We start from the raw sequence: 115,559 nt of genomic DNA, 5'->3' as shown, positions 1-115,559 counted from the left end.
TATCCCCCATTCCGCACATTCCGAAGGTGGGACTTGTGAAAGTCAGTTACCTGTAAATATATAGTTAGAGGTGGTCCTTTTCAGTTTCAATTCACTTCCCATAGATAATCCTGCTCTTTAATTTGACGGTTTAAAAGATAATGTAAAATAGTTGTACAGTACAGCTAGAAATTAAATACTTTAATCCTTTCAGAGAACTGACGGTGATGGTGAAGGAGTTGTTTTACAGTGTTTGTTACATTTGAAATTTCCCAAAGGGTAAACTATTTTGCCTGGCACAAGATATATACCACCTTTCTCTGAAAGATGAGCAAAAAATAACCAATATAGAAATCAAATTTCATCTGGGAGCTGCCAATAGGTTCTGAAAAGTACTTCAATCTCTCCCAAGCCTTCATTAAACATGGAAGGAATTTAAATATTTATCTACTATGGAATACGTGTGTGTTTAATATAAGATACTATCAGAGTACCAGAATTTCTAGATTTCAGTCTGGATTATTTATTTCGTTTTAAAAATCGAAGGTTTTACATTAAATGGTATGCGATTTCCAATGTCGTTTTCATATTTTGTTAAGACACAACCAAGTGTATCTTTCCTGCAGGGAAGGCTCTAAAATGAGCAATATTTCACCGCATCCATATGATGGTTTGTCTAATGGGGAGGACTATCAGGAAGGAACCTGACAGTGTTCTTTCAGAAATCCAAATTTATGAAATACGGAGAGACTTTTGAAACTCCTAGCTTCTGCATGCAGCACAAGTCTTGACCCGCTTTTACGCAATCCCTGGATTAGCTGTTTTTGCCCTTTAGCATGTATATACATTAAATCACAGCCAACCTATTCATTATAGCCACCCCCTTTAAAGACATTCATTTAACTGAACGTACACGCACGGGAAGCTGCATTTTCCTATCAGGGCTGCTGAATTATTTAGCAGCTTTATTGTGGAATCCGGTACTTGTTAAGAAGCGTTTTGAGTTGGGCGCTCAGTGTGGACTCCTTTCCTCTCGCTGACTCCGTGGCAGCGTAACAGTCTTTCCCTGTTGAACCCAAAGAAATACCTGAACAGGTGGCAAAGCTTAGCAGTCAGATTGGGAGCTGCCTGAGAGGAGGAGGTGTAGAAATATCAAGGACTATTCTTCCTAACAGAGCAGCGCTGCCCACCTCCAGCCCTAAGGTGCAGAGAAGTGCAGCACCATCAGCGGGCAGCCGGCTGTCTGAGAGCTCCCAGGAGAGGCTCAAGGGCCACAGGGAGCACAAACTGTCCCCTCCCTCCGAGAAGGGCAGTCTCCTCTCCAGCTAGGCTTGGCAGTTAGCTTTCTCCCTGCGGCCATCTTAAAGCTGCCACCTCCGTGCCTCTGCCATCTGCCCTCAGGGTTCCAGCCTGCCTTGGGCTAGGGACTTGAAGCTCACCCTCCCAATTTCCCCAGGCTGGAGGAGACTGGGGGTAGGCTGGAGGAGACTGGGGGCTGCTTTCAGTCTAGACAAGGTCAGGGAGAACAAGCATGGAGAGCCAAGACAGACATTGGCAGTGACCTGGGACATGGGGATTGATGCATCTGAGAAGAGAGGCAGGCAAGAACCTGAGTTCCCTAAACTCCTGAAACACCAGGTCATAGGACAAGTTGATTGGGACAGTGGTGGGGGGTGAGGGGTAATCTAATGTCACCCCTGCCCATCAGCTATTCCTACATCTGTCTCTCACTTTGCAGCCCATAGGTAGCAGGCAGAGAACTGCGAACCAGGAGACCCTCTGACCAGCTCTGGAGAGGACTATTTTTTTGGAGAATGCTCCCATTTATTCCCATCCCTCTGGTCATCAAATCTGCTTAAGTTTCTTGTAGGAGGTACAGTCTTTTAAATATATTCTCTTGTAGTCCACCCTCCATCTCCAGACCCTTTCCCAACAGGAAACCCCTCTTTCAACACACTAGAATGCAAGCAGGGAGGGCCTCATAGAGAGAGCATTTAGGAGGGTGCTTCCCTGCCCTGTGCCTCAACTTCTCTCAGCTGCATATTAAGTCTTAGAATTCTTTCCTCTTGCCTCCCCCAAACCCTTAGTATGGGGTAAGAAAGCAGGAGGAGCATTTTGGGGGCCCTGGGATGTGTGTGACTGGAGTAGAGTAGCCTTGATTCCTTCCTCCAAAGGCTTCCCAAGTCAGTGGAGATAGTTCAGAGATGATAGTTCAGGTGGATGATTCTGGGCAGAAAATGCCCAAGTTCTGCTTACCTACTCTCCCTTCTCTATCCTGGTCCCCACTCTCTGAACTATCTTGCCTCCCTTTCCATTTTCTTCCTTTTCTTTACCTAAAGGCAAGGATTCTAAGTACCATTGTTCAAAATAGGAAGGGAAGAGGATTGGAGGAGGTAGTTCCCTAAATGCGGATAGAAACATTTTGTCCTTTGAAGCCCAAGGCTAAGGCTCCTGTTGCAGCCTGAGGGGCCTGCTTTGCTCTGGGGGCCCGCAGACTGCAGGCACCAGACTGCAATTACAGGGGATGTGTTAACAAAAACAAACAAACAAAGCTGTTTTCTAGCCTGAATTCTCTTACTGCTGGCAAAAAAGCAGTTTTCTTTTGCCTTAGTCCCCTGTTTAGGGTGCTTCCGTCCTAGCACCCCTCTTTCCCTTTCATGTTTGAGGGGGTCTCCCCCATGATGGGTTCTCCTTCCCCTTTGCAGCCACCTAGGAAGGGGACATGAAACAAACCTCACTAAAGTGATGGCCTCTCATTGCTCTTGACCCTGAGGGCATATTAAAACTGTGAAAGTCAGGGACCCTCACTTCTCTTAAATTCTGCAGGAAAGCGCTGGTAAGCTGAGAGTTCCTAGGCTGTTCAGCTGTGGGATCCAACTGGCCTGGAACCCTTAACACTATTTCCTGGACTCTTTTGATGCAGTTTCTGTTTATGGGGTTCTAGGTTACTACAGGTGACCTCAAACAGATATTGGAAGGATAGACCACTCACCCTTATCATCCCCTTATTGCTGTTTGTGTTTACAAGTTTGTCTGGCCCCCTGGGCTGATCACTTTCTCAGGAGAGAATTTAACTTACTCATCTTTGTATCTCATCTAGCAATGCCTGCCACACAGCGGGCAGTTAAGGAATGCTTCATAAAGGGATTGTATCTTTCCGTGTGGCTGGGTGTAATTAAACTGATCCTATTAAGTCTTTATATTCTGAGTCTCCCTGTGCCCCTCTAACGGTAGACGTTGAGGTTTTCTGCATCTGTGCACCAGTTTCAAGTGTCTAAGTATGCCTTCACCTTTGAAGAGATATCAGTAATGAGTGTATGAAGTAATCACCACCACCCCCTTTTCCCTAAGACAAGGCTACTTGGAGAAACCACAGAATTGATCTTTATTTATCAACAGTTGGAGCGACTTCTAATTATTCCTATTAATAACGACACCAACAGTCTGCCGCACAGTTACACATGCACATCCCTGACGTAGGATTCTTAAATCCTGAACACCACGGGGTCGCAGGCATGTGCCTCGCCCCCAGACTCCTCCTTAAATGCCCAACCTGTTTTGGTCCCAGTCTCTGTGTGCCCCAAAGCGCACCTGAGGCTGAAGAATCTTATCGTTTACTCCCTTCTCTTTTTCAAATCAGCCACCATAGGCCACGGCCACCCCACACTTTATTTCTAATCGAATCTCAGACAAATCTTGAAGCATATTTTATGCAAGGGGACAAGGGCCGCGCGCACTGCAACGTCTGTTCAGCGCCAAAAGAGGCCACGTGCCCTCGCGCGCTCCCGGACCTCCCCACACACCCCCTCCACGCACGCGCACGCGCGCCGGGACCGCGACAGTCCCTACGGCCTTCCACGCGCTTCCGCCTTCTTCCTAGCAACGCCCGTAGTGACACGCAGGCTCCGCCCCCTCCCGCGCGCCTCCCGGAAGTGGCCGGCCCCGAGCGAGAGCGGGGTTCTGCGCGGTCCCTGGCTGTTCTGGGCGCTAGTCTCCCGGCAACAGGGCCCCGCGGGGAGAGAGCGTCCAGGCCGGGGCCGCACACCGACGAGCGCGGCGCGGAGCGAGACCTGGTGACGATGGCGGGGCCGCTGGCGCTGCAGCTGGAACAGTTGTTGAACCCGCGCCCGCGCGAGGCGGATCCTGAAGCGGACCCAGAGGAGGGTGAGGCCTGACTGGGAAAAGGCCACGTGCGGAGCTGTGGGTCCGGCCCAGGGCAGACCCGGGCGGCGCGAGCGGGGCCGGCAGCTAGGCCTCGCCGCCTGGCCTACTCGGCTGGCCCTGGCGCAGAGGAAAACAGCCTCCCGGGAGGGTTGCCCCGGGCCCGGGAGGAGGGCTTCCGCTTCTTCCTGACCGGCTCGCTAGACTTGGTGCTGGGGAGGGCGGAGCATCCCGGCGACTCAGGCTTCAAGGGCTGTTGGAGGCTTTAGGGTCCTGTAGTTGGCTGTAAGTAAAGTTATCTTTCGGAGTGCCATTACTGGTATTGAGTTAGACATGAGAAGGGCGTCTCAGCTGTTTTTTAAGTCGGCCTGCCCCTAAGAACTTACTTGGAGATTGAAGGAAGAAGTGGGATTCCGTGGTGCTGTTTAAGCCTCCTTAGGCCTCAAGACACTTGCTCAGGGGCTGACAAATGAGACTGCTGCTCTGTAAGCTGGTGTTCAAGGTCTAGTTGGGAGTAATCCCGCTTTAGACCTGAATCAGAGAAGTATGAGGAAGAAAGAATAAGGAAGGATAAATGTGAGTGCTGGACCGTGTCTTAGGAATATCAGTTGAAGGAGCTGGGGCTGTTGAGCCAGGATAAGCAAACTCCCTTAGGGATGGGATGGAGTGAGGAGAGATGGTGGACTTACCATATTTGAGCGACTGTCACAAATGGAAAAGGAATTAGGTTCGTTTTTATGATCCAAGGCATAGAAATATTTCCTACTAGTTAGTGCAGAGGTCAGCTTTCTGTTCAGGAACAGCAGTAAGGTAGTGGTCTTATCTTGAGAGGTAATGAGTTTCCTCCTTCTGGAAGTTGGTTGGGATTTTGTAGAGTATGAGTTAAAAGGGTTGCATAGGGTTACCATTAAAGTTCCTTCTAACGTGGAGATTCTGATTACTTTTCCCCCTCCTCTACAGCCACTGCTGCCAGAGTGATTGACAGGTTTGATGAAGGGGAAGATGGGGAAAGTGATTTCCTGGCGGTGGGTAGCATTAGAAAACTGGCATCAGCCTCCCTCTTGGACACAGACAAAAGGTATTCTGGCAGGGCTACTTCTAGAAAAGCTTGGAAGAAGGACCATTGGGAGCAGACTCTGCCAGATTCATCTGGTGAGTAGACATTTGCATGGTACTTCCTATTTCTTCCCTACCTTTTTAAGGTTAAAGTTGTGTTTTTTTATGGGTTTGGCTTTTTTTTTTTTTTTCCTTTCAATGATCTCTGCAAGACTAGTCTGTGTATCCCCACTTACTGTCCTAGGAGACACCATGATTTTCGCAGCACAAAGGACCTTAAGAGGTACTTAATTTCAGGTCATAAGCAATCTAAAGTTCAGAGCTATTAAGTTTCTGTAATCCTTATGTTTAGCCTAATGGTTCACCCTAAAATGGAGAGAAAGGCAATGCATATTGGATATTGGAGAGGGCTATGTGTTGAAAATGAATTACATCTGATGGACATGCTACTCATGGATTTTGACCCCTTTCCTTTGGTTTTTCTAGTCTTGCATTGGGTCACTGTATAATGATAATATGTGAAGCTCGTTTTTTGCCATTGTAAAAATAGCATAATCCTTCCCTCTTCCCTGCAAGAGCCTTAGGAGGATGTGAGGACACGAGCTTATAGTTTTAAAACATTGTAAGTTTCTCAATGGGAATAAGGGAGGGGCTGGATATGGTGATTACTGAGTGCATGCCATCTTTTTTTTCCCTTTAGAGAGGTGTCATGTTGAGAATCTATGGATAAGTATAAAAGAAACCATCATGCAGGTCTTGATACCCCTGATTTGGCCCATGGTATAGTTCTGGGGGCTCCTGATAAGCTCATTTCACATTCTTTGTCTAGAGAGTGATAAAGGGACCAATCATGAGACAAATGTTATATTTATTGGCCTTTCACCATATGTCAGGCATTGTGGTAAGCTCATTAAGTGCTTAGAGACTGGAACATCTTCAAAGGATGTTGTTACTGTCATCATTATGTGTATCATTTCATTTGGTACTCCAGTAGTTTATAAAGTTGGTAGTATTTATCCCCATTTTACAGGTAAGGAAATTAAGGGACAGATTGGTTATGTAACTTGCTCAAGATCATACAGCTAGTGAGCAGAAGAACCAGGATTCAAATAAGGCACTCTGACTCCAAGATCTATACTCTTAACTACTATTCTATGAATATACCTTAATCTGAGAAATGGCACACATTTAAAGAACTTAAATGATTAATTTCTGCTTACTATTTTTGCACTTGTGTTTTTTTATTTATATTTTGACAGCCTTCTGTATGTCTTGAGTTTATATATAGTTCTTTAAAGCAGTACTGAGGATCTGTCACATAAGCTATTACTTATTTTTATTTATTTTTAAATGTTTTTAAATTTTTTTTAAAGATATTTATTTATTTGACAGAGACAGTGAAGGAGGGAAGACAAGCAGGGGATAGCTGGAGAGGGAGAAGCAAACTCCCCAGTGAACAGGGAGCCTGATGTGGGGCTCGATCCCGGGACGCTAGGATCATGACCTAAGCCGAAGGCGGACACTTAACGACTGAGCCACCTAGCCGCCCATTTGCTTATGTTTAATCAATAAAATTATAATGTCTCCTTCACATGAAGCCAGTTCCTCACCTTTTCAGGAGAGTTAGATGTATCCTTTTCCATATACTGTGTACCAGTGACACTGTAATGATAATAATGATATGAATGTTGGCATGCATATCTACCACTCCCACCAGGCTGTGAACCCCTCCCCCCAGGTATTACATTTTACTTGTCATTTCTTAGCTTTTTATCTATACCTGGCTCATAGTAGGTGCTTAATTTTAATTTTAAATTTAATTTTAAATCCCTTGCCCCACACTTAAAATTTCTCCCTTCTTTGGGTTATCAAAACTTTGTCAAGTCTTATCTGTGTTACAGTTTCAAAGGGACTGTTTTTCCCACTAGAGCCTTTCATTAGGGTGAGACCCATGTTTTGTTCATCTTTGTTCTCCCTTTAGCATTTTAGAGGTAGTAGATGTATAATAAATATTTGAATTGAATTGAGTACAATAATAAACTTTATTTTTGATGGATGCTATAGTCCTTTATTTGAAGTGAAAGATATGGCCAGTGTTTGTCTCAAAGTGACGTCCATCTTTTCCTTCTTTCTTCTTTTGTTTAGACCAGGAGATACCTGATGAGGAAGAGTCTGGAGATGGAGATTCAGAGGGGCTGGTTCTGGAGGGATCCGATGAGGATGCCATGAGTGCTGCTGAGGAAGAAGAGTGTGATGATGACAGGGATAGTAGTCTGGCCTGGAAGAAGAGCCAAAACCGCGCTGGGAAAACACCGGGTTTTAGTGTCCAGAGCATCAGTGACTTTGAAAAGTTCACCCAGGGAATGGATGACCTTGGTAGCAGTGAGGAGGAGGAAGATGAAGAGGAGGAGGAGAGTGGCATGGAAGAAGGGGATGGGGAGGAAGACTCTGTGGGTGAGAGTGAGGAAGACAGAGCTGAAGACAGGAATAGTGAAGACGACGGTGTCGTGATGACGTTCTCTGGTGTCAGAGTTTCTGAGGAAGTGGAGAAAGGAAGAGCTGTGAAGAACCAGATAGGTTTGTACATGGTTTTGCTGTTGGCCTATTTTTCAGAGTGTCTGCATTTGATCTCCTGCTTGTTTGTTTTGGCTGTTCCCTCAATCCTGTGTCCTTCCAATTAATTTGTGAAATGCCTCACCTACCTAGAGGCCTAAAGCTCCATTCTTTTGTGCTTAGCCAGTCATTTCTGCACTGAGCTGCTTGGCTGGTTCTGTCCTAGTACTTTGGCAGCTGTGGGATATTGAAGAGAAAAGTTTTCTTTTCTCTTTGGACTTCAGCATTCCCTGTCTTGTATAGCAAATATTGGCTTCCAAGATAGTGAATTTATTTCTCCTAATGGCGAGTATTTTCATGGTAAGAAGCTGTGTTAAAGCTGTGCTATGTAGAGACTGGTGTGATTTCCTATCCCCCCAAGTCCCCAGCCCAAGAAGATTTTGTAACAGGAATGAAATTCTTTTTCCATTCTCAGCACTGTGGGACCAGCTCTTGGAAGGAAGGATCAAGCTACAAAAAGCTCTGTTGACTACCAATCAGCTTCCTCAACCAGATGTTTTCCCTATTTTCAAGGACAAAGGTGGTCCAGAATTTGCCAGCGCACTAAAAAATAGTAAGAATACTTATGCCAGTTGGGGATACTTAGAACCACTGGGATACATTGATGTACATTGTATTTGTAGCACCACAGAGTTGAAGAAGAGAAGATTTGATTTTAGTGATAATGTGGTACAGCATAGTTTCTACCTTTAAAAAAAAAACAAACCCCAGCAATATAACTCCTATCAAATGAGGACAATTTTGATTGAAATTGGTTGGGTACTTGAGTCATGTCTATTCCAGTTTTCTTTCTTTTCTTTTTTAAAAAAATTTTATATATGTACTTATTTGAGAGTGAGAGAATGGGGCGGGGAGGAGGAGCAGAGGGAGAGGCAAGCAGACTCCCTGCTGTGCATGGAGCCCAATGCCAGCCTGACTCCAGGAGGCTGAGATCATAACCTGAGTGGAAGTCAGGAGACAGACGCTCAACTGACTAAGCCATCCAGGTGCTCCTGTTTCACTTTTCTCTTACCTGCCTTCACTTTTCCTCCTCCCCTTTCCTTTGGCTTTCTGAGTTACTTCTTTAATGCTCAGAGAATTCTTATTTGCAAACCTGCTGGTATAGAACAAAAGAGAAAGAATGGAGAATGGTTGATCCCTGTTCATTTTGGTAGTATCATGCTTACAGGATGCTTTTGGGGGTTTCTAGAAAACATGCTAAGATGTTCTTATTTATATCTCTCTTTGGGTTGCTGAGAGGGAGGGAAGGTGATGACTGCAGAGGGAGGAAAAAGTTTAGGGAGAGAATTGCTGAGCTATAAAGCCCTAGAATTGTAGAAGAGGGATTTAGAAATTGCTTGGTTTGCAGTCCCCTTATTTTACAGATGAGAAAACCAGGGCTCAGAGAGAATGAGTTACCCAAAGTTCTAGAGCTCACTCATGCACAGCAGACCAAGCTCCAGCTTTCCTGCCTTACTGTTGAGAAGTCTTTCTTCCGTACCACCTAGCCCTCTGTGGGCTGTGTGCTGTGTGTCCATGGGCACCAAAGGATGGGGGCAGAGGGAGATTTGGGCTTAGTGCACTGTGGTTAGAATTGCTATTCCTTATTTGCACGGGGAGACCTAAGTGTTTTCATTTGTTCTTTAAAAAAAATTTTTTTTTCAAAGATTTTATGTATTAGAGAGAGAGAGCATGCACAAGTGGCGGGGAGCCTAGGGGGTGGGCGGGGAGTGGCAGAGGTAGAGGCAGAAGCAAACTCCTTGCTGAGCAGAGAGCCTGATGCAGGGCTCAAGCTCAGGACTCTGGGATCATGACCTGAGCCGAAGGCAGATGTGTAACCAGATGAGCCACCCAGGCGCCTCAAAACTTGTTTTTATTATATTGTGGAGTTAGAATTGAAAGGAATCTGAGGAGAACACCTGCTTCCAGGTAGAATCACCTCAAACTCCGAAGAAAATATGTAGGATTTCTTGGATAGGGGATTCTGCAAACCTTTCTTGTGGGAAAATACCTGCTTTTTTTTTTTTTTTTTTTAAAAAACAAAACAAAACAAAAAAAACCATGGACTCTGCCACACATGGGGCTTGGACTCACAGTCCAGAGATCAGGAGTCGCGTGCCCTACTGACTCAGCCAGCCAGGTGCCCCAGAATATCTGCTTTAATTAGGAATTGCTTCCTAGGGTCCAGCCTTTAGATTTTATGTCCTGCTGTACTTGAAGTCAGGAACTCTGCAGATATTGTGAGCATAAATCTTTTATATCCCCTCCATTAGTTTTTCTCCCTTCTTAACCTTAAATAAATGATGGTTGGCAGTTTTCAAAATTTTTGAGATTTTTGGGGCACTTAACTGCTATTTCCTTCCTTCCTTCCTCTCTCCCTCCCTTCCTTTTTTTTCTTTTTTACTTTCTTTTTTAAGTAAATTCTTTGCCCAACTAGGGGCTCAAACTCACAAGGCCAAGATCAAGAGTTGCATACTCTACTGACTGACCGAGCTAGGCATCCCATTTGTCTGCTGTTTTTAATGCCCTGGTACCCTAATTCTTGGTATGCTTTGGAGTGAGACCTAGACTGCTCTAGGTTAAATGTCTGAAGTATTTCATGAGGAGACCTTTCCCATCTTGTTATTACTCTTCTTCTCTTCTTGCTTGATACTTTTCTTTCCTTTTTTGATTCATCTTAAAATACTGCCTTTTTTTTTTTTTTTTTTTTGGGATTCACCTTAAAATACTACTTTTTAAAGGGTTAGTCCATGTCAGATAGACATATTCTTGGGCACAAGTTTCTTTAGCTACTTTAGTATTATTTACTTTTTTTTGCAATTGTTCTGATCTTATTCTGTGTGTGTGTTGGGGGGGGGGTTTTTTGGTACTTAACCAATTCTCTCTTTGTCTCACTGGTAAACTCCAGTTACTGTGACAGATGTCTGTTATTGTCTGACAGGGTGGAGGAGGGAGAAGAAAAACATGTTTGTTTAGTGTCACATATTCTAAGATGGGAGAGTGGAGAGTATTCTAATAAGTAGCATTTCTGCGCACCTAAAGGGTGGTTAATTTTTTTTTCTTTAATATTTCTTTTAAAGATTTATTTATGTATTTGAGAGAGAAAGCATGGTGCGGAGGGCAGAGGGAGAGGGAGAGAGGGTTCCAAGCAGACTCTGCGCTGAACGCAAAGCCGAATCTCTCAACTCTGAGATCATGACCTGAGCGGAACCCAAGAGTTGAACACTCAACTGACTACGCCATCCAGGCATCCCTAATGTTTTATTTAAGTCATCTCTGCACCCAGCCAGGGGCTCAGAACTCATAATCCCGAGATCAGGAGTTGTATGCTCTACCAGCTGAACCAGCCAGCTGTCCAGAGTGGCTATTTTTTGTTTGTTTTTAATCTTCTTATGACAGTATGACATAATATGTTGTGTATCTCCCTGTTTTGGTAAACAGTTTAAGAAAAACTGGGCTGCATTACTCAGGATATACCATTTATACTGTGTTACAAGGCTGGTATGGAACCCAGCCAGAATTTGTACTGACCCCAGAACATGCACTGGAACTTACGGTCTTTGATTAAGTCTCTTGTCAGTTTGCTGGGTCTTTGTTTTGTTTTGTTTTAAAGACTTTATTTATTTATTTGAGAGAGAGAGAGAGAACATGAGAGGGGAGATGGTCAGAGGGAGAAGCAGGCTCCCTGCTGGATAGAGAGCCCAATAGGGCTGATCCCAGGACCCTGGGATCATGACCTGAGCTGAAGGCAGACGCCCAACCAACTGAGCCACTCAGGCGCCCCAGTCTGCTGGGTCTTAAAGGAGTTAAAGTTAGACCACCTGGCTTTAGGTTCTATCTCAGTAGTGGATTTACTTAGGTGACTTTGGGCAGGTTACTTAACTTCAGAGCAAGAGGGCGATAGTATGGTTGTGAGGATTGAAGGACAACTGTCAGTGTAAGGCATTAGCACAGTGTCTGGCACATGGCACCCCACAGATGTTAGGCATGGGTGTTTTTCTGTTGATAGAGGCATTTGGTAATGATCACCCATGTGAGTGATGGCCATCAGTGTAATGACCATCACCCCCACTGTCTTCAGTGTTTTTTGACTTTTTATTAGTATTCAGATTCCTATATAACTTGAATTAAGCATTTGTTCTGGGAAGTGCAGTATTACATTCTTCTTTAATGCTTATAATTCAGCTTTTGTCCTATAACTATGAAAAGATGACCAGAGATTTCTGTAAAGTTTTTCCGGCGAGATAAACACAACACCAGGCAAAGTGGGTGCAAGGCAAGATTTATTAAAAACACTCTCCGGCGAAGTTTCAGGACTCAGGAGAGAGAGAGCCAGGAAAGTTGCGCCGGGAGGAAGTGGGCACCCTCAGGCGAGGTTCCGTGACTCTGGAAATCAGAGTGGCGGAAGTCGCGCCCAAGGCAGGGAGAAGGGGGCTTTTAAGGGGCCTCGAGGGGAGTTCAGGGGTCTTTTGGCAAGTTTTCCTTATTTGGATATTTTGCCTGCTCATCGGGGTCCCATTGGTCCATTGGAACCCGGGGTGGGTGGTCTAGATTCCCGCTTGTCAAGGTCTCATTGGTCCACGGGAGCCCGGGGCGGGAGGGTTTTCAGATTCCTGCTTGGGTCTTTGTTCTCCTGTCCGAGCTCAGGTTTTGTGGCGGGGACTTTTGCCATCTTAAGTAGCCCTTTCTTTCTGCCAGCCCAACAATTTACTTGCCACCAAAGCCAGCTTCTACCTCCTTGAAGCATTCAGTCTTTCCTTGAAATATTTGCCTTTGGCTTTGGTGACACTAGAAATGCTGTTTGGGTTCTCATGCCTCTCTGATTTCTTCTGGTTTTGGACTCCTTTTATCCTCTCAATGTCTGTTTCCTTTCTTGTGGGATCCTGTTCTGGGTTTGTGTTTTCTCGATCTATTCTCTCCTTGTCACTGCTGTTTACTCTTATAGTCCTAAAATAGCCTCTAAAGAGGCAGGGTTTAACCACAGTACACTGATGAGCAGCATGCCATTCTAACGTCAGTACCCTAAACTCTCTTTTTGAGAAACTACGTAGGCTTCCCCAGCGCATGTTCACTGAGTCCTCAGTCACCTTGCCTTGGTGTTACATGTTGGTAATTATAACTCTTGAAGTGTTAAGTAGTTTCAAAGACATTTTTTGATATTTTAGTAGTTGCTTAAGTGGTAAGTCATGAAGTAACCTTAGCAAAATTGGGATTTTTCTGTGCCAAAGGCATTTGGCTTACCTTTTCCTCTCTGTTTTTATTTTTTTTTTTTTAAGTTCTATGGGCCTAGGAAGCCAGTCTTTTATGTTGGTGGCAGTAGTGTATAAGGAAGAAGGGAAGTTACTTCAGAAAACTGGAGCATGAGTTATATAAAAATTGTCATGATGGACTATATCAAACATATATATAAAAGCATGGAGAATTGTGCAGTGAACCCACATGCCTTTACCAGTGAAGCAGTCGTCAGCTCCCGGCCAGTCTTATTTCATCTGTATTTATACTAGCTCTCTCTCTACTTCTGGATTAGTTTGAAGCACATAGTAGAGATTCTGTCATTTTATCAGTAAATCAGCATGTATCTCCAGAAGGGTTTTTTAGGGCCACCTGGGTGGCTCAGTTGTTAAGCGCCTGCCTTCGGCTCAGGTCATGATCCCAGGGTACTTGGATTGAGCTGGAAGCCTGCTTCTCCCTCTCCTACTCCCTCTGCTTGTGTTCCCTCTCTTGCTGTGTTTCTCTCTGTCAAATAATGAATAAAATATTTAAAAAGGGGGGGTGTTTAAAATCACAATACTGGGGCGCCTGGGTGACTTATTTGGTTAAGTGTCTGGCTCTTGATTTCGGGTCAGGTCACGATGGCAGGGTCTCAGGCTCCCTGCTCAGGGGGTAGTATACTTAGGATCAGCTCTGTCTCCCGCTACCCCTCCCCCCGCTCATGCATGTACGTTCTCTATCTCTTCGCTCACTTGCTCTCAAGTAAGTCTTTAAAAAAGAAAAAGAAAAATACCACATTGCTGTTATTTCACATAATAATATTAACAGTGATTTCTTAAGCATAACTGATTTTAATGGATGGGAAAATTGAGAGAGCATTTCTGTAGCAGGTGCTCTCTACTATCTTTTTCAGAGTTTGCTCTATAGCTTTAAATGAAGTGATTAAAGGAAAGCCAAACTTCAGCCATAATAAGTTGACCTTTTAGTGAAATGCACGTTATTAATGTATTTAATGAGATGCATTACAAACTGCAGTGAGCACCATGTTTCATTACAGGTCTAAAATGCAGTATCATTAAAGACCTTTAATAGAAACAATGGTTGACATTTTGCTATTTCCCATAAGCAAAAGAATCCACGCACATAATATAATGTAATATAAATATAGAGGAAGTGTTGAGAGTCTTTCCTTGCCTATGAGTATAAAAAGAAATTCCACTATTAATAAATTACATTGTATTTGCTCTCCTCCATCTTGCCACTTCTAGTTCATATTCACCCTCTCCTCCCTCTGTGGCTCTTTTCCCAGTCCCTCAAGAATTCTGACTTGAATAGACTACAGTTTTTGTTTTTTTTTTCTAAAAAGACAACTATTTTTTTAAAAGATTTTATTTATTTATTTGACAGAGATCACAAGTAGGCAAGTAGGCAGGCAGAGAGAGAGTGGGGAGGTGGGGGAAGCAGACTCCCTGCTGAGCAGAGAGCCAGATGTGGGGCTTGATACCCAGGACCCTGGGATCATGACCTGAGCCGAAGGCAGAGGCTCAACCCACTGAGCCACCCAGGCACCCCTAGACTACAGTTTTTAATGCTAATTTGATCTTAGCACCAGTAGACATCTTAAAAATAAGTTTTTCTTTTCTTTTCTCTTTTGGTTATTTATTTTGAGGGAGTGCAAGCAGGGGGAGGGGCACAGGGAGAGAGAATCCCAAGCTGACTCTGTGCTGAGCGTGGAGCCCAACACGGGGCTTGATCTCATGACCCTGAGATCCATGACCTTAGCTGAAATCAAGAGTTGGACGCTTGACTGAGTCACCCAGGTGCTCCTTAAGAATAACTTTTGGGGCACCTGGGTGGCTCAGTGGGTTGAAGCCTCTGCCTTCGGGTCAGGTCACGATCCCAGAGTCCTAGGATTGAGCCCCAAATTGGGCTCTCTGCTCAGCGGGGATCCTGCTTCCCTTCCTCTCTCTCTGCCTGCCTCTGCCTCCTTGTGATCTCTGTCTGTCAGATAAATAAATAAATTCTTTTAAAAAAAAAAAGAATAACTTTTTAAATTTTGAGTTAATCATGGGCAGTCATGGAGTTTTTATAGATAATGTTTCGTATTGTTTACAACAACTTATTATTTATTTATTTATTAATTAAAGATTTTATTTATTTATTTGTCAGAGAGCACAAGCAGGGGGGAGCAGCAGGCAGAGGGAAAGGAAGGCTGAGGGAGAAGCAGGCTCCCCACTGAGCAAGGAGCCCAATGCAGGGGTCAATCCCAGGACCCTAGGATCATGACCTGAGCTGAGGACAGACGCTCACCTAGAGAGCTACCCAGGTGTCCCAAAACTGAACTAATTAATTAATTATTTATTTTAAAAAGACTTTTATTTATTTATTTGACAGAGAGATCACAAGTAGGCAGAGAGGCAGGCAGAGAGGCAGGCAGAGAGAGCGGGGAGGCTCTCCGCCGAACAGAGAGCCGGTTGTGGGGCTCGATCCCAGTACCCTGAGATCATGACCTGAGCTGAAGGCAGAGGCTTAACCCACTGAGCCACCCAGGCACCCCTCTTTATTTTTAGAGTAGGCAGTAGATTCACTGGGCTCAAAATGCAAAAAATACCAAACTCTCATATGGAAAAAAATTTGTTTCCTCCCCTTGTGCTACTCAGGAATTGCTAGTTCCCAGTCCCATAGACAACTAGTATTATCAGTGGAATTCTCTCCTTTTTAAATTATTTAGCTGCCTTAGGTGATAAATGCATGAACATCTATTTCTGTGTTCTCTCATTTAATACCTTATGGGTTCAAGGCAGAGTTTTCACAAATGATATGTCGAACCCTGAAACATTCTTAATTACTTGGGATAAATTTAAGTATAGCTTGGGACAGAGGTATTTGCAAGCTTCGCCTCGTGTAGCATTGTGTGGGATTAAAGACCCTCGTTACTGTAGACTTCATCTAGCAAAAGTGATATAAGATCAATCTTTTTGTTTTAGCCAGTGTCTCATTTTTAAAAATATCTTTACTATTTTAGTTATAAAATTATGTCATGCTTACTTCAGAAATTCAGAAAATACATAAAAGCATAAAGAAGAAGATAAGGATTACCTGCAGTGCTACTGCCCAGAGGTAACCACAGTTGTCATTTTGATGAATAATCTTTCAGACCTTTCTCTGTGGTTACACACACATACACATGCTCCTTTGGGGGGTGGGGAGGAATATTATAAATATGTACTATTTTTAAGCTTATTTTTCCTACTTAATATATCATTTCATGTCTGTTTATTTAGATATACGTCAGCATTTTCAGTGGCTACAGAATATTCCATTTTATAGATTTACTGCAGTTTATTTAACCAGTCTGTATTGATGGATGCTTAGGTTTATTCTGGCTTTTCACTTTCATAAAGCATACCTTGTTAACATCTCTATACAGACATATTTGTGCAATTTGTCTAAAAGTAGCCCTTCGATAGAAATATAATGTAAACCACATATGTAATTTAAAATTTTGTATTAGCTACATTAAGAAAAAGCCTAAGAAAACACATAAAATTAACTTTTAGTATATTTTATATTTTATTTAACCCCATGTATCAAAAATATTTTAACATTTAGTCAGTGTACAAATATTAGTGAGGTATATTATGTATCTTTTTTTCATATTGAATCTTTGAAGTCCAGAGTATAGCTGATGTTTACAGCTCATCTCAGTTTGGACTAACCACATTTTGACTGCTCAATAACCACATATGGCTAGTGGATACTCTATTGGACAGCATAGATCTGTATTTCCTGGAAATGCAATTGCTGGGACAAAGGGATTGTGCCCCCCCTTTTTCTTTAAACTTTTGGAATACATTGCCAAATTGGTTCTTAAAAGAATTGTAGCAATTGAAATTCTCATCTGTGACTGTTGTTTTCCTACTCTTCTGCTACCTCAGAGCATTATTGATCTCTTATTTTTCCTAAACTGTAGGTGGGAAACTAAAGCAGTTATTTTATGATAACTTTCTGTTTGAAATTTACATAATACCTGTTGATTTAGCATTAAAATATATGCTGTGTTTTTGTATATTTATTAGAGAATGAGTTTTGTGTAGGAGGACTTTTGGTCCCTGTTGAGCTGCTTATTACTTAATTTGTCCAACCTGGTTAATTGGCACTTACATCTCTGGATCACAGAGCAAGTGCTTTTCCAAAGTAACTGAGTGGTGGGACCAGGAGGAGAGAGTCAGCTTGTTACCCAATGACCACCTGCCTTGAAGAGACAAGTCCTTGGTCACAGAGCTGTGGAAGCGTGAAAACAACTGCAACCAGTCTAGTCAGAAAATTTGGATTATTAGGGGGCGCCTGGTGGCTCAGTGGGTTAAAGCCTCTGCCTTCGGCTCAGGTCATGATCCCAGGGTCCTGGGATCGAGCTCCGCATCAGGCTCTCTGCTCAGCAGGGAGCCTGTCCCCCCCACCCCGCCCTCTCTCTCTGCCTACTTGTGATCTCTATCTGATTAAAAAAAAAAAGAAAAAGAAAAAAAAGAAAGAAAATTTGGGTTATTGGTTTGAGTTTCTTAGGAACTAGACGTGTCTTTGGCCACAGAAGCAAGAAGCCACCCTGACTTGGAGGAGCTTGTCTTGTAGTGGTTCCGTAGTGGGATTACCCGACTGCTGTATTCATGGGAAAGCCGTGTGGGTCATCCTGTGTTGTCATATGTTAATAAGAGATCTACTGGAACCAGGAACTAGGAACTAGGAACTTGAACTACACTAAGAACATTCTTCTTCATTGAGTGGCCCAGGAACCATGACTCTGAACACAGAGGAAACAAATCTAACTCTCCAGTTCTTCCTTCTTTATGTGGACATTTAATTAACCCACTTTTAACTACAGACAGAGTGGATCTGGTGTTTAAACTTACAGCATGGTCCCTACCTGTAGTCATTTGCAGCAGTGTTTAATGGTGAAACTAGCTGTGTGCTCTGGAGTTTGAGGGGAGGAACTTGCTGGGTCCAACTCGGGGAGAGACAGTACAGTACTGAACTGATGATAGGCAGTTTTAGGGATTTTCAAGTTTTGTCAGAACTTGATTTTTGCTTTATGCTCAAGCTTGAGAACCTAACCACTGCATAAGATACTACTCTCCTTTATTACTGTTATTCATGTCTTTAAAACCTGTGCGTAAATCACATCGTACAGGAGTATAGTAAGAGTACCAGGGCATTCCAGAAGACAGCAGTAACCCTTTGCCTTACAGTTAGTCTCATTCTATTTCTGTTTTATTTCTATAGTTGTAGGTAGTTTATTTATATCTGTTTCTTAATTCATTTAGTCTCTGGTCTGAAAGATGAGAGTGCTACTGACAGGCTAAGTAAGCTGAGAATTGACCATTGAATTTATTAGCTTCATGGTGGTCAGCTGTGACCTTGGTGAGCAATTTTGTGGAGTGGGATACAGGCTTGACAGGAGTGGGTTTTCATGAGGATGGGAAAAAGGGATTTGAGAGAGTTAGTGTAGACAGTTCTTTGTAGGGATGTGGCTTTGAAGGAGAGCAGAGGGATGTGGCATTAGATGGAGAAGGATGTGGAGACAGAATTGTTTTGGTCATTTTGATTATTTTGAGACATGAGAAGTAAGCTTTGTATATGTTGATAAGAAAGGTTTATTTGCTGGAGCAATGTCCTTGGGTAGGTAAACGGACATGGGACCAGTGCACGAGAAGGGTGGCCTTTGATAGCAGTGTGCACAATTTAACTGTTATTGACAGTTGGGAAGGTTGTCTACAAATAGACACCAATAGGTAGGAGTCTGTGAAAACACTGTTTTTTTTTTTAAAAGATTATATTTATTTATTTGACAGAGAGAGAGAGAGAACAGCAGGGGGAGCAGCACACAGAGGGAGAAAGAAAAGCAGGCTCTCTGAGCAGGGAGCCTGATGTGGGGCTCGGTCCCAGGACCCTGGGATCATGACCTGAGTTGAAGGCAGACACTTAACAATTGAGCCACCCAGGTGCCCCTGAAAATGCTCTTTTGATAGTTCTATTTTCTTCGAAATAGAAACCAAGGTCATAAATTATGAATGAGGAATAGGGGATGAGATAGCAGATATTTGGAGGAAAACATACAAGGTAATCATCCCATTTCTTTCTGCCCTGCCACTACCGACCAGGAGCCCAGTGCTTTACCCCTGCCTTGACCCCTGGAGTTGAAAACCTATAAATTGCATGCATGGTGTTATTACCATGTAAATAAGGTGTAATAGCCAGGCAGGGAAGAACTGGAGAGTTACACTTCTTTCCTGTGTGTTCAGAGTCATGGTTCCTGGGCCACTCAGTGGAGAATGTTCTTACTGTAGTTCAAGTTCCTAGTTCCTGGTTCCAGTAGATCTTTTATTAATAACCCTGCATCGGGGGCGACTGGTTGGTGCAGTCACTTGAGCATCCGACTCTTGGTTTTGTCTTGGGTGAAGATCTTAGGGTCTTGGGATGAGCCCTACCTTGGGCTCTGGGCTCAGCGGGGAGTCTGCTTGAGATTCTCTGCTTTTCCCTCTCGCCCTCCCCCTGCTTATGTTTGCATGCACTCTCTCTCTCTCTCTCTGTCTTTCTCAACTAAATAAATAAATCATTAAAAAAAAAAAAAAAAAAGACCCCTGCATCAGCTGCTTAAAACCATGCTGTATTTTTGTTTGCTTCACATTCAGACTACTAATCTATTCTGTTGTTTTCCCCTTAGGTCTCTAATCCCTACCCCTACCACCCCCACTCCATAGCTCAGTTTTAGCTCAATCTTTTTCCCCCCAAACTTTAAATCATGCCATCTTTTCTAGTGTGTTTTCCTAGTTTGAATTGTTTCCTGGGACTAGTGCACAGTTGTACCCCTAGAAATTTCTTTTCTTTTTTTCCATTGCTCTTCTTGGAGCTATTTTTGGGCTCTTTTGTCTTCCTTTATCTGAGTTTACTTTGTCGGTTTGTTGCCCAAAAATGTGTAGGGAGTAAATTATTAGAGTTCTTTTTTTTTCTTTAAATATTTTATTTGTTTGTCAGAGAGAGTTTTAGGCAGTTTTAGGGTTTCAGAGTTTGCGAGCACAAGCAGAGGGAGAAGCAGACTCCCAGCTGAGCAAGGAGCTGGATGCGTGCTCAATCCCAGGATGCTGGGATCATGACCTGAGCTGAAGGCAGATGCTTAATGGACTGAGCCACCCAGGCACCCTTGTTTGAGTTCTTGTAGATTTGAAAATACTGTGCCTTCATTTTTCGTTGATATATTCTTAATTGATTGGGTATAAATTTCTAGATTTCTGGTGACTTTCCCTCAGAATTCGAACGTACTGCTCTGTTCTAGTTTGCTGTTCCTGTTGCAACAAATTGCTATAAGCTTGATGGCTTCCGACAGCACATGATTATTTATTTGTTATTTTACAGTTCTGGAGTTGGTAAGTCGTAAAACCAGGGCATCAGCAGGGCTGTGCTCCTTTTGGAGGCTCTAGGGGAGAATGTTTTCTTGGTATTCTCAACTTCTACGAACTGCCCACATTCCTTGGCTCATGGCTCTGCTCCATCTTCAAAATCAGTGTCATCCCTCCACCCTCTCTCTTTCTGACCCTGACCCTACTACCTTCCCCTTACAAGGACCTCGTGGCTACATTGGGCCCACCTGGCTAATTGAGGATACTCATCTTACCTAGACCCTTAACACACGTCTACAAAGCCCTTTCGCCATGTCAGGTAGCATATGCACAGGTTCTGGGGGTTAGGACGTGAACTTTTTCGGGGGGCCATTCAACCTACCACGTGCTCTATTTTCTTTATCTCATTGTTTTTAGTGAGGAGGCAGTTGCTCCTCTAAGTTACATTCCTTCGTGGATGGCTTGTGTTGCTCTCTGGAAATGTTTAGGAATTTTACTTTTGGTTTTCTCAAATTGCCTGAAAAGATGTCTAGATATGGGTCCTTCTTCATTGTGCTGAGTGCTTCCTGGACCTGCCCTGTTTGCCTTAAGACTGGGTTCCTTCAGTTTGGGGAGATCTCTTGTAATATTTCTTTGATTAATTTCCTTCCCTCTGTTTACTCTGCTCTATTTTAGATACTAAACCTAGGTTAGGATTAAGTTGTGTCTCTTAGGTGTTTCTTGTCTAGCATTTTCCATCTTTCTGTGATTTTCTGTGTCTTTCTGATTTCCAGTTCTTTTTCTTTTTTTGGGGGGGGTTATCATTTTATCTGTGAGAGGCCCTTTGTTTTCTGAATATTCCTTTTCTGTATAATTAATGTATTTAAGTATATTACATATACTTACAAATTTTTGGTTTTGTTTCATATTTATTCTAGTTCCTAAAATTGTTCTGTCTCCACTAGCTTTTCTGTTTACCTTGGAATTTTTACTTTTTTTTTTTTTTTAAATACTTTATGTATTTTTTTATTCTTATTTTTTAAGTAATCTCTGCACCCAGCATGGGACTCAAACTCATGACCCCAAGATCAAGAGTCAACCAACTCTACCAACTGGGCCAGCCCCCTTCCTCTTTTAAATTTTTACCCAAGTTTTATATGTATGTAAAGAGTCATTTTATAAAGCATTATAGGAAAACCAATATCTACTGCCTATGTACCACTACTCCCTTGCCAGAACCTACTGTCCCAAAGCAACAATTTTATATATATCTTTTTTTTTTTAAGATTTTATTTATTTATTTGACAGACAGAGATCACAAGTAGGCAGAGAGGCAGGCAGAGAGAGGAGGAAGCAGGCTCCCTGCTGAGCAGAGAGCCCGATTCGTGGCTCGATCGCAGGACCCTGGGATCATGACCTGAGCCAAAGGCAGAGGCTTTAACCCACTGAGCCATCCAGGCGCCCCAATTTTATATATATCTTTAAGATTTATTGATTTGTTGGAGAGAGGGAGAGCATGAGTGTGCAGAGGGGAGCGGGGCAGAGGGAAAGGGAGAGGGAGTCTCAAGCAGACTCTGCACTGAGTGTGGAGCCTGACCTGGGGCTCGATCTCAGGACCTTGAGACCATGATCTGAGCTGAATCCAGGAGTCAGACGTTCAACTGACTGTGCCACCTAGGTGTCTTAAAGCAGTAATTATATTTTTAATTGTTTTGTTGTATTTTTTGGAATCCACGGATTTCTCTCCATATCTCTAATGAACAAGTTTTGTTTCTACTTCATTTTTCAGTTTTGGACATTATCTATTGGTGCTTCATTATGAAAATGAGGATTTAGCTCTTGTTCCTCCTACACTCATACACAGTTTCTATCCCTTCGTGGTTGTATATTATAATTTGGTTAGATCAATAGTCCGTATTTACATTATTATGTCTATGTAAACACCATTCCCAGCTGAACCGTGTACTATATATACTATGATTATTTGTCCTTTCCCACACATCATTTTGTTTTCTAGAGTTAATAATTGTTACATTTCTGTTTGTATTGTTTTCTGTGCAGTTATTTAAGCCCAAACTTTTCTCTAGTTGTCTACATTTTCCTGCAAGATTTTCAGTTGCGTCAGATATTCTGCCGGTTTATTTTCCTGAATAAGTCTGTTTCAGAGCCTTTTGACCTGCTCTAATCTGGACTCTTCACCTTTTCTGGTGCCCAGCTATGATGCTGGCATCTCCCTCCATCATCCTGGGGATTACCTTAGCTTCTCACTTCTGTGCATCTCCTATTCCAGGATCTTTCTTGACTTAACTCCCTTATTTTGGAGCAGTATATCCGTTAGTAGTTTGCTGAGAAATGGTGCAGGAGATGTAAACTGTTTTGACCTTGGTTGCTGAAAATGTCTTTATTCTGTCATCATGATTGATTGTACAGAATTCTATATAATGTAGAATTGTGTATAGAATTCTATAAAATATTCCTTTGCCTTCCATTCTCTGAAGTTACTCTCTCTCTTTTTTTTTTTTAAGTTTTTATTTATTCACTTGACAGAGAACAAGCAGGGGGGGAAGGGAGAAGCAGACTCCCTGCTGAGCAGGGAACCCGACACAGGGCTCCATCCCAGAACCCCGGGATCATGACTGTAGCCAAAGGCAGATACCCAACCAACTGAACCATCCAGGCGCTCCCAGAATTGCTCTTGATAAGTCAGAAGCCATTCTGATTCCTGATCTTACTGTTTTTTCCTCCCCTTTTGGAAGCTAGGGACTTCTCTTTGCGGAATTCTGAAATTTCATGATGCTGCACCTTGGTGTAGATCTGTTTTAGCCACTGCGTGGCATACTCGCAAGACCTTTTTTACCTGGGCACCCATCTTTTAGTCCTGGAAATTTCCTTGAAATTAGTTTGTTCATGATTTCCTCTCTGTTTTTTCTTTCTCTTTTTGGAAGACATGTCATTTGATGTTAATCTGTCCCTCTGATTCCCTTCTTTCTTCCTCTTCAATTTTCCATTCTCTCTTTCTTTTCTTTTATGAGTCTACCTTTTTTTTTTTTAGATTTTATTTTTAAGTAATTTCTATACTCAACTTGGGGCTCAAGTCACACATTCCATTGACTGAGCCAGACAGCTGCCCCGGCTCTACTTTCTAAGACACTTCCTCAACTTTATTTTCAAACCCTTCCATCGGGCATTTTTATTTCTTCTATCATTTCAATATTATTTCTCTGAGGATATACATTATACATATTTTCTTAAGTGTTCTTCTTACATAGTTTGTTCCCTCCATGCTTTTTTTTTTTTAAGATTTTATTTATTTATTTGACAGAGAGAGAGATCACAAGTGGGCAGAGAAGCAGGCAGAGACAGGAGGAAGCAGGCTCCCTGCTGAGCAGAGAACCTGATGTAGGGCTCAATCCCAGGACCCTGAGATCAAGACCTGGGTGGAAGGCAGAGGCTTAACCCACTGAGCCACCAAGGGACCCCCATGCTTTTTTTTTTTTAAGTTTATTTTTTTTTCCAAGATTATATTTGAGAGAGAGAGAGAGAACATTAGCAGTGGGAGGGGCAGGGGGAGAAGCAGACTCCCCGCTGAGCAGGAAGCCAGCTGTGGGGCTGGATCACAGGACCCTGGGATCATGACCTACGAAGAAGGCAGACGCTTTCCAACTGAGCCACCCAGGCACCGCGTTCCCTCTTTGTTTTCTTTTCTCTTGTTTTAACCCCTGTATAACATGAAAGATGTTTTTCTTAGATGTTTGGTAATCATTTCCATCTCTTTTGACTTTTAAGAGTAGGGTACTAGGGTGCCTGGCTGCTTGTTGGAAGAGCCTGCAACTCTTAATCTCAGGGTCAAAAGTTTGAGTCCCACATTGGGTGTAGAGATTACTTAAATAAATAAAACTTAAAAAAAAAATAGGGTACCAAAAAGTTGATTAGAAGTTTTGTATGTTGAGATAGGGCTCTTTTCTGTGTTTCCCATTGTGAAGTGATCTGTGTGGGCCATATTTGGGGAACCCCAGTGTCAGTATGTTTGGCTCTTTGCTCTTTATGGGATCATAGTAGCTAGAGGAATGCCAGCATTCTAGTAGGCGGGCAGGCTGGGGGTCTGAGCATTCAATCTCTGGACTTCAATTTATTTCCTCTGTTTTTAATATTATGGCCTTTGCCCTCCACTCTCTGGTGTCCCCTTATCTAGAGATGCTCTGTGTAACTCTCTTCAGCGAATAAAGCTCTCAGCTTCTGCCTGTGGGAAAGGATCTGATATATTGACTGCTTTAGCCCTGTCTTGCTCTCCTCTTCTAGAGGTGCCCAGCACTGCCAGTTCCTGAATCTCCTGGGGTTTTGTTCATGGACCATAGGGGGACTGCTTCTCATTCTTCTTCACTGCTAACACCAGAGTCAACCTGCTCAGGTTTGTTATGTCAGTTATTAATTTGTCTGCTTTTTAAAACCTGGTTTATTGAGGTATAATTGACATACAGGAAACTGTATATGGGACCATCTCGTGCTTCCCATTAAAGCCACATCCCTAGAAAGAGTTGTCTGTATTCATTATCTCAGATCCCTTTTTCCTGGTTTCTCATGAATCCATTCCAGTCAAGCCCATATCTACTGTTCAAATCAAACTGCTTACTAAGGTCACAGATGGACCCCCCCGCCCATGGCTCCTTGCTAAATGAAATGGTCAGTTCTTAATCCTCAGTTTGCTTAACCTGTCAGCATTTGTACAATATGACATGTATACACCCTTGAAACCGTTATCACAATGAAGACAATGAACATATTCCTCATCCCCAGAAGTTTCTTCAGCTTCTTTATAATCTTTCCTTCCCATCTCTCCCTGTCCCTAAGCAACCATTAATCTGTTTTTTGTCACTTTAGATTAGTTTGTGTTTTCTAGAATTTTATATAAATGGAATCCTACAGTTTGTACTTTTTAAAAATCTTTCACTCATTGTAATTATTTTGAGATTCATCCATGTTTTTGCATATGTCAGAAGTTCATTGCCTGTTACTGCTGAGTGCTGTTTCATTAGATGGATATACACAGTTTGTTTTGGTTCCAGTCATCAGCTATCACAAAGTTGTTGCGAACATTTGCCTGCATGTTTTTATATGCATATACTTTCATTTCTCCTAAGAATGGAATGGTTGAGTCACATGGTTAGTGTATGTTTAACTTTTTTTTTTTTTAATTATTTCTGTTTTTTAAGTAATCTCTACACTCAGTATGGGGCTCAAACTCACAACCTTGAGATCAGGAATTGCATGCTGTATTGACTGAGCCAACCAGACACCCCAGTATATGTTTAACTTTTAAAGAAACTGCTCAGCTGTTTTCCAGAGTGTTTATACCATTTTATAATCCTACCAGCGGGGTTGTGTAATAGTTCCAATTGCTCCACATGAATATTTGGTGTGGTCATTCTTTCTTTCTTTCTTTTTTTTTTTTCCCCAGATTTTATGTATATATTTGACAGAGAGAGAGAGATCACAAGTAGGCAGAGAGGCAGGCAGAGAGAGAGGGGGAAGCAGGCTTCCCACTGAGCAGAGAGCCCGAAGTGGGGCTTAATCCCAGGACCCTGGGGTCTGGATCTGAGCCAAAGTCAGGCACTTAACCGACTGAGCCACTCAGGCACCACTGGTGTGGTCATTCTTTTTAATTTTAGGGATTTTTTTTTTTTTTTAGATTTATCTGAGAGAGAGAGAGAGTGAGCATGTGTGAGAGAATACAAGCCAGAGGAGGGACAGATGAGGAGGGAGAAGAAGAGAGAGAATCTCAAGCAGACTCCATGCTGAGCATGGAGCTAGACTCAGACCTCCATCCCATGACCCCAAGACCAATGACCTGAGACAAAACCAAGAGTCAAGACACTCAACCACCTAAGCCACCCAGACGCCCCTAGGCATGCTAATAACTAGATCATTGACTTTTTAGCTTAAGAAACTGAGTTGCTGTCATCTGTCTTATACTTTGTCATCTTTGTGGGTTTATTCCTTTAAAAGTTACCTAAATCAGTGAAATAGAATAGAATCAGAAATAGACTGACACAAATCTAGACAACTGACTTTTTATAAAGGTACAAAGTCAGTTCAGTGAAGGAAGGAAGGAAGGAACATATATTTGCTGATGTCCAGCAGAACAACTTAGATGTTTCAACTAATGGTGCTACAACAATAGCATATTTATTTGTTAAAGAATGAACTACAACCTGTAGCTTATACTCTGTACAAAAATTAACACAAAATAGATCAGTGACTTAAAAGTGAAGCAGAACTATAAGGTGTTTTGAATAAAACGTGGGAGAAAAATCTTCATGACCTTGGGTTAGCCAAAGAGTTTTTAGATATGATATCAAAAGTGTGATCCATAAAAGAACAAATTGAGGGTTGGGCTAACTCAGAATTCAAATCTTTTGCTTTGTGAAATATGTGTTCACGGAATGAAAAGACAGGTTACAGACCTAGAGAAAATATTTGCAAATCGGACACATCTAACAAAGGACTTATTTCTAGAATATGTGAAGAACTCTCAAAACTGAAAATAAAAAGGGGACAAAAGATTTGAACAGGAACTTCCACAAGAAAAGTAAATACTGGCAAAGAAGCACATGAGAAGGTGTTTAACGTAATCATTAGTGTTGAGGGAAATGAAGATTAAAACCACAATGAAATTCCACTGTATACCTATTAGAATGACTAAAAACAAACACCTAACAACACCAGGTGACACCTAGGATGCAGGCCAATCAGACTTGCAGACAGTACTGGTGGGAATGCAAAGGAGTATTGCCACTTCGAATGAGAATTGAGTAGCTTTTTATGAAGTTGAACATATATTTGCCGATGTCCAGCAGAACAACTTAGATGTTTACCATAGAGAAAGGAAAGCATGTCTGCACACGGAGACTTGTGTATGCATGTTTCACTTGATCTTAGCCAAAAGGCCGAGAAGCGATGTATATGCATGTTTATAGCAGCTTTATTTACCATCATCAAAAAATAGAAACAGCCCAAATGCCCTCCAGTAGGCACATAAATAAATTGTGGTACCTTATTCAGCAATAAAAAGGAGCAGACTTGATAAATGCAAAAACGTGGATGAATTTCAGTGGTCTTATGCTAAGTGAAAGATGCCAGTTTCAAAAGATTATATACTTTGCAGTTTATGTTGCCATTTTGGAAAAGATACAACAGGGATAGAGAACACATCAGGGGCTGGCAGAGGTTAGAGGTGGATGAGAGGTTTGACTGCAGAGGGGCAGCAGCCCTGTTCTTTGTTCTGGAAGTTTCTGTTTTCCTTCGAGTGTTTCCCACCTGTTTTTCCACAGTTCCGCTGAACTCTACAGCTTGGCTTGATTGTGGACATTTTGCTTGGATTGAGGGGGTGACGGGGGGATAGTTGTGTGCTTATTCCCAGATAAGTCTAGGAATATTTCTTATGGTAATGGATACATGATACAGTACTTCTAGGGATGGAGGAATGGGCTACATCAACCTATAGTGTCATTTTTTTGCTTGAAAAATATATCTTTGGTACTAAAACCTTACCCAGAAGAGAATAATAGATTGCACAGAGCTTCTAGATTTTGATGTGGGTTAGAACTGAAAAATGAGATGTCTTTAAACTCTTTTTCCTTCTCTCTTTGATAAGTGATATAATGTGGTTTGGACACTCAGAGATTCCTGAGATTCCAGGTTCTGGTTGATGATTTACTGCAAAATTGCTTATAAATTGAAGTAGAAAATGTTTTGCAGACCTGGCAGCTTTCTGGCTTCACACCCATTTGTCACCCAGCATTTCCCTTTGTGTATAGAACAAGAATTAATTAGGCTGCACTGCAGGAAAAGTTTATGGCTATAATTTATATAGGATGAATTTCTTTTTAAAGAGACAGCATTGTTTTGTTATACCTATATACATATAAGTGTGTATATATATAAAGTGATTTTTTTCTCTTAAAGCAGCATCTGTGTGCTTCCTGAGTAAGCCTTCATTTTTCTGCTTAGTGCAAGACACTAGATGCTTTTATAGTGATTGCTTTCTGATCAAACTGTTGGTTTTCTGTTTCTTGTTTTTAAATTCATTGTGTGCTAGTGAGCGGTACTCAGTTGTAGGTTTGCATTTTAGACATCGGTCAGACTCGTCTGGTTTCCAGAGCTTTGTATTCTTTTGGTCTCTTCGAAGACTTAGGATTCTGTCTTTTTTTTTATAGGGTCTTGCTCATTCAATTAATGTTTTCATAATCAATGCAAGTCAGAACTTGCAATTTGTTCCTGATTTGCACATTAAAGAGCTCCATTAATTAAGGATCCTGGTGTTTGGCATGTTCCCGCAGGATCTGTGCATTATTTACACGGTGAAAGTGCAAGATGCACGCTTCGCAGTTGTAGTGGCAATTGCAGTTAATCCTGCTTTTTCTCTTTCTTTCTTCTTTTTTCTTTTTTGCTCGTGAATAACAATTAATTCACAACTCATTGAAACTCCTAAGGGATACATTGGACCAAAATAGGAACAAGTGATCCAAATGAGGGGGCCACAGTGGAAGAGTAGAAAGTAAATCCTTTGTTTAAAAGGGGAAAATCCCCCTGGAAGACACAGAGAATTTATGTGTTTGGTTTTTGTGGGTTATTGCACTTGGCTGCATATGAGAGGCATAATGGCATTGAGTTGTAATTCTGTTTACTCTGATTTTGCAGATTTGTTTCCTCTCTGTAATAATAGTTGTACTGATAAATGAAATTGCCTTTCAGAACCCAAATGACCCCAGAGGTTTAGACAGACATACCCCTATGCTTATGTCCAGTAAGCTGTTTCACAATATTCCTATTTTTAGTTGCTTTTTCATGGAATCACTTCCCGGAGTGTTTGGGTTCTGTTACCATTTCTTTTGGAAGCTGAGTCTAAGGCCAAGGTGTGTAAGAGGGTGTAAAATGTTTGGAAACCTGAAATCAGATCACTGGTTCAGCAGGTTCCTCCTTTCTGGTCTCAGCCATGGCTAATGCTTGTCTATTCCTGATGCATTTTTCCTAATAGTAGCTAGTCTGTCTTTAAAAATACTATGAGAAGCTGCAAAGGATTTTCAAGAGTGGAGACTTTTTTCTCTGATATTTACGAAACTTCCTAGGGATTTTGTGGGACTTAATTTGCCCTTATGTTCTTCTGCCACGATAGATATAAGTATATAAAATCCATATATATCTTTATATAAGTATGTGTATATATAATATTCACTGTAAAAAAAATAAATACAGTATTGACGTATGTAAAGGAAGAAGTAAACGTTTTCCCACTTTCCCAAATCCCTGTACTTTCTTCTCAGAGAAAACAATGTGAGGTGTATTCTCCCAGACACTTTAATATGTATATATTTTCTTCCACTAAATATATTTTTTCCACTAAGTTTTGGTGGAAGTTTGATGAGGGGAGGGGATGGGAAGACCAGTCTGAAAAGAAAAATAAGCTATACGTTTGCTTAAGAATTATCTTAGAAAAAATCTGAATGTCGTGATACCTTTAAGACATAATTCTCTGTTGATTATTATAATTGTTGTATTTATAGTCTTACCCCAAATAAGTTTCTCCGTATGATTTGCTTTGAAAGTTTATTGTACTTGGATTGCACTTGATTTTAGTTTGAATTCTTTGGTAATTTTTAATTAACTTTCATATGATATTGTTTGTTTTGCTTGGTGTTTAGTTTCAGATCTGTCACATGCTGTTTTTCTTGAGGCATTTGGATAAATTAGCCTTTGGATAATACCTAAAATGCTACTATTTTGAGAAGAGTTTCTAACTAGCTATTCATACAAGGAAAATTTTTATTATTATTTTGTAAAGAATCTCTATGCCTGGTGTGGGGTTTAAATTTACGACCAAAATCAAGAGTTGCACACTCAACTGACTGAGCCAGCCAGGTTCCGCCCCCCAAAATACAAGGAAAATTTTTATGTATAGACAAGCTGTGTAGACGGTCTTAAAGATTCTTACATTCTCAAGATGGTACATGAATGTTATGTAGTGAGGGTTAGGGGGAAGGGCAGAGACAGACGTTCTAACTTAAGTTCTAATTAGAAAGCATTTCTGGTGTCCTCAGTAAGACTTACATGGTAAGAGAATATGACTGAAAAGAAATCAAATGTGATAATTTGAGAATCAGGATGATCAATTTACTTCTATCTCAGTATTTTCATTGTGTACGTACAATGTCAGATGCCCTTATTCTTAGAACTAATAAAAATAGCTCTTGTTTGGTCCTCATGCACTTCTGTCCAGGCACTGTCTGTTAAGTTGTTCACAAATGTCTCTTTTAGTCCCCACAGCAGCCTGTGAAATAGGTGCTAATACTGGCACAGTACATATGGAGACGTGAAGCCTTGGAGAGGGTTAAGGAACTTGCATACGGTCACATGTTGGTCACATGTTCGTTAGAGGCAAAGTCAGTGTGGCTACTGGGGTCTGCCCCACTATATAACCTCTGCTTTTGGCCATACCACGCAACCACTGTGCATGTACTTTAACTCTTTTGTCTGTTGGGTTTTTGTTTTTTTTAACATTTATTTATTTATTTATTTGAGAGAGTGCTCCTTTGAGCTGGGAGGAGGGGCAGAGGGCAAGAAAAGATCCCAAGCAGACTCTCGCATTAGTGCAGAGCCCACCGACCCCAGGCTCAATCTCTGAGATCTTGGACTCTGAGATCATGACCTGAGCTGAAATCAAGAGTCAGGCACTCTACTGAGTCACCCAAGTGTCCTGCTTTTTTTCTTTTTAAAGAATGTATGACGGTGTTGGAATAATTGCCAGAGCTTGAAGAAGTGAAGGCAGGAGCAATATGGAGATGAAGTTCATGTAAAACAGGTTTAGAGTGAGTAGTAATTGTATCCTTCAGTTTTTCTAAGATCTTTCCCCCATATTGCCTTTCAGTAGGAGAGCTAGAAGGGCCCTGGAGCTCAGCTGATCTGCTCCCTTCTCCTGTAGGCAGATAAGCCTTTTTTTTTTTTTTTTTTTTTTTTAAGATTTTAATTATTTGACAGAGGGAGACACAACAAGAGAAGGAACACAAGCCAGGGAGTGGGAGAGAGAAGCAGGCTCCCCGCCGAGCAGGGAATCCGATGTGGGACTTGATCCCAGTACCCTGGGATCAGGACCTGAGCCGAAGGCAGATGCTTAACGACTGAGCCACCCAGGTGCCTCAGCTTTTTCTTAGATGATAGAGAAACCTGTCAATAGGCTTTTTTCTTATTATAATGATGATAATATTCCTTAAATAAAATCTGGTAAATGGCCAAAACAAATGTAAAGAAGTAATCTTCCCTAATCCCAGCAGCTCGAATTAAGTACTTTCAATACTTTGTTGTATGGCATATATCTTTTCCGATTTTTTCCCCACTATGAGCGTGTAGTTAGAACTAAAATGGAACCGTATTCTATATTCTGTTTTACAGTCTGTTTTTTTTCCTACTTAACAAAGATTATGGATATTTTTCCATGTCATTAAATATTCTACAGAATTCTTTTTTTTTTTTTTTTTTTAACATTTCATTTATTCACTTGATAGAGACACGGGGAGAGAGGAAACACAAGTGGGGTAGTGGGAGAGGGAGAAGCAGGCCTTCTGCCTAGCAGGGAGCCCAATGTGGGGCTTAATCCCAGGACCCCAGGATCATGACCTGAGCTGAAGGCAGACGCTTAACTGAGCCACCCAGGCTCCACTCTACAGGATTATTATCATTATCATTATTATTATTATTATTATTATTACTATTTAAATATTTATGTATTTATTTACTTGACAGAGATCACAAGGAGGCTGAGAGGTAGGCAGAGAAAGGAGAGGGGGGAAGCAGGCTCCCTGCGGAACAGAGAGCCCGATGCAGGGCTCGATCCCAAGACCCCGGGCTCATGACCCGAGCCAAAAGCAGAGGCTTTAACCACTGAGCCACCCAGGCGCCCCTACAGGATTATTTTTAATGGCAGCGTAGACTTTACATCATAGGGATAGTTTAACCAGTTCTTTATTGTTCAAGATTTGGATTGTTTCCATGTTTTCATTTTCATAAATAATGTAATAAACATCATTGTTACTAAGTCTTTACTTACATCCATGATTATGTGTTCTAAGGTCATGTGAAATTTTAAGGCTTTTGATCTGTATCGCCAGATTGCCCTCCAGAAAGGTTGTATCACTTTACATTCTGACCTTCTTTATATGAATATCAGTTTTATATGAATATCAGTTTGTTTTATCCTTGTCAACACTGGATTTTGTAATTTTGTTTCATCTTTGTCACTTTGATAAATGGAAAATTTATTTTAGTTTTATTTGTTTATTTTAGTTTACATTTTTTATATTTTGCATTTTACATTTTTTGGATATTTACACTTCCCAGTGTTTAATGGGGGTAAACACTTTTTTCCTTACATTTATTGGTCCTTGGCATTTCTTTTGTGAATCACACGGGAAATTTTAAACTAGTTCTGGGGATAGACGATTTCCTTATCAATCAAACTTAAGGCCACCTCTAATTTCTCCTGCCTTTGTTTTAATCTGTTTCTCCTTGTTTGATTTTCTGTTGACAGGTAGAATTCTACCTCAGAAGACCTCTTTGTGTTATTGTATATGTTTAATTTTAATTATTACTTTTGTTAATAGTCATGAAAATGTAGTTTATAGTAAAAATACATTTTTTCAAATAGTATTATTCCCCCTCCTCCCCAATGGTTCTGAAATGTAACATGGATTGTGAGTCTTCTTTTTCCCTACTGTAGATGGCATTCTTCAGAGGTAACCATTTTTAGCAATTTGGTGTGTATCCGTCCAGATACTTTGTCAGTTTAAACTTTTTTTATTTTTATTTTTTTTTCTTTCTTTCTTTATTTATTTTTTAATTTTAAAGATTTTATTTATTTATTTGACAGAGAGAAATCACAAGTAGACGGAGAGGCAGGCAGAGAGAGAGAGGGAAACAGTCTCCCTGCTGAGCAGAGAGCCCGATGCGGGACTCGATCCCAGGACCCTGAGATTGTGACCTGAGCCGAAGGCAGCGGCTTAACCCACTGAGCCACCCAGGCGCCCCAGTTTAAACTTTTTTTAAACCATAAATGATATCACACTTTATCTCTTCCCATGTTAATGAATATAAATCTACCTTTTATTTCTTTTTTTTTTTTTTTAAAGATTTTATTTATTTATGTGACAGACAGAGATCACAAGTAGGCAGAGAGGCAGGCAGAGAGAAAGGGGGAATCAGGCACCCCCCTGAGCAGAGAGCCTGATGCAGGGCTTGATCCCAGGACCCTGAGATCATGACCTGAGCCAAAGGCAGAGGCTTAACACATGAGCCACCCAGGCACCTCTACCTTTTCTTTAAAACAAACAAACAAACAAACAAACAAAACCCTTGACTTTGTTTTCTTTTTCTTAAAGTATTTTAAAGTAAATTACAATCATCATGCCAGTTTGCCTCTAAATACTTATGTAAGTGGCTCTTAAAAAATGAGAATTATTTCTTACATAACACTGTTGTCTCACCTAGCCAAATTAATACTTCCTAATGATCCTAATAATATATCTACTCCATATTCTGATTACTTCAGTTGTCCCCAAAACTATTTTGTAGTTTAGTTTATTCAGAACAAGTTCCATTTATAATAATCCTTTTCAATAGCTGCATAGAAAGTTATATGGCTAAACTAATTTAACCAGTCCCCTGTAAATGGGCACTTAAGACGTTTGCAGTTTTTACCAGTTATAAACAATGCTAAAAGTAATGTTTTTTGTACCTTCCTCTTTGCTTTCTTATCTGATTATTTTGTTAAGATTAATTTCTAGAAATGGAATAGTAGGGTCAGGTGGTATGCATGTGCAAACCTTTGATACATTTTCCAGATTGCTTTCTGGATATGTTGTGCTAATTAAACTCTTATCAGTGTATATGGAAAGTGCCCCTTTCCTCACATTCTTGCCAGCATCAAGTAATATCAGAAAAATATCACATTGTTTTAGGCTTCTTTTTCTTTTTCTTTTTTTCCTTAAGTGAGGCCAAACGTCTGTTCTTTTTTTTTTTTTTTTTTTTTTTTTAAAGATTTTATTTATTTGCCAGAGAGAGAGAGAGAGAGCACAGGCAGGCAGAGTGGCAGCAGAGGCAGAAGGAGAAGCAGGCTCCCTGCTGAGCAAGGAGCCCGATGTGGGACTCGATCCCAGGACGCTGGGATCATGACCTGAGCCGAAGGCAACCGCTTAACCAACTGAGCCACCCAGGTGTCCCCCAAACGTCTGTTCTGATGTATTTGGCTGTTTGAATTTTGGAGACTGCTGATCCATGTCTTACCATTCTTTTTTTCACATTAAGTAAATATACCTTCATTTTGCCTTACCAGGACTGCCTTCTGTCCATATGTATTTGGGCTTTTATTTTCCCCACTTCGTTTTTGCTGGTATGGGAACCAAATTTGCACATAGCACTCTAACAGAGCCTGACTAGTACTGTATTTTGTTTTAGTTTTTGTTTTTACCATGTAGTGGTGTTAGAGGGGGAGGGCAGTTTTGCCTTTTTTTTTTTTTTTAAGATTTTATTTATTCATTTGAGAGAGAGAGAGAGAGAGAGAGAGTGAGCCAGCATGAGCAGGAGGGAGGAACCGAGGGAAAGGGAGAAGCAGACACCCCGTTGAGCTGGGAGTCTGATGTAGGACTCGATCCTAGGACCCTAGGATCGTGACCTGAGCCAAAGGCAGACATTTAACTGACTGAGCCACCCAGGCGCCTGTGTTTTGTCATTTCTTATAATTGAAAATGTCATTGTACTTTGCTTTCCAGATTGTTTTGATACCTGACTGTTTAAGAATACATTAATGAACAATATGTAGTTCTTTCTAAAGCTTGTAGTAGTGTTCAGTTTTTTTTATTAGTATAAGTACAGTATAATAGTACCCACTTCTGAGGAATTGAGAGGATTTAAATGACTTATGTAATACAGATAAAGTGCCTAGGCTAGGGCCTGACACTTCATGGGTTCTTCATGATGTTAACTGTTAATAGTGATAGTATGGTCTTCTCTTAGGCTGTAGCTCTATGGCTACCGTGTGTGTTTCTCCTTCATAAAAGGGTTATGTAAATGATTACCAATACTATACTTGCAGTTACTTCTTCAAAGATTTGAAATGCACATAAAAGAGCATGCCAAGAAAATTATTACGTTGCCCTAATTATTCAGTTATTCATTCAGCAGCCTGCCTTTTGCCAACACCAGGCATACCAAGGTGAATTGTTCACAACCGTTATCTCAAGGAGCTCATAGTAAGGTGTGGAGATAGGTAAACTACTTCCAAGGCATAAATATTTAAATGTTTTAACATGAAAGCAACCTCCCAAAGTGTTTTCATTTGGGGTAAGCATTTCATAATGCTGTATTTTTTTTTAAATTTTATTTATTTATTTGACACAGAGAGAGAGAGCATAAGCAGGGGGAGGGGCAGACAGAGGGAGCACAAGCAGGGGGAGGGGCAGACAGAGGGAGGAGAAGACAGAGGGAGGAGCAGGGAACCCTATGCGGGACTTGATCCCAGGACTCTGGGACGATGACCCGAGCTGAAGGCAGTCCCCCAACCGACTGAACCACTTAGGCACTCCAATAATGCTTAGTCTTACTAATACTAAAAGAAACACAAAAGCGATCTTATTTTCTGAGCTTCAGTTTATCCATCTAAGTGGTAATGATGATTGTGTCTTCATGTGAGTGCATTGTAATGTTTGTAAGTTCTTAAATCTGGTAACATGGTTTTGAGACTCTTAGGAGTAGCCTATATATGTTAACAGTTACAGGAAAAAGTTAAGTTTGATTACTTTGCTTTTGTTAACAAAAATTAGCCTGTTGAGGATACATACTTGTTGAAGTTCGTGAATATGTAGTTCACATTTTGTCTGGTTGTCAGCATTTACCTTTGGAAGTGATAGTGTAATTAGATGTTCTGCCATGTGGCAGAGGCATCATTTCTCTGGAACAAACATATATCTGTAGAATACCTTTTAGGGCACAGGTGATGGGAAGGCAGAGTGACAGGATGAGGTCTCTGCTCTCAAGTAGCTTACAACTAGCGAAATCAGACGTGGTACAGTATGACAAGTGCTGTAGCAGTGATGTGAATGATGCTGAAAAAGGAGTGATCAATTCTGCCTGGGAATCCCCATTTTGCAGATCCACTCTATAGAAAGAATTTGGACATTTAGGTTAGGAGTAGTTTCATTGCCTAAGAGGCTGTTTGTCTAAAGGCTTTTTAATAAGAAAGGATCAGGCTGTTTTATATGAAACAGAAAGGGTTACTTGGATTGTGGTTCTAATTTTATTTTGAGTAGGTTTTCTTCAAAGTTTACTTTAAATTTTAGTAATATTTTATTATTACTTTTTAAAGCTGGGGTTTTTTTGTTTGTTTTTTAAAGATTTTATTTATTTGTTTGGCAGAGAGAGAGAGAGAGAGAGACAGTGAGAGCAGGAACACAAGCAGGGGGAGTGGGAGAGGGAGAAGCAAGCTCCCCGCTGAGCAGGGAGTCCAATGTGGGGCTTCATCCCAGGACCCTAGGATCATGACCCGAGCTGAAGGCAGACACCTAACGACTGAGCCACCTGGGCGCCCCTTAGTAATATTTTAAATTATAAAAGTAAAATATGCTTATAAAATATTCAAACTGGCCAAAAGTACATCAAATAAAAATGAAAGTATCTCTTCTTTCCCTGGGTAATTCTCATTAGTTTAAACAATTACTTGTAAATAACCTTGGGTTTTAAGCACCTCATATTCTGAGCATTTATTCTGTCTGTTCAAAGAGGAAAAATACATTTCCTTTTTTAGGGAAGTACCTCGGAGCAATGGAGGTTGTCTGGGGCCTGTGAAGTGGAAGGGAACTGTAGTGGATTTCGGGAAGTACATTGATCAGTTAGATTGCTGTGTCCTATAGGGCTTTTTAAGGATTTATTGGCATACTTCATCAAGGTATTTGAGGGAGTATTCAGGGAAACCTAAGAAGTTCTGCAGTTCTTTTCCCTTTCTTGTAAATTCATGCCTGGTCAGAAATTACAGCTTGAGTGGGATGTCCCTCCACAGAACTCAAATGCACACTATCTATCATGTTACTTAGTGTGGCAGTAATGTAAAATGGTAAGGATTTTTTTTTCTTTTTGCTTCTTTCTGTGAGAGGGCTCACCCAACATATTTTATCATATGTTTCTTCATCTCTCCCTTATTTCAACTTCCACTTACTCCCCCAATTCCCCACATCATTCTCTTAAGAGAAAAAAATAAGTTTTGTCCACCGAGTCCTCTTTCTTACTTGATTTAATATGTCTTGGGTTGAATGTTTCTCACAAAAACACTTTGCATTCAGAATTAGCCTATCAAACCGTTTCCTCCACGGACTCCCCCGTAGACTGCATGCCTTTCACTGTGATGCCCCCTGAGGTATGGAAACCCAAGGCTGCTTTTGGCTTAGCCATCATGATTTTAGAATATCAGTCCCCATGCTCTGCTTTGAAAAGTTATCCTGGTGGCTATATTGTACCATTAAAAAAATTATGCTTTCAGTCCGCGGAACCAACCAACCAACACACGGAGCCAGAACTCTTTATCCTGTTCCAGTAAAACCACAGTCCTCATTCACTTATCCAAATCTGGGAGTCCACAGGAGCACACACCCGTATATGTGTATGCGTACACAGATGTATACAGATGCTTGCTGGACACACATTGGGGATGATAGCAACTCATCCGTATGGTTGGTGTTCGGGAATTTGTAACCTGCAGTACTCTTTCTTACTGGTAACACCATTCTGCTTGGGGAATATAGAACAAGCCCAAACAGTAATACTGACAGAATTCGGAATTATGATACAGTGGAGCCTTCACGTAATTCTTTGTTGAAGAAGTTAGGGCCTAAATGTTAAGGCTTATTGTTATTCTGAGTTGATAATCTCTGCCTTGCTTTAATAATTTTTCCTCATGCCTGGGTAGCCCGCGAGTTGCACAATAATCACTCACACAGCTTTGTAATCAATGCCCAAAGTAATAGGATTCCTCTGGCCACCGGCAATTAATAAATTTGTGTCTTTTTTAAAACACTAGCAAGTCGGGCCTGAAATACGACTGACTGGCTCTCCTCATTTGCATATTTATTGCAGTGGAAAAATTCTTACCAGATGATTGATGCTGAGCCTGCCTCTTGAATTCCAAGCAGCACATTATTATGAAATGAAAAATGCCGGCCATACAGTTGATTAAAGTTGAAGACAGTGGAATCGGTGTTTTTTAAGATTGTGGGAGAATTAAAGGCATATTTTAATAGATGTTGACAAGAAGTGAACTAACAAAAGCAAAGCAAAGGATTTGCTTGAAAAGATTTAATCAAACGTCTTTCTTGGGGGATTAATTGCCGGGGATGACTAGTGCAAGTGGCAGGCTTGTGTGGATTTGAATGAAAAGTATTGTTCTCAGGCCAATATATCGTGTGTCATTTTGACCTATAGTTTAGCTCTGGTTCTAGAGTTACTTTTGAAGGAGAAAAAAATGCTCTTGTAATCTATACATTCTACTTCATTGTATTTATCTGGCATGATAGGAATGTGGGAATTTATGTATACTTGTACATAAACTATTGTATGTTTTCATGTTTATTTTTAAAAAACTGTATAGATATTTAAAAACTGATAAGGTAAGCTTTATTTTAGTTATAAATTCACTGTCTGCGTTCCCCCTCCAATCCCCTTGCCAGAAGTTATACTTATTGGTTTATAATCTAATTAATGAACTGTGCCTATGTCCAAACTTATTCTCTGCCTACAATTTTGTTTATGTTGAACAACCAAGATGAATCAGGGAGAAAAATAAAGCTGTTAGGTGAAAATGGTTTTTAGATTGGTGACATTTTATATATAGAATGCTTGCATATGGGTAGCATGTAAATGAATACTTAATACAGGAATCTATGAATACTAGTTCAGTCCTAGCACTGTCGATCAGAACAAGCAGAGCCTGGGATTTTCACCATGTGAAAGACGATGATTTTTTTGATTGTGATGTACTTTCTATATCTCACAGCATTTAAAAATTAATGAAATTCCTTAATATATAAAAAACATGTTTATTATTTTTCACCTAAATTCTGTGAAATAAGCAAAGGATTATCTACATTTTACAGAGGAGAATATTGCAACTCAAAAATTAAATTGGTCTGCTCAGTAAAATGACTAGTTAGTAATAGTGTCAGTTAGAATACAGGGCTCCTGACCTCTAGTAAAGCACTCTTTCCATTGATTCTCTACTTGGAAAATTATTCCTAAAGCCAGTGCCCGGATGCTGAGGTTGTATCTTGATAATATGGTGAGGCATATGTCCTTCTTAATCTCCTCTTAAGGGAAAGGCCTCTGGAAATGGACCATGTAGGACAAAATAAACATATATATCCTTGACAGTCTCCATTTGTTTTGTGGCCACGTGCCAAGAGGGAGAGAGAAGAGAGTGTATGCTTCTCTGCTGTTTTTTCAACTTGTAACTGACAGTAATTAGGAGAAAAATGAACGGTGAATTAGAAACTGTTGGTTCCATTCTCTTCATTTTTCATAGGGTTAAACAAATAGAACTCAGTCCTTTATGAATGATAAATAGAAGTTGGGTTTGGTTTGGTTTTGTATTTTGGCTGAGAAGAATCCGCTGTTGGAGCTGAGTCTCCAGGGGAGTCTTTCCTCACTCTTGTCAGATGTGGCTTTGAGGAAGCTTGCTGTATCCAGGAAAGCATTGTCTGGTCTCTTCAGATTTTACATAACATCTCAGTGGAAGGAAATGTGTCCCTTTTCTCAAAGAAATGAGAATTGCGTTCTTTCTTCTATATCTCTTTATAGGAAGCTGTCTGAGTGTTGGTCATTGGTGACTTTGCTTTGATAAACATTTTTTTTTCTTTTTCTTTTTCTTTCCTTTTTGTGTGTGTGTGTGAGTGTGTGTGTGTGGTTAGAAGCACAGAATTGCAGATTTCATCTCTGGTAGGTCTCTTGACACTTTGATGCATGGTGGTGCTATCCCTGAATGGAGCTTAAATACTTCAGGGCTACTTTCTGACTGGGTGAAGGGGTGTATAAAATGAGAACATATGAGAGAGTATTAACAGAAAGGCACACTTTGATTTACTGATATTGGCTCTCTGCTTTCTTGTTGGATTGATATGCTGTCTAATATATCTGCAATGGATTTTTTTAAACTGACTTGAACAAAATAAAAAGGCTTGTATAGCTACTTGAAAGTGGCCCTTAAAAGTAGTAGTCTTTTCGTTGTATGTTTTCACAGTTCTTGGTTCTGCCACATGTGAGTCACATTATGACTTGTTTGCTGGGGATAAGCAGCTGTGAACATTATAGACTGCTTTGCAGACTGGCGACCCCCCCCCCCCCCCCGCACATGGTTCCTGATTTCCTGGTTTACCTCAAGGATACATGGAATCTACCGGAAGTAAGGGACGGGCATCTGCTTTTCTTCTTCTGAATTTTTTATTGCGGCAAAAGAAACATGAAACCTAAAATTGACCTAACATAAAATTTATCCTAACCGTTTTTTCCATTTTCAAATTTATTTTGAATTTTCATCCTATGTAGTTAACATACAGTGTTACATTAGTTTCAGGTGTATAATAGGGATTCAAAAATTTACCCTAACTATTTCTAAGTGTATAGTTCAGTAGTGTTAAGTATATTCACACTGTTGTGTTACCAATCTCCAGAACTTTTCTGTCTTGTAAGAGTAGAACTCTATACCTGTTAAACAGGCCTCCATTACCCTCTCTGCCAAGCCCTGGTAACCCCCATCCTACTTTCTGTCTCTGAATTTGACTACTCGAGGTACCTCCTATAAGTGGAATGATATAGTACCTGTCTTTTTATGACTAGCTTATTGCACTGAGCATAATGTCTCCAAGGTTCATCCCTGTGTTATAGCCTGTGTCAGAATTTCTTTTTAAAGTGTGAATAACATTCCTTTTTTTTTTTTTTTCCTGTTCTTTTTGACTAGGCTCAAGATTGAACATTATAGATGATTTTTTTCTGCACAGAGATGAACTGGGATGGTAGAATTATTCATTATGCCCTGCTTTGGGAACACTTAAAGTTTGTGTTGTTTTTTTTTCTTCCAATTGTGTTAAAATATGCATGACATAAAGTTGACCAGCTTAGCCACTTATAGAAATATAGTTCAATATTTTTAAGTAAATTTGCATGGCTGTCCCAATATCCCCACTGTCCATCTCCAGAACGTTTTCATCATCTCATTCTGAAGCTCTGTATCCATTGAACAGGAACAGGTGTCCATTCCCCTCTCCTATCCACCCCTCCCGCCATTGTTCAGCTTTCTGCTTCTGTGAATGTGCCTGTTCTGTGTCCCTCATGTAAGTGGAATCACACGGTACTTGTGCTTTTGTGACTTGCTTACTTAGCGTAAGATTTTCAAGGTTAGGTCTTGGGAATTTTGAAAACTACTTTGCAAATGCAAAATTGGTTTGTGGTTTCACTTTGGAAAACATGGGCTCTCTTTCTTAAGATACAACCTTTTCTAGAAAAGGCACTAAAAACCATGGTTAACGCTGACTGAAGTTTGTGTGAGCTGAAGTCCCTATGGAATATAAAGTAAAAATGAATGTAGGGTTTGCTAAATGAAAGTAGGGGCATTTGTGAGAAGGTTACAGTTATTTAAGGGAAAGGGGGAAGGTGTGAGAGAAGCATAGCCAGAGATGAATGGACAGCCATTACTGATAATAAGAATGGAAAATCACCCGATTTAGCAATGGATTAAATATATAGAGTAAGGGCACCGAAATGTCAGTGATCGCCTATGAAAACACATTAAACGGAGAAAATCAGACAAGGGAGAAATATTAGGTAGGAAGAACAAAGTTCTGTTTCTGACATGGTGTATTTGGAGGAGTGATGGAGCATCCATGTGAAGATTTTCTTGCAATTGCTGGAAATGTGGAAGCTCGATAATAGGAGAGGCGTCTGAGTGCTACCAACGCATAAATAGTGATTATCGGTGTCTAGTTAGCCCCTTTAGCAGGATTAGGCTGATAAAGAAGGTAAGAGTTCAGTTCTCAGAGGGCCAGTTTTTATCCTGAAAGTTCTTAGCCATAGTAGACTATACTTAATCCTGACCCGCTTGATTACAAATGCATGCTGTTGGCTCTTTAGAGAACCAGGTAAGAACATATTCTCAATGCGCAGAGTTTTAATACACAATTCAGTACCACAAATAGGAAGTCATTAACTTGGGGGTTTTCATACGTGAACAACAACTTTTCATAGGAGAATGTGTGGAGAAATTGTATGTATGAGGTGGCAGCTCAAACCAGAGGCAAATGAGATCTCCTGAGGGAGGGCGATGACGGCAGCAGCAACATCACAGTAGGGATCCCAGGACAGAGCTGTGCTCTTCAGGAGAGGAGGGATTGCTTAAGGAGTTGATTGATAGAGGGATAATCCAGGAGGTCGGTGGGTTACCTGTAGAAGCTAACACCATAAGGAAAAACTATTGGTTATGATGACAGGCAGGGTACAAGTTGGTCAATCTTGCTAAATTTAAGAACTCACAATTTATTGCAGAGCCTTTCCTACACACTTTACATATGTTACCTCACTTGTTCCTCACAACAAGCCTGTGAAGTGGGCACTGGCATTATTTCCTTTCAGGAATTCTGTGTTTCAGAGAGTTCTTAGGCCCCAGGTGCCCTTTGCCTACCCCCAACCCCTGCCAGAACTGCCCAGGAGTCATGAGTTACAATCATTGCCTGCTTTGAAGAATTGTAGATAATTTATTGTTCCTTCTCTGTGCTTCATTTCCCAGGTCACAAGGCCCTTAAAGCATTGTTGAGGTCATTGGCAGATCTTCAGGAAGAGTTACTTTTCCAGTACCCAGACACTAGATATTTAGTAGACGGGACAAAGCCCAAAGCAGAAAGGTAAGGAAGGAATGGAGCTGTGGTGTTGCTTATTTTAATCAGGGTAGTTACCCATCATTTTTGAAAAAGAAAGCCAAATCTTCTGCAGACAGATATCATACTTATTGTTAGTAGTAACAGAAAGACCTTCTTATATTTACCTGGTGGCCAGGATGGCACACAAATTAAGAATTAGGTTTTCCTTTTTTATATTTACTTGTGCCTGCTTTTCTTTGTGGGCTTCTGCAAAAGGCTTGCCTTTTCTTTAGAACTATTGAAATTAGGAGATGAGCGGTGCCTGGGTGGTACAGTTGGTTGAGTGTCCAACTCCTGGCTTTGGCTCAGGTTGTGATCTCAGGGTGGTGAGATCAAGTTCTGTGTCAGGCTTTGCACCAAGCGTGGAGTTGGCTTCAGACTCTCTATCTTCCCCTCCCTCTGCCCTTCCCCATCTCAAATAAATAAATAAGTCTTTAAAAGAAAAAAGAAATTAGGAGATGAAAGCTCATTTTTAATTTTAATTCTTTTTAAAAAAAATAATGATTTTATTTATTTATTTGACAGAGAAAGACACAGTGAGAGAAGGAACACAAGCAGGGGGCTGGGAGAGGGAGATGCAGGCCTCCCGCCCAGCTGGGAGCCTGACGCAGGGCTTGATCCCAGGATTCTGGAGTCATGACCTGAGCAGAAGGCAGGTGCCCAACACCTGAGCCACCCAGGTGCCCTTTAATTCTTTTTTAAAAAGATTTTGTTTGAGAGCAAGAGAGCAAGTGAGTGTACGAGTGGGAGGTGTGCAGAAGGAGAGGGAGAAGCAGGCTCCTCAATGAGCTGGCAACCACACGTGGGACTCCATCCCAGGACCCTGATATCATGACCTGAGCTGAAAGCAGGCACTCAACTTACTAAGCCACCCAGGCGTCCCTTAATTTAAATTTTTTTTTTTTTTTTAAAGATTGTGTTTATTTGTCAGTAGGGGGAGGAGAGAGAGAGAGCACAGGCAGAGGGAGAAGTAGGCACCCTTCTGAGCAAGGGGGTCAATGCCGGACTGGATCCTCAGACCCTGGGGTCATGACCTGAGCCAAAGGTAACCGCTTAACTGACTGAGCCACCCAGGTGTCCTTTAATTTTAATTCTTAATTAATGTTTATGCAGCAGTTTGTGCCAATACCATGGAATTGCTGGTCACAGCCATCTCCTTTTCAGTGAGGGAAGAAGTAGTTATTTTGAAGGATGGAAAATTTTCAGAAAGGCATGGAATATATATAAACATGTTTACTTTTTCTGAAATTGTCACATTTGATGAAGGATTTCCACAGAACCCCCCTACCCACCCACCTGTTGTTTGAGCCTGCTGTATATGGTGCCTGCTTGCTTTTTTCCCTTTGGGCTTATCCTTTGCTCCATTTGTTTTTAGTTGGAGGGACAATAGTAAGCTCACATTTATTGAGCACCTACAATGTGTTGGGGTCAGTAGTCCAGTGAGTCTAAGTGGCTTGCTTGATAGAGGCTGTATTACTTGATCCGGACAGTTGCCTTTATTTCAGCGTAGTTCCCGTCCTCTTGCCCACTGCTTGGAGTTTCCTTCACATTCAGCTCTTTTCCTTTGATTCAACTAATATTATTCTGCTTTCCTGAACAATTGGTTACAGGGAGACACATTTCCTTTATTGATTTGGGGATTAAGGTCATAAAAATATGATTATGTGTTTAATTTTTAAAGACCATCTTGTAACAGTATAGGCCTGGTTCATATGCATTTCTAATAATGTTTTTACAACCTCATTTATTTTTACGGTTTGCTTACCTTTTAAAAAATATTTCTAAGCCAGTAGTTTTTATATTTATTTGAAAAGTTACATGAGTTTTTGATTGAGCTCACGAAAATTCTTTTCAAACAAAAAAAGCCATCCTCCCTCCCATCTGTGGTGTTTTTTAAAATGTAGACAGAATAGGGAAGGCCTGGGGTGTTTGGGTTGTCTCAGTTGTTAGGCGTCTGCCTTCGGCTCAGGTCATGATGCCAGGGTGCTGAGATCGAGCCCCCCACTTTGGGCTCCTTGCTCAGCAGGAGCCTGCTTCTCACTGTCTCACTCCTCTGGCTTATGTTTCCTCTCTCTCTCTCTGTCTCTCTGTTAAATAAATTTCAAAAATCTTAAAAAAAAAAAAAAAGGAGAATAGGGAAGGCCTAAGTACTCTCAACTTCATGTGAGCCTAGCTTTTTACTTGGGTGGTGTTTGTGTACATTGAACTTAATGTGCTTATTGATTTTACAGTGAGGAGGAGATTTCCAGTGAAGATGAAGATCTATTAGAAGAGAAGAAGAAGCAGAGAAGGGCCCCACCAAAGAGGAAGCTGGAAATGGAGGACTATCCCAGCTTTATGGCAAAGCGTTTTGCTGACTTTGCAGTCTACAGGAACCGCACACTTCAGAAGTGGCATGATAAAACCAAGCTGGCTTCTGGAAAACTGGGGAAGGCAAGTATGTGTGTGTTTGTATGTGTGTGTGTGTACATGGGTGTAACAGAGTTTGTGCCAACCTGAAGCAGTTTAAAGACATTGGAACTACAGCTCATTGATACAGATAATGTCATGATGTAATAGTAATCAGTCATTTCTACAGAAAAATTTACTGAACTCCTGCCATTCAGTCCTGGGATTTTAATTTTATTAGAAGGAATATTTTGGTGACACCTGGGTGATTCCGTTGGGTAAGCCTCCAACTCTTGATTTCAGCTCAGGTCATGATATCAGGGTAGTGAGATCTAGCCCCGTGTCAGACTTTGTACTCAGCATGAGTCTGTTGGGGATTCTCTCTCTCCCTCTGCCCCCTCCCCCTGCTTGAGTGCTCTCTCTCACGTGCCTGCTCTCTCTCAAATAAATAAATAAATAAATAAATAAATAAAGTTTTTTTTTTTTTAAAGAATATTTTATTCTAGAAAATTACCTTGTAAGTGTTCAGATGTTTGGGAATACAAAATACTGAAAGAAGTGGATTTTTCAACAGTTACGGAAGGTGTGAAAGTTAATCTCTGGGTATAGGAACGCCTTAAACTAAATTTTATTTTTTCCATTACAGCCATTCACAAAGTCAGTCTGTAACACAAAGTCCCTCTGAAAGGAGGGTTGTCTATTTCTTTGCTGACACAGAAAGATAGAGAAACCAATGTAGCTGCCTTCAGCACAGATTTTCTGCATTATCTGACACTGGTTAATGTTGTTGCAGGGTTTTGGTGCCTTTGAACGCTCAATCTTGACTCAGATCGATCATATTCTGATGGACAAAGAAAGATTACTTCGAAGGACACAGACCAAGCGCTCCATCTACCGAGTTCTTGGCAAACCTGAACCAGCAACGCAGCCTCTCCCGGAGAGTTTGCCGGGACAACCGGTAAGAGCTCTGGGATGCTGGGTGATTACAGGGAGCAGTTTCTGTGAGGTTCATTAGCTGAAAAGTCTGATCACCTGCTTGTAGGTATTACCCTTGGTATAAGGAGTTCATGAAAGAAAGGGGAAAAAGCACTACTTTACTAGATTGTAAATTGACTAGAAACTGAGAGTTTGTGGGAGGAGAAAATTCTTTTAAAAGGGAGCTATTATTAACTTATGTGTAGTCTTCTCTTATTTTTGAGTTTGACGTGAGCCTGGCAATGGAACCATTCGTAATCCAATTTTTAAAAATTCAATTTTAGAGCTGCTTCTCTAGCAGTATCAGTATGGAAGGAAGTGTGCATTTTATGTCACACGTTTAGATACTATAGAAAAGGATCCATATCTGGAGCACATTCTTTTGTTTAAAGAAACATACATTTATAGAAATATATACTTAATAATTTTTTTCAAAGTTCAGAAGAATTTAAAATGAAAAGTAAAATTCTGCTTCTTCGATTACACCAGTGTTCATTTGTAACTGTAACAAGACATTTTCTATTCATATAACTATATATAGATATAACACATATGCATATATAGAAACATGGTTCTGTTTTTTTCTAACTAAATGGGATGATTTGTGTGTTTATATAAAGTATTAATACACTATATAAAATCTTAGTATTTTTTAAATTTAATTTTTCCTGGACACTTTTCTAAATCATTACATAGGGATTTTTTATCTCATTTTTCCCAGTACTAGGCTATGGTGTATTCCATTGTAGGCGTGTACTATAATTTATTGAAACAGTGGCTGTTTATGTTGTCTCCAGCTTAGAAACAGTGCTATAGGAAACATTCATGAGCATTTATAATACATGTATTTGTGTGAACATATGGATAGATTTCTCAAAGTGGAAATGTCAAATCAAAGAGAATACACATATTAAATCCTGATAGATGTTACTGAGGGCCTCCAGAAAGGTTGCATTAATTTCCGTTTCCACAAGTTCTGTTTTCTGGTACTGAGTGTTGCCAGGTTTAGAGCTGAAAAATGGAGTCTTCTCATTTTAATTTTCATGTATTTAGTTAGAATGAGATTAAACATATTTTTATATGATTATTGATGATTTTTTGTTATTTTCATGTTGAGTGCCTAATTAATGTCTTTGTCCACTTTTTTATTGGAATATTTTTGTTCTTTAGTTGTAAGAGCTCTTTATATCTTAAGGAAAGCTGCTTTCCTGTTATACACTGTTATACACATTATTTGTGGTGGCTACATTACTTTGATTACTCTTTGGATTCACTCCTTCTAGGAGGTCCTTCCTCAAGCCCCTGCCAATGCCCACCTGAAGGACTTGGATGGTGAAATCTTTGATGACGATGACTTTTACCACCAGGTGTGATTTTTACACTGTTTTCTTTTGTTACAGATCAGGTTTTAGCATTTCAAAACAGCTCATAGAACTCTCTGACCAAAAAGTGGCTTACTTTGGAAGAAGGATAGAGTCAGAGAGTTAGAACTGCTATCTTTAAGATCGACTTACTGTGTAATTCTGAGTCTGTTTTGGTTTTTCTTTTTTAAGAGTTTATTTTTTTTAAGTAATCTCTACACCCTGTGTGGGACTGGAATTCACAACCTAGAGTCTTATGCTCTACCAACTGAGCCAGCCAGCTGCCCCTGTTGTGCTCCTATGTTGTATTTTTCCTTTTGAAATGAAAAACTACTGCAACTACTTTGTTAGTCACTGCAGAGTGTGAAGTATCTGTAAAAAAGCTGCAACTTCCCTTGAGTCGGGAGGTTTATTTTTTCTCAACCATTTTTGCTAATATTTATAGAGGATTTTTTGTTAGTTGTTTGGTTTCTTGTCCTGTTGCTATTAGATTGGGATGTGGAGCTAAAGGGTTGGACTCCCAGAGTCCTTGAACTGCATTTCTGGTTCTATTGCTTATTAAGTGTTTTGCCTTTGGGGGATGTGTGTGCGTGTGCACGCGTGCATGCATGCGTGCGTGTCTGTTCACATCAGTTAAGTATGTATTGAGATTGTCTGCTACTATTGATTATAACAATAATGTAATGTTTTGAAGACGGAATTGGTAGAGGTTGAAATGTGGCCCAGTTTTGATATCTCTTTCCGAATGTGTCTCACCCCCCCCCCCCCCCCCCCCCCCCCGGTCTTTCCCTGACATTATTCTCTGCTGGCATGCTGCTCTTTTGTCTTTTTTTTTTTTTTTTAAAGATTTTATTTATTTACTTGACAAAGATCACAAGTAGGCGGGGGGGGGGGGGGGGGGGGGGGGGAAGCAGGCTCGCTGCTGAGCAGCGAGCCTGATGCGGGGCTCGATCCCAGGACCCTGAGATCATGACCTGAGCCCAAGGCAGAGGCTTAACCCACTGAGCCACCCAGGTGCCCCCATGCTGCTCTGTTTAATGATGCTAGTGACTGTAAAGGTAGACTAAACATTTGTGCTGTTCTAGAGAACTAAAATAATTTCCTGTAATCCTGGGTCTCCTGATAAGCCATACTTAATGAAGTGCTCTTTGGGATGTACCCTTTCTAGCTTTGGAGAATCAAGGATGCTATTCAGCAGTGACACACCAGCTTTTGTTTAGCCATTATTTATCAAGATATTCTTTTTTTCTCAGCTGAATTTTTAGCGTGTTGACTTTTGCCAAAGAATTTGCAACTGCTTGTTGAAGGTTTAGCCATGATGACTGTACTATGTATTTGGTATATGGAGGAAAGAATATGGGAAAATTACACTGTGAGGCCAATAGAACAGGTGATTGTGTACAGGGGATAGCTTTGAGTCTTTGCCCTAAGAAGAGAAATAATCTTTCTATTCACTCTGGAATGTTCAATGAAATTATTGCCGTAAGTGAGCCTTAAAAGTAATGACGAGAGGGTATAGGAAAGAGGATTGGTGTGTCCTCAGGTATTCCTAGTCAGAGGTCCTGATTCTTTTTTCCATTTCTTCTTTATTATATCCATTTGTCAGAAGAGTAGGGAACTCTATTTTGTTCTAGGGTGTCTAAGGAAGTACCTGATATGGGATATTAATGCTGTGTAATTGTGTGAGATCATGGGAGACAATCAGAAATGCTCCAGTCTTCATTAATTGAAGTGTACATTGTTCGATGGAAAGTGCATCATAAATTAAATAGGCTTTATAAAATTAAACTGAAATTACTGAGGAGAAGTTGCTTCCACTGGCAATCCTTAGTCTGAAAGATTTTTTATTTTTTTTATCCTTTTTTTTTTTTTTTGCCTGGAGGTCTGTTTAAAAAGAAGTAGCATTACTTGATTGGCCCTTCATCCCAATTAATAATTTTACCTTCGATAAATTTTGATTTCAGAGTTATGACTAGTCACATCTTAGCTTTTCCCCTTGCTGGTTAATTGGGGTGCTGGGGTTAATCTAAATTAAAACTTAAACTAATAGAGGTCAGCAAGGCAGCTGAAACACCTGAGTGAAACAAATGGGGCTGCCAGGCGCAACTTTATCTTGGCTGTTTCCCAAGAGGGAAGTGGCAGCAAATTGGAGTTGTTTCAGCCTTCTGTAAAGGTGAATGATGGGTGACACTTGTTAATGTACAGCCGCTCCGGAAGCATTCCAGATTGCTTTGCTGCTGTACCAACTGCTGCCATCCATGCACAGTCAGTAGGAACTGGACCAGTTGCCAACATCTGGCAGCACAGCAAGGAATGGGTGCAAGTCTTGAAACCCCGCAGATTCTAAATATGGTGCTTAGAACTGTGCAGGCTTTAATCACTTACCACTCTTTGGCAGCGGGCTACGACAGCTTATCCTAGCCTCGTACATCACATCCCGACATCTGCTGAGCCTTGAGGCAGCTGCACATTCATTTTCTTTTCTTGCCTTTTCTCTTTGCCTCCTATTCCTCTTCTTCTCCCCACTCCCTCCCTCCCCGCATCCCCCCACCCCTCCGCCTCCCTTCAGTTTTCCTCTCCCTCCCCAATATACTTCTTGGGAGAGATGATCTGTAAAGATTACTGCTTCATTGTGTGCAAGTAATTGTGGTGATGCCAGGCCCTTGACAGACACAGCGCAGCACCTGTTCTGCTGACCTGGTTAATTTCTTCTGTTGAGTGGGATTTGCCCGAGATTGGAGCTGAAGCCAATTCAATGATAAGGCTAAAGAAAATGGCTGTATGTTTTCTGTCACCTCCCAATTAAATTGGCTTCATAAAGTGCTTTCCTTTATTTGTCAGGGTAGTAAGCCTGAGCTAAGTGTTGCATTCAGAAGTGGTACAATGTATTACAATGGGCCTGTGAGTTTTCATTTGTGTTTTTTTTATGTGGTCATATGGAAGTGCTGGGTGGTGAATATAATACACTTCGCCATTTTTTTTTTTTAAACCATACTTGAAGCCAGACTCTTTGGGTCCATGTTTTGTAAGGAAGAGATTATAGCCACATTGAATTTTAATGTTTCATTGTAAGGGTTTAAAGGCTTACTTGGTTAATTCAGGCTGTGTAAATGCCCTAACTACTGAGAATGATATTCAGGGTCACAATACCCAACGTACGCACACATTCTCCCTCCCCCTCTCTCTTTCCCTTTGTTTCATAATGGGCCTTAAATTACTGTAACTTTCAAAGTATATCTGTATTATTTAATAAAGGTACATATATAGGTATGTACATGTGTGTATATATATACATAGAGAGAGGTATCAGATATCATAAGTAATCATAATTTTTTGAGCTGAAAAGAACTTTACAAGAAACTGCATCCCTGAGAAGTTAAGTAACTTCCTGGAAGCCATATACTAGATGGCAACACGAGTACTTGATCTCAAGACTTTTTAGTCCAAGCCCTGTTCTTTCTGTACCTTTATTTCTTCAATATTTCATTCTTGAGCCTTCAAAAGACTTCACTATGGTATTACATCTTTCAGTTTGTAAATAAGCTTCATTTTATTAGAACCGGGAGAAATATTATTTGTGTTAGTCATTTTTTTTTCTTGGAAGGCAGATGATTTATTGAACTCCTGTTACTTAACAATTCTAATGAAAAAAATTAGCTTTATAGTTGTGCTACTGGTTTGTTTGGAAACTGGAATTGCTGAAAGCTTGAAGTATACCCAGTGGGAAGATTTTATGAGAGAAACTGTTCACCTGCTGTAGGCATTTCTGAGTTTCCCTCTCAAGTGGAATTAGTTTGCATTTGGCCTATTTCTTGTCAAAGCTCATCCCTAAAAACAATTTCACAAAATAGGAAGGTTGTAAATGACCACAAAGGATGAGCCATTGAGAAACGTTTTCAGTATCTGTTTTTCATTTTCATTATCCTATTTGCTGAGTTCTATGAGCTGTGTTAACTGTATGACTGTGTAAGGTTTTTCTTTTGTTTCGACTTGATTTTTTAAACCATCAGTTGATCTTTGACTTGAAAAGCCTGCATTCTTAAAGATTTGAGGAAGGACTAACATTTACTGAACACTAGTTATGTGCCAGCTCCTTGGCTTAGTAGATCAGTGCTTGACATACATCTTTATTTAATCCCTACAAGATCTCCAGGTTGAGATACGACTGCACTTAGCAATGAGCAATAGAAAGTGACTGCTTTTATTCTTTTCATATCCCAGACCTCGGACTAGTTTCTGGTTAGTTCATGAGGTATTTTGTTCTGAAAGGACTAATTGAGCTTAGATATTGACAAATCGATACCTGGATTTCTAAGGGTTCATTAGGATTTTGTATGTTGCATCTAGCTCTGTTTAGTTTTGATCTGGTTTGTCCTGTCACTTTGAATTTAACCAGGAGTGTCTAGAGAAAGGGATAATAGGTTTTGCTCTTTCGATGACCACTTTGATGGGTTAAATTTCTCCTTTCACATGCCATCAGGGCATGGCTATAACTGACCTTGCCACATGCTGGACTTAGACATTTGATAATGCCATAAACAAGTAATTACTAATTCAGTGAACTATTAAAAGTCGATAATGTTAAGAAATAAGGAAGAGGCAAGCTTTCTGACAAGGTGGTTTACTAATTAAATTGGTGAGTGATTAATATGGACAGTTGATGTGATGCTTTAATTGCATACATTTAGATCTCAGTGTGAATAAGATGTTTCGAGCCATTCCTGTGGTTAATGCAAGTATCCTTACTGTTGGCATATATCTTTCCAGTGGTTCAGTTGTTGGTTAATAATATATTTTAAAGTTTGATTTGAACCTGTTCCTTTTAATTAGTTGTCAAAAAACAGATACCTTCTGGTTCAAAGCAGTATTTCATTTTTATTTTGTTGCTGTTACTTGAGATGTGGGTTGTTTCTTAAAAATTTGATAAAACTTATTACATGTAGCCCTGTATGATGATTTTAGAGAGGATATAGATATGTAGTACATAAACTTGAAGTTTGAAATTATGGCAGAAATAAGGTTTAGGTTTCTTGAGGCATAGTAGAGGTTTTAAAAAACAACAACGACAACAAAACAATCTGGGGCATCTGGGTATCTTAGTTGGTTGAGTGTCCCGCTCTTGAGTTTGGCTCAAATCATGATCTCCGTGTCGTGAGACCAAGTGTTAGGTTTCGCACTTGGGCAGGGAGTCTGTTTGGGATTCTCCCTCTCCTCTGCCCCTTCCCCCGTGTTTTCTCTATCCCTCTCCCTCTTTCGAATAAATAAATAAATCTTAAAAAACAAACAACAACAAAAACAAACCAATAACCAATTAAACTCCAGTTTTAATAGTTACAAGATTATTTTGTGTACCACATGTAAGAATTTTATTTGAGATATATTCTAGCTTCTGTGCTAGAATGTGTCAGTGTTTAGACCCAATTTCAGCATCAGTATTGGCATTTGACTGCTAGCATGGACTTGCCCTTGTGCAGACTGCATGGGGTAAGAGACCCAAAGCTGTATTTTAAACGCAAGGTCCAGAAATTTCATCCAACAGTCGTGTCAGGGGAGTGGCTGGCCCTCATTTCTTTCAGTTTCCTCACTTTAAAAAACATCAGAGCATGACTTCAGTACTACTACCTCATTTAACAAAGGTAAAACCTCACAACAAAGCCTGAAGCAGTACATTTTATGGAGCCAGCTAGGAAAGAGATAAGAATTGGCTTAGAAATGTTAAAGAAACTTTTTCAAACACAGGTGATACCCTGGGAGTATGCTAGGCAAATATGTGGCCAAAATTGCCTTTTCTATACTAATAAGCACAATGTCAGCCGGCTGAGTATAAATCAAACACAGGACTCCAGCAGTATTTTAGTGGCCCAGTGTGAAGATTTTGGTACTTCTCAGGAATGGGGAATGCTACCTGTTCCCTAAAGTAAATATGATGTCTTCTTATTAAATCATGCTCCTTTAAAGTCAATGATAGGGAAAATGATTTGGCGTAGAAAGGAGAGGTTAGATAGCATCTTTGAAGAACATCAAGGCCAGACTGACTTTTTGCGAACTGGAGCCTAAAGCAAGTACATGAGTAGTATAGGATCACCCCACTTAGTGAGTTGGGGCATGGAAATCCAAGAATTCTTGCTCCTGGTTTGATTTTCTTTCCAGCATATTAAGCTGCCCTTTGATCTGACATGTTTGAAAATCCATTTGAAAATTTCCTTTTCAGAATAAATCTGTTTAGGATATTGGACGTCCAGTGAGTATATCTGTTTGCACTCTGACGCTTTTATGCAGTTATGAACTTCATTCAGTTAACACTTACTATACCAGATGCTAGGTTTATAAAGACAGAATCCCTGCCCAAGGAATTTGTGTCATCCCAAAAGGAGTGAGATTCTCTCTTAATTTGTATGGTCACACAGCTTCTCCTTAAGAGTGTGACTTCATTAAAACTCGTGTGGAGAGGGACGCCTGGGTGGCTCAGTTGGTTAAGCGGCTGCCTTCGGCTCAGGTCATGATCCCAGGGTCCTGGGATCAAGTCCCACATCGGGTTCCTTGCTCGGCGGGGAGCCTGCTTCTCCCTCTGCTTCTGCCTGCCTCTCTGTCTGCCTGTGCTCCCTCGCTCTCTCTCCTTCTGTCTCTGACAAATAAATAAATAAAATTAAAAAAAAAAAAACTCGTGTGGAGAAAGTAAATGGTGAAAGAGAGTAATTGGGTCCTTGATACAAAAACATACATGTAGTTGTCTGGTGTCTGCACTGATTAACATACCATTTTCTCTCCCAGCGTATACCTGATCTGATTCCCAAAGTCATTTTCTGTAACTTCTGAAAGACTTTAAGAGGGGTGCCTGAGTGGCTCGGCCATTTGAGCGTCTGTCCGACTCTTGGTTTTGGCCCAGATCATGATCTCAGCGTCCTGGGATGGAGCCCCTCTTGGGGCTCTGCACTCAGAGGGAGTCTGCTTATCTCCTTCTCCCTCCATCCCTCCCCCAGCTTTGTGTGAGGGCACATACTCTCTCTCTCTCTCTCAAATAAAGAATGAAATCTTTAAAAAATAAAATTAAATAAAAGATTCTAAGAGATGTTGTTTGATATAAACTCTGGATAATATAAAATCCCTATTTTCTAAGAATGTAGTAATTGTTACAAGCTCGATTGCGATGCCAGTAGCCACTGAAACTTACTTCAGGCTAGCAGAGCCTTCATGTTGGTGATAGGTATTGGTGATAAGAGAGTGCTATGGCCTGCTTTTGTGTATTTCTGAAATTTTCTATAACAGAAAGTTAAGGAGAAAAAAAGCCTTCAGATTTCTATCTTCCTTGCATCATTCATTCAATAAATATTTGCCTACCTGCTGTGTCTGAGTAACTGCTATTTTAGGCTGTGCTGTGCTATCTAATGCAGTAGCTGCTAGCCACGTGTAGCTATTTAAATTTAAGTTAATTAAAATAGATTACAGTTAAAAATTCAGTTCCTCAGTCATACTGGCCATACCTCAAGTGCTGCGTGGCTACACTACTGGACAATGCAAGTATAGAACTTTTCCTCATCATAGTTCTTTTGAAACTCTGTTAGGGGCTACGACAAAGGCAAGTTTTGTTGTTGTGAGCCTCCATTCTAGCTTAGAGCTGGGATGAAAAGGGAAATGTATAGTGACTGTATAATAAGAAATTCTAAAACTGGGTATGGGTGAAGGGAATACTAGGGTAGGGATGGGATGGTTGCTATTTTTGTAGGAAATTCAGGGCATAAGGCTGTTCTTGAGCAGAGACCTGAAGGAAATATATTGCAGCCATGCAGGTGCCTGGAGGAAGAGACTTGGGGACAAATGGAATGACAAGTGCAGAGCCTCTGAGGCACAGTGGAGAGTGGGACGCTGTAGGAAATCCAAGGAGGCCAGTGTCTCTGGAGTGGAGTAGCAAGAAAGAGTGATATGAGAAGAGAGAAGAGAGGTAATGCAGGGCCAGGTACTGTAGATCTTTGTAAGCTACTGCGGCACTGTGGCTTTTATTGTGGCTGAAATGGGAAACCACTGAAGGGGTTTGAATAGAGGAGTTGCATGATTGGACTAATATTTCAGAAGAATCTCTCTGCTGGCTGGTGTTGAGAATAAACTGTAGGGGGTAAGGTGGCAAAGACAAAACGAGTTAAGAGTCTAGTGATAATCAGTCAAGAGATGGAGGTAGCTGGGACTAGGGTGGTTTGCAGGGAGTGCTAAGTGGTTGGATTCTGAATTTTTGTTCAGGGTGAACCGACAGGATTTGCTGTTGGATTTAATACGGGATGTGGAAAGAGAGGAGTCCAGGATGACTTGAAGGTTTTTGGCCTGAGCAATTGGAAGGACGAAATTGCCATTTACTGAGATGGGGAAAGCAATGAGAGAAGCTAATTTGGAGGCGAAATCTGGAATGTAGTTTTGGTTTTATTAAGCTTTTTTTTCCTCCGTGGACCTGTTTTGGCTTTAATTATTTTGATCATCTATTATATTAATTTTAGATTACCTCAAAAACATTCAGTTGGAGTTCTTGAAGAGGTTAATTCTATCTGTAATTTTGGGGTTCATGGGAAGGTCTGGGCTTGACTAAATTTGAGAACCACCAGCATATAGATTATATTTAATACCATGAGGCTGAACGAGATTACATAGAGAATGAAGCGAGAGAAAATAGAATTGATTCAAACCCTGAGACCTGGGACATTCAGACATTTAGAGGTTGGGCAGATGAAGGGCAACCAGCAAAGGTGACTGAGAAGAAGCAAAGTAAGTTAAGAGAGTGAGGGAAGAGTGATTTCCCAGGTTCCATGTAAAAGTGTTTCAAGAAGGAGGAAATACAGTATCATCCTGATACCCAAACCAGACAAAAGCAGCACAAGGAAAGAAAATTACAGACCAGTGTCTCTTAGAAATATAGATGCAAGAGTCCACAGAGTACTATTGACTCAATCCAGCAACATATAAAAAAGATTATGTACCATAACCAAGTTGGATTTAACCCAGGAACACAAGGTTGGTTTAACATCAAAAATCAATTAATGTTAATACACCATATCAATAGAATAAGGACAAAAACCACATGATCACCTTAATAGATGCAGGGAGAAAAAAAATTAACCCTTTTGTGATAAAAACACACAGCTAACAAAAACAAAAAACACCACCACCAAACAGGAAATTGTGAATAGAAGGGAACTGTTTTACTTGCTAAAGAACATCTATGAATATTCATTTTTACCTACTCAGTGGTGAAAGACTGAATGCTTTCCTCTAAGATTAGGAACACGACAAATAGTCTATGCTTGCCACTAACACTCAACATTGTACTAGAGGTCCTAGACAGACAGTTAGGCAAGAAAAAGAAATAAAGGCATCCAAGCTATCTCTTATGTGCAGATGGCAGGATCCTATATATATCCTATACATAGAAAATCCCAAAGAAGCCACCAAAAAACTATCAGCTAATAAACGAATTCAGCAAAATTGCAAAATATATCTCCAAAAAATCATTTGTGTTTCTGTGCACCAGCTGTGAGCAATCTGAAAAGGAAAACTCTTCTATTTATAATAGTATCCAAAAGAATAAAATACTTGGGAATAAATTTAACCAAGGAGGTGAAATATTTGTACATGAAAAACTAAACATTGTTGAAAAAAATTTTAGAAGACTTGAATAAATGTAAAGTCATCCCATGTTCATGGAGTAGAGGAGTTAATATTCTGAGGGTGGCAGTACTCCCCAAACTAATCTTCACATTCAGTACAATCCCTATCAAAATCCCAATGGCCTCTTTATAGAAATTGATAAACTGATAATTCATATGGAAATGCAAGGGACCCAGAAGAGCCAGAACCATCTTGAAAAAGAACAATTGGAAGACTCCTTCTTTCTAATTTCAAAACTTACTACAAATCTACAGTAATGAAGGTGTTATAGTACTGGCATAAAGTTAAGTATATAGATCAGTGGAATACAGAAATAAACCTTTACATTATGGTCAGTTGGGTACGGGTGCCAAAACAATGCAACAGGGAGTGAACCATCTTTTGTCTTTTCAACAAATAGTGCTGGGACAAATGGATATCCACATGTAGAAGAATGAAGTTGATGCCCTCCCTCATACCTACACAAAAAATAATTCAAAATGGATCACATACCTAAATGTAAAAGCTAAAACTATAAAACTTTTAGAAGAACACATGGGAGTGAATCTTCCATGAGCTTTGGTTAGGACTTCAAAAGTGCAAGTGACAAAAGAAAAAAAATAGATAAATTAGACTTCATTGAAATAAAAAACCTTGGTCCTACAAAAGGTACCTTCAGGAAAGTGAAAAGACCTACAAATATTTGTGGGAGAAAATATTTGCAAATCATATGTCTGGTAAGAGACTGGTATCTAGAATATATAAAGCACTCTTACAGAAGGTAGTGTATATGGTACTCTTGCAGGTAGATACAGTGGAAGCATGTGGAAATTATCATCTGGGTGCTTTTTTTTGTTTTGTTTTCTTATACTTTATGAATTAGGAAGCCATGAGTGAGAAGATGTGGCAGGGGCTGGAGGTTTGAGAAAGGAGGAGGTATGGCAGAGTTCCCTGACAGAGGGGAAGAATGAGTGGAGGGGAAACCTGCCGGGGAATTGTCAGGTAGCACCGAAGATCCATATGAGGTCATGCTGATGACTTGAGATGGGGGAGACCAGTTCTCACAGTCTTGTCTTTCTCTCCAGCCAGTTCAGCTGCATGGATGCAGGTACTGAGATTTAACATGCTTGGGGATTTTGCCAAGGGAGTGCAGGCACATAATCCCTTTACCGTGTTTCTGAAGTTTAAAAAGTTAGGAAAACTCATGGTTTTGTGTTTTGCTTTGTTTTGGTTAAGTTTGTCAAACTTTTGTGGTGGCAGCATCTGATGTAAAAGGTCACAAAGCTATTATAAACCTGTAAGGCTTTATTTATCTCACCTAGTGGGGATGGTTCATACATTTTGCTGCAGAAATATTCATGTGTTTGACGTTAGGGTGCCATCCCAGACTCTGCTGGGGCATTTGTATTTTATACACTGTCTTATCCTCCTAAAATGCTCAAAACTCTGAATTCCAAGACCCATCAATCCGCAAGGGATCTGACTCTGTTTGACAAAGGGATATTACATCTTTCGAGGAAGTTGAGAGTGTATACCAGGAGTGATTATCCTGATGGACTGTGGAGTCACTTCCACCTGAGGAAGGAGGGAATAAGCACATGAGGGGAAGAGGCAGGATGCTGCAAAGGTTTCAGGATCAATGGGTTATTGATCTGGTGGGGCCGAAGAATTATTGGAATCTAAATGCTAGAAGGAGAATGTCGGAAAGACAGGGAAAGGTTTGTTTCACTGGGCTTTTCATCCCTACAGGACATCATTACAGAGCACAAGTTAGTACTACCCTTCTGGTTTCTTCCTTGTGAATCCTTTCAGTAAAATTTTCTCTAGTTCTGAATGACTTCCTCCTTATTCTTCCAAGACAAAAGATACATTGTTTGATGCCATGTAAAAAAACATTGCCCAGGAATGCCCAGAAATAGTCAGTGACTGAGCTGGGGTCCCAAAGGATATATAACCCTTCTTTCCACCTTTATTAAAGATAGAAGAAAAAAAAGGACACATACCAGGACATCCATCTGGCAATCGAGGGGCAGAATACTGGAAATGGGGACTGTTGGAAATTCTGAACAATAGAACTCTCTCTCTGTACATTGTTACTTTAGTATGGATTAGGAAGAATGGCTAAATGCTGTCACTTGATTCTTATAAAATTGTTTTTATTTGTAAGAAAAAGAAAGGAAAGGCAAATTGTCAAAAGAAGAAGTTCTTTAGTATTCGAATGCTTAATTCTTAACCGTGTCTGCACACATCAGGGCCTAATACTGATGGTGATTTACTTACACTCCCAGTTAATAATTAGACATTGGGAGACATTATATATCATGCCTAATGGAATATATGGGATCTGATGAGAAAGTTTTCTGTTTTGACTAATAAATTTTAACCCAAATGGCCAAGCCTAGTGAAATATTACGGCCTTTGAAATATTTTAGAACTTGTGCTGAGAAAACAATGTTACTTTATTCAGTGAATGAATTCATCATCCCTTCAAAATTGTAGGCCTTACTTGGCTCTCACTCTGGAGTGGAGGCATGGTGTAGCACTGAATCAGAAAGTGGAAAAACTAATCAAATCCTTAAACACCAAAGGCAGCGAGGCAGAGTCAGGCTGACTTTTAGTGGTAGCCTCCAGGTATACATTTTCTTATTTTAGTAACCAAATGTGGGTTATTTGTAACATCAGCGTTAAGATGCTTCTTGAATTTTATTCACACCTCCTGATTTCTCTCCATTCTTCTATTTCTCTTCCTGTAATTATTGTACTTGCCATTGCAGAAGCTAGATGCTGTTCATCTCTGATCACAAGATCTAGAAGAATGCTGGCTACATAACTGTCGTTTTAGAAATGGTTTTGAATAAGCGCTGTGTGCAAGGCAGAGTGCAGAGTTCTGTGGGAGGTGAGCATTTGAGTCAGACTCTACCCTGCCTTCGGGATGCTTACAGCCAGGTAGACGGGATGACAGAAATACAAACAAACCAACATGGTTGGTGAAGAGGTATGAAAGAATTAAGAAGAGAGAGAAATTAATAACAGTTTGGAGGAGTTTGAGAAGGCTGCAGGGAGGAGGAGATGGCATTTGATCTGGCCTTCAAAGACAGATTGAGGGGCCCCTGGGTGGCTCAGTGGGTTAAAGCCTCTGCCTTCGGCTCAGGTCATAATCTCAGGGTCCTGGGATCGAGCTCTGCATCGGGCTCTCTGCTCAGCAGGGAGCCTGCTTCCTCCTCTCTCTCTGCCTGCTTCTACCTACTTGTGATTGCCATCTGTCAAATAAATAAAATCTTAAAAAAAAAAAAAAAAGAATGAGATCTTTTTTTTTTTTTTTTAAGATTTTATTTATTTATTTGACAGAGAGAGATCACAAGCAGGCAGAGAGGCAGGCAGAGAGAGAGGAAGAAGCAGGCTCCCCGCTGAGCAGAGAGCCCGATGCGGGGCTCGATCCCAGGACTCTGAGATCATGACCTGAGCCGAAGACAGCGGCTTAACCCACTGAGCCACCCAGGCGCCCCAAAGAATGAGATCTTTTAATTCATTTGGATTTTTTGTTTTTTCTTTTAAAGATTTATTTATTTATTTATTTTAGAGAGAAAGAGGGAGCATGCATTGGATGGAGTGGGGGGGAGAGAGGAAGAGAGAGAGAATCTCAACCAGACTCCCCACTGAATGCAGAGCCTGACAAAGGGCTCAATCCCATAACCCCCTGGAGCCAAAATCAAGAGTCAGATACTCATAAAGAAGATGTGATATGTGTGTGTACACATACATACACAGACACATAGAGTGGAATACTATTCAGGCATTAAAAATGAAATCTTACCATTGCAACAACATAGATAGAACTAGAGGGTATCATGCTAAGCAAAATAAGTCAGAGAAAGATTATTATCATGATCTCACTGATATGTGGAATTTAAGAAACAAAACTGAGGATCATAGGGGAAGAGAGGAAAAAATAAAACAAGATGAAAACAGAGAAACAAACTATAAGAGACTCATAGTCATAGGAAACAAACTGAGGGTTGCTGGAAGTGAGGGGTAACTGGGTGATAGACATTAAGGAGGGCACGTGATGTAGTGAACATTGGGTATTGTATAAGACTGATTAATCACTGACCTCTACCTCTAAAACCCATAATACATTATATGATAATTAATTGGATTTAAATTTAAAAAAAAGTCACACACTCAACCAACTGAGGCACCCTGTTTTGTTTTTTTTAAATTCAAGCTCTCGGAATAGGTTTTTAAGAAGGGTAATTTTTTTAAAAAAAAGATTTTATTTATTAGAGAAAGAGAGTGTGGGGACTCATATCTAGAATACATAAAGAACTCTTACAGCTCAATAATAAAAAGGCAACCTTATTAAAGAATGGCCAAGGCTTATCTGAGTAGACATTTCTCCAAAGAAGATATACAAATGACCAGTAAGCACAAGAGGATGTTCAACCTCATTAGCCATCAGAGAAATGCAAATCAGAACCACAGTGAAATAATACTTTATACCCACTGGGATGACTGTCATCAAAAAGTCAGACAATAACAAGTGCTGATGAGGATGTAGAAAAATTGGACCTGTCCAGCACTGCTGGTGGGAATGTAAAATGATGTACCTGCTTCGGAAAACAGGCTGGCAGTACCTCAAGGTGTCAGACCTAGAGTTACTATGTAACCTAGCAATTCCACTCCCACGTATTTACCTGAGAGAAATGAAAGCACCTGTCTGTACAAAAACTTGTCATGAATATCCATAGCAGCGTTATTCTTAATAACTATGAGGTGGAAACAATTCTGATATCTCTCAATTAATGAATAGGTAAAATATGGTGTAGCTCTGCAGTGGAGTATTATTCAGCTGTAAAAAAGAATGAAGTACTGATATATGCTATAACATGAATAAACCTTGGGACTTATGTTAAGTGAAATAAACTAGTTATAAAAGACCATAAATAGTATGATTGCATTTTATATGAAATGTCAGGAATGGGCATATCATAAAGATAGAAAGATTAGTGATTGCTTAATCACTAATTGTATGGGAGTTTGTGGGTCGGGCTTACTGGGAATGATAGCTAATAGGTTTGGGGTTTCTTTTAGTGGGATGAAAACGTTCTAAGATTAAATGTGGTAGTGATTGCACAACTCTCTGAATTGACCAAAATACACTGAATTATATACCTCTTGCATGGGTGAATTAATATAGTAAGTGAATTATATCTCAATAAAGTTGTAAACAATTGCTTGGCATTATCAGCAGCAAATCAAAATAAGTGTTGTTGTTATTTCTAGGGTGTTACCATGTTTTGTTTGTTTGTTTGTTTGTTTTCACAGGAGCAGGACAATGTAAGGGCTTTAATCAATATATCCTTGATCCTCCTGTCTTTTTCGCCTTTGGACATTACAAAATTACTCTGTGAATTTGTAGACTGGCAAAATTTTTCAGAACACCTATAGTGGTCCCTCTCCATCGATCCACAGGTTATATGATCCAAAACTTTCAATGGATCACTGAAACGGTGGATAGTACCATGCCCTAAATACACATTTTTCCTGCACATACATACTGTGAATAAAGCTTAATTTATAAATTATGCAGAATAAGAGAATAACAACAATAGCTAATAATGAAATAGAACACTTGTAACAATATACTATAATAAAAATGTGAATGTGGTCTTTATCTTATTGTACTGTACTAGCCCTTCTTGTGATGATGTGAGATGATAAGATGCCTGTGTGATGAGACGTAGTGAGGGCAATGACGTAGCCATATGACATAGTGTCAGGCTCCTGTGGACCTTCTGAGGACCCATCAGAAGGAGGACCATCTGCTTCTGCACCGCAATTGGCTGTGGGTAACTAAAACCAGGGTTGAGGCGGGGACTACTGGATAGTCTGGACATTGCCAAATAAATCCTGACATATTCTTCTTGGGTCACGTATTATCCAAGGTATGATAAAGCGTTACGTTGCTGAGAAGCTTTGGAGGGCAAAAACTTCTAATACTTTATTTAGGTTTTAAGATTTTTTTTTTTTTTAATTTATTTGACAGACAGGGATCACAGGTGGGCAGAGAGGCAGGCAGAGAGAGAGGAAGGGAAGCAGGCTCCCTGCTGAGTAGAGAGCCCAGTGTGGGGCTCGATCGCAGGACCCTGGGATCATGACCTGAGCTGAAGGCAGAAGCTTTAACCAGGTGCCCCTTTATTTAGGTTTTAAATAGTAGGTTTATACTACTGTTTTATCACGTTCAAACATTTATCAGATCATCTCTTGACTTCCCTCACAGTGGTGAGGTGTGGGCCTTCCTGGGCTTTCTGCCTCCATGCTTCCCGTTCTCCATACCCCTGGTGTACTTACTGTCATGGTTTTGTGAAAAGTCAGTTTTTATGATATTACGACTAAGTAAATGTACTATGATTATATTTCCTTAGATGCTTGTTTTTTCCTAGAGCTAATAATGCCTTTTTCAAGATACGCTTAGTGTTCTGTATATCTCCTGCTATTTTTCCCCCACACAGACCAAATGCCTTGAATGCATAAATTAACCTATCATTTCCCCACTCCCTCTACCTTTTCCAACCCAGAGACCTCATTTCTAGGGCTTTCCGGACTCTTCCTCTCTGGAACAGTTGTTCTTTGTGCCTCCGCTGTCAGTAGTCTCAGGGCCTGTTTTTGCTGCTTTCCTGAGTTGGACCTGTTTTCTGACGTCTCACGTCTTCCTCCTTCTTGTCACACGCGCTCATGTTACTGAGGCACATCTTCCTGTGAAGGGGCGCGTGAGGAGTAAACCATTGAGTCTCTTTACACGTGTGAAATGTCTCCGTGTAACTTGCATACTTGGTTAATCCTTTGTGTGTGGAATTTGAAGTCGAAAGTCCTTTTCCTCAGAATTTTGAAGGCATTGCCCTGCGGTCCTCTGCTACTTGATATTGCTACTGAAATGTCTAGTCCCACTTAGTTTTCATTTCTGAATATGTAGGGTGACTATATAATCTCTTGCCAAAACTGGGACATTTGAGGTACTAGCCTGAAAAAGAATACTAGGACAGCAGGCGTAAACCAGGACTCTCTGGGGTAAACTGGGACATACGGTCACCCTCTTTATATGTGACCTATTTTTTCTGTAAGCATTTAGGATCTTCTCTGTACTTCCAGTGTTCCACATTTCATGCTGATGTGTCTTGGGAAAGGACTTTTTTTCATTCATTGTACTAGATTTTTTCAGGCTCATTCCTGTCCTTCGATTTGGGAAATTTTCATTACTGTTTCTCTAATTATGTCCTCCTAGCCTTTCTTAGTCAGATGTTTGACATTCTGGATTGTCCTCTAGATTTTTTTCTTCTCTTACAAATAAACAAGGGTCTGTTATCCTTTTGCCTTTTTGTTTTATAGCTGAAGGGGTTTTGTATATTTCTTTTCCAGTTTATTGAAATTTATTTTTTTCTGTTTTGTATTTAATTTCTTGTTTTACTCTTTACTCACATCCTCCTGTTCTTACAGGAATATATCTTCTTTTCCATTCTTCTTTCTTTCATTTCTTAGGTTTCTTTTGTTTCCTTTGTTGTTCTTTTGGGTCCCCTCTTCCCTATCTGCTTTGGTCTGTTTGAGCCTTTCCGCAGATGCCAGTGGTCCTTAACTCTCTTCATATTTAGTAGTAAGAAATTCAGAGTACCTCTGAAACCTGAGCAGAGCTTTTTGGCTCCTTTAACTAAAATTGCTCTGTGAACTAACATCTTGTTTGGAATAGTCTTCAAATGTCAGAACTTGGAGATATTTTCTGGGGAGTGGAAGGATCAACCATGCAGTTTCTCCAAGAGATACTTCTCTGCTCTCCTGCGTGGGAGATTTTGTGTCAGGGTGCTGGCATTCTGTTTGTAGGGTAAGGGAAGCAGGCAGAAGTTCCCAGGGACTGGCATAGCACCTTTTTCTTCTACCTCATTCCAGCCTCCTGTGCCTCAGAGCCATTTCTCTGGAGCTTCTGGGGCTCAGTTTTTCCAGAGAAGAAAACTTGTCTCCCTGTGAGGTGGGGAGAAAGGGTATAGTCAGTCACTTGTGGGATAATGGAGAAGGCCCAGTGGCGCTGTCCCCTCCCACTTCTCCCTCTTTGTGGTAACTGCCACTGCCAGAACTCCTCCTACAGGGATTCTGTGGGCCTAATTAGTTCCACCCTCACCTTTATTCCCTCTGGGCACTTGGGTGATAACTGCTTTTTACTCTTCCGTCTCCTGTCTTTGAAAAATTTATGAAAATCTGCTCTCATTAACTCTCCCTTTCTCTTCTTTCTCGTGGGTTAATACATTTGTTTTATTCCTCTCCTGTCTTTTAGAGGGCTTGAGAAGGGAGAAGAGATAAACTAATGTGTTCAATCTGCCATTTTTAACTGATTCTGGCGTGCATATTTCTAGACAAAGTATTATAAATGCTGATTAGATGCTGAACAGTACCATCAGCGCTATGCCTCATGTATGTTGTTATGGGTTAAGTAGGTTTTTGTGGGCTGACCTGGAAACCTAACATCTATGATTTTCCCCTGGAACTAGAGAAACAATCAAGCCTTTGTGAGCTGACCCTGGGATTAAAACAGACTAGAACAAAAATATTTCACGCATGTCTCCATTTTCCGAGTCACAAAGAAAATTAGAAATACTACATCATTATTGTTGAAAAGAAAAAGCTCCACTAACTGTAACAGAAACCTGTATTTAATAGAAAAGTTTATTCATAAAGTTAAGCTATAAAAATTGAACTGAGAAGCAAAATTAATTCTTCAGCAATATTCCTAAAGCTTAATTTTTCAGTAACTTTTTTGAAAGCAGTTTTCCTAATTAAATTAAAACCCAGTGATTGTGTTAGCTGTGGGAAATAGCAGTAGCCATGGGAATAGTTGGTTTACTTGTATTTTCTGGCTACTTTTTTTTTTTTTTAAGATTTTACTTATTTGTCAGAGAGCGCAGGAGCAGGGTAGAGGGGCAGAGGCAGAGGGGGAAGCAGGCTCCCTGCTGAGCAGGGAGGCCAATGTAGGGCTCAGTTCCAGGATCCTGAGATCATTCGGTCAGATACTGAACCGAAGGCAGATACTGAACTGACTGAGCCACCCAAGCATCCCTTTTGGCTACTTTCCTTTCTTTCTTTCTTTCCTTTTTTTTTTTTTTTTTTTAAAGATTTTATTTATTTATTTGACAGAGATCACAAGTAGGCAGAGAGGCAGGCAGAGAGAGAGGAAGGGAAGCAGGCTCCCTGCTGAGCGGAGATCCCAATGCAGGGCTCAATCCTAGGACCCTGGGATCATGACCTGAGCTGAAGGCAGAGGCTTTAACCCACTGAGCCACCCAAGTGCCGCCCCTTTTGGCCACTTTCTTATTCCTACCTTGCATGCAACATGATCTTCTGCCTCACTGGACTGAATAAAGTAGACTTGGCCAGATTGACCAGTAAAACCACCTTCCTTGTTACAAATGACTAAGGGTAGCTGTGCAGGGCACTTGGGTAGTGAAAATGAAGCCCAGAATATGGAAAGTACAGAGAGAAAATGCTGCACCAACTCAGTGTTTGAATGGAGGGACCACTGCAAACGTAACAGACCCACCATAGTCGTGCGGCTTCAGTCTCCAGTCTTCGGGAAGGGCATATGGGGCTTTCTTGCGGAGGATCACCCCTGTTGTGCTAGGGCAGACTTCCGTGAGCACTTGCTCCCCATGGTTGTGACAGCCCCAGTCTCAAGGGATCAGAGGCGATTAGGAAAGCCAGGAACCGTTGTTCCAATCTCTTCTGTGGCTGGAACAGGTAAGGGCAATGAGATGTAGCTGCTTCATTATTTCCCGTCCCTTTTCATATTTTCTTTCCCTTCTTTTTCTTCTCTTTCTTCTGTTTTCCTTATCAGCCTCTCCTTCCCACCACCGTCACACACACCACCCCCCCAGCCATGCTTCTGACAGAACATTGACTAGGAACCAGGAGCCCATTTTGGCTCAGCCTTCAGGGCAGCTGTTTACAGAGTAGCAGTGCTACACGGGTTTACTGTGTCGTATGTCTGTGTAACACTGGATTTGGATCTTGTATTTAGCTGCCAGAAGTGACTGTGATGAAGTAGGAGAGATAAACTGATAGATTGGCTGCCAGAAAGATGTTGGGAATCAATCAGATAAACAGTGTAGAGAAATAGCTTGCTGTTTTCTAGTGATAATAAACCAGTGGCCTCTGGTCCCCACATTTTTAAACGTAATTGCTGTAGTAGTAATGTCCAAAATAAGCAAATGAAGAAACCTCACAGGAGGGTTTTTAATTGTGATTGAAATATCCTTTTCTCTTTTGCAGTAAAGATTCATCTTCTATGGAAATGAACAATTCTATAAATTTGTTTTACTTCTTCCAGTGCCTACTTACATAAACAAATGAAAATCAGAGAGTGAACTACCTTCATAGAAATTTGTTCCTCCTCCTCTATCCTCGCACAGACGTCAGCTGTTTAAAGTGGTGAAATATCTGTATTGCTACTATGCCTCACCTACAGAATCATTTTTTTTTTTTTTTTTTTTTTTTTTTAGAAACAAAATTTAAAGTCCAACCTGTTTAATTGACAGATGATGAGCAGGATTATTTTAGTGTGTCCCCTTATATTTCTCTCAGACTTTTGGGATTTCAATCTCTGTTGCTATTTCTCTGCACACAGCATTTGTATGGGAGAGATGTATCCAGTATTATTATCACAATTTAAAACTCTCCTCCTTTAATGTTTAACCTTTCTTTATTCTTAAGCAGGCCCCACACCATCGTGGAGCTCAAGCTCACGACCCTGAGATCAAGAGTCACACGCTCTACCAACTGAGACAGCCAGGCGCCCCTAATACCTAACTTTTCAACATTACTTCTCAACATTACTTCTCTTCACCTAGGACTTTAAGACCCAATGCAAATTCTTAAGTCTGTGTGAAAGGTACCGGTTTACACTCTGGTTGTGTGCAGTGGACCGCCCAGGACTAAGAGGAGAGTAGGAGAGTCATTTAGGGGGCCAATGGAGTTCGTTGTATGGGACGAGAGACTGGTTCTCTGTGTTGTATTTGCAGGTCCACACATACGACTTCTGTCAGGATCCCTTTTAAAATTGTCATGGCGGGGTGCCTGGGTGGCTCAGTGGGTTAAGCCGCTGCCTTCGGCTCAGGTCATGATCTCAGGGTCCTGGGATCGAGTCCCGCATCGGGCTCTCTGCTCAGCAGGGAGCCTGCTTCCTCCTCTCTCTCTCTCTGCCTGCCTCTCCGCCTACTTGTGATCTCTCTCTGTCAAATAAATAAATAAAATCTTTAAAAAAAAAATAAATAAAATTGTCATGGCTTTGACTGTGTTGGTGTCATATGTGGGTAAATCTCTTCATAGTAAGCTTGGGGGAGTACCAGCCATGGAAAGCAAGAGAATGAAGTTCGTACTTTTAATTATATGTAATAAAGGCTTTTGCCTGAGGAAGACCTTCCTGACTATTGGAGGTTATAGGTCAGAAGTTAACCATGTACCATTATCCTATTGGTGAGAAGCTGATGCATTTTCCTTTTTGCCATACAGCCTTTCCCACCTGACCTTTTAAAGATTCTCCATTGGTGTCGATGAGATGGACAAAACTAATCATAAAAACAATGAGGGGAATGTTGCACACTCATTGATCCATTTGAAATGAACTGCAGTACAATAAGTCTTCCAAATGGACTTCTGTTCTCAGCTATTGCTGTAGCCACCTTTTTAAAGATATATAAATATGAAAGGGTTAATGGGAATTCAGTCATGCTCTTGCCACTGGGTTGTCCCTTATTAATTGTAGTTTTAGAGCTGTCACGGTGCCATTCAGAATTCCTACAGTGCCCTTTTAAAGTCACTTGGTGCTGGGAGATGATAAATAAATCCGTTGCTTTCCTTTTTCCCCTAGCTCCTTCGAGAACTCATAGAACGGAAAACCAGCTCCTTGGATCCCAATGATCAAGTGGCCATGGGAAGGTAATTTAGATATGGCTTTCTGTTTGTACAAGCAGCCTATATAATAGTTTCTCCCTTTGAGTCCCCTTAATTCTGCCTCAGAGGCAGCGATTGGCTCCGTAATTGTAAATGTTAAGCAACATTAAAAAAAAAAGTTAAGCAAGACAAGGTGATGGAAATCCTATACCTTGCCTTAAAACAGTTGAATAAGAGATTATAAAACACCTATGTCTTTGTTTTAGGGTTTGTTTTTCAAAGTCCTTCTTATGGTCTTTGCTCCCTGATTTGGGCTGTGATTGTATCTGTATCGGTCTCTGACCGCTGGATAAAAAGCAGCCACCCAAATGTGTGCTCTCAGCTGTCAGAATGTGGCACTGTGCACAACAGGTTCCTTGCTCATAGTTGAATCTGCTTTGTTTGAATCTGCCCTAATTTAGACCTCCACCCCTTCAGTAAAAGCCTTAGCACAATTAAAAACGGAATGTGGCAGCATTACCCAGATGTCAGGGTAGAATGTAAAGTAGTGAAGGAAGGCTCGTGTGTATGCTTCATCCTGTAGTTGGAAAATAAAAAGGGCATTTAGAGTGCTACCTAATGAATAGTGTACATTTAAATAGCCATGAGCCATAATTTGCAAAAGCGTGAAAGGAAACAAAAGCTGCAAGTACCAGAATGGGATTCTGGGCAAAGCAGCATTTTGAGAACGCAATGAAAAATTTGTGTTGATGAAATAATTTTATTTGAGTAAAACATTATTTGGGTTTAAGGATAGGATATTGTTGATATTTTGTGTATCTCTGGAATGCTATAGAGAGCTGTTCACTATAAATTTAATGTGATACAGCAAATTGCATGGTGATTATATTGTACATTTATCTGACTTTACAATAAAATAGATTATGGTAATTAAGATTATATTAAGATTACAGTAATTGGATTTCCCTAGATTATTTTTTTCTGATGTTGAGTTTTCGTTGTATAAATCAGGTAAGATGACTAGCTTTTGCTGTTTCTCTCTTTTTTTTTTTTCCACATTTGTTCATATGAGGAATTTATGAAGATTTTTCTTCACCAATATCCTTTCTTTGAAAAATTAATTCCTTTTCATCTGAAATGACTGCAGAATATGTGACTCTTGTTTGGATCCTGATTCAAACAAACTAACTGTAAAAGTGAGATGATCCAGGAAATTTGAAGACTGACTCAGTATTTGGTAGTAAAGAATTACTGGCAACTTTTTTTTGTAGGTGCGACAGTCGTATTGAGACTGTATTGGGGGGAAGGAACCCTTACCTCTCAGCAGCACATTCTTAAATACGACAGATGAAATGAAAATTAAATACACAAAATGGCCACAAAACTAATGTCAGTGGTGGGTAATTACAAAAAAATTAGCAAACATTGGAAAGTGCCAGAAAAAGCACTTGGTATTAACAAAGGGAAAATTGAAGAATTCCTGTATTCAAACTGAACAGCAGTTGTAGTGTCAGTAATAGAACATCCTGCACAGCTATAAAACATTGAAAGCAAACAGCTCTCTACTCAGTTTGCTGGCTTTTCCTGTGGACTGCAAGATTTAGTGCCTGTCACAGGAACTCTAGATACTAAGGAGCATTGTTAACCAAATTCGCTGTAGAATTTCCCAGCTGCCATTTGTTTTTTTCTCATTGCACAAATCCTCTTCAATTGATTAGTCGCTTTGGCCCCAGACTATCTTGAGGAACTTGATGTGGGTTGATGATTTCTTTCCGCAATGAGAAAAATTCCAGTTTGTCAATAAGTATTACTATTTCTGTTAGTGATGATACATAATATTGTTTGTGAATTTCCCAGGCAGTGGCTTGCGATCCAGAAGTTACGAAGCAAAATCCACAAGAAAGTAGATAGGAAAGCCAGCAAAGGAAGGAAACTCCGGTGAGTTACTTTTTAGAAAAGATTTTAACATGTTACAGCTCTTACATTTTGGCTGTTATGTCAGTTCTATATGTCTTCTGATGATTCTGTTTTTAAGGATCAGAAAAATAACAAAAACAGTGTCTGTGGCCTTTTGGGGACTCCATTTTTCTTACTCTAAAATGGAAATGCTGTAGTTCAGTTCCTTTTTGTTTTGCTGTTGTAAGGGGATGGGTTAAATAACACCTGCATTTTCCTGAAAGAAAAGAAGATAGTTGAAATTGTCTTAGTTTTTTGTTTTGTTTTGTTTTTTGGATTTTTTTTTTTTTCTAGAGCGAGAGAAAGCAAGAGTGGGGAGGGGAGAGGGAGAGAGAGAGAACCCTAAGCAGACTCTATGCCCAGCCTGGAGCTCGGTGTGGGACTCGATCTTACGACCGTGAGCCCACGACCTGAGCTGAAGTCAAGAGTCACATGCCCAACTGACTGAGCCACCCAGGCATCCTGAAATTGTCTTAGTTTTAAAAAGTGATTTCTAGGGCGCCTGGGTGGCTCAGTGGGTTAAGCCGCTGCCTTCGGCTCAGGTCATGATCTCAGGGTCCTGGGATCGAGTCCCGCATCAGGCTCTCTGCTCAGCGGGGAGCCTGTTTCCTCCTCCCTCTCTCTCTGCCTGCCTCTCTGCCTACTTGTGATCTTTCTCTGTCAAATAAATAAATAAAAATCTTTAAAAAAAAAAATAAATTAAAAAAAATAAAAAGTGATTTCTACAGAACAGTACAGCAGTTTTACTTTGGATGCTTGTTTAGAATAGGATTATATTGGTCCATTTTCATGAGGCCATACATGTATACACTATGCTAAGAATATATAAATGAAGGATTCCAGAGAATATTAACAGTGTGCTTAAATGAAATGAGAAATACATTTTTTTAAAGATTTTATTTTTAAGCAATCTCTTCACCCAACATGGGGCATAAACCTAAACCCTCAGATCAATAGTCACACACTCTACCGACTGAGCCAGCCAGGCTCAGTCCAAGAGAAATAGAATTTTTATGAGAAAACAGATTCTGACTATAAGAAAACCTTCAGTCCTGTATATGTTGTATATGTATGGTATACAGATAGGTAATATTTTATTTTATGTCTGTTGTGTAGTATCATTTGCACAAAGCCTCCTGTCAAAGAAACTACTTATAATTGAGGTGCACATGGAAAAAAAATCTTCAACTAATTGTGTTATGACAGTTTAGGCAGATAGCGAATTCTGCATCCTTATTAGAGACTGCCTGTCATTGAATTCCCTTTAGACAGATGTGGATCTGTCTCATATTTAAGTAACTTCAGAGAATCAGATTTCACAACTACTTTAACTGATCTGTTTTTGTTTTTAACAAACTCACCAGGAAATAGGTATTTCTCTCTAACTCTGCAGAAGTGCAAAGCAACTTTTCACCATCTTTTTATTCAAATTCACTTTCTTGAATCTCAGGCTAAGTTGTTATAATTTGTTTAACTTTTTTCATATTTGGAATTTCCATGTCTTCACACTTATCCAGGTTTGTTTTTAGTGGGATGGTTAAGAGCATAGGTTCTAGGGCCAAACTTACTCTTTAATGTTGAGAACAGATTTTTCCCTAGTGCTGTGCTTTCAAAATTGTAGCTTTATGAGATGATAAATGTTCTCTAGAGGGAGAAGCCTGGAATCCTGGGAGGCTTGGGTTCAAATTCTGGCTCTGGCTGTATGATTTTGGTTGTTCTTTTATCTCTGTGACTCACTTTTCTCATTTACTAAGTAGTATAATAATCCCTACTTCACAGATTTGGTTTGAGGGTTGAAATGATGTATTAAATGTCTGGTACATAGTAAACATTCGAAAGTGTTAATTTTCTTGGTTTCTCTTGTTTACCTGTTGGTATTGCTGTTGCAAATATACTATCTTCAGAAGAATTGAAAGAGGACAAAATCCCTTCTCTACATTATTGTTAGGAATTTTATATTGGGGCAGGTACCTACATGTGTGTGCCCCTTGAGGGTAAGAATTGTGCTCCCTTCTTCTTTAAGATAACTCCAGCCTTTTATTAGTCAGCCAGAAGATGTTTTTGGATGATTATGTCATTAAACTTAACATGCTCACCAGGTATGGAGAAATGGCTATACCCTTAAACATAATGCAGTGTAAGAAGCTGGGTGAATGTTGGAAAAGGGAGTACTTTTCTAGCATGGCAAGTTACTTAGGAGAACATGAGTCTTTTCTTTCCCAAATCAAAACATACTTACCATGGTTATTATTTATGAAGTTGAAAGAAAAAAAACCAGGATTTTGTTTTAATAGTAAGTTTTTTTCTTACATTAATTTATTTTCTAAAAGATTTTATTTATTTATTTGACAGAGAGAAAGAGAGAGCTAAAGGGGGAACAAAGAGGGGGAGCAGGAGAGGGAGAGAGAAACAGACTCCCCACTGAGCAGGGAATCCTTACATGGGACTTGGTCTTAGGAACCTGGGATCACGATCTGAGCTGAAGGCAGATGTTCAACTGACTGAGCCACCCAGGCATTTATTAAACTAACCTCACTAACCTGTTCATTAGAGGTTTGGTCACTGCGAGTATATATACCTGGTTTTATAGCATTTTGGTAAGTGATTTAGAGTCACACATGCCTATAAATCCAAAGACATTTAAAGTCTTATTCTGGCAACAGGCAAGTGAGAGACAGACATTCTGTTTAAATGGAGCTAAACATTAAAATGTAAGGCATGGTTAATTAAAATTTAAAAAGGAGGGGCAGCTGGGTGGCTTAGTCGATTGAGCTTCCCACTCTTGATTTCCACCGGGGTCATGATTCCTTGGGTTGTGGGTTTGGGCCCCGAGTCGGGCTCCCTGGTCAGAGGGGACTCTGCTTGGAATTCTCCCACTCTGCCCCTCCTCCCTACTTGTTCTCTCTCTCTCTCTCTCAAATATATATATATATATATATATATATATATATATATATATATATATATATATTTTAGTCCAAATAAGATTCCTTCTGAAGTTCAATGAACTGTATTGGGTGCCATGTAAGACCCATTTTGCCCTTCAGGAGTGTGTCCTCAGGAGAGGATAGCAGTGGGGTGCTTGGCTGGCTCAGCTGGTTAAGTGTCTGACTCTTAATTTTGGCTTAGGTCATGATCTCAGGGATGTGAGATTAGACCCCCACACTGGTCTCCACACTGGGTGTGGATTGTGCTTAAGATTCTCCCTACCTCTCCCTCTGCAACCCCCTTCCTGCTCACCCATGCATGCTCTCTTTCTCCTTAAAAATACAAAAAAAGGAGAGGGCAGCAGGGACAAAGCAGATGCTGTGTGGGAGGCCCTGTGGTGGAGGTGCTCCTGGTGGCCCGGTCACCTGAGTGCCCTTGGGGGAGCGCAGGCTGCTCAGGAAGCCTGTGTCTGAGACGCCATCCACATTCCACACTAAGCAGACTAGAAGAGTCAGACCAGTGAAAGGCCACAGAGAATAATGGTTTTAAAAACATAGACTTGAGAGTGTACGTGGCCATTTTGGAAACTGTGATTTAATTTGTTTTGGCAAACACTTAAAATGCATAGGGGGGAATGGCAGTAGATAAGGCTGTGTGAGTAGGTGAGTGCTAGGTCATGGCCATGCTAAGAATTTGGGCTTTATTCTGTACACTGTAATGAGTCATGGAAAAACAAAGGAAGACTGAAGAACTGTCACAGAGTGAAGGAGACATCGCAAGTAGGTACAGTTTGGGGTCCTAGATTAGAGCCTGGAAAAGAAAAAGGACACTAGGATAAAAATGGGTGAAATTTGAGAGCTGTATAATTTGGATAGTAGTATCATACCTGGGTTCACTTCCTGATTTTGATAATCACACTGTGTTTATGTAAACTGTTAATTCTAGAGGAAGCTGGGCAATGGTATTCATGAACTCTATTATTTATGCGGTTGTTCTACAAGTCTAAAATTACTACAAATTAGTTGTTGAGTTAAAAAGTTTGAGACTGCGGTTCCTGGGTGGCTCAGTCGGTTGAGTGTTCGCCTCTTGATTTTGGCTCCAGTCTTGATCTCAGGGTCATGAGATCAAGCCCCATGTCAGCTCTGCACTGGGAGTGGAGATGACCTGGGATTCTCCCTCTCCCCACCCCACCCCGCGCCACCCCACCAAAAACAAGTTTGGGGCTCCACACTGGGCTTGGAGGCTACTTTAAAAAAAGTTTTATTTTATTTTTTAGATTTTATTAATTTATTTGACAGAGAGACACAGCAAGAGAGGGAACACAAGCAGGGGAAGTAGGAGAAGGAGAAGCAGGCTTCCTGCAGAACAGGGAGCCCGATGCAGGGCTTGATCCCGGGACCCTGGGATCATGACCTGAGCCAAAGGCAGATGCTTAACAACTGAGCCACCAAGGCACCCCTTGATGAATGTGAGGATTGTGGTCAGAATGAGAGGGTGGTCTTTATTAATAGCAATAGTGATCACATTTATAAAACTCTCACTGTTAGGCACTGCCAAGCAGTTTATGTGCGGAGAGAACAAAAACCACACTCTAGAGCTTCCTTGTCCAGGTTTGAAACCTGACTCTGCTACTTACCACCCCCCCACCCCACCGGGGACCTTGGGCAAGTTAGTTTACTTCTGTGCTTCAGTTTCCTTACCTGTGAAACGTGTATATTCCTAAAAGTCCCATCTCAGAGGGGTATCAGATTAGGTGAGCTGATTCCTGTAAAGTGTTCTGAGAAGGGAAGCAGCTCACACAGCCTGCACAGAGCTGGGAAGTCACAAATTTGGATTTGAGCTAAGTGGTCTGATTGCAGAGCCCATGCTTCTGACCTGTGGCCTGTTAGTTTCTCTCTGGGCAGGACTTACTGGTCTCTGCAAGCACCAGAGTGACATATTGGATACATTAGTGTTCTGCCCCGAAGGATTAAACAAGTGGCCCGGCTAGATGAAACTATTATAAATAACATCCTTAAATGAGACCTCAGGAAGAGCTGATAGATATGCCAGCTGTCATCACCGATACTGGGTTCCACTAGTGAGCAGGTTCTGCTCTTTGTTTGCCATAGAGTTGGAAAGAGAAGATTTCCAGAAATGTCATAGCACAGACGAACGATCATTTAAATGATAACAGGTTAATGGCATCAGCCTGGTCAGACTGGGCATGGCAGCTTGTTAGTTGGATGCTAGAAAATAATTTATTTTTAGAAAAGGAATATTTGCGTTTGGGGAAATAATTATCCCTATTGATTTTTTACTTAGCATTATATTTAAGTAGATTTGATGATGATTTAATCAGAATTCATAATGTAAGTGAATTAAATTTAGGCTTTTAGTAACAGGATGTCTTACTGTGTTTGTCTCTTCTTCTTCAGCAAAATGCCATTTATCTTTTCTTAGCATGGTTGTTAAAAGGTGTTTTAATACTAAAACATGCATCCATCATCAGCAGCACTGAGATTAGATGAAATCTATTGCATTAAGTACACATTACTAAATTGTCTTTAATGTGATTACTTCTTAGTCTGTCTTTCGTCATGCTGTTAATAGTTATTGAATATATTGTATTAAAATGTAAAGGTATTCCACATAGCAGCACCATCCAATAAAAACATGCATTACATATGTAATGTTAAGTGTTCTAGTGGCCACATAGTAAAAGGAATCAGGTGGACTTAATAATATATTTCACCTAGGGACGCCTGGGTGGCCCAGTCAGTTAAGTGTGTACATTTGGCTCAGGTCATGATCCCAGAGTCATGGGATCCGGCTCTCATCGGCTTCCCTACTCAGTGAGAAGCCTGCTTCTCCAGAACTCTGCCCTTCCCTCTGCTCATAATCTCTCTCTCTCTCGCTCGCTCAAATAAATAAATAGTCTTTAAAAAATACTTCATTTAACCCAATATATCAAATATTATTACCCAGTTTTTCAATAATTTATTATTTTAAAATTATTAATGGTATAGTTTACGTTCTTTCTTAAATCTTGAATCTTCAGTCTTCAAAATCTGGTGCACTTAACTTGGTCCAGCCACAGCAGTCAGACTAACCATGGTTTCAAGGGCCTACGTAACGGCACGTGGCTAGTGACTACTGAATCGGATAGTGCATCTATGGAGTAGAGCTCATAGTCTTTGTCCAGAGAGTGGATTATAAACCTCTCTTTGGATACAGCCAAGAATAGTGTTCCTTTTTTCAGATGGGCACCAAAGTTTGGTGAGGCCTCAAGACATTAAAATGCATTTATTAATAATACTTATGCTTTATACTTAAATTAAAAGGTTATGTGACTATTTATATTCTCATATATTAACATAACCTTTGAGAGGGTATTTTGGTTCAGTCTTTCAATTTTTAATATGTTTATCTTTGGATTCACCAGCAATTTCACATTTAAAAAAATTTATCCTGAAGATATATGTAAACAAATACGCAATAATTTATGTATAAGAATCTTCACCTTAACACTGTTTGGTACTGATTTTAAAGGGGAGCAGTCTAAGCTCTGGGTACCTGGGTGGCTCAGTGCGTTAAGCCTCTGTCTTCAGCTCAGGTCATGATCTCAGGGTCCTGGGATTGAGCCCCACATCAGGCTTTCTGCTCAGCAGGGAGCCTGTTTCTTCCTCTCTCTCTCTGCCTGCCTCTCTGCCTACTTGTGATCTCTCTCTCTCTGTCAAATAAGCAAAGAAAAAAATCTTTAAAAAAAAGGGGAGGGGATGGGATGCCTGGGTGGCTCAGTTGGTTAAGCAGCTGCCTTCAGCTCAGGTCATGATCCCAGCGTCTTGGGATCGAGTCCCACATCGGGCTCCTTGCTCAGCAGGGAGCCTGCTTCTGCCTCTGTCTGCTTGTGCTTGCTCTCCCTCTCTCTCTCTGATAAATAAATAAAATATATATTTCAAAAAAAAAAAAAAAAAAGGGGAGGGGAGCAGTCCATATAAATGCCCATTAATAGGAAATTAAATAAATTATAATACATTGACACAGTGGAATATTCTGCAACTATGAAAAAGAATAAACTATGATATGGTTCAGTGGGGAAAAGTGTATAATGTCGAATATCAAGTATATTACAACCTCTCTTTTATGTGAAAAATGTGTTAAGTTTATATTTGTCTTATATATGGAAAATGCTACAGCCACACTTAACAGTTTTAGTTAACAGTGATTATTTCTGGGGATAGGACTGGAGGAGCCTTGTCAGTTTTCTATACATTTTTGTATTTGAATATTTTTTTATAAGAATTGTATATTACTTTCTATAATTAGGAGGTAGCAGACATTTTTAAAAAAACACGTATGCACAGAGATTTTGTTTTTGCATCTTACGAAACGTGAAGAATGGGAAGCAATATAAATGTTCAAAAATGTATTATATTATTTCCACTCCTGGGATTGTATACAGCTATCCAGATATTGTTATGGGACATTACTTACAATGCTGCTAAGTGAAAAAAAGAATACAAAATTGTGTGTGTGTGTGTGATGTTTGTAAATAACAGGATTACTATGAAGATAGACTAACTAAGCAAAATGGGGGCGCCTGGGTGGCTCAGTGGGTTAAGCCGCTGCCTTCGGCTCAGGTCATGATCTCAGAGTCCTGGGATCGAGTCCCGCATCGGGCTCTCTGCTCATCAGGGAGCCTGCTTCCCTCTCTCTCTCTCTGGCTGCCTCTCCGTCTACCTGTGATTTCTCTGTCAAATTAATAAATAAAATCTTAAAAAAAAAAAAAAAAAAAAAACAAAATGTTAACAGCTCTCTTTAAGTAGAGGAACTATACATTTTGTGTGTGTGCTTTGTTGGTTTCTTTCCATATTTTCTATAATGAATTTAAAGCTTTTCTATTACTCTTGTAGTGGGGGAAATATCATCACTATTACTGTAAAATTCATTTGTTAAAAAAAGGATGAAATTTGGGAGGCTTAGCTGTCGGTGGTACCACATAGAATCAAATTACTTGATATGTGTAAAAATGTTTGTAATACTGTAAAGCTAATATTATGTACGTGAAAATATATTTTTGTTTGCAGATAGTGTTCTGCCCAAGTAGAATTTTGTGGGTTTTTAAAAAGATTTTATTTATTTTTTCAGTAATCTCTACCCTCAGCATGGGGCTGAAACTTACAACCTGGAGATTAAGAGTCACACAATCTACTAACTGAGCCAGCCAGGCACCCCCACCCCCAATAGATTTTTTTTAGTTAGAATTTTATAATATGCGTATTGTCATACAGCCTCTTCTGTTATAATGAACAGAAGGGCTACCTCCTGTGGATTCTCTTTGGGTAGAATTTGGTCCACATAAGGTCATATGGTTGTTCAGCTCCTTTCATCAGAGGATCTCAAAGCACTTTGTGCAGAAATACCCTTTTTTTTCTGTTGGTGGGAAATGGAAGTGGTATAATTTAAATTTCCATAACACCATGACTTGAAGTGCTAAGGATCAAACTTGTTATGTCTCAGATGTACTCCTTCATTTAAAGATGGGTGAAATGAGAGCCTGGATCTAGTGAATAGAGATGATGTGGAATTCTAGAAGCCTTTTCTGACTCAGGGAACCAGTGCTGATGAGTGATGGTGATGTGAGGCATTGTATTCGGGTGTTGCACCACTACTGTGCTTACTACTTACTAGTAATGACATAGAAAAATGATTAAGATGTACTTAGAAAATGGAGTACTCAAGTCCTCCTCTTCTATCTGGAATAAAGTTTAAGGGTTAGTATATTGCTCAAGGGCACAAGAGTGTCTACTCTTTTTTGAGACTATGGTATAAATGGATCTGTGTCAAACTACTGTCATTTACAATGTGCTTTTATAAGACTTTTATTCTGTTAAGGGATATTATTAAGGGAAAAGAGGGAAATACATTTGTGATTAGTGTGTGCTTATGAATTGTTCTCCATTCCACTCTGGAGTCATGCGTTCCTATGATCAGTTCTGGACTTTATTAACTCATGGAATGTGTTTCGTTTTCTGGGTTAATAGTTACTAATGTCACTGCCTGTTTGTTTCCTGCTTTATTTAGGTTTCATGTCCTCAGCAAGCTACTGAGCTTCATGGCACCTATTGACCATACTACAATGAATGATGATGCCAGGTGAGTAATAGATTAATTATGTGTCTCAAATGGCTCCATGACAGCTTGATATTGACCTGTTCTACAGCCTGTCGCCCTCTCCATTTCTTCTTATCAGTTAACCATTTGTCATTGACATCATAGTAAGGGTCCTTGTCACTTTTCTTCACCCCATAATTACTGTAGAACCAAACCAAAATTTCTGTGAATATCATTGCTGCCTCTGGTGGTTTTTTGTTCATTTTGCTGTTTGGTTTTTAACTTTAGCCACCTGCCAAGGCATCTAGGCCTTTCTCTAATATGGAAAAGTAGGTCAGGACAGTGCATGCTTTCTGTGGCTGGGGGGTTTTGTGCATATGCTCTCTTTTTTAAAATGTCTCTATAGAGATTGTCGCTCTAGAGATGTGTGTTGTGTTGTGTTTGTTCAGGCTGCTGTTGAGGACATACTCATTTTATAAACTGAAACAAGACAGAAATGTATGGGAAAATGTCTCCTTGTAATATTACAATTAATAGCCATTTTTCAAAGACTCACTTCTTCTCTGTTAGCTAGCATTCTAGCATTCTACTACATTGTAATATTTCTTTATTACTTATTTAGCCCTTTCCTTCTCTTTCATTTATTTGCCATTCATTTATATCAGTATGAACTTTTGCTTTCCTACTTTATTCAGTGAATTATAACCTATTACTGTCATTATTTTTTATTTGAAATTGTTCCATGTAAATGGAAGCTCTTTCAAGCTGGCTTGTGTCCTTTTGGGATGTCTCCATTTCTTGAGTGTGTTCTTACTTTCTGGCACAACAGGGTATTCTAGGCTTGTCTTATAAGTTCCCTGTTTCAGCCCTGGAGTCAGTCTTTCTCCAAGGAGCCCTGATTCCTTTTTGTGTATTGTGGTATTTAGAAGCCAAGATCTGTGTTCTAAGGGTGTTCATTGTCATGGCGTTTCACTGTCCTAGGCACTGTCAGTGTAGGGAGCTGGGAAGTATATGTGTGTTAAATATACACACATGCAAGAGAGAGCCACTTGAGGCATCTCTGACTGTTTACTTTCAGTCCTTTTTCCCCCCAATTTTCCTAGACATTTTATTTATTTATTTATTTATTTATTTATTTATTTATTTTAATGTGCTCTGCATGCAACGTGGGGTTCAAACTCATGACCCTGAGGTTAGGGGTCACATGCTCCACTGACTGAGCCAGCCAGGCATGCCTCCTTTCAGTCTTTATGAGTTTCCTTTGAGAATGTTCTTGTTTTTCTTTAAAATATAATTAAAATTACATTCTATGGGAATTTTTTCTTTAAATATTTGTATAGTGTAAGCATTTTAATGTCAGTAATAACTCAAATTTTAAATGACTTTATAATATTTTTATATTGCTTAGTCATTCACTACTTGTTGGACATTTAAATGATTTTTAATTATTGTAAATAATGCTATGGTAGACATTTGTAAACATGAATTTTTACCAGGTGAAATTGCTGGTCGTAGGGTAAGCATGTAAGGGTTTTGCCAGCTTTATATTTCAAAGTTCACTTACTCTTTTTATTTGAGAGTATTTCATCTGCTACTAAACTTCATCAGATTTTCTGTCCTGGCCTAAAAAATAGTAGATATGCAAGTTGAGGTGAACATATGATTACTTCTATTTTGTTTGCTTTTGTTTAGTACTTTGAGTGCAAAAGAGCATATGGAGGGTTCTGAGTACAGAACGTCGTGACTTCACATGCTCTCCTGCACTTTGTGAGTGATTGCCTTTGTCCAGGGGGTTTTGTTTGTTTGTTTCCACTTATTTCTGGATCTAGTGTGTTTTTTTGAAATTACAGAGTAAATTGAGTGCAACTTACAGTCCCTGTCAGGACAACGTGGAAGATTATATCAAAGAAAAGGAAAACTAGATGTTCAAAAATGAAGACAAACCATTAAGGAAACATTATTACCCCAGGCATAAAGTGTGAAACCCAGTATATTATTGGTGGCATCTACAACTTTTTGTCCTTTGTAGTTAGGATTATTCTTGAATCATCTAATATCCCAGGGGCACTTAGTTTTCCTGAATCTTATTTATTCACTTAACAATTTCTGAGGGTTGCTACCAAATGCTAACCAAAGATGATTTAAAACTGACTGTATTATTTAGGATTATGTTGGACTTGGTCTGCAAGAATGTTAAAACCTATCTACAGAGATATAAGCAAATGAGTTTATTTTTTGACAAAAACTTTAGGGGTAGCATGCAATTACTGGCAGTGGTTTCCCCTTCTCAATGATAAAAGGGCGAGCTTCTCTTAGTCTTTCTCTTGTGGTCCCAAGATGGCGGCTGCAGTTTTAGCCATCAAACATGTTCATGGTAGGAAGAAGAGAGAAAAGAAGTAGTGTCAGATATATCCGCTTTCTTTTATCAGAAAAGTAAAAGCTTCCCCAGAATCCCCTCCAAATGTTTTATATCTCAATTGTTAGAACTGTGCTACCTTGCTACGTGCGGTGGAGGAGCAGGCAAGGGAGAGGGGGTTGGGAATGTTTGTTGGGTAATAGTCCTTCTGCCATTCAGTGTTTGTGGGGGGGAGAAGGCTGTCTCTTGTGGACTGATTGCTTATTATCAGCATTGTTCTCCAGCTTGTTTAGCCCACTTAAAAAGGAATTTAATAAAAGTCTTGTAGCTGGAGAACTAAGCATGTGTTTTTTCCACAGTGCACTCTATTCCCATTGTGTTTCTTAAGGAGAAGAGGCATTTATCCACATTATTGCTTGTGCTCCATAGTCTGAGTAAGCCAGATTAACTGTGGCTGGAGGAACTGGGCATTTGCTTTCTCTGCTTTTAGTATCCAAACTCTCACGGCAGAAGGAGGCAGTCATAGCTTGACCTCTTTTGTTTTTCTTTAGGTAATTCCATAATTGGTGACAGTCGGCTACTGTGTATTTTGTCTCCTACTTTGTATATCACAAAATATCACTGAGGAATTGGAAACTTTCATAGTTAAAATATCTTATTAGTACATAGTACTTTTCCTCAAATGAATAGTTTTGGTTTTGCTAGGTTACAGATCTGTCATTCTTGGTGTGCATATATGAATAGAGAATGTTTTTATGATTTTAAGATAGACAAGAACTTTGTAAGCTTGACACCAAGGCCTGCAGCCATAAGGAAAAATATTAATAGATCTGACTACCTGAAAATCGCATTGAAAACAAAGTGTTAAGTAAATGACAGACTGGCAAGAAAAAGTTCAATATGTGACATTTTACTATGTAAAATACTATATAAAGACTTTTTACAAGTCTCAAGAATCCCAGTAAAAATAATGGGCAAAATATGTCAACAAGCAAACTTAGAAATCATAAAAAAAAAATCTCATATAGCTAAAAAAACAAAGACTCTGTCTGTCAACCTCATTAATCAAAGAAGTGCAAATTAAAATGAGATTTCATTAATTACAAAATATTAAAAGATTGGTAACCTCCTGTCCTGTGCTGATGGTGTGGGGAAAGAGACACTTCCATGTACCGTTGTTGGGAATGGAATTGGCGAAATGATTTTGGAGGGCTATTTGGCAATGTGCATCAGGATTTTAAATGTATACTTGGGCGCCTGGGTGCCTCAGTGGGTTAAGCCTCTGCCTTTGGCCCAGGTCATGATCCCAGGTCCTGATCCCAGGTCCTGGGATCCAGCCCCACATCAGGCTCTCTGCTCAGTAGGGAGCCTGCTTCCCCCTCTCTATCTGCCTGCCTCTCTGCCTACTTGTGATCTCTCTCTCAAATAAATAAATGAAATCTTTTTAAAAAATGTATACTTATCTGATGACAGAAAAATCTGCTTCTAGGAATTGACCTCAGGAAATAAATATGATCTCATGGGTTATGAGACTGATAGGCACATCTGGGTCCATTCTCAGCAGGGAGTCTGCTTGAGGGATTCTCTCTCTCTGCCTCTCCCTCCCAGTACCCCCCCCCAAAAAAATACATTTTAAAAAACTACTTCAAAATGAATAGATAAGTAAATAGGAAATGTAGAACAAAACAAGAATCTTTGTTGCAACATGGTTTATAATGGAGAGAAATAAACAATCCTAATGACTTCAATAAGCAACTGTTAAATAAATCACAGTAAGATCATTCATTGAAATTATAAACAGCTGTTAAAGGATGAAGTGACACTGTATTAACATAATGTTCAGCTACGAAATATTTTTTAGTATTATATATTATACATATAATATGTATTTTATATATAACATATACATATTATAATCCACATTTTGAGTAAATAGGTGTATAGGATGGGGGAAAAAAAGTGATATCTTTTAAAAAATGCATTATACTGTCAAATTTCCAGGTTATTTTGTTAACTAGAAAAAGAAACGTTGCTTGTAACATGATCAACTTGTGTTTTGACAGTAGAGATTAAACTGGCATATGTATACACATATGTAAGTGTATGTTACAGTGGTTAGGGAAATGTCTGGGAAGACCACACATCATAATATTTACAATGTTTACTTGTAGGGAAGGAATGACATGGGGGGGTGAGGGAGACTCAGTGTTTGTTTTTTATGCTTCTAATTTGGTCCAGTCTTTCGCCATATATTCATAGAAGTTACATCAAAAAAAAAAAAAAAAGAAGAAGTAGTATTAGTAGTTACATTAAAAAGTAAGACGCTCTGAAAAAATGGACATCAGACTCCACATACTTACTGCTGGCTGGAGGGGAGTAGAAAATACAATTTACTTTCCAGCTTTTGTATTTCCATAGTCTTCCAAATTTTTCTACAATTAAACTGCTTTTTATCAACAGGAGAAAAAGATGTTTTCAGTTTGAAAATTATATATATAATACACAGAGGAAATGGGAAGGTGGTGATTATTTCTGTATTAAAGTAAATGAATGAAAGCTCTCTGCCTTATGGTTTCCGTCCTATGGGCCATATGGATAAAACTGGTTTTTTAGTACCCGGCTAGTGTCTCTTCCCATTACCCTCTGCCCCCACCCCTCACCCTTTTAAAAAGATTTTATTTATTTTTTTGACAGAGAGAGACACAGCGAGAGAGGGAACAGAAGCAGGGGGAGTGGGAGAGGGAGAAGCAGGCTTCCCACTGAACAGGGAGCCTGATACGGAACTCGATCCCAGGACCCTAGAATCATGACCTGAGCCAAAGGCAGCCGCTTAACGACTGAGCCACCCAGGCATCCCTCTGCCCCCTTTTTTTTTAAATCATAGTAAAATACACATACATTTTCTAGCACTTTAGATTTCTTATTTCCAGAGGTAGCTCCACCTATGGTTCCTACCTTAGCCAGGTCTGCAGAGAGAACCCTTCCTCTTTGTTCCTTGGTTCCAGTGTATTGTTCTACACATGCGTAAGTTCCCCCAATGCTTAGGTTTTTTGGAGGAGAAGCAGGACAGAATCTTGAGCGCTCTTTACTTGTTCTTGAATCCCTAGTTTGAGCTAAAATCATCCAATTTGAGCTAAAAAAAAAATTTGTACTTGGTCAAATTGAATTTAAACTGGAACATAGTTCTCATTAAGGGAGAGAAGAGAAGAGATCTTTAACATGAGGTATTAAAGTACCCTAAATGGAGAGAGAAGTGCTATCATCTTTAAAAAGGGGATGGCAGGGTGCCTGGGTGGCTCAGTGGGTTAAGCCGCTGCCTTCGGCTCAGGTCATGATCTTAGGGTCCTGGGATCGAGTCCTGCATCGGGCTCTCTGCTCAGCAGGGAGCCCGCTTCCCTCTCTCTCTCTGCCTGCCTCTCCATCTACTTGTGCTTTCTCTCTGTCAAATAAATAAATAAAATCTTTAAAAAAAAGGGGGGGGGATGGCATCCTCATTTTGTTTCTCCTGTGATGTGGTCTGTATAGTATTATCTGTTTAGTTAATTTCTGCTGATACATACTCTTTTCTCATACTAGGAATTTTCTTCAAGCTATCTCTTTTTTTGTTTTTGTTCTTTAAAAAAAAACCAAAAACCTTTTAAGTGCAAAGTTTCCAGTTTGTGTTCCCATGTTTACCACATTTCCTTTTGGGAGCCTTTCTTTGTAGATAAACTTTGGATACTAATTTGAATGCCTTTTATGTGCTTTCAGGTTGCCTATGTTAGTGACAGTCTCATGGAACCCCTGATACTTGATTTGTGCTGGGCCAGTAGATCTTTACTCCATCCATTAGGAGGTGGGCAGGTGGTTTCTACTGCAGACCTGCTGAACATTCCCAGTATTGAGAGAAAACCAAAGAAACCCCCTTTCTTTGCCCATGTGTTACATGTTTACATGCAAGGAAGGAGATTACCAGGAGCCTAAAGATGATCACTGACTTGGCCAAGCCCTGGATACTCTTGGCGCAGGGCAGCTCAGCTCCAGAGCGGCTACTGTTTGACCTTTGGAGTCATCTTTGCTAAGAGGGCACAGTAGCGTGTGATACTACTACAGAGACAGGGTTATCAGGGAAGAAAAGGCTTGGTGTCTGTTTGAGAGAGAATCCCTCTAAGCATCTTGTTACCTCCAAGAATAGGTCAGTGTTATATTTGCGTGGTTAACAGGAGGATTGCTGTTCACTTGTCTGATGGCTGAAGTTAATCTAAGCTCATCAACATTTTAGAAACATTGCTTACTTTACATGGTGTGACTCCCCTGGGGTACTTTTAGACCAGAGAGAGTCTGAAGTAAAAATTCAGGTGATCTCTTATTATGGTTTTAACCAAATTTGGAGGTTGTGGAAATAATCATCTGGGGGGTTTTTGCCTGTATTTTTGAAAGACCCTCTGAGGCAAGACTTTTTCTTTTTCTTTTTTTAAAGATTTTATTTATTTATTTGACACAGAGAGAGAGAGAGATCACAAGTAGGCAGAGAGACAGGCAGAGGGGGAAGCAGGGTCCCCATGGAGGAGAGAGCCCTATAGGGGGCTCTATGTCAGGACTCTGAGATCGGTACCTGAGCAGAAGGCAGAGGCCCAACCCACTGAGGCACCCAGGTGCCCGGAGGCAAGACCTTTAAAGAAGTTAATTCTTCCTCATTTGTTGTGTTGATGTAGGTCAGAGAGAAAATGCTGGTGTGACAAACAGGAAAAGCAAATTCTAAGACCTCTGAGACAGGTCAAGATATGTTCCTAACCGGTGGCAGCAGCCTCAGATTTGGGAATGGAGTCCACGTGGGGGCTCCGTGCACTCTGTGGGCATGGCATGCCCCTCCCCAGAGCATTTTGGCTCTTGACTGGGTCAGGGTGTCCTCGACAGCTTGCGGCCGCGAGCCCAAGAACTGTGGTCCACCGCCCATGCACCACTGCTTCGGACCGCATCTCTTCCAGAAACCCAGTTCCTGGACTATCTGTTGCGAGGCTAGCTTATTGCATTTTCCTTATTACAAAAATGCTGGCAGTATTAGCACTTTATAGGTACCCCATTCCTTTGCAAAGAAAGAAATTTCTCTACAGAAACAGTAAGAATTTCCATATTGGCTCTCCATTTCCCCCTCACCCCCACTATTAAAAAAAACAAAAACAGAAACAAAAAACCACTTTCCCACTCCTCTCTTGAAGCTGCTAGCATTAAAAAAGAACAAGGAGAGGATCCTTTAATGATAACCACTAAGCACCAAATACACTATTGTTTTACATCTGGAGTTTTAGAAAGGAAATGTACAAAGGTAATCCAGCCTTGTAAAGTGCTTTGTCAACATCACTGCCACGTTGTTCTTGAGGTGCCTTGGTATAATAGAATTCGTGCAGGCAATTTATCTTCAGCTTGCCATTTTTGTGTGTGGGTCTACACCCTAAAAATGGGCACATTCTGCCACTCTCCTGATGATAATCTTTTCCCCCAGTTGGTAATCCAGAGGTTAACTTAGGCTGTTTTCGATTCCATTTGACTCCTTTACTCCTTTGTTTAATAGAGGTGTGCACCGCATCATGGTGAAGTATTCTGGTGTAGTTGCTCGGCATTTGAGAGCACATCAGCTAATAGCACATCAGCGAATAATCCCAGAAGTACCCGCCACAGAGCATTTGTCGTTGGTTTAAAAACTTGCAAGCTAGAATGGTTAAGATACAGATGCTTTCTCTGAGCCTTCTTATCTCCTAAAAAGACACAGGTCATTCTGACAGGTGAAACAAGTCCGGGCAAATATGCAACATTGATCTAATCAGTAGGAACGAGAGCAATATTTTCACTGGTGCTGCCTTTTACCGGCGTCATTAAAGGCTCCCATTACTCTTTTATTAGAGGTTCCCTCTCTTCCTTATCAGATTACAGAATGAACATAACTCACAGCAGTGATTTGATCTCTTGTTAAAGAGGATTACAGCTTTGCATTAACTCGGATTGACACAGTTTATAATTCGCTTGTTGATACTCAGGCGGGCGGCATCCCGTGTTTGACCCCCCAGCAGTGCTGAGGGGAAAGGACCCCCATATATCATCATTAAAGATGGCGTCCAGCACAGAGATAGGAGGCATGGGGCCTTCCTCCTCCTCCGGTAATGTCAGAAAGGACAAAGGAAACATTCTCAAGTTCAAAGCTGAGATGTGGGCCAGAGTGTTAAAACTGGATTGGAAACTGTGATTGTTTCTTCTGTTTTTCCTGATTTGCTGCTGTTCGGTCTTACACAATTCTGGTGAATTTGCATTCTTAAATTGAAGCCTTGGTTCCAAGCAGGATGTAGAGTGATAAAAGCACATCTTCTAGAAGGAGATTGTAGATGCTGAATAGATAAATCTTTCCTCAAAATGGGGCTTCTTGACTAAAGTTCTCATTTCGGTTAAATTCCTATCATTTCTTCAAAGGATTGTGAATCCCCCCCCCCCAAAAGGATCTTTCGCATTCTTTAAAGTGGATGTAAATATATCTCTTAAGGACTTTACTGTTTTTAAGTTCTGGCATTTTATTATTACTGCCTTTTAAAATACAATATCATAGAATAATGTATTAATCACAGCTAAATATCCTGCAAGTGGGTAGGCAATAGCTAAATGTTTTTTACCTTAATTTAGATTAGGTCCTGCATTTCCCACAATGATCACTGAGCCAACGTAAGGTTGCTATGATATGTAGACCATTTCTGTTTCTAAGTGCCTTCATCCTTTGCTCTGAGTTATCCACCCTAAGTCTGCTATCCTGTACCCTTCATGTACCTTTTTCATAATCCTTAAACCACTGAAGTGGTTGACATTATCTTCCTTTTATGATAAGAATACTGGGGCATAGGGGCGCCTGGGGGCGCTCCAGTGGGTTAAGCCTCTGCCTTCTGCTCAGGTCATGAGCTCAGGGTCCTGGGATCAAGCCCCGCATCTGCCTCTCTGCCTACTTGTGATCTCTGTCAAATAAATAAATAAAATCTTAAAAAAAAAAAAAAGAGAATAACATACTGAGGCATAGAGCAATTAAGTAACTGGTCCAAGTTAAATAGCAAGTAACTAATGGAGCTGGTCTGTGCATTTGGGAATGTGAATTCAAACCTGCTGCTGTTTCCAAAGCATCAGCAAGCTTTTAGAAATGTCTAGAATGATGTGCCAGAGGGAAACTCCTTCTCCCCATCTTCAATATACATATAAGAACATTTTCTTAATTAAAAATTTGTTTTGGGGGTGGGCAAGAAAGACTCATTTGGATTAAAACAATTTTTTCTTTTCCTTTTCTTCTTTTAAAATAGAGAAGCTTTTTAAAAGGCTGGGGGTTGCCTAACAAGTCATTCACATCTTAGTATGAATCACTGAACTTCCGGACCTGCTCTTATGCTTACACCGTTCATCTGATTACAAAGACCCTAAACTTTATAGGCAGCTTTGAAACCCGAGTTAGAGTATTCAGGTAGCTTGCCCTTACAGTTCTCCCTCTGCCATATTTGGGTACTTGTCACCTTTCCTTAGAGACAGTATCTTCTTTTTTTTCCTGTAATAAAAACAATACATGCATATGGAAGGAAATTTAGAAAATACCGAAAGGACAAAGAAAAATTCATCTGTTATGTGCTGTTGAGATTGAATGTTAATACTTTATGTTTTCTTGCAGAATTTTTGTGTGTATATGTTTTATAAAGGTCTATATCTATTTATAAATATATGTTTGAATCCCTTTTCCTGGTTAACTTTATGTTATAAGCATTTTAACACCATTAAGTTTTTTAAAGCTATTATAATAACTTTATAATATCCAGTTATGAAATGCTGTTGGACATTTAGGTCGTTTCTGTTTAAGTAATACTGCAGTGAACATATTTGTACAGAAATCTATATTTTAAGTCTTGCTGTGTCTTTAGAATAGATTCTTAGAAGGGCAGTTCTCGGGTCAGGGGTGTAACTTTCTCATGATTCTCGATCAGTTGTACTAATTTACATGCCTCTGCTCCCTTGCCAGCTGAGGCTTGTCATTACACCTTTAGTAATATGGAGGGTTATGTTTCAAAAGTATTTTCTGTTTTGATGTACTAAAAGTTACTTACTTTTTTGTAAGTTGATGACAACTGACAGACACTTTACTGACCTACGCTGTGTTAGGCACTGAACTAAGTATCTAATGATTATTTTCTCATACAATAGTAAACTTGAAGAGTCCATGTATTTTTTAATCATTCATATTTCTGCTTTATCATTTCATAATTTTTCTTTTGGGTTTTAGTTTTGCTTTGCAATTTGTATGAATTTTTTTTGTTATGGTTATGTGTTATGGTTCATATTTTTTGAAGATTTTTTCCCATTTTGTTGACTGTTAATATATGTTCAATGGTCTGTACTGACTGTCTCTCTTTTTGAGTCAAACTATTTTTTATACTCCCCACTTGGACTGTTGCACCAACAGTCTCTTAACCACCCAGTCTGATCTAATCAGGTGTGTGTGTCTTGCCAGGTAAGACCTTCCTAGAACACCGCTTCAAGCATGCTAGTCCTCATTGTCTATAGAACTGAACCAGTACTCTCGACCCTGCGCCTCAAGGCTTTGCTCCCTTTGTCCCCTCATCATGTTTCAGTATGCACCCTTGTGCTGGCCCCACAACACCTACCCCCCAGCCGCTCCTTGTACTCTCCTCTCTTCATTCTGCTTACTTAACCCGCTGTCTCCTCACCCCTTCCTCACCTTGGTCCCTGCCTGTTGGGATGTTCATAGTCCTTGACAACACCAGCCTTTCCTGGGAGATTCCCCATTTCATACTGAGCTGGGGGGCTCACACTTCCCTGAACCCCTACTTTATTTGTTCTCCATTAATGCTATTATTTATTACAGCCCACAAAAGCATTGATGGGGGTTTTCTTCTCACTAGAACACTAAACTTATGGGGCCCCTGGCTGGTTCAGTTAGAGAGCATGTGACTCTTGTTCTCCAGGTCATGAGTTTGAGCCCCACACTGGGTGTAGAGATCACTTAAATAAGTAAACTTTAGGGGAAAAAAAAAAGAACGTTTAACTTGTAAGTCAAAGTAGTGTGTATATGTTTACTGTAATCCCATATTTGGCTTTGTATCAGAGTTTAATGCTCATACATTTGGAATAATTTATTTTGATTCTAGTTCTATCTTGCCTTATTGTATAACATTTTGGTAGCACGAGTATTATTTGCAAAACCGTATAATGTCCAGCTGATGTCAGGCTCTCGAAGATAGAGAATTTTGCCCTGGCTCTCAGATGGCATGATGCAGAGGAGGGTTTCCTCTGTTACTTTGTCTCCTTCTTTACGAAGCCAAAATAGTCCTTGTTCATGAGAGTCTCGAGGACAAAATGTTCTTTAAAATTTTTTTGTTTCTGAGGACTATTTTAAATGTAATCTGTTCAAAAATCTAAATAAAGAAAATGTATGTTGACACATGGGTAAATACTGTATCATCCCTTTGCCTTCAGCACAAACATACCCATTTCTGTGCAAACCTGAAAAAAGTTGGCTGTAGGTCTTCTGTCTGAAATGTCTTTAAAGGCTTTCAGCTTATAAGTCTATTTACAGTTTGCTGGTATGACTGTTTTTGCAAACAGTCCTATAAGACAAATGAACAAACATTTTTGCCTCTCTTACCGAAATCTCCAAATCCTCTAACTCCACTAATAACCTTTCCCCAGCTCCCCTAGCACCCTGTACCTGTCCAGATCGCATACTGTGCTCGCTGCCTGGTCGTGCCCCTAGTTAGCTATGGGTTCCCTCTCCAAACCGAAACACGGCACCCCTCAAGCGCCAGTTCCATATTTTGTTCTTAGCCCTTGGGCATGTTGGAAGAACACCAGAAATGAGGAGTCTAGCTCTGGGACTTCTTGTTTCCAACCCTTTACGTAGAGAGTTTTTGAGGTCATTTTTATGGAGGATGAACCTTGGAAAAAGATCTTTCACAAACACTCTTGAATTTCTATCACTTCCAAGAACACACACCATGAACTTTGTATTCCATAGGAGGTTTCCTCCTGTCCATGTTGGCTGTGGGATCTACACTGGGTCTGTTTTCTGGTGGCCTGCCTACTACGGAAACAAGGAGACTGTAGACAGGGCTCTGCGATGACCAGTTACAGCTTAGATTGGTTTTTTGGACTGCTCTCCGGATTCGGGATTCGTGTGGTTTAAGAAGAAAACAGTGTAGAATGAATTCTGGTCGTGCATTAGCAAGGTGTAACAGTCCCTGGTTACCTTTGTTATTTTTAGTATGGATATTAAGTGTCAAACCAAAAAAGGATATTTAGATAAAGGGCATTGCCTCATTGTAGTTTGAGTTCAAGGTGCTGGGATGAGCCACATCTGTAATGGGAAGCTATTACTAACTACCCTGGAAATGAGGTCTTGAATGAGCCATAACCACACCTTGTGTTTTATCCATTGTCTCCCTCTGGGGAGCAGAACACTTTATAAACATTAACTCTTTTACCCTCTGGGCACCTCCACTTAAAAGGTAAATAAGACTGAAGGCTCTTTCTTCTCCAATATAGATGAGGCAGCATCAGCCCAGTGAGGGAAATTACTTGATCAGAGGCAGGGGAGGCTTAGTAGCCTGAGGTGTTTGGAGTCCCAGCAGTGGACCTGGACAGCATGGCTGCCGCTGACACCCAGGAGACTGCCGCTCTGTGTGGTTCCCCTTTCTGCTTCTCAGCCTGGTGGGGGCTGGGCCTTTGTCTCACGTGGAATGTGAGATGCTGCAGAGACGCCTGCACGATTGTTCTTCAGCGCTTTGTGCTCCTTTATAAGAAAGAAGAAATCGATACACATTTTCTCCTACACGCACTTGGCAGCACTCCGCCTCCTCGCCTACCTCCCAGGCCTACTGGGGAGGCACAGCTATGCAACAGAACAGATCCCACCAGCTGCCTGGGGCAGAGATACAAACTATCATTTTGCACTTAGCAGTTAGGCTTTTTAAAACCAGTCTTCTCGCTGGCCAAGGTCATCAAACTGCTGGCTTTGGTGACTGGCTGGTGACCCAGCTTGGGGGAGATGCCCTGTTGCAGACACCCAGAGGCTGCAGGGTCCTGGTTACTGCTCCTAGGGAAAGCTGACGTGGCAGATGTCTGGGACAAACCTTTTTTTTTTTTTTTTTTTTACCCAAATTTCCCATTTACAGAGAGGAGGAAGAAGTAATTCTTTGAAGGATCCTACCAGAACCCAAAAAAGATTGACAGATGGAGGGCATCTGCTTTCATTTTATCAACTAATACAAGTAAACTGTTCAAGCCAGAGCTCCATCTCAGGGTGTATTTTATTTTTGAATCAGAAGATGGGGTATGGATACCTGTAACTCAGAGCTACCTGCCATTAAGCACCTAAGTGTGGGACAGTGAATGATGAAGACTTTGCTGTCATTATTAATGGGTGGTGGTTTAGGTGACAGCCAGCATAGCCTTACATGGCCAGAGGGCACAGTGCCTAGGTGAGGGCGTCAGAGCCCAGCCATGGTGCTTGTTAGAGCTGAGGGCATTGATGAGATTGCCAGGGGACGGTGGGAGAGGCCAGAGAGGAGGGCAGAGAACAGAAGCTAGAAGATGGTCTACACTCCCGGCCAGGAGGAATATGAAAAAGACAAAGAGGGAGGAGGAGCAAAGGAGAGCACAACATCCTTGCACCCCAGGGCAGAGAGTGTCAGGACTTGGGGGTCAGCAGCTAGGAGCCTGGCCCTGAGGGCCCACTGGTACCTTATACCCCTCCTCCAGGTTGGCGCCTGGCCTTTGTGTGCTCCCTGGTCACACTCTTTTTGTTGGGAGTTGTACGGGGCTTTTCTAGTTAAACAAGTTCTCCTGCTGATCACCAGGAGTCATAGAAACCCTTGCCGAAACTGTGGATTGTCAGTAAACACCTTCACTAATTTCCATGTGTTCTGACTCCCAGAATTAGGATTTCAACTGGAGCTGAGAGATGAAGCACACGCTGCCCCCCCAGGCACTGGGTCGCGGGGCAGCAGCCTTGATAGGGACACAAATGTAACTCGCGTGTCAGTCTCCCCTTCAGTGCGGTTGGAGGAAGTGATTCACGTCTAAGCAGTGAAGCATCCCCGGGCTTTTAACAGGAGCTGTGAGAGGGGCTGCTGTTTGAACAAGGAGCTTCATCTTCCTGAAGCCAGCAGTCACAAAACCGTAAACACAACACCGGCCAACTCTATTGCCGGGATCGCGGGGGCCTGACGTTAATATTAAACATCTCCAGCAAGGCAGAGAGCTCTGCAGCCCAGCCACAGAATAAAAATAAATAAAAATAAAGAGAAAACCCTGCTAAAAGCGGTGAGATGATTTGTCGTCTTTCCTGAGCGAGGCCATTTGTCTTCTCTCGCATCAAATCTGTTATAAAACAGTCAAACTGTGAAAGTGGAAATCATCCCAGGAATATGGAATATTAATGCACAGGAAGGGAGGCCACATCCCTTTTGTCTACAGTGCCAGTGTCGTCTCCCATCCCTGGCCACCACCAACCCTTTTAATGCTAGTCCACCAAGGTAAATTATTTTTCTCTAGAAAAATTTGAAAGACTTAAAGCTGGTGGTAGGGATGACAGAAGTTTCAAGTATTTGTCTTCCTTTGTTTGAGCAAAGTTGAGTGTAGCTGACTTGGGAACCAGGAAGGAGTCTGAGCGAGGAACCCTGTGCAGATTCGGCCCTCGTGCCATCTCTCCTGGCCTTCTTCCCTTTCCTTACTTTCCCGAGCCTTTCAGTTCCTTTGTTTGGGCCCTCAACCCACTTTTCTGAACATTTATAAATCTCCAGTCTGTCTGATCTTTAGGAGACAGGCCAGAGGCCACATGTCACCATCTGTAATTTAAAGCTGCAGAGCTAAAAGCATTTGCAGAGGTTTGAAGGACCTAGTTCTGACCCGACCAAAAGAGCGAATTGGAACAGACCTTCTAGAGTCTCCTTCAAGCACGAGGAAGATGGTGATGAGAGCAGACACACTAGGTAATTTACGGGCGCAGTTTGCTGGAAGCCAAGCCACTGGCCGAGGCCTTAGAACTGGGTCGTGTACTGCCACCTCGTGGCGGATTCAGGCAGCTGCTTGGAGACTTGCCTTGTCTCCAGATTAGGTAATTAGCCACGGATGTGGGCATCCTCCGAGTCCTGTCTACTTTGCTCTAACTTGATCTGTTAAGAAATAAGTCCTAGGTAAGAGAAGGCTGCTTTATTTCCTTTTTACCTCATTTCTTGGGTGCAAGGGGAGGGCCGTGTATGTGGAGGCGGGGGTTGGTATGGAATTGTGTTGAGATTTCAGGAAAGGAGCCTGTGATCCACTTTTTGTTGCCAGGGGATGTTGGGAGGAGAGCAAGGAAGAGTTACGTGCTGACCTCCTGGCTACCTTCAGGAATCCTAAATTTTCAACTGTCATATCCTCTATGTTGTCCTAAGAGCTGCATGTATCTCTTCCCTTGGCTTGCGTCCCTAACAGTCCAGTCTTGGAGATAGGTTCTAGCACATGTCCCTGCCTCTGATGTTGTTCCTGGGATGGGTTAGGGTTTACCCTCTGCCTCAGCCCCCAAAGAGCACAGGGCAGTTGCTTGTCATGTGGATTGGTATATTTCCCCTGCTAAGTCACAGAAGCATTTCTCAAGCACCTTTGTCTCACCTGTAAAGTCACTGATACAGGGTAGAATGGCTCTGGGTCAGAGAAAGCAGAGGGAATGAAAGATTAAAGGAAGGTACCATCTTGTGTCTCATGTTTTGAGGAGCTGACCACAAAGCATTCAGAGGGTCAGGCTCCGGAGGGTCCCTTTGTTTGGGGTCACTGGTGTGTGTCTAGCGAGAATTGGCAAGATGTTTTGTTGGGTCCCCATCAGGGAGAGCCGAAGCCCCGTGAGGGCAGGGGAAGTGTGCGCCGAGGGCAGTGCGGGGAGGGAGCCCCGTCCTGCCCACTCTGGACCAGCAGGGCTGCGCTGGGCAGGGAGGGCGCAAGGACCTGAGCCTCGGGGCCTCTCCCAGCTTTGTCTCAGCGGGAAGGAAGGGGCTCTCTGCACCTCGTGAGGAACAGATCTGGTTCGGAACAGATCTGGTTCTCAGAGGGCCTCCAATCATTGAAGCGCGGCTGCGGGACGAGCGGTCCGTGGGGTCTCAGCGCCAGGCCAGCCCAGCAGGCGCTTCTACTCTCGCTTGGGCCTTGCCGGCTGCCCCAGAACCAGACGAGGCTCATGTGGGGCCTTCAGGGGGCTGGTGTGAGGTGGGGGCTCCCCTTCATCATGTTTGTCAGCCTCCGCGGCTCTAGGAGGTCAGCTCTTCCCAGAACACAAAGGTGAGGGAAGGCTGGCGGCGGTAGCATCACCAGTGACTCTCCAGTGCAGGTGTCTGTCACCCGAGCCCCTGCCGGTCCACGGGATTTGCTGTTCCTGTGCTTCCTGCACTGACCCCTAAGGATTTGGGTTCGTGCGGATTCCAAGGTGGGAGGAAGCTCTCTTGTGTGCTCCTGCATCCTGTGGTTCTCCCACGGCCACGCAGGGAGCCAGTGCCAGGCGAGGGGTGGGGGCACGGGCTGTGTGGGGACGGGGCCGGTGCAAGGAGGAAGGGCCACAACGCACCCTGGGATGTGTCTGGGTACTCAGGAAGAGCCCCCCCACACACACCATGAAGCAACAAACGAACAATTTCAGATTAGTCAAGGTCAAATGACGTGTGTGAGTCTAATCTGGAGAGCAGCACTGTGGTCTCCAGCAGCCCGTTCAGAGGCCCGGCTCACAGCCCCGACTGCAGCACTGGCTCGGAGAGTGCCCTGTGCTTTGCTCTTTGCCTGCCTCTGGCCATGGGGACAGGCGGATAGAGCTCGGGGCTGGCTCCGCAGCTTTGGGGTCTGGGGACAACATAGTGCGCCTCCTGGCCCCGGGTGCTGCAGGCCCCTGACCTGGCGAGTTGAAAGGCCGCACAGATCCTGTACAGGTATGATGGGCTGCTTTGCGCCGACTGCCCCGACGGCAGCATGGACGACTCTTGTTTCTGTCACAGTCAGTGGGAGGAGCACAGGAAGAACTGAAAGGAGCGTCTGGGCGGGGGTGGGGTGGGGGTGGGGGGTGGGGGGGGTGGAGACGCACCTGGGGCTGCAGTCTCCCTTGGGCGCTGCCTGTCCCCACCTCACTGGGCTGCTCCAAACTCGCCCTCCGCCCCAGTGACTGCACTCTGTGACCCCCTCTGCTGCCATACTTTGAGTCTCTTCAGAAGAATCAGGTCATAAATAAGCCAAATTCTAACACACACACACACACATTCTGTCTTTATGGAAAATGGCTGCTAATCCATGATCATTTTTTTTCCAGAAACAGGTTTTATGATAATATAGTAAAAATATTAAATTAGAAAATGCCTCACTAAGGGTTATAAAACCTTACTACACTAGAGATAGGTAATTATCCCCTCTACAGCCTAAATGACAGTTTAAAAGAAATAAAAATGTTAGTGCTCATTACTTGCTTTTGTAGGTTGCAATAAAGGGTAAGTTAAATTTTAATTCAAGGAAGGGCCCCTGCTATCGACCTTCTACCTTAGGTCCAAGTCTTGTTAATTACTCCGTAGGTTATTCTCCTGCATGATACGGACATTAATACATTTTCCACAGTGGACATTCCCACTGGCCAGTGAGGCCGAGAGTGTGGGGGAAGGGTAACGGGGGGGGGGGGAGGTGTTTCAGCTCAGTGATTCAAATCTTGATTCTTGAAGTGATAGGGAGCAGGAATTACACTTTTTTTTTTTTTTTTAACTAAGTTCATTATGCATAGCCTTAAGGGGACCTCAAGTATTAAACTGTACACTTATCCTAGAAAATCAGATGGAGACAAGGTTAACCTGAAGGATTGATAGTTTTGCTTCTCTGCATGGCTAAATCCCGGTTAGGAAGGATGATGCGGGGGGAGATGTTCCGAGTGGCAGAAGGCAGTCCAGCCCTCTGTCCCATGGTGCCTTTTTATTTTTAGTTTTGTTTTCCTCGGGATGGGGAAAGGGATGTGGACAGGTTCCTTTTCTGTGAAAATGCCTTTCCCTTTCCCTCAGCACTGACACCATGTCACGTGCGTGTGTGCGTGTTGGGGGGAGGGGACGCTGTGCTTCGGGCCCTGAGTCTTCACGCTGGGGTGTGCAGAGACTCCCCGAGGGGAAGGGACATACACATTTTTTGGGAATCCGTTTCCAGCTGTGTGCTCTTACCTCACTCAGGGTAAGAGTGGGGCGGCTGGAGAAGGCACCTAGACCGGGGTCTCCAGTCTCACCTCTCACAGCGCCCCCCACCCACTGAGCAACCCGCCGTGCCCCTCCTCTCTCTGACTTGAAGGGTTCCCACCCAGGCACCGAGCGGGGGCGTGCCTCACAGCACTGAGGCGGGCGGGAATTGAGAACAGAGGGCACCCGCACCAGGTGACAAGGCCCTGTGGCTCCGAGGGTTCCAGGGCTTTATTTCCGACAAAGCTGCAAGACAACCTAATTGAGCTGTCAGCTGGCACATCATTAAAACAGTTTTTGGTGGTAGATCACTATGTGATGTTGGGGGGCAGGTAATTCAGAAGGAATCAAAAGAATTGGGGGACGTTGCTGTCACAAAACTCCCCTGTCCCCGTCTGCTTGTCCACGTGATGAAGTTTCTCTGCACTTGCGTCTGCAAAAACCAACAGAAAAAGCCTGGATGCTGAGCGTTCTTTCATTCTGGAGATAAATACTGTTCACCATGAGTGCATGACTGGCCCCGTCCATATTATGAAGACGTGCAGTTCCAGCAATGTTTTATACAGTTACCGAAATAAATTTTCACCAAAATTATAATACATTTTATTTAACTACTGTTGTATATGTCTGTTGTATCCAGATAATAATTGTGTAATAATGACACAATCCAGAAGTACTTTTTTAATTACTTAAAGCCTTACGGTGTCAAGAAATGAAAATATTTTTAACTTCTGAAATTTCATAAAAAGTGTTTCAATTTGCATACTTATTTTTTGTGGCCAAGAAGTGTAATAGAGTGATCAATAAAAGACTTTCAAGCATAAAACAATTAGGACAAAAATCTGTAGGGAGAAATCAAATGGAAATACAAGTTTAAGAAAGGAAAGAAAGCTGTAAAATTGCCAAGTAGAAGAGTATGTTTATATGTTATTTAAATGAACGATGATCGGTATCAAGTCAAGATGGCACAAATATCACTATCGGGTGCTTTACAGAAGAAATGAGCGAGTTTTATTCCAGAAGTTAGTATTCACAAGATTATGATAATTATGTCCTTTGTGACTAGTAAATTTATTGAGAAAAACCGTGTGTGTGAGGGGGCTGCTGTAGTGGTGTTGTAGAACTCTTGCAGGAGGTGGGCAGACAGATTCGGGGCCCGGGCTGCGGCCGCGTTGTCCCCCTGCCCGCCCCACAGGCCACTGCAAAGAGCCTCTGCAGGGAACCATGTGCTGGAGCCTCACAGAGCAAACCAGTTGGTTCTGGGGGTCTTCATCCTGTAAGTGATTTTGGGGGGTGTGTGGTGTCCCATTGGGGCTAAGAAACAGCAGGGCGAGGGGGGAACGGGAACATCAGTTGGAGGCTGTCACCTTACTCTTGGCCAGCGATGGTGAGGCTAGAATGGGGGGGGCTAGGTGGGAGCAGGGGAGTTGAAGATGCTGTGGGGATAGAGCCGGTCACTGAGGAAGACCCAGAGCTGCAGTGACATTGGAGGTCTTAGATTGGAATCATCCCTTCCTCTTCGTGTTTGTGTGTGTGTGTGTGTGTGTGTGTGTGTCTCTTAAACTGTTTTAAAAGATCCAGACCCCTCAGCCTTCCAAGTTGCTTTGCCATGAACAGCTGCATATGTTTGTCAGCTTTGTCCACCTGAGTGTGAAATGATGTTCTATCAAAACATGGGTTTCAGCATTTCACTCGGCGCTCCTGACACGTGAACCCTGCTGCGGCCGGTAACTGGCGCGGGGCCGGGCGCTGAGCGGAGGCCCTTGGTGGCAGTAATGATGGGGGCCGGGCTGGCAAGCGGGGCCCTCACCAGCCCGCGCAGCCCTAAAGCCAGACTGTCCTTCTTGTCCCGGCCGCTCTCCCCTCTGTGCCGTTTCATTGTGTGTGTGGAAATGACCAGAGAGACTTGTGCTTATGGGCAAATAGGCCACCGTGAGATCCCAGGAAGCTCGCGCTGGGCCCAGCTGTCCTCTGGTGATGGAGCTGGTGATTTGGAAGCCTCGGCCTCTGGAAGTGAGGCCGCCTGCCTCTTGTTGGCCTCTGGTCCGAAGCGCCTTCCACCCAGCTTGTACTTGTGGGCTGGCCATTGCAGGCTGGAGGTGTGCATGGCCGGAGGAACAAAAGAGCCGAGCTCCAGGTGAGGCTGTGGCCCTTGTCTCTGGGCCACAGATCTGGTCCACAGCTCAGGGGCAGCTGCTGGCAAATTCTTGGGTAAAATCTCTGTGATCATCCTGGAGATCTGCTGTTTGCACACCTGCACTTCTTTGCCTGCCTTGTGGTCCCCAGCAGGAAAGGGTCAGGCTGCATTCTGGGCGACTGCGGTTTCTTTAGGATTTTTCCTTTTCTAGAAGTCTTAATATGCTTCTTTTATTGCTGGACTTCCTCAAGATGGTACCTCTGTTTCCACATACCACCCTCGCAGGATGACTTCATACACAGACTGAGAAGTTTTTGTGTTGCAGCCTTGTTAACCCAAAATAGCTGTGTGAAGGGTGGTGGTTTGGTGTTTTGTTTTGTTTGGAAAGTCAGATTTGCTGAAGATGGCTCTCGAGTAATGAGGGCACTTTTATAAGCCTATTCTCTTAGCCAGCATGGCAGGCTGTCTTTTAGGGTGAGCTCTTGAAAGTATAAAACAGCTTTCTTGTGGGGTCATTCCCTGGCTGGCCCTCGACCATAGCTGTGTGTGCCTGGCCTCCCTCTGTGGGGGTTGGTGGTGCGACCTTCCTGCAGGGGCAGCTGTGGGTCACCTGCCTCTGCTGGCCCTGTTTCCTCCGTGGCTCGCCACCCTCCTCGCATCTCCGCAGGGGGAATCTGCGCTCTCTGCGCGCGGGACCGTGTTTGGGTGCTCCCATGACCAGGGTAGGAGAGACCCCAGCCCACCTCTTTTGATATTTCCAGGCCTTGACAGAGAACGTGGGCTGGGTGGGTTGTTGCGTGGGTGTGTGTGTGTCACTTGACAGCAGAAACAGAGGTTGGAAAGGAGACTTTATTTTCAAAGACCCAAGACCCTGGCATACTATCATTTTCTGAATTTCGAAGTCCAGCTCTAGAAATAAATTAGCCAATCGAATTATTTATTAGATTGAAAATAGATAAAAGGGGCCAGGGGAGTGGGGGAGAACCTTAGTTCCACCACCAAACAGCTGCACATGTGATAGTAATTGGAATCTTGTTGCCAGGTCATTTTCATTGTTTTTCAAGTACTGCCAAGTCCAAGAAAATGTATGAAAACTAAATCATATCCCCCTACATCCCATGTCTGATTGAATCCTCCTCGTCGTGCGGCAGTCTCATACATCCTATTAAAATATTCAATCTTGTTTTCTTACTTGAAGAGCCTGTCTGCAAAGGGCAAACTTATAGAAAACTCATTCCCTGGAGACAGGTATCTAGCCACACCGGACTATTTACATATTTTACTATTTGATTGGCTGCTTCTGCGTTTTACCTTCCTTTGTATTTGTGAGTAAGGGCTGTGGGATGCATTTTTAATTACAAGGCCGTGTTGGCCATTGAAGAAACCAAGGGGACATTTCCTGGCTTCTCAGTTCTTGCTGAACCTTGAAAAGGGAACCAGTGTATTTACCAATTTGTTTTGTTTGTCTTCTAGGACTGAGTTGTATCGATCTCTTTTTGGGCAGCTCCACCCTCCTGACGAAGGCCAAAGGGACTGACCGCACCCGCCACTCTTGCTACAGGCCCGAGGCAGGGACCGGACACACGGACAGGCGGACACACCGTGCGCCAGCTTGCCAGCCCCAAACACGGGAAGCCATCAGCCCATGACTTTGGGCTAGTTGGGGAGTCCTGGGCAGGTGGAGGATTTAGAGCACGTGCCTAATAAGACCCAGGAAGCCTGGAGTCAAGTGTGCATGTCCCCTGTGCTTCAGTTTGCTGGGGACCCGTGCCCCACGCTCGTTCACCATCACAAATAAACCGTGTTGTTACGGCCATGGCCATGCGCATGATGTCTTAGCACGGAGTCAGTCGGTTTGAGAGCTCTGGTGGAGGGACAGCTTTGTGGAGGACGGTTTTCACTTTCTTTCCAGTCACACGGCCTCCTCTCATGATACAAAGTTCGTGGAAGCCAGGATGCCGCTTACTGGGCAGGTCATGTTTGGCGATGGCTCACTGCTCCGAGGAGCAGGGAATCCCCAGGAACCTATGAACTGTGCCCAGGAGACTCTGTTACTTGGAGGCATTCGCCTGTGTGTCACAAATACAGCTCCCTGACTTCTTTATCATTTCCTCCTCTTCCCCCTGTAGATTTCTTCCACAGTCCTTTTCCAGTCTCACCATTCCTAAATCACTTTATTGAGATGAGCTCTGGTGTAAATCCAGCAGGAGGAAATGATTCACTTGTTTTTCATGCAAAGGTCAAAAGCTGGAAATTAAATCCCCATAAGGGGGATTTATTGGCCTGCTGTGGTCAGTATGCAATGAAGATTATCTCGCATAAGCAATGTGTGCGTCCGGCGCTCACTGCTGACCGCCCCCGGCTCCTTTGCCCACATCTTTACATGGAGCTGTGGAATTCGAGAAGAAACGCGCATTCAGTTGTGCAGAACTAGTCACTATTATTAACGTCAGGTTTTGATACTGTTCTGAAATGTCAGAACCAAGTGACAGATTTGGGTACCTGGGAGTCCCATGTGTCAGACTGCCTCAGTGTGTGGGGGCCATGTGCCGGGCCTAGAGGCAGGGCTCCAGATGCAGCAAGTCCTGCGTGTGATCGGCCTCACGGTGTAGTGTGAGCGTCAGAGCATCTGCTGAGCTCGGGACGGGCCGGAAGGGGGGAGGAAGGTTTTTCCATTTCACATTAATTGGACCTTGGTATGTGATGATTTGTTTCTCTGGTCTCAGTACTTACCTCGTGGGCTTGACTGTCAGGGAAATGTTTAATTTTCAGTGTATCTCCAGCTACCCAAAAGATCAATCAACAGGAATAGAGTTACCCCACATTTACTCCCTTCAAAATGATCACTTTTTAAAACAGAGAACATCCAATCCTGTCCACCTAGCCTGAGGAGCCTGAATCGTGCACATTAGAGCAGCAGTAAGTAACCTCCTAATACGGGACTTCCGGTGAGCCTGCCACTAACCTCTGTTTCCTGAAGAGATCGAATCTTTGCCACAGTCACTCTTGACCTGATAAAGAAAAAGATTTAAACAGGCACTTCAAGATATTTGGAGCCCAATGTGTTTAATTAAAATGAATTAAAATCAGGAGAGATGAGAAAGAACAGAATTTTCAGTAAAGAGAGGCTTGCATTTTAAAATTCAGAAGACCAGCCTCCTTCCAGCCAAGAATAAATTGGAAACTATTTTAATTGACACGGATACTGCAATTCAACTGTTACTAGAAAGACAGATTAGTTGATTGATTTGCATTTTAATAAAACTAATACTTTACATTTTGGTAGCTAATGCTGATTTTCAAATGAGGTGAGAACTGTTATCACGAGTTTCCATCCAGGGCCCTTTTTCAGTGTTGACTGAAGCATTCCTCCCTTTTGTGTGGAGTTTGCTTATTTTCTTTTTGCCCAGCTGACTACTGCACGCAGGAAGCCTGGGAGCCACCAACCTCAGAGAGCTCCCAGAACGCTCGCAGTGGGGCGGGGGGGGGGGGGGGGGCGTGGCAGCGCCCCCCACCCACCATGGGCTGGGAAGCAGGCAGTGGGCCCCTCCCCTCATGACAGAGGACAAAGGCTGCTTTCTTGCCTTAGATTATTTTATACTAACAACTAACTACAGAAAAGTAGAAGGGACAGGTAAGAAGTCCTGGCCAATATCCTGTCACCCAGAAATACCCACCTCTCGGTGTTCACAGTTCAGTACTCCAGGGCCGTCTTTCCTGTCAGGGCAGCTGTGGTGTGGAGGGGCCCTGCCTCTTCTCCCCCAACCCCCGCCCCGGGGCAGGTACCGGGGGAGACTTTGTTTTTACTTTAGATTATTTGAAATTTTCTACTCAGTCTTTTAAAAACAATGAAAAAAGAAAATACTCAAGTGGGCACACCTCCCCCTCCACCTAACACACCCCCCCCAGTTGGAAATCACTGGTAGGTACATGGTATCCTGCATGTTAATATTAATAGTTTAGTGAAAGAGGGGCATGTGACTGTGGAGCTCAGGGTTTCGAGTTTGAGACCCACGTTCAGTGTAGAGGTTACTTAGTGCAGAGCCGCCTGGCTGGCTCTGTCGGTTAAGCGCCTGATCCTGGATTTCAGCTCAGGTCATGATCTCAGAGTCCTGGAACTGAGTCCCATGTCGGTCTCCGTGCTTAGCAGGGGGTCTGCATGACATTCTCTCTCCCTGTCCCTCTGCTTTCCTCCTACTTGCGTGCACTCTCTCTCTCTAAAACAAATCTTTAGGGGTGCCTGGGTGGCTCAGTGGGTTAAGCCTCTGCCTTTGGCTCAGGTCATGATCTGGGATCAAGCATTGGGCTCACTGCTCAGTGGGGAGCCTACTTCCCCCCTCTCTTTCTCTGCCTGCCTCTCTGCCTACTTGTGATCTCTATCAAATAAATAAAATCTTTTAAAAAATAACCTTACAAAAAATCTTAAAAAAATAATACAGTAAAAGATTATTTCCATGTTTTACAGATACCTTTTAAGTCATTTAATTGCTAATTAAGAATTCCATTTGGGGCCTGTATCTTTAGCACTTAGCCAGATCCCCTGTAGTTGAACATTTAATTGTTAACAACTATTTGCCATTATGAATAATGTTACTGTCTAACATTTGTGCATAAAGCTCCTTTATGGTCTTTTGAAATCATTATTTTTCAGGGCACCTGGGTGGCTCAGTCAGTTAAGCGTCTGCCTTCAGCTCTGGTCATGATGCCAGGGTCCTGGAATCGAGTCTGACCTTGGTGCCCCCTGCTCAGCAGGGAGTCTGCTGCTCCCTGTCCCTCTGCATCTCCCCCACTCATGTGCATGCTCACTCTCTCCCTCTCAAATAAATAAAATCTTAAAAAAATATTTTTTTTTTTGGCATATATTTTTAGGAATAAAATGGATCAGGGGAAAGAAAGAGTCCGACGGTTGGCAAGGCTCTTGATCCCTATTTCGAAGGCTTATTTCAGCAGCCTGTCCACTGCTGCCTCGCCGTAGGCCCTGTGGTTCTGCAGCAAAGGGTGTGGAGAGGCAGAGAGAAGACTGGCCCAGGAGCCTGATCCCAGGGTTTCTTTCTTGCCCCCCCAGGGAACACTGCAAATCAGCATCCTCCTCTGGGAGGATTAAAGAGCTGCGGCCTGTAATGTGTTTGAAGATGCTCCCATGAAAGATGGAGAAACAGAAAGTGACACCATCCTCTCCCTCTTCGGCCCCCATACCTTTTTTTGCCCACTGGATGGAATATAATCTGCTCCACTCTCCCCTACAGTTTTAGGCTCTTGCTGCTTTCGGGGTCTTCATCCTGGGGATCCCTCAGGTGGGTTTCCCTCCCCTCCCGTGGCTGTGCGCTCCTCCTCGCTGCTTGTATGGTCCTTGCTGGGTAGCCAGGGCCTCCAGAGGTCGCCGCCCAGGGGTATCATTCGGAAACCCTGAGAACCAGCAGAACACTGGGGAAAGTCCTCTGGAAGCCAACCGGCACCACACTCCGCATACCCAGTTTAGAAGCATCGTTTCCTCTCAGAGGTTGGTTTTCCTGGTTCCCCTGTACTTGCTAAGAGCTCTCCCACGATCACTGCCTCTTCACCTCTCTCACCGTTTCACCCAGAGGGAGCTGAGTTCGAGGCACTGAATGAATCCAAACGGGACATTCATCATCACCCTTGGAACCGCTCCCCAGGGACATAGCAGTCACTGTGTCCATGGAATGTGGTGGTGCCAAGATCCAAGTCTTCCTGGGCCAGACTCAAGAATGACACAGCCACCCGTCTCAGCAAACTTTGCAGACAAGCCAAAGGTCAGGAGGCTGGCAGGCCGCGGGTGTAGACCCGCAGCCGTGTCAGGGCCGGGCTGTGGGCCGCCCCTCTGCGATGCCCTGCCTCTGCGGCCCTGTGTCCCCCTGCTTACTACACCCAAATCCAAGCAGCGAGCCTCATCTCAAGCCGATGAACCTTGTTTTCTACCTCAGTCTGTGTTTTTACTTTTAAATGTACGTATGTGCTTGGGTAGTGGGGGCCCTTGTGTGAGGAATTAATTACATTGTGCTTGTCTTAGTCGTCGTTTTAAAGCTCATCTACCTCATTTTCTTTCCATCTTTCTTTACTTTCCCTTTCTTCCTAACATCCCTCAAATAATTGCTCCTTCTCTGTTGAGTCCAGGCGGTGTGTGTGGGGGGGGATGTCCCTGTCGCCCTGCAGATTTGTATCCCCCACCCCTGCGCACAGCTGTCCCGGCCACGCCCCTGCTCTGGACAGGAGGGGGGCGGAAGCGCGGAGGGGGTGCCCCCACCAGCCTTGGGCTCCACCCGCGCCCTTCCCCCGCCCCCGGTTGGGGGGGTGTTGGGAGGTGGGGGTGTTGGGGGGCTGGGGGGGGGTGTCTGCCTCTAGAGTGCTGCTGCCCCAGAATTTATATTCCTGGGAAGTTTGCTGCTTTTATTTCAGTTGGTTCAGGGTTCTCCGTTCATTTGTCGAGGTCAAAGACACTGAATTCCGGGAGAGAAAATTTAAGAACTTAAAAGCAACAACCAACCAGCCACCAACAATCCCGCATCGCTGATAGGGTGGAAGAATATAAGGTCCCCAACAGGCACCGTGACAGCAACACATAAGGGTCCCTTCTCAGCCCCCCACCCCACCTTCCTATTTGTGACTGGATTGGAAATGAGCTGGGGTGCTCTGGCAGGCACCTGTCAGTGGTGAGGCCCTTCCTCCTCCTCCTCCTCCTACTTCCCCTCCTCCTGGCCTGTCCTTCCCCACCATAGGGGCTGCTGGATTTAGCTGGGGCCCGGCTTACCGGCTCCTGCAGAAACTTGGGGCACAGCTTAGTCCAGGAGTGGGGTGTGTGGCATTCCCAGTAAAGCCCAGATAGGAACAGAAGGTGAGGTGGAAAGAATCCTGGCCTAGAAATGAAACCTGCTAGGGTTTGACCTTGGGGAAGCCGGTTAACCTTGGACCTCCGGCTCTACTCAGCAAAATGCGGCTCAGCTGCACTTCTCTCCTGCCGCTGTATCCAAGTAAAGGCAGCTACGGAGACTTGGGTTCAGCAAAGGCGCGAAGATGTTCACGTCCATTTACGCGGCCGTCCTGGACCTCGCACCATGTGCCAGGACCTGGTGGAGGCTTAGCGAAGGGCTGTGGGAGTGGGTGACCCAGTCTCTGGGTGCCCGTCTCTTCCCCCGCTCTGGAGAGCTCTGCGTGCTCCAGCTTGGGTCTGACAAAGCCCTTAGCGCCTCCGGAACCCGCTCTGTTAATCCTGGCGGGCACTCCCGGGAGGCCAGGCTCCCAGCTCCTTTCCAGGCTTGGTACCACTTTCCAAGGTCTAGCTCCCCCGGGTGAGAACGCACGCAGCCTGGCAGGAGGGCACTTCCCCGTGGCCCCACAGTCTGGTCCAGAGGGCTGCCTCCGGCGACCAGGTGCGTGTTTGTAGGCACGTGTGGCTGATTCCGGAGCCCGAAGCAATAAACCCGCTGCCCCGTGATTTCGCCCCTCCGCAGCCTGGGCAGCGTGGAGCTCCCAGCGTCCCACTCTCCAGTGGGGGTTCTGCAGCGCCCAGGAGAAGCCTCTTCTAGCCCTTGCTATGTCCAGAACATCTAAACCAGTGCTGCCCAGTAGAACTTTCTGGGACGATGGGGCTGGACCTCTCATTCTGCACACACTAGTCATTAGCTTTGGGCCCTTGCAGTGTGGCTAATGGCTTACTATGTCCAAGAGCTCAGGTCTAGACAAGTGATCTCCCAACCGTTTGCAAGTCACAGCAAACACCAGCATTGAAACGGAGTCCGCCGTCAACAGATGGGGCAGCGAGCCCTCCAGCGAGCCCTGGGACAGAGCGGCCCAGTGTCTCCCTTCGCCCACCAGGTACGGGAGCACAAGGGCCTGCTTGAGATTTTGGGGTGGCTGGGCTGTGACCTGGGGTACAAAAAGGGGGTGTGAAGGCAGTGGCTTCCTGCCTGGGTGCCCAGAGTGGCAGGGGGTTTCCTGGGCTGCTAGCCCAGCCTCACCCCTCCTCCCGAGGGATCAGGCAAGGAATGGACTCCAGGCTGCCTTCAACTTATTCTCCAGTTTGACTCTTGTGTCCTTTAAAGTTGTAGCGCACTGTACTTGGTTTTAAGAGCTAAATGTAAGGCTAATACGGAACACTTTAAATGTGATAACTCCCGAGTTCACATTGTTGGAAGAGATAAGCAGTAAGGAGCAGGTGCTTTTGAATTTACTTATCAGCATTTTAGCAGGCTCCTCGTCTGGCCTCACCCCCCACCTGGGTGCTGTGATGTTCTCCGAGGATCTCGGGAACCGAGGCTTCCCCAGGCCCTGGGCCCACTGTTTCGTGGGCTGACCTTCTGGTAAGGTCAGGCCTTTGTTCCCAGCGGGGTGCGCAGCCCAGGTGCACTTACGGGGCAGGGCTGGCGATGGGAGAGGAGCTCCCAGCTGCCACCTGGGGACCGAGCGCCCCCCCAACGCCATGACCGTGACCTCAAGACCTTGGAGCCCTGTGGAGGGGGTGTGTTTTAGAGGCACATCCTGATCTTCCTGAAGGAGGGTAAGAGGAGACAAAAGAAGCCCTAGTTCTCCGTTACATAATTAAATGGAGATTTCCCTTCCTGAAGGAGCAAAAAGAGGCCAAGGACAGCCTAATTGAAACCTCAAGATTGCTTCTCCAAGAGTGGCCTGAACAAGTGGGCCAAGGTAGACTGCCACCTCTGGATGGCTGGATGCCCGTGGGGGACAGTCTATTTGGCCTGGGAGCCTCCCCTCTGCTTCCTGTTGGGAGAGGCCCCGGGGCTCCCTGGGCCAAACAGAAGAGCCCGTGCAGGAGCGGCCTGTGTCCTGGCCCTCCCCGTCGTCGTTCTGGTGGCACGCCACTCCCCGCAGCACACAGGGCTCCAGGGCCCGTCACCAGTGCTGGCCTCTCTCCAGCCAGGCTGGCTCTTCTGAAGTTGTTCCCTTGCAGAGAAGTGATGGTAAATAGCGGTGTTTTATTAATTGCAGATACGGCTGCTAATTAGAACCCAGGCGTTTGCTCCCTCTACCTGTTTATACACTTGCTCCAGAGTGGAAGGACTTTCTCCTCTCTCCTTCCCTCTCCCCCAACCCGCCAGATGAGAATTTCAACTTTAAGACAAACAACTTCATTTACAAGTGTGTCTCTAATTAGCTGCAGAATTAGGAACGCTGAGTTTTCCCCCATAGATCGGCTGAACCCTCGAGGGAGACTGCTGGAAGAGAGAGAATCGCATTTCCAATTATTTTGTTGAATTGCTAATTTAGTTATTGTGCCTGGTGTAATTGTGATGGGTATTGGGTGTGCAATTCAATTTGTTTTAAATATTTGTGGGAAGGCTGATCAGTAATGGAGCTGACCTATTTTGTGGCCCAAATTGAGAAAAAAAGACTAAAACACAACAGCCACAAAGATATAGTTTGTTTCCATTTTTATTTTGATCTCTCTCATCCCTCTTAAGACCATTGATGCAACAAAAGGATTAAATTAAAAGATGACAGCACTTTGATCTTCTCCCTTTGAAAGCTCAACTGTCCTTGGTAGTTTAGTATGCAGATATTTTAGGGTAGAGTTTTAGATGCATCCCCGGAGTTGAGGACTTCCCGCCTCCCATAATTGCATTTCTGTGTGTGCCTAGCCGTGGTTTGGGTGTGTGACTTTTGAATAGTGAAGAGAGTCATGGAGGTAGTGCCTGCTGCCAACAGTGCAAAGCCATCCCAGTGCCGGGCGGAAGTCCATGTCAGAGCCCGGAGCCCGTGTGGTCAGGAAGGCGCCTTCCCTGCACTGGCGGTGCGGCTCCAGGGGCCAGTAACCAGGATCCCCACCCAGGTGGCCCTTGCCTGGTGCTCTGCCAAAAACAGGCCCCGCTGCTGCCTGGTTGCGGGGTGGAAGGGTCTCTGCCTTTGTGACAAGCGTTAGGCGTGTGGTTCCCGGTTCCCTCCCTCCTGGCAGTGAGTCCAAGGGGAGCTCCTCGCTGGCCAAGCACAGTCTGGCTACTTTAGGGTCTCCCCACAGGACTGAAGGCCACAGAAACCGTGCAGGACCCCAGAACAAGGAGCCTTCTGCCCTGTTACTCGGAAATTTGTGGGTAAGTGCCAGGTATCCTTATGGACAGGGTTGCTTGCCGGTGACCGAGCTCCTTATCACCCCCTATGCCAGGCTTTTTGGGCGCAGGGAGGGTGTGGTTGGGCTAGACCAGGGGGTGGCAGACCAGAGTAGATTTTGATGAAAGGTAATGATAAATAAGATGGGTCATAGAAGCAGCTGTTTTAATGACTTTGATCCTAAAAGGATCATTTTGTAACTCAATTAAATTTGCCAGGGTAGGGGCACCTGGGTGGCTCAATGGGTTAAAGCCTCTGCCTTCAGCTCAGGTCATGATCCCAGGGTCCTGGGATCAGCCCCGAATCAGGCTCTCTGCTCAGCAGGGAGCCTGCTTCCTCCTCTCTCTCTGCCTGCTTCTCTGCCTACCTCTCTGCCTACCTCTCTGCCTACTTGTGATCTCTCTCTTTCAAATAAATAAATAAAATTAAAAAAAAAAAAGTTGCCAGGGTCCATTTCTGTGCTTAGCTGCCCAGTAGAAGTTTAGACTTCACGATTCGCATGTGGGAGCTCACAGTGTGCTGGGTGGGGTGAGCTTTGGACACAGGCGGTCTTGGTTCTCTGGTCCCAAGATCCAGCTGGGTCCCGTGGGAGGACAGGCAGGAAGACCGTCCTCTCCGGAGCCATGCCATGAGCTAAATGTGAACACTGCCCCAGGCGTCGGGAAGGATCTCTGCAGGGAGAACCGTGGGTGCTGGAGGAGGAGCTGTGCACACCGGTGCAAAGGCAGGAGGCAGGCATCTGGGTGTTGCTGGTGAGGTCCGTGCACTCCTGCCCTTTGTGGGTTATAGACTTTCACAGTTTTCATAGTGGGGTGTGATTTATGTACCATAAAGTTCACCCACCGCAAATGCCCAATTCTGTGATTTCTTAGTAAGTTTCTGCAGCCATCAACCCACTTGAGTCTAGAACATTTTCATCAACCCAGCTCATAACTCCATGCTGGTGTGCCATTCCACAGGGTGGCTGATCTGCTCTGTGCAGCTCAGGAGCTGTCTTTTCTGAGTGTCTCCTGTAGGAAGAATCCTACCCTGTGTTGCCCGTGTGCCTGGCCTCTGCCACTGAGCATAAGGTTCATCCTCATCACAGCCCACATCGCTGGTTTGTTTCTCTGAACCGCTGCGTCCTCGCGCTGTGGTGCCACATTTGGTTTATCTGCTCGCCCATTTAGGAATATCCGAGTTATCTCTGCATCTCGGTTCTTGTGTGCAAAGTCGATACAAACAAACACAAGTCTTTGCGGGACATGTTTTTATTTCTCCTGGATAGATATCAAGGCACAGAATAGCGAGGCCATATGATAAACTTAGTTTTACTTTTTAAGAACCTGCCAAACTGTCTTCCGAAGTGGCTGTACCACCTTGCGTTCCCACCAGCACTGTGTGAGCGTTCCAGTTGCTCCACATCGCTGCGGATACTTGTTATCGTCTGTCTTAGGGTTCTTACCATTCTAGTAAGCAATGGACTCTAATGGCTTTAATTTCTATTTTCCTAGTGACTGACGATGTGAGACGGTTATCACGTGTGTATTAGTCATCCATATTACCATATTACCTTCCTTGGTAAAATGTCTATTCAAATCTTTTGCTCATTTTTTATTTTATTTTTTTAAAAGATGTATTTATTTTAGGGGGGGGGGATGGGAGGAGGGGTGGGAGTGGAAAGGAGAGGACAAGCAGACTCCCCACTGAGTACAGAGCCTGATGCAGGGCTCAAACTCACAACCCTGATCATGACCTGAGCTGAAATCAAGAGTCAGAAGCTTAACCAACTGAGTTTTGCTCATTTTAAATTGAGTTGCTTGTCTTATTGTGTTATAAAAATTCTTTATATATTCTTAATGCAAATCCTTTATTAGGTAAGTTTCGCAAATTATTTTCTCCTAGACTAGTTTTGGTACTCTTTTTATTATTTATTTATTTATTTGACAGAGATCACAAGTAGGCAGAGAGGCAGGCAGAGAGAGAGAAGGAAGCACGCTCCCTGCTGAGCAGAGAGCCTGATGCGGGATTCCATCCCAGGACCCTGGGTTGGTTCATGACCTGAGCTGAAAGCAGAGGCTCTAAGGAACTGAGATACCCAGGTGCCCCTCTTTTTTTATTTTCTTAATGTTAACTTTTGAATCACAAATATTTTTAATTTTGATGGTGTAATTTATCAATTTTTTTTTCTATTATCACTTGCATTTTGGGGGTCGTATCTAAGAAATCTTTCCCCAACTCAAGGTCACAAATATTTTCTCATCTGTTTTCTTCCAGAACTTTTGTAAAGTCTTAAAGCCTATATTTAGGTCTATAATCCATCTTGAGTTAGTTTTTGTCTATGGTGTGAGGGTCTAAAAATATAAATTTGCATATGCATATCCAGTTGTCCCTGTACCCTTGGTTGTAAAGACTATTTCTCCCCCCACCCATTGAATTGCCTTGATTCCTTTGTCAAAAATCAATTGACTGTAAATGTGAGGATTTATTTCTAGACTCTTAATTTTGCTCCATACTATTTGCCTGATTTTATACTGGTGGAAGTTTTGAAAATGGATAGTTTAAGTCTGCCAAATTTTTATCGAAATTGTTTTGGCTTTTCTGGGTTCTTTACAATTCCATTAAATTTCAGTATAAATGTGTTAATTTCTATAAAAATGCTTAATGGGATTTTGATAGGGATTACATTTACACCATAGATCATGTTAGGGAGATTTGCGATCTTAACAGCATTGAGTCTTCCAATCCGTGAACATGGTATGTCACTTTATTTATATTCAGTTTCTCTCAATGGTGTTTTATAATTTTCAGTGTACAAATCTTGCACTTGTTAAATTTCTTCATTAGTATTCTACCATAATGGATGCTATTGGTTTTTTTTTTTTTAAGATTTTATTTATTTATTTGACAGACAGAGATCACAAGTAGGCAGAGCAGCAGGCAGAGGGAAAAGGAGAAGCAGGCTCCCCACTGAGCAGAAAGCCTGATGTGGGGCTCGATCCCAGGACCCTGAGATCATGACCTGAGCCAAAGGCAGAGGCTTTAACCCACTGAGCCACCCAGGCGCCCCAATTGATGCTATTGTTAATGGATATTTTTATAGTTTTATTTTTGGATTGCTCTTTACTGGTATATAGAAAGACAGTTAATTTTTTTTTTTTTTTTTGTATATTCATCTTGTACCCTGTGACTTTACTGAATATGTCTACTCTCATTTTTAAAAACCCATTCCTCCCCTGGAATCCTGCTCTCTGTGAATGAAGATAGTTTTAATTCTTTCTTTCCAGTTTATAAACCTGTGATACTTATTTATTTAGCAGTTATTGCACTGGCTAGAACTCCCAGTATGATGCTGAGTAGAATGACAAGAGTCACTCTTGCCTTGTTCCTGATTTTAGGAGGGAAAAGTAGTCAATCTTTCACTATTAAGTATGATGTTAGGTTTGTTTTTTCTAATAGATGCCCTTTATCAGGTTGAGGAAATTCCTTTCTTTTCATAGTTTGCTGAGAATTTTTATTTAGAATGGGTGTTAAATTTTACCAAATGTTTTTTCTGCATCTATTGAGGTGAACATGTGGTTTTTGTTTTTTATTAATATGGTATATTACATTAATTGATTTGGATGTTAAACTAACTTGGCACTCCTGGGACAAAATCCCACCTGGCTATGATACATAATTTTTTTCTAATATATTGCTGGATTTGGTTTACTAATTTTTAAAAAATATTTTATTTCTTTATTTGACAGAGATCACAAGTAGGCAGAGAGAGAGAGAGAAAGGGAGGCAGGGAGAAGCAGGCTCCCTGCTGAGCAGAGAGCCCGATGCAGAGCTCGATCCCAGGACCCTGGGATTATGACCTGAGCTGAAGGCAGAGGCTTAACCCACTGAGCCATCCAGGCGCCCTGGTTTACTAATATTTGCTAAGAGTTTTTGCATCCATGTTCATGAGGGGTATTGGTTTGTAGTTTTTCTTTCTTGTGATGTCTTTGTTTGCTTTGGTATCCAGTTAATACTGGCCTCAGAGAAAACTGGAAAATGTTTTCGGTCTTCTGAAAGAGTTAGTGGAAGATTGGTATTTCTTCTTTTAGATATTTGATAAGAAAATTAATCAATGAGGACCTCCAGGACTGGGCTTTTCTTTGTGGGAAGATTTTTCATTATTAAC

The 115,559-nt window shown here is 42.0% G+C and overlaps 1 protein-coding gene across 2 annotated transcripts; it reads left to right on the top strand.

Annotated features, from left to right (window-relative positions):
- The first annotated feature begins 3,887 nt into the window (after window positions 1-3,887).
- Window positions 3,888-103,153, top strand: AATF (apoptosis antagonizing transcription factor). Of its 2 annotated transcripts, XM_032320809.1 has the most exons (12): window positions 3,888-4,143; window positions 5,101-5,292; window positions 7,342-7,773; window positions 8,225-8,362; window positions 43,228-43,342; window positions 45,589-45,790; window positions 46,539-46,703; window positions 48,004-48,087; window positions 69,614-69,681; window positions 71,494-71,574; window positions 80,587-80,658; window positions 102,809-103,153. In XM_032320809.1, exons 1-12 carry the CDS (start codon window positions 4,059-4,061, stop codon window positions 102,870-102,872), a joined length of 1,698 nt encoding a protein of 565 aa, XP_032176700.1. In that variant the 5' UTR covers window positions 3,888-4,058; the 3' UTR covers window positions 102,873-103,153. The 2 variants fall into 2 exon arrangements, with proteins under 2 accessions (XP_032176700.1, XP_032176701.1); XM_032320810.1 differs by lacking the exons at window positions 69,614-69,681; window positions 71,494-71,574; window positions 80,587-80,658; window positions 102,809-103,153 and adding an exon at window positions 60,483-60,836.
- The last annotated feature ends 12,406 nt before the right edge of the window (window positions 103,154-115,559 follow it).

Source organism: Mustela erminea, chromosome 18 (assembly GCF_009829155.1).
Source record: "Mustela erminea isolate mMusErm1 chromosome 18, mMusErm1.Pri, whole genome shotgun sequence".
Taxonomy (NCBI): domain Eukaryota; kingdom Metazoa; phylum Chordata; class Mammalia; order Carnivora; family Mustelidae; genus Mustela; species Mustela erminea.
The sequence above is the reverse complement of the archived record's forward strand: the minus strand, read 5'-3'. Positions and strand labels throughout refer to the sequence as shown.

Coding starts and splice junctions, on each gene's coding strand:
- AATF (XM_032320809.1), top strand. CDS start 4,059: ATGGCGGGGCCGCTGGCGCTGCAGCTGGAACAGTTGTTGAACCCGCGC. Junction 43,343..45,588: donor ACAAAGCCCAAAGCAGAAAG/GTAAGGAAGGAA, acceptor TTGATTTTACAG/TGAGGAGGAGATTTCCAGTG. Junction 80,659..102,808: donor ACAATGAATGATGATGCCAG/GTGAGTAATAGA, acceptor TTTGTCTTCTAG/GACTGAGTTGTATCGATCTC.